General features: G+C 40.5%; 2 protein-coding genes across 8 annotated transcripts; both read left to right on the top strand.

Moving 5' to 3' along the window:
• Positions 1-36,885: 36,885 nt before the first annotated feature.
• Positions 36,886-120,275, top strand: OSBPL8 (oxysterol binding protein like 8). Of its 7 annotated transcripts, none has more exons than XM_040061357.2 (24): positions 36,886-37,000; positions 65,129-65,232; positions 70,602-70,638; positions 74,397-74,528; positions 91,232-91,302; positions 94,647-94,727; positions 95,608-95,709; positions 96,396-96,599; positions 100,339-100,423; positions 101,511-101,682; positions 105,320-105,554; positions 106,914-107,098; positions 107,797-107,878; positions 108,552-108,650; positions 109,081-109,177; positions 109,525-109,623; positions 110,337-110,434; positions 111,122-111,211; positions 111,761-111,897; positions 112,219-112,404; positions 114,765-114,852; positions 115,202-115,304; positions 115,867-115,972; positions 116,202-120,275. In XM_040061357.2, the coding sequence occupies exons 2-24, from the start codon at positions 65,191-65,193 to the stop codon at positions 116,335-116,337; spliced, it is 2,667 nt and encodes an 888-aa protein (XP_039917291.1). In that variant the 5' UTR covers positions 36,886-37,000; positions 65,129-65,190; the 3' UTR covers positions 116,338-120,275. The 7 variants fall into 7 exon arrangements, with proteins under 7 accessions (XP_039917291.1, XP_039917288.1, XP_039917290.1 ...); XM_040061354.2 differs by having other exon boundaries at positions 74,394-74,528; XM_040061356.2 differs by lacking the exon at positions 36,886-37,000 and adding an exon at positions 37,130-37,166 and having other exon boundaries at positions 74,394-74,528.
• Positions 120,276-120,445: 170 nt separating this feature from the next.
• Positions 120,446-122,493, top strand: BBS10 (Bardet-Biedl syndrome 10). The gene is made up of 2 exons (XM_040062733.1): positions 120,446-120,630; positions 120,701-122,493. Exons 1-2 carry the CDS (start codon positions 120,446-120,448, stop codon positions 122,463-122,465), a joined length of 1,950 nt encoding a protein of 649 aa, XP_039918667.1. The 3' UTR covers positions 122,466-122,493.
• Positions 122,494-144,179: the final 21,686 nt, after the last annotated feature.

The raw sequence follows: 144,179 nt of genomic DNA, 5'->3' as shown, positions 1-144,179 counted from the left end.
ACCTGAGAGCAGAGTCACCTCAGACCTTCCTGGTCTGTTCTATTTCCCCCACATTCTTTTCCTTTATGTGAATATATCCATATTGCACTTACAAGGGAGGCAACAGCTTAGCACCTCTGCTCTCATGCTTCTTCCTTTTTTCTTTGTCACTCTTCTGAAACACATTCCAGCTCCTTACCCTGCTTGAACTGCCTGGAATGAGGAGTCTTATTCAACATCTGGGCTGTTTTCTGCCTTATGTTTCACTTCTTAATGAGTGGGAAGGGTCAAATTACTAATATAAATTCACTCCAGTAGCTGGTCTGACTATCTATACTTTCAGCAAGTGCTATTTTACTTGGACCAATTACATTCTTCTAATTTGCTTTTCCTTGCCAGTGTTGGTCTCTCAGTGCCTGACACCTTCTTATGGTTTCCACTAATAATATCCCTTTCCAGCAGTTCTGACTCAAAGGTACCCTCCCCTTTAGGAGAATCCAAACGTCTTCATTACATTACTAGAATCATTCTCTGGCTTCCCTCACTGTGAAATGTAGTCAGCCTCTCCCCCAGGGGACACACTTCTCTTGGTCTTCTTTGGGAAGTGCGGCTTCCTATGGCACACTGCAGACACATATTTGCTGACTGCAGGGCTCAAAAAATTAACTCGGAAGTACGATGAGAACATTAGAGGTGATAATTCCTCCCCCCCACCGCTCCCAATTGAGAATCACAAATGTAAGGAAAAGAAATAAATGAAAAGTACGGGTCCTTTTGTTAGACTACAATTTGAAGTGTCTTCTAATTTGACCCTTGCTCTCTAAATCCTTGATTTGTCTATGGAAGCAAAAAAATCAGAAAGGGTTAAAAGTCACTGAGAGAGACACTTTTGTAGGTCATAATTATTTTTTTCATTGATTTTCTGTACTTACATTACACTTTCTGTGCATGTCAGTTTTACTCGTGTGTCTGTAAGTTGAAATGAACATATATTGCTCCTTATCGTGGCCAGTAGGGTAGCAGCAATCCATCAGTGTCACATTCAATTATTGGTCTGGTTATTACCCACACAAAGTTGTGCTCTATGAAGGTATCTTTTTGAAAGATGTGGCCTTTATTTACTGACTACTTCTTACAGACAATTGCTAGTTTAGAAATAATTGTTCTTTTCAGGGATGCATGCCTCTTGCTTACTTTTCTAAGGTATTACCTTCTTTGTACTCCTTGGAAACCTATGGAAGTTCATCAGGAAATTTGTATATTTGCAGATTTGAAAAGAGAGCAAGAGGACCTCTCTGTTTAGAGAGCAGTATAACAACATCATCCAGTGGATTATGTTGATTTAATCTTGTAGCAGGATTTTTGGAGTCAGACACAGAGAGGATTGACAGTGATGGGAAAGTTCTGTTGTTTTAGCACTGTCAAGGACGTTGAGCCTGAGAACCAAGACACTGAGCCTGAGAGCCAGTTTTTTCCCTCAACAAAACTGAAAACACAAGTAACTGCAAAAGAATGCTTATGCAGATAACACTAGCCAGTAGTGAGTAGTAAAATGCGGTGTGAACAGCTTGTGCACTAGAATGATATATGTATATAAGAACCCTGTGTACCCTCAATAAACAGAGCATTCACCACTACTTCTGTGAAGAAGGTGTTTGACTCTGGCTGTTCCCTGTGGTTTTGTTTTTGTTTTGTTTTTCTTTTTTTCAAAACCACCTTCATAAACTGGTTTCTGTGGTGTTAGGTTCACAGTAGATGCTATAATTGATGCAAAACATTTATTGACAAGTGGAAATATACAGTCATAATAAAAATAAAATAAATAAGCATTTTTTAAAATAACAGCAAAAACAAGAACAGCAACAACAACAAAAAAAGAAAAGCTTTTTCACATAGTTCTCCAATCTGAAACGAGATTTTGATTGCAGGGTTGTCCTAGGTTACAATGTAAGATGTGCCCAAAGCACACATCACCATCTACATGAGCTGTTGAAACTAGGCTGGGCAGTGTTTCCCTTGCCCCCTCCCTCCAGACTATCTTCTGTTAATGGCCCATCAATGCCCTGCTGCATGACTCATAAGTAACTCCCTCCAGGAGCTATCTTTGTTTAATGGGCAATCAAGGTAAAATGATAAAATGATATCAGCCCATTGTGAGATGCTCCACCCAGGGGGAGGAGCCAAGCATTCTCACCTGGATATAATCTGGGATTTGGGACAGCACAGGCAGCCTTACCCACTGGATTCCCAGAGGACAAGAGCTACCAGACCTTTCTATGGGATCACTCCTTCAACAAGACCACTTCATCTGGGCTGCTACCATTACCACAGAGTATCAGGTTGTATTCTGACTCTGCCAGTGATCTTTTGTACTTTTACGTTTTTTTTCTCCTATTAAATTGTTTTTCTGACTTAGAGTCTCTCTCTGGTTTTGCTTTCAAGCCAGCACAAGGGTGATGGGCTAGACAGGGATGACTAGGGTTATTAAACAGTTTACTTGAGTAATTTGGTATTGGTTTCCAGTCAAGGAGAAAATATTAGTAGAAGCTGATGCTGCGAAAGCATAACAAACCTGGATATGTAATATTTTTAAGTCTAGAAAGGTCATTCAGAGGTCTGCTGAGAATGCTACATTGCTCTTTATTGAACTGAATAACACACACAAATTCTAGTCCCTCTGCACCAGACATCCAGAGATTAATATAGTATTGCAATATTATACTAGTCATTGTAAAGCCTTTCCTCCAAAGGTAAAAGGGCCTCGGAGTCATTAGTGAATGAGACATATGTGTGTGGTATTCCACTGAAACAAGCTTTGCAAAGGTGAAACACAGGAGCAGCAGTGAAAAGGACTCACAGTTTCCACTTGCTTTGAGAGGCATGGTGGATCTTTGTATCCATTTGTGGTTTCTTACAGAGGCTTTTATCAACATCAAGCAAAACAGAATTGCTGCAGAAGGAGGTGCTGTACACAACAGGAATGGGTAACCTCACTCTATTTTGGGCTGTCCATCCCTGGTTTTCCCAATCCCAGGCAATGTGCTCCTTAAGTCCTAAAGGACACATATGTGGCCTAAGATTTGAGCCTGGCACAAGGAACAAAGTCTCACTCCTGATGCCCAGAAGCAGTGCAGAAAAACAATCCTACACAGAAGTTAACTATATAAACAATATCTTTTTTGCAAGTCTGTAGCAAAACTAGAAACAATCTCATTTTTCTTCCACTTTTCTTCTACACAGGCACAATTCATTTAGATGTTTGCTACAAAGGAAACATATATTTAAGAAAGCTGAGGCTTTCTTCAATACTGCTCTCTCTCCAGTGGAGTCTGTGGATGGGCAGCAGGGATGGAATTTCTCTTGATCTAATCCACAGAGCAAGACAGTGCCTAATTAGACAGCTATTTGCTAAGGAGTCCATTTTCACTTTTCCTTTTGTTCTTTTTCTTTTATTCTCCTTTTCCTTTTCTGCAGTTAATCCTGTTCAGTCTTTCTGCAGGAGCTCTACAGAGGAAAAATAATGAAGTTACCAGTATGCTGTTAATTAAACTCCCTCCCTTTATTAATCGTGCCAGGAACATTCAGTAGTGAAGATAGAATTTTTATGATTTTGTTGATGACTGAACATTGCCAGTTACTCTAAATTATCGACAGTATAAAACAAATAACAGGCATAACAATGCTTCAACAATTAGTGTAGGAAGCTGAAGTGCAAACTCCTCTAAAAAGAACAGTTGAATGAGATGCTTACGTGGTGAAGTCCTGTAGATGTGTGGAAGTTGCTGTTTCTGGTTTTAAAGCTCTTCTGTAAAGCTTCACGGCAGCTCTTGTCATCTTCATGTTTATTTTCCATGTATCCATCATATTTTTATCATATAAAATATGATGGATAAACATATTTGAAATTACTTTCCTTTTCTCTTCTCTCTGCCCCCTCAGTATCCAAAATTTTCAACCAATATTTTTGGAGATCTATTTTATTGCTAGTCCCTCTTCTCTTTCTTGTCTCCCTTACTTCCTAATTTCCACTTCTAGTTAATTATTGTGAATCTTGTTTTCATCTTATTTAGAAATAGATTGTTGGTCTTTCATGCTTTCATAATGTGGTTTATTTTCCTTAGGAGAAAGTAATTTTTCCTGCACCCCAGACTCTTTTCTCAAAGGACATGAAACTGTCAAATCCCTTATCCAATTTTATACAGGTTCTAGCATTTGTCTTCTTCCAAAAACTCCCTTCTCCAGTCTTCTTTCTAGGCACCTTGCCCCTTTTCACCACTCTACTCCACCTCCCCATCACTCCCTGCTGTACTCCAGTTCTTGTCGTGTTGCTGCCAGGATTGATGCAGTAGAAGGAGCCCTGAGAATCCCAAATAGGCCAGCTCTTTGTCCTCGGCTGTTTTATCAAAGACCACAAAGCTTTCATCAGCCAGAAGCAGCATCTAAGTCTCAGCTTGGGCAAGAATTGTGCTTACTGCAGATCAGATTTCTTGGGAAAATGGGTAGCAAACTGCTACAAGTCTTTTTGGAGCTCACAATAACTGAGGTAACAGAGTGCTTTATAACTTTTTCAAAAATGGTCTGTTGTCAGGAGATAAGAAAATAGCAAATATCTGACATGAGGCCATTCCCCTGCCAAATATCAACTTCTATCTCTAAAGCAGGAAGGCAGCAGATAACTTGTTTTTAAAAAGGAGAAGCACTGACTCTGGAGTGCCAGGGAGTTAAGCAAAGCTGCCAGGATGGGGAGACTTCTGTGTGACCAGCAAGATGGCAGCAGAAGAGCCTCCATGCCTTGCTGGTGCTGGTAGCTGCTCTTCTTAAGCTCAGCTGAATGAAAGGGCTCCTTCCAGTGAAGTACCTCCTGTGAGAGACTGGAATGTTAGTGATTAATGGCTCAAAGCAATCAGCCATTTGAAGAGGCTGCAGGGTGCTTTGCTGCAGCCAGGTTTGCACCTCCTGAGGTGACAAGGAGAAGCAAGGTCTATCAACAAGAACCTGAGTTACCCTCACCTTCAGGGGCTGGTCATAACCCCTCCTAACCTGGATGTTCACATGACCCAAAAGAGGCTCTGAAGATAACCATGAAGGGCCAGATTAATACCCAACGTGACAGTGAATCAAATTATGTTGGCAACATTCACTGCTGCATCACTACAGCACAAGATTCACAATACCTCCTGACCAAACCACTTTCAATTCTGCTCTCTTAAGAATTTTGTTCTTCTCTACTCTATTTTTGTTTTTCACCTTTTTGGCTTCTGGAACTGCAGATGGGTGTGTCCCTATCCATTTATCTGTCATTTTTCCTATCATTAGACTTAACCTCTGACTCGCTCATAAAGAATCTTTCTGCTTCAGAGATATGGTTCCTAATGCCATCCCATCATTTCAACACAATCATGTAACATTCCAATTCCTGCAGTCATTTACAGATAAAAGTAGCATTAGGAAATGGTGTTTTGGCTGTCTATTGATGCACCATAGTACCTAGGGAAAATAAGAATGAGTACCCCAATACTGCTTTCTGTGAATCACCAATAATTTCTCTATGAAACATGGATATGTAAATGTAGCCATGGAAGGGAGGCTGGTGTGAGAAGGAAGTATGGAGACATTCCCCAGTCTTCCTCCCATGTGGCTGATATAGAACTGACAAGATGAAGCACCAAAGAAAGGAGAGCCTATATGGAAACCATGAACTACTAAAGTGCATGCACATCTGAAAGATTAATAAGTTCTAGGACTATGATTCAGGCCTGAGGTAAGATCACTAAATCAATAGTTTGGGGGTTTTGTTTGTTTGTTTTGTTTTTGTTTTGTTTGTTTGTTGGGGGGTTTTTTGCATAATATTCCCAAGTCACTCCCTCTATGTATTGGCTTATGTAACCTAAAAATGTGTATTCTATCTCATCTGTTGAAAGCTGATTTTTAGGAGATGTTTTCTCTTGATTTTTAGGAGATTTCCTTCTCTTGTAACCCCAGGGGGGAGAGGTCAGATGCCTTCTGACAATGACCCAGCCATTAAAACCAGGTGGGGCAGTGTTTCTTATCTCTTTCACCACCCCTCCATCCTCCAGGGGGACATCTTCTGATAATGGGCCATTAGGGCCCACCAATGACATGACACATTCCATCATCCCATTGTGAGATGCTCCACACAGTGGGGGAGAGCCAACTGTTCCTAGCTAGATAAAAACTGGGACTGAAGGACACAAGGTATCCGGTTTTTCCACTGGATTCCCGGAGGAAGACCGGGCCCATCTCCTCACCACTGGACTTTCTACAGGACCATCTCTACTCCCCAGAACCACATCTGTTACTCCAGGTGGACTTATTTGAGCTGCTTCCAACACCCTGACCAACAAGGCGCCAGGTCGTATCCCTCACTCTGTCACGGTTTCTTCCAGGATCTTTGTTTGCTTCCTTGCTTGTTTTTTTGTACTACTCCATTTGTATTTTCCTTTTTTAATATATATTCCTAGTAAAGAACTGTTACTCCTATTTCCCATATCTTTGCTGGAGAGCCCTGAATTGCAAAATTATAATAACTGGAAGGAAGGGGATTTACATTCTCCATTCCAAGGGAGGCTCTAGTTTTCCCTGGCAGACAACTGTCTTTCAAAACCAAGACACTCTAGTAGCTCTTGAGAGCTTCTTCCTATCTCCCGTATTATCCCATCTCCCAAAGCACAAGAAACTATCTGCCTCCATTCTCCACTCCCTCTGCACCATGCAGAGAGATCATCTGTGCTTGTGGCTTTAGGTCCGAGCAACTGAGGAAATAACTGGTCATCTTGCAGATAGTTATGACCAGAAGACGCATCAAATTTGCCTTCACCCTTCCTCCTTCTCCTTATTCCCAGATCTCAGGGCAGTAAATTGCTTTTGTTTTGTTGCCTCAGCTAGTTTGACCAGCAAGTACAGCAAAATGGAATCAAATCTCTGCCTGCTGCCTGGCTACCCATGGTGAGTGGAATCATATTAATAGCTCTGAACATTGAGGTGTCAGGTCCCAGTAGCACTCTTAAGGTTGTAGGTGAGCTTCTCAGTTCCCAGGACTGGTACATGACTTTGACCACAGTCTAATTCTGGATCTAACCCTATTCTGCAGGACTCTGAAGCTGTTAATTCCTGATGCTTGCCTGCCAGCTCCCAGCAGCACCAGCACACAACAGAAGGCTCCAAATGTTGCTCTCACTGTCAGTGAGAGCAGCAAAATCTTCTGGGGCATATTAGTACTGCTGATAGGTGGGAAGGCAACAGATGGAGAATAGGTTTAAAAGCTCTGGGGACATCCATTATGCTCCAGGGACTGCAGATGGCTGGGAATGAACACAGTAAAAGCTGCAGCAAAATTATTCAGGGTCTCTTATCATCCTAGAGCTGAAGGAGTGATTTGGCCACTTTGTAAACAATGCCCGTGACAGATGTTTGAATATCTATCGATTCAGAGGTTGCTAATAGAAGTATTATGGCAAACCTTGAATTCTGCTAATCCACAAATTCTAAACCTGCACAAAAGGTACACAGTAAGGTTAACTCAGAAGCCAAACAGCTTAAATAAAACCTACACATCTGGATACATGAATTAGTACTTCCCTACTCTTATTTAATGTGGCTCATTAGAAGAACAAGAAATATATGACAGCTGATTAATTGACATTCTGTCTGCTCCACTGACCTTGATTTTGAATAGAATGTATGAATTAATACAGCACCATACTGCATTCAATCCTCTCCATCTACTTTCTCAAAGAAAGGGGGAAAAGTTATTGAATCCTCATCTATTTAAAATTCTACTTGTATTAAGAGAGCACAGCTAGAAGAATTAACTTTCATTGTAGGGTTTCACAGCTGGGCTACAATCTGAAGAAGATGAAAGATGGTATCAGAGCAGGGAACAGCACTCTGCTCATCAATTCTAATGGACTTGAAGAATAAGATGTCACATGAGAAATGTCTCAGAATTGGACTCTGAAATAAATGATTTGACCACATACTTCTGTAGCTGAAAAACATTCTATTTATTTATCATTAAAAAAAACAAAAAAAAAAATCAAGCAACACAATTAAAAAAAAATGATTTGGCACAAGCTGAATGAATATCAGATAACTAGTTGCTGCTCCCAATGGAAGTAAACCCTTCCTACTCGGGCTATTAAAAGAAGTTTCTAAACTCTCAAACAACAATTTCAACAACTAAACAAGAATGAATTGTTATAATTAAAAACCCTAAAATGCAGTGTTTGCTAGAAGATGAGATCTCAGGAGCTATTTCAAAGTTGAACTAAAAGGATGTATTTAGATCAAGAGTTCATGCTTACAGTCCATCTTCCTAGTCATCATACTAACTCTTCTCTATTGTATCTGAGCACCTAATAAAGACAAATTCATCCAAAGAATATAACCTTATCTCTGGAGGGCATTGCACCAAATTTTCAGGTAGAAAGTTGAAAAACTCACTGATAAGTGACTTGCCAAAGGATGTACAGAGAATTAGGTATTGATGCCTGGGGTTTAAACCCTGCTGCCGTATCCAGCAGCTGCATAACCACTTAGTGGTGAATAAGGACTTAAAAAGCATCTGTAGCAAAATATCCTTTTCTCACATTATTTAAACAATTTACTAGAGTAAGTAGCATAGCAAAGTATCATAGGAGTAGCCATATGATATATCAAACATCTATCTAGCCCAGTATCCTACCTTCATCAGCGTCTGAAAACAGATGTTGAGAGCTGTCACAAAAGCTGGAATATCCTTCTACTACCCTTCTACTCAGCACATTTGCTTGTCTGAACTTCCTCAACTGTGTGTCAAAGCTATGTGGAAAAACTCTCTGGTCTTTCATATGTATTGTGTAGAAGGTATGACAATTCAGCTGTAGATTTATATGGACTATTGCTAGCTGTGCTGCCAGGTGACTTCCAAATCTTTTCCATCAGAAGAGATTATTTTGTTATCTATTGAACTTCTCACTCCACCAGATTTTTCAGGGATTTGCAAGTCAAAAAAGGCTGGTTGTTGCTTCTTTAGAGATCAGGTTTTGGGTCATTCAACTTGCTATTGCCTGTTTGTACCTGAGAAAGTTCTGCCATCTGCTGGAGAGAAGAAAATCTTCTCTGGTTCCTGCAGCTGTAACTACTCCATTTCCCACATTTCATGTTCTCTCGTCTCATTGTTGTTTCAGTATTAAAATAAATAAATAGATAAATAAAGTTTAAGAAGGTTTAATTATCCTGTGTGCACAAAAATTTGTCCAAGTCATTTTTGTACATACACATGTTAATATCTTGGGCATTAACTTTTTTTTTTAATTCCCACTTCTGTTTCACAGTGAAGCAAACATAGTCTAATGTCATTTGTACTAATTAGAAGCTGCATGCAGAGGAAAAAAAATTCTTACTTCAGCATAGTTTATTACTTCTTGAGGTATAAGGTGTCTTGACTTAGTACATTTCTGAAAAGCAGGGTTTTCATGCTGACTAGAACAGAATAAAAGTAAATTAACTCTGTAGTAGCACTCCAATCCAGTATAGCTCATTACTTATTGCTTGGCAATTTCCCACTAGTTTAGTCCTAGGAAGTAAAACCAACAACTCTACCTGTGCCTTTGTCTGGAATGGCTTTAGTCAACTCCTTAAATCCTGGTCAGTATTGTAGGTAAACCAAGCCACTTAAGCAAAGCACTTGTCACAGCAGATGTTCTTCACATTTTAGGGGCCATCTGAGACTGAAAACAAGGAGAAGCCCCTGAACTCCATTACCTGCTGGGAGGTTTGACACCATTTTTTCTTAAAGTACACAGTAAATGCAGCATTGACCCATGCACTACCTGCCCTTGCAGTGAAAGGAATGCTGTGGAGGACTAACAGGGGGTGGCTGTGTTGGGGGACAAGAATCCGTTTCTTTGGGACCCTTTTCACAGCCACCCTTCTTCAGGACCCCAAACCAGTAAATAACATGTGCCCATAATATATTTAAAGCATGGTAACAGTTTCTCTTAGTCCATCTTGCCAGCCTGGTATCTGTTTCAACACAGTTCAAGTTGCTTGAAGGATGAGCACATCACAGTGACATTCCTGTCTATGTGAGCACATTCAATGGCAGACTGATTCAAGAAGACAGAAGGTTGGCATATTTATCACCCTTGCCACACACATGATGTTTGTGCCCTGTGTTAAACACAGGATACCAGCTCCTAAATACAAGAACACATACATGCCTGCAAGCTTGATTTTGCATCCTGGCTCCATCTGCCAATGCTTTGATGGATACATTGGCTGGAGTCAGAGGAACAGTTATGATGGCCTTCTCTTATGCTGCTTCTCCAGTAGCACCACCCTGACTCCTGCAGCAAGCCAAGAGCGAAGACACCAGGAATTCTTGGATGGGTCGGCTGGGGTGGCACGGGGCTTGGTTGTATCACAGACATTTACTGCAACTCTACCTACCTTTTACCCATGTAAATACTAGTAGTATTTCTCTTGCAGGTAACCCGAGCTTTTGTGCTATGATAGAGCGTAACAAAAACCTGCAGGAAGCTAGGCAGACAGAGAAGTCTTTTCCTCTATTCTTCCTCAGTTGCATTATTTAAGCCCCAAATGTAAGCCCAATGTCCAACACATACCTATCTAGACTGCCAATTTTTAAACAGTATCTATAATGATGTACAATCTAGGAGTCAAACTCTTCCATAACTCTGCAAGCCACAGGTTTAAAATATACTGGTTTATTCTTTCTACCATGTGTAAAGCAAGAAAACCAAAAGCAATGTGACCCCTATTTCGAATACGGTTATTATTCTTTACTCATCTGCAGTTAACATCAGAAGAAGCAGAATGATTTATAGCCTAATATATAGCTGTCTACATTATGAAACAGTAAAACAAAAAGCATGAAAACCCAGGAAGGTAGCTAAAGTATCTTTGACCTCATATATTATTTGTCTCCTCAAGTACATTAATGAAAACAGTAGGTTTTACTCTGCATTCTGTGCATCTTATACCTAGAATAATAAAACAGAATCATGTAAAAGGACATTTGTCTAACAATCCAAAATCTTTTATTTGAAAAGGTGAAAAGTCATCCAGTTCACTGTTTGTTCCTTCCTGGACAGCTGCAAAAAAAAAAAAAAAAAAGTGTTCTGCAGAGTATCCAAAGATGGAATAATCTAACTCTGGCAGATCATTGAGTTCTAGGGAATTTTCTGCAAAATGGAAGTCAAGCACATGCTGGCAGGGAGTGAGGGCTCTAGGAGATTTTATTACGAAGTTACAGCCTGGAGTGGTAGCTGTAAGATATGTCGTGTCCCCGCTGATTTCTATTCTGTGCACTCGCAGCAATCCAGCAGTTACCATAAAACTTCTGCCTGACAAAAATGCATTGGGCATTAGGCAGGATATTTTCCTTTTTATAAGTGATACTGCTGCAGATTAGAATTTCTTTTCATTGTACAACTAGGTAAGAATATAATGATGAAGTCTCTTGATGCTTTACATTTTTACAGGAATAGGTTCTCCTGATCTAAAGCTATAAACAGAATTTTAAAAAAAAAAAACAAAAAAACCCTAGAAAAATAGCTTGCATCAAAATATGTCCCTTGTTGTGCCTAAGGTATTCTAAACAAGAACATCATAGATTTTCTCAGGGATTATCAGAAAGAAATATTCTAAATAATTTAAAATGCATATATGCAAGAAAATGCAGGAAATATGTAAAAATAAAAAAACTGGAAGAAGCAGAACAGCTAATTATTATGATATTTAAGTGAGGACAGAAAATTCACACTAGAATCTTGCTTGCAGACACACCTATATTACTTCAGGTAAATTATGACTTAAATTGCTTTATTTGATGTAACACCCCTATACAGACACCCACACAGATTTTATCAGATATTTGTTTGGATCATCAACTTGATAAAAATCAACATAAAACAACTTAGGTCAATATACATATTGACCTGCACTGGTATCATTAAACAATCTCTAAAATGTCACTGAATTCTGTATTTGGACAAGACTTGAAATATCTTACTGGGTAGTGCCCAAACCAGCAAAAATCTCTTTTGAGGAATCCATTGCTAATGTTTCCATCATTCTGGAAACCAAGTTCAGAGAAAAATGCATTCACTCTCATAGGCCTGTGAGTGAAATGACGAAGCACATTCTTGTTTTATAGCTCTTGGATCACTCTTGCTCCTTATTCACCTGTGAACCTCAACACCGCTCAGGTTTATGCATGCAGGACCATGCATCCCCAAAAACTGGGTTTGGAAGAACACTAGTGTTTGAGAAATTCAGTCAAAGCCAGGAAATGAACAAGAGAAGGGTGCCTTTGCTGGCTTGTTTCAGTGCCTGCTCACATGCAGTCCTCACCCCGTAGTTACTCATCTGAATCAGCACAGGGAACGTACCTGCACTGGGGATAAGCAGTAAGTAAATAAAAAGTGTCTTCAGAGATCAAAACAGAGATAATCATAAAGGTAATAGATGCTATAAGAACATTCAGATACTGAGATTGTTCATTCCATTTTCAAGTCATGTTAAGAAGGTCACCATCATGAAAAAAATTGTAAATATTTTTAATTAGAAAAAAAACCTGCACCCCCCAAAAGAAATGAGAATTCTCACCTGAGCCTGTCCTTACCATACAGGCAGTTTAGAGTCCCTGTCTCCCACAGCCACTCAGTTCAGTTACGTGCCAGCTACAGATGTCTTCCTCTCACCTACGAGTTCTTTTCCTTACAAACCCTAAGAGTTTCTGTTCACCGTATTTTTTCCTATAGCCTTTTCTCTCACAGACTGCATCCTTCCACATTGCTTGCTCTCTGTAGCTGAGACAATTTTGAATACAGCCTTCATCTGGTGTCTTGCTCCCCCATTCACCCTCTCAGGTAAAAACTTCCTTGAACAAAACTCAATGTATAGCACAACTAATCTGCTTTTAATGTGATTTATTACAGACATGATTGTAGAAATCCAAGCCAAAGCCCAAAATACTTAACAAGCATCATGAAAACAGCTTCCTATTGCCAGCCACAAAGTAAGAAGCTGTGAATTTTTAATTTTTTTTTTCCTGTCTGTTTGTTATTTGTAGTAATCAGGCAAGCACAGAGGCGACTGTAAGTGACTCCAGGCCAAACAGAATGATGGTGAGATTTGCCAGGATATGAACCTGTCATCACGTTCTCTCACTGTAAAACACAGAAAAATAGGGAATGAGGATTTCCTGCCTGATACCCCAGGCTTTTGAGTAGCCCATTCTCTACCTCAATAAAAGTACAAAATGAAGAAGGCATTTCTTCCCGCAACAGTGTGCTAGCAAAATGATGAGGCATTGGTCTTCCTTCGAGTTGAAATTCTTGTGCCTTTTGGCTAAATTCTTGTTGTTTGAGACGAATTTCCCTGCCATCTCCTAATGAGTTAAAATACTTAAGGCACTGAAAGAAATAGCAGGCAGGTGGTGCTAGTGATTAATGCATTGTCGGGCACAGAGGCTAAGTGAGAGTGCTTGTAGGAGCCATCTGCAGCTTCATACACTGATCCTACAGTCCATTTGGGCTTGACACCAGTAAGAGGAGCCTCCAGTACACAGGCGGCTGTGAGCTATAGTGGAAGCCTACTAATGTCAGTTGTAATAAAGATTTTGAGCTCCCTAGGAGGAGTAGCTTACCTCAGCTTTGCTGAGACAAGAAGCTCCTGCTGAAGGTACCCCAGGGCATCGCTCACAGACAAAACAGCCTTTTCAGGGTAAAGTTTTCTTTGGATGAGAAAGAGCTATAAATCCTGACATGCTTATTCTTTAGAACTTGGGTCAAATTCTTTGACTTTCTACTTCAATATTTCAATCTATGAAGAAAAAAAGAGGCTACTTTATTTAGCTCTTGGAGATATTGTGAAGATATTTCTATATTATTATATTGCGGTTAACATGCAAATGCACTCTATAGTGAAATACAATGTATATTGCTTTTGAAAGGCTGCCAGCCCATGTTTTGGGACATACAAAGCATGTGTTTCAAAACTGTTTTTACTATGTATAGTAGAGATGAGTGTTAATTGTAGTAAGTCAGACAAGGCTCACACTGTACCAAAACATTTGATTTAGTTTTTTAGACTTGGAGTTCAGGGTCAGATCTACCTACTTAACCAGACACTGACCATGAAGGAGAAATACCATGGCTTTCAGATAATGATAAAATCCTGGCTGCATGGAATTTAATCAGAAGTTTGACAGGACTCCTATTTTAGCACTTCAAGATGAAAAGTTTGACGTCTTTTTGTTATCCCTCAGCCCCTGGCTTGTGGATCTGGGTAAGCAATACCATGTTTGGTACTCAAACCAGAGAGAAGGATATTGGAGTGTATCCCTACAGCTCTTGAAAACTACAGGCTGGAAAACACTTCAACAAATGTGGAACTTTATCAGGGTCAATTTGTCCCATAATTCAAAACACAAAGGGAGAGCCGTGTCACTGTAGGACATGAAAGAAAGACGAAAAGCTCTAAGTATTTCAGAAGGCAAAGAGTATAGAAGATTTTATTGCCTAATTCTTACTACCCTTTATAAGGTGTTCTGATACAGTCTTAACATGACTGGTGACTAGGAACAACACCTCTCTAATCCCATTGATGAAACTAGAGAAACAGCAAAACACCACCTGGAGAAAGATTGTTTTGAGAAAGGATAGTTGTTTTGCAAGATTGTTTTGAGAAGAAGCTTTCTTGAGAACTTTTCCCTTGGGAAACAGTTAGCACTGTTAGCAGGCTAAAGTTTCTTAGACCAGAAGTATCAGGCCCACATCTCACCCTTTTCTGTATAAAAAAAAGTAAAAGGAGAGGAAAAGCCACACTTGTTCCCGTCTCCTCAGGGCCCTTGCAAAAAGCAGAACGAGTGCAGCCCAAGAGGTTCCTTCAGCAAACCGTCAAACAGAACCTCGTTAGGGTACTGACTCTGTGATCAGAGAGATTTTTAGCACAAGCCACCAAGGTAGAACCCAAGAAGAGCAAAATGTTCAGTATCTGCTTGTAGAGGGACCATCCAAGTGGTCACCTGCACCTTCTGCATCTGAATCATCACTCAAAGATTCATCCACTTCATGACTTTCAGTCTGGTCATGGTTTGAAGGTTTCCTGTTGGCCTAATTCTGCCTTTGCGGCTGCAGGTCAAGACAAACACACCTTGCAGGTACCCAGCGTACCCCAGTATCTGTGGATACACACACATACCAACGACACGAAGCGATAGGGTCATAGGGATCTTCCCATTGTTTGGTGGTTAAATCTGTGCTGGCTTGAAGGCAAAACCAGCAAGAGACTCCAAGTTAGAAAAACAATTTAATAGGAGAGGAAAAAAAAGGTAAAATAAAATAAAATAAAATAAAATAAAATAAAATAAAGTGCATGCAATAGTACAAAAGGTCACTGACAGAGTCAGAATACAACCTGACACTGTGGTGGTAGCAGTCCAGATGAAGTGGTCTTGTTGAAGCAGTGTTCCCGCAGAAAGGTCTGGTAGCTCTTGTCCTCTGGGAATCCAGTGGGTAAGGCTGCCTGTGCTGTCCCAAATCTCAGATTATATCCAGGTGGGAATGCTTGGCTCCTCCCCCTGGGCGGAGCATCTCACAATGGGCTGATCTCATTTTATCAGTTTTGTAATGGGTCCTTGATTGCCCATGAAACAGAGATAGCTCCTGGAGGGAGGTACCTATGAGTCATGCAGCAGGGCATTGATGGGCCATTAACAGAAGATAGTCTGGAGGGAGGGGGCAAGGGAAACACTGCCCAACATAGTTTCAACAGCTTATGTAGATGGTGACAGAATACATGCTTTGGGCACATCTTACATTGTAACCTAGGACATAATCCACCCCTTATTCTATGACCATCTACATCATACCTAAATTAATACATTTTTACAGCTAGATAGATAAATATACACATGCTTATACATACACATATACAGAATGAAACCTTACACCCAGTTCTCACTTAAAATTAGGTCTCCCTGTGGTACACAACGGGTTTCCCCATCTTTCTGCATTACCCACCAAGTGGAACCAGGTCCTTGAGCAAAAATAATCCCATGGATGGGTCTGCCTTTGTCTGAGGTGGGATTAATCCAAACAGTTTTTCCTAAAATGCCTTTCATGTGTACCACAGGGACTTTATCTCCATCCACTGTGTGCAAGGGTTCAGACTGGGCAGGACCAGCTCAATTGATTGACCATCGAGTGTTGACCATCCAGGTGGCCTTCGCTAAGTTCACTTCCCAATTTTTGGAAGTTCCCCCACCAAGCGCCTTCAGGGTAGTCTTAAGTAACCCATTGCACCATTCAGCTTTCCCAGCAGCTGGTGCATAGTAAGGGATGTGATATATCCATTCAATGCCATGTTCTCTAGCCCAGGTGTTTATAAGGCCGTTCTTGAAATGGGTCCCATTGTCTGACTCGATTCTCTCAGGGGTGCCATGCCTCCACAGGACCTGCTTTTCAAGGCCCAAGATAGTATTCCAAACAGTAACATGAGGCACAGGGTAGATCTCCAACCATCCAGTGGTGGCTTCCACCATGGTCAGCACATAGAGCTTGCCTTGGCGGGTTTGGGGAAGGGTGATGTAGTCAATCTGCCAGGCCTCCCCATACCTGTACTTCAACCATCGTCCACCATACCACAGAGGCTTTACCCACTTCGCCTGTTTGATTGCAGCGCAGGTCTCACAGTTGTGGATGACCTGTGAGATGTTGTCCATTGTAAGGTCCACCCCTTGGTCACGGACCCATCAGTGTTGCATCAATCCCCTGATGACCAGATGCATCATGGGCCCAACGGGCTAGGAATACATCTCCCTTGTGCTGCCAGCCTAGATCCACCTGTGATACTTCCACTTCGGCAGCTTTGTCCACCTGCTCATTGTTGTGATGCTCTTCATTAGCCTGACTCTTAAACACATGTGCATCCACGTGTCGAACCTTCACGGTCAGCTTCTCTACTCGGGCGGCAATGTCCTGCCAAATCTCAGCAACCCAGATGGGTTTCCCTCTGCGCTGTCAGTTGGCCTTTTTCCAGCGGTTCAGCCATCCCCACAGAGCATTAGCTACCATCCGTGAGTCAATGTAATGATAGAGTCTTGGCCACTTCTCTCATTCAGCAATATCCAAAGCCAGCTGGATGGCTTTAAGTTCTGCAACCTGACTTGATCCACCTTGTCCTTCAGTAGCTTGTGCAACTCGTCGTGTGGGGCTCCATACTGCAGCTTTCCATTTCCGGTTAGCGCCTACAATTCGGCAGGAACCGTCAGTGAAAAGGGCATATTGTCTTTCAGTCTCCGGTAGCTCATTATACGGTGGGGCTTCCTCGGCACGTGTCACTTGTTCTTCTTCTTCTTCAGAAGATAATCCAAAAGTCTCACCTTCAGGCCAGTTAGTTATAATTTCCAGAATCCCAGGGCGATTCGGGTTTCCAATACAGGCACGCTGTGTGATGAGGGCAATCCATTTGCTCCATGTGGTGTCAGTGGCGTGATGCGTGGAAGGAACCTTTCCCTTGAACATCCACCCCAGCACCGGTAGTCGGGGAGCCAAAAGCAGCTGCGTTTCAGTGCCAATTACTTCCGAGGCAGCTTGAACTCCTTCATAGGCAGCTAAGATTTCCTTCTCTGTTGGAGTGTAGTTGGCTTCGGACCCTCTGTAGCTTTGGCTCCAGAATCACAGTGGTCAGCCCTGAGTCTCCCCAGGCACCTTTCTGCCAAAGGCTCCAGGACAGGCCATTGTTCCCGGCTGCTGAGTAGAGCACATTCTTCATGTCTGGTCCTGCCCTCCCTGGGCCAAGGGCTACCACATGAGCAATCTCCTGCTTGATCTGGGCAAAGGCTTGTTGCTGTTCAGGGCCCCAGTGGAAATCATTCTTCTTGCGGGTGACCAGGTAAAGAGGGCTCACAATCTGGCTGTACTCAGGAATGTGCATTCTCCAAAAGCCTATGGCACCTAGGAAAGCTTGTGTCTCCTTCTTGTTGGTAGGTGAAGACATTGCAGTGATCTTGTTGATTACTTCTGTGGGGATCTGGCAACGTCCATCTTGCCACTTGACTCCCAGAAACTGGATTTCTTGAGCCGGTCCCTTAACCTTACTTCGCTTAATGGCAAAACCAGCTTTCAGCAGAATCTGGATGATCTTCTCTCCTTTCTCAAAGACCTGCTGTATTCCCCCATACAATGGTGTCGTCAATGTACTGTAAATGTTCAGTAGCCTCACCTTTTTCCAGTGTAGTCTGGATCAGTCCATGGCAGATGGTGGGACTGTGTTTCCACCCCTGGGGCAGTCGGTTCCAGGTGTACTGTATGCCCTTCCAGGTGAAGGCAAACTGGGCCCTGCACTCTGCTGCCAAAGGAATGGAGAAGAAGGCATTGGCAATATCAATGGTCGCATACCACTTTGCTGCCTTGGACTCCAGCTCGTACTGAAGCTCCAACGTGTCTGGCACAGCAGCACTTAGTGGTGGGGTGACTTCATTCAGAGCACAGTAATCCACAGTCAGTCTCCATTCTCCACTGGACTTACACACTGGCCATAGAGGGCTGTTGAAAGGTGAATGAGCCTTGCTGACCATCCCTTGGCTCTCCAGTTTACGAATCATCTCATGGATAGGAATCACAGAGTCTCTGTCGGTGCGGTATTGCCGTTGGTGTACTGTTGTTGTGGCGATTGGTACCTGTTGTTCTTCAACTCTCAGTAGTCCCACAGCACAGGAGTTGTCTGAGAGACCAGGCAAGGTACTCAGTTGTCTGATGTCTTCTGTCTCCACAGCAGCTATCCCAAAAGCCCAGCAATATCCTTTTGGATCTTTGAAGTATCCATTTCTGAGATAGTCTATGCCGAGGATGCATGGGGCCTCTGGGCCAGTCACGATGGGGTGTTTTTGCCACCCTTCCCGGTTAAACTCACTTCGGCCTCCAATACAGTCAGCTGCTGGGACCCTCCTGTCACTCCAGAAATAGAAATGGATTCTGTTCCTACATACCTTGATGGCATCAGGGTACATTGGGCACCAGTGTCAACCAAAGCCGTATATTTTTGTGGGTCAGATGTGCCAGGCCATCGGATCTACACAGTCCAATAGATCCGATTGTCCCTTTCCTCTACCTGGCTAGAGGCAGGGCCCCCCTATTCCTGGTCATGGTACACGTTGCTTTCTTCCTGTAAATATGTTCCTGAGGTCCCTTCAAGTGGATCAGTCATATCATCCTTCCTGTACCATCTGGAGTTCTGTGCCTGAGAGACTGGAGCAGCATTGACTCTAGATGAGCTCCTTGTGGTGTCTCTCTCTTCAGTTCATGTACCCAGGCTGCTAAGGAGGAGGTAGGTTTTCCATCCCACTTCCTCATGTCTTCTCCATGCTCCCGAAGAAAAGACCAGAGGTTACCCCGTGGAGTGTATCCTCTCTCCCTGGCTGGTGGATGCCTGTTCCTAATGGCAGAGACTCTTGTTCGTTCTGGCGAGATGTAGTAAATTTCTTCCTTAAGTTCCTTTTTCAGTTTCTGATGGCCCTCTTCAATCAAACTCCAGACTTGCTCAGCCAGCCTTGTTTCCATGGATGAGACATGGGTACGAAATGGGGCAGTGACAGTATCCTCGTAAATTCTTAGTTTATTGACCAAGACGCCCACCTTGTCGTCGCCTTCCTTCCATTGCAGCATTGCCAGGTAACGGGAGTACATCTCTGGTCCAAGCCGTGAGAATCTCAACCACATCTGCAATGTGCACTGGACATCATCGGGGCTTTTAGGAAATCTTTTGTCTTCTGAGAAATGATCTCCAGCACAGCCAATTCCTTCAGGCATCAGATACCTTGTTCCATTGTGCTCCATTTTCCTTGGTGTGCCTGGAGATCTTCTTTACAAAGGTATCTGTCCCTCACACTTGTTAGTGGTCGCCGCCAGAGGCTGAGAGTTTGTTGGGTTCTCCCAATCCCCTGGTCAATGACCACATCCCGAGACAGCGATCCCAGTTGCCTGGCCTCACTTCCATCCAGAATAGTGTCATTGGCTGTGGCATCCCAGATGTGGAGCAGCCAGGTCAGGATGGACTCGTTTGTCTGGCGGGTGAATTCCCTCCGCAGGTCACGCAGTTCACCCAGGGATAGAGAGCGGGTGATGATCTCTGGCTCTGTCTCTTCTGCTGGGTGTGAAGGTCCTGCCACATCCTCATCAGTCACTATGCGGACTGATTTGCTCTTTGATTTCTTCTTCTGAACAGGGGAAACTGCCACTGGTTTAGGTTGTTCTGCTTCGGTGACAGTTTGTGTGGAGATGCTGATGGCAGCTTTGGTTTCTTTCTCCTCTGTGACAGCTTGTGTAGACACTGGCACTGTTGCTTTGTTTTTGGTTCCTTTCTCCTCTGTGACAGTCTGCGTAGATGCGGTTCCTGTTTTCTCTGTGACAGTTTGTGTAGACACGGATGCCGTTGTTTTGCATTTGTTTCTTTTTTCCTCTTCCTCAAGGACACGCTCTACCACCCCATGTAGTGTTTGATTTCTAAGCATGGTGCAGGCTGTGCAGAGAAGACAAAGCAGAACTAACAACAATATTATGCTGTCCTTGGCACTTAGAGAGAACTCAATACTTTCAAAAACTGCTGTGCCAGGCCTAAAAGACTGGAAAAAATCATTCTTTACCCCTCCCCACAGGGGCTGGGTGCGATTGTTGAGAGCTGAGATGTAGCATTCTGGACCAGGACAAGAACACAAAATAGAGTATATATTCCAAATTATGCTCGTTGCCTCAGAGGTTATCATACAGTAAACATAATAGACCAATAAAGCAATTTTGGTACCATACCCTGGTCTATACATGAGCATTAAGACTGGCAAATACTGCCCCATGTGCGGGAAAATGTAGAGAGCTAGGTATAAGATACATGAAAGCATGCTGAGCATCATAGCGGACAGTTGTTTTTTTTCTCACTACAAAATTATAATTCTGACTTTTCTCAGTACCTCCTTGCCCCATGTTGGGCACCAAAAAATATGTGCTGGCTTGAAGGCAAAACCAGTGAGAGACTCAAAGTCAGAAAAAAACAATTTAATAGGAGAGGAAAAAAAAGGTAAAATAAAATAAAATAAAATAAAGTGCATGCAATAGTACAAAAGGTCACTGACAGAGTCAGAATACAACTTGACACTGTGGTGGTAGCAGTCTAGATGAAGTGGCCTTGTTGAAGCAGTGTTCCCGCAGAAAGGTGTGGTAGCTCTTGTCCTCTGGGAATCCAGTGGGTAAGGCTGCCTGTGCTGTCCCAAATCTCAGATTATATCCAGGTGAGAATGCTTGGCTCCTTCCCCTGGGCAGAGCATCTCACAATGGGCTGATCTCATTTTATCAGTCTTGCAATGGGTCATTGATTGCCCATGAAACAGAGATAGCTCCTGGAGGGAGTTATCTATGAGTCATGCAGCAGGGCATTGATGGCCCATTAACAGAAGATAGTCTGGAGGCGGGGGACAAGAGAAACACCGCCCAACCTAGTTTCAACAGCTTATGTAGATGGTGACAGAATACATACTTTGGGCACATCTTACATTGTAACCTAGGACAAAATCTCGTACCTGAACCTTCGCTCAAGGCTGATGCGTCTTGTCCAAATCCTGTAACAAAAGATGGTTTAAAATGACAGGATTATTTGAATTCTGCGGCACTGTAAGGTGATTGATTGTACACAAAGATTTTCCCAATCGACTGTGCGGGGTTTCACCCTGCATTCCCCGTTTTTGTTTTTCAAGAACCCACTTTAAGGTACCATGAGTGCATTCAACGATAGCTTAACCAGTCGGAGAATGAGGGATACCAAACTTGTGTGAAACACCCCACAACTGCATGAACTCCTGCACCTTCTGTGAGGGGTAAGCAGGACCATTGTCAGTCTTCACAGTAGAAGGTATGCCTAAAACGGCAAAAGCCTGCCTCCAATGGGCAATGACATCGCAAGATTTTTCTCCAGTATGAGCAGAGGCCCACATAGCAGAAGAGAAAGTGTCAACAGACATGTGCACCTATTTAAGTTGGCCAAATTTGGCAATTTGGGTGACATCTGTCTGCCAAATCTGCAAGGCCTCAGGCCTGTGGGGTTTACCCCTGCCAGTAAAGGCACAGCAAGTATGTGACAGTCGTCACAAGAATTGACAATGTCACGAGCCTCAGTTAGGGTCAACTGAAACTGTTTTTGCAAAGTATGTGCATTCTGATGAAAGAATTCATGCAATGCCTTGGCTTGCACAAGTTTATCAGGCTGAGGTGCTATCCACACTGGATTAGCCAACTTGTCAGCCCTGGAATTACCTTCTGCTATGAAACCTGGCAGATTGGTCCCAATCTGCACCCCCGAAGCTGCCAGTACATCCTGCCCCCAGAGGTTGGCAATAGCCTCAGTGACATAAGGCCGAACGATAGCCGACTGTCCCTCTGAGTTTGCCATTAGCACAGGCTGCTGGCTCACAAAGCATTGCACTGTTCCACCCAACCCTGTGATGGGCAACTCCACAGGATCTTGAGGCCACTACGGAGGCCACTCAGAAAAGGAGAGGATGGTCAAATCCACGCCCGTGTCAATCAGGCCTCGAAGGTGAATTTCATTAGGGGTGGCATTAGGAGGCACAGAGTACACTGCATTTTGGGACATCTGTCAGACAGGACTGCAGTCCAGCGAGCTTTATGCAGCCCGGTAGATCTGAAGCAGCCGTCTCCTCGATGCTGATCCTCTGTCCTAGAAACAGACTTAAAAGGCACAGGTTGAGCAATGTGAGTTTTCGTGGGGATAGTGACGGGGGGTGGGTGTTGCACAAATTTGTCCCGTAAAATCTGCATCAATAAGTCCTAGATACACAATGATACCCTGAAGGGTGGCACCAGACTTACCTATGAGGAAGGCACTTTTGTGCTCACCCAGGGGTCCAAAGGCATCCAGGGGAACTTTGTGTACCTTGCAAGAGTCTAAGATGACTGTTGCTGCCGTGCGGACACCAACTCCGGCTGAGCCATGGGTGCTGGCTGCAAGCTGGCTAAGCAGGCCTGCCTCGGCATCGGGACCTGGGGAAGTTTTTGTGTCCACGTGCATTTCCCCTGGGTGCTTGGCTTCCCGTTTCCCGAACTTGGCAAAGGCTGATCATTGGCATGGAGTTTTGCTGTACAAGCCTCTGCATAGTGGTTTGGCTTTCCACACCGACCATACAAAAACAAGGGAGTTTTTCCTTTCTGTCTTTGTTTTCCCTGCTTTTTTCTGGCTTGTGCATTCACCTGTTTCTGCTGTCTGCTCTTCGGCCTTTTCCAGGATGACTGTAAAGTCATGGCCAAGGCAGCCATCTTATAGTCTGTGGTGCCTACATTAGTACAAGCTTGGATTATGTCTGGTAAGGAAGGATCCCCAGGGAGGGCCTCAATAAGCTTCCTGCAATCTGCATTGGAGTTGCTTTTTGCAAGCTGTTTGAGCAAGAGAGCTCTCAAATTTTCATCTTCTACCTCCTTCTCCAAAGATGCAGAGAGCTTTTCAACAAACTGCCAAAAAGGCTCTTTTGATCCTTGGACTATAATCACAAACCTCTGTTTTGGAGCAGCTAGTTCTATGGTTTTTACCAGTGCTGACATGCCTGTTTTCTGGCATTGGTCCAGCACATGAGGATTCCAGGTAGCCTGAAAATCAGGGTTAGCAAAATTGCCTGTGCCTGTCAACTGATCTCTTCCAAACCCATACTTGGGGTCCTGCAGAAACAATTGACTATTCTGTGCTGCTACCCTTATAGCCACTCCAGTTAGCTTTGAAAACTTCAAGCTGGACAGGTTGAAACAACACCTGAGCCAGGTGTCTGATACCATATATTGCTAACAGGTCAGCATTGATGACTCTAATCATCTGCATTACCTCAGAAGAACCCAGACCATATTTAGCCACCTTATCTCAAAGGTCCGTCACAGGTTTCCACAATATGACGTGGTGAGTGTCAGGTTGTTCTGAACAAGGAAAAGCCTGGATACCTCCTTGCAAGGTGACAGTATTCCTTCGGCCCAGCTCCACAGATGTCACAGGAGCAGGGACAGACATCTGACTGGCGTCCACATCCATAGCACCAGATACCATGTTCCCTCTGGTACCTGCAAAGCCAGGAGGACTACCTCCAGACCCCACAAGATGGTCTACCATGTCCCAGTCCCCCATTTGCAAAGCTTTGGCTTTCACTTCATCCCAAAAATGCTTGGGGTTCCTGGGGCGAACTGTAACTTGGCATGGAGGAAGCGCCCAATGACTGCTCGAAGAGAGACCACCGATTCAGGGTGCTCTGCTCCGACTAAATGCCTGTCCCAGGAGAGCTGTGTCACCACCCGACCCAAAGGTGAATATTGAAGGGACTGCAGATGTGGCAGTCCTGGGACCACCGGGGGATTGGGGATGCGGGGCCGCGGCAGCAGCCTTATGAGCTGGCGGGGTTTGCAGATGGTCATAGGGTTTGGATTTAATCAGTAGCATTATAGAATTTTTCAGGTTAAAATTGTTTAAAAGCAACATTTTCTTTCTAGAATTTTATGCATGTATATGAATAGTGGTATTAGCACTTCTGCCGAGCCATTTTTGCAGTACCAGAGAAAACCATGGATTTACCAGAAAGAAAAGGTGTTTAAGACCTGTGTTACAGCTGGGGATATAAAGAAAATGTTGGGGATATGCAGCCCCAGAGAGGCCTGAAGGGAAAGAGTGAGAGGGGAAGGGGTTGTAGAGAGGAGAGTGGCAAAGAGCAGTCATCACACAAACACTACCTCTCCCCGGGGTAACTATGCACGACCTGCAGTGAAACAGGAGACTAGGACAGAAGCAGGAGAGATATTCGGCTAATGCAGAGCATGAGGAATGAAAGGTGTCTCTTAAAGTGTTTAAATACCTTCTCTCTTTTTTCCACCCAATACCTGAATCAGTGATCAGTATCTGGTGCTAACTGGGAGTAAATAAAGTAAAAATCCCCTGAGTTGAGAATGCTTTACCTGAAAAAGGACAAAGAGAAAAAAACCCCCACAAAACGCAAAAAAAAAAAAAAAAAAAAGCCCAAACCCAAAACAACACAACACAAAACCCCCAAACCCAGTTATCTCCCCTCTTTGCAATTCCAGGAAATTCAAAATTGCCTCCCCACACCTTTTTATTAATCCTAGCAATGGGCTGGTTTCTCAGAGGCTCACAGGGTGGGTACCTACCAGCAGTTACCCTCCCATCTCCCACTTGTGCAGCTGTGCCCTTCACTGTCCTGCTGCACCACATGTTCACTCTTTTAATCTCATTTGCTATCAGGTCTGAAATCCACATGTTTTTCTCCTGTTTCCATTTGTATGCCTCCCTCTGCTGTTTGTTTTTTAATTCTAGACTTCACAGTTGTATCGTTTGTATGAAATGCAGCAGTTCAGAACACATTCTCCCCACAAGCTTTTCTGAGGTTTGCTGGGAAAGAAGCAGGTGGTTTTAGTCATATTCACAGTTATACTATAATGATCACTCCATTGACTTTACAGAACCCCACCAATGGAGGCAGGATTGAATTCAGAATCACTACAATTTATTAAAAGTAATCATCTAGGTTTAGACTCAGCCATTTTTTAGTTATGAGAAGAATTATTTAATGGAGCTATTTGTTAAGTTAAAATTTTAATGAAAACAAATAAAACCTTGAAACTATGTTTTTTGGTTTTCAGGATGCAGTAGCTTGAATCCACACCCATTCCCTCTGGTGAAGCTCATTAGGAAGAGGTAGATTCATTTCTGTAGTATAAAATACCACAGTGCAGAATCAGGTCAGAAATGCACACTGGAGAATAATGTATTAAAGTGTCCAATTGCAGTGTTTTTTTCACTCGTATGTGTTCATGGATATTGAAGAAAACTTACACTGGGTGAATGCTTTCCTTCAGCAAATAAATGCTGTAGACTGGATACGCTTCATTAACTTTCACATTTATTTCAATAAAGTACATAGAATTAAGGATACTATTCTATTACCTTTAGCCATTTTCTAAAACCCACAGGAGCCACTGTTAGCTTTTCCATTTTTCAAAACAGAAAATTAAAATGCAATATATATTATATTCCCAGTTTACAGATGTTGCATGTAGACTGTATCCTTGCACTTACTAGAGGTACTACCAAATTTAAAATATATCACATTGACTTTGTCCCATTCAGAAAATTTCTTGGGCAGAGAAAAGGAGGGTAATTCCACATGATTTGTTCTGATTTATTAGTGCCAGCTGTTACTCATAACCTTATCTTCTAGGGGTTACATATAGATAACCTATCCTGGGCTATTTCTAGGAAGGGAAAAGGGGCATAAGTGTATTTTCCTTGGTTGTTTTCCTCTCCTCTTCCATCCTTTCAAAGCTGGCCACTGTGATTTCCATTTCACAGGCCTCTAGAATTTCCCTCATTATTGATAATGTATATTCTCTTCTGCAAATAAATAAAGGGCTCAGGACTCAGGCTGTTGCTCATGGACAAGTTTCATGACTACTGTACACACACAAATAAAACCTAAGAGGAAAAGACAGCTCAGATATTTCATAAGACAGAAATGCAGAGCAATCTAGACAACTTCCAACTAGATTTGCAGACAGCAAGGCTACAAGCAGAGAGGAATGACAAGAAGTTTCCTGTAGCTGGGGCAATGGTGAGCATATACATAATATTTCATTTGTGATGTTTACGTCTATAAACATAGCTCTCAGCATATCAAGATCAGCCTGTCAAGGACCAGATGTGAGACACTGGCCTTTTATATTAAGAAGATAAGAAAGATATGATGAAGAATGCAAAATAGAATTGCATGACATGGAAAGGACCTAAAATCACATGGGATGCATTACTTTTACATGGTTTTCTCAGCATCAGGCCTTCTTTTGATATAAACAAAGTGTCAGATGACAGAAGAGCTGTGTGGTACATGAGCTGAAAGAGAGAAAATTGCTTGAGCTGCCTTTCCCTGATTAGAAAATGTTTTATAAGCTTCTGACAGGCTGGAAACCATGTAATCACAACACACATTTGCAGAGGTGGATGGAGTCTTGATTCTATTGCCCTACTGCTAAATAAAAATCCAAACAAGACTCTGAGAGATGTCTGTGCTTTACTGAATTAATGAATGCTTGTCTGTGAGAGGAAATCAAATGTGACACTACACTTTCTTTGACAAAATCCCCCAAGCACTGACTATATAACTACCCTGAACAGTAAATATATGTTTTGTTTTCAGTAATGATGGGCTGGAGACCAAGCATTTACAGGCTAACTGAACATAGCTATCTTCCAGGAAAATGAAGGAACTGAGACATGACCAACACTGCTTAAGGTTATGTTGAGGCCTGGAAATAAAATATGTTTTGTGGATTATGCATTGGGGACATACAATAGAAAGAAATAAAAACTACATGCATTAAGGGTATGAATCAAGCTGGCAGTCAAGAGTCAGGAGTGAGGCTTACAGCAAGACTGCATCTACTAAAGACTAATTGCAGTTTTTGCTTCAACTGAGGCATCAATCTCAACAGCTAGTCACAGGGGGACCATATTGGTACCTGTCATGGTCCAGCTGAATGGGCTTGCTTAGCCAGCAAACTAAAATAGATCTGAGAAAAGGGAAGGCCTGGACTCTTTCTGAATTAAACAAACTTTCTTTTTCCAAATGTAGGCTATAGAATGGTATTGCATCCAATACAGAAGAGAGTTATTAAAAAAAAAAAAAAAATGGTGCAAGAATCATCCCAGGGAACAAAAAGACTCACAAAAGGAAAATGAGAAGAGAGCCTTGATAAAAAGCCTGTAATGGAGGGACCAGCAGATACTGCCCACTGACTTGACAAGGGAAGAGAAAGAAACTGCACAGCACAGAGGTCCCTCCCTCCCCCAACAAGTAGGCTCTGTCTGTTGCCATATTCTATTAGCTTTCTGTGAATGGTTGCATTCCTAGTGGAGTCTTCTCACGCTTGTAACATAAACCAGTGTTTGTTTTTCACATTCCTCTCTCATGAGGGACAACAGATTGACTTCTAGCCTGTTCAGTAGGATGGTAACCTTGTTCTCCAATCCCTGGCCATTGTCCAGAATATATACAAGCGAAGTAATCAAAATGAAGTTAGCCTTCTTCTGTCTTGGAGATAGAGCATGAGTATCATTGCTCTTTGTGTCCTCTAGCGACACTCTGTTCTTTTGAAAGACAGGTTTATGACTTTAAGTATATTTATTCCATTCTTTAACTGAGGAAAGCACAACATATCAGCAAGAAATTCCAGGAAAAAAGGTTCAACTTTGAGCATCCTGATCTTAATGTGTGTATGTCCTCCTTACTTCCTAAAAAAATCAGAATGTGGTAAAAGAATTGTGCCAATGGTTTATCCCCAGTGTCATGGGTTAGTACAGTTTGGTTTTTTAGTTATAAAAGAATGTAGAATAATTCTCCAGGTCAGGACCTGGGAATTGCTTTGGAGGAGACAGAGACGTATCAGAGAGTTAGTTGAAATATTGGCATCTATTCTGACTACTGAAATTGTTAGCTGTGACTTTGGGAAGTACCATATAAAACCCTGTGAATTTCCTGTAGGTGGGTCCTTTTTCTTCTTTCCTTTGGCCAGAGAGAGGTAACATTGAGTTGGGACTGCTGCTCCCCCATTTTTGGGAGGAGCTGGCCTGAGGCCTGGCCGGATTCCATCAGCTCCCGGGTGAAGGTGGGGGGAAGGAGAGGTTGCTGTTTTACAACAGCTACTTTCTTCAGACTTCTCTGGAGCAAAGAGAGATCTCTGCTGGGCCCTGATAAGAGCTATGGGCACCATTTGGGCTGAAGCCACCTCGATTTACACCGAGGGGTGGGCTGAAAAGACATTTATGATCCTGCCTGTATTTTTTTTGTGATTCCACACTGCCTAAGTGCTCTGATCTCTGATGTTTCTGTGAGTTCTTCCTCCCTCATCAGCTTGGCCTTGAACATCTAACACCACGAGCTACAGAGAGAGAGACAAAAACCCCGAGCAGATTTAACTGTTTCTTAGCAACATGAAGCTTCCAGAGCTTTGCCCTTCTCTGAGAGAGTAAAGAAAGGACAGAGTGAACATAGAGAACAACAGCATGAAGTCAGTAGAGCAAGAGTGAAAAGACTATTGGGACAGAGGGTTGAAGAGTTGGTTGTTCTATTCTTACTTGAGCCATGGAAATGAACTCTATATTTAGATCATTCCTTTAAATCATGGGAAAGATATGCGTTTGGGGAGATAATTGTTTTAATTTGTGTGTAGATTTAAGCAAAAGTGTTTGTGATGAACTAAGTAATATCCTGTAAGATGCTTGAATAGAGATAGAGATGAGAAGACCCCTGCGCCAGTGAAGAAGTGAGAAGATATCTCTGTACCTTGAGGTGAAGAATCCTTTGCTTTGGAGTTATTCACCTTTAAAAAGTGACACCCCAGTATGCAAAAGTTTAAGACCCATGACCCATAAGCAGCTTGGGAAACTGCTCCTGGGAGGGTCACAAAGGCAGGTTTCTCCGGGTGGTTGTTTTTGTGACTGTTTAAAACCCTCAAGAGAACTGTTCTAAGTTGTCAGTGGGAATCCGTGACTCTAAAAGATACTCTTCCCCTAATGAATTGATGGAAGACTATTGTCAGATAGTAAAACTGCCTGAAAATTACAAGTTTTGTCTCATTATGTTGTTTTGTAAGAAAGTGAACAGTTTGTAAGGGGAGGGAAGGGTGTTTTTGAAGTTTCATTCCATTTTAGGGTTTTTTTCCAACTTTTTTTTCTTTTCTATTCTTTTAGTGTATGTTAGTAAACTATTTGTTCATTTTAAAGTTAAGCCTGCTTTGTTTTTCTCCTGGTCTCTCTCCCACAGAAAGAGCAAGTACCAAGACCAAAATTTAGTGAACGTAAACCCACTACATTAATTAGTGTTTCTGCCTAGTTTGAAATTAAAACTATGACACCCAGTCAACATCTTGGCCCCATGCAACTGCTCACTCACACATCCCACACCCCCTCTGTGGGATGGGGAAAGAATCCAAAAGGTGAAAATAAGAAAACTTGTGGATAGATGTAGTATTTCCCCACAAGACTAGATGACCGCCAATGGCAAAAGTAAAAGAGTCTGCTCTCTGGCTTCGGGTGGGATATTACAGCTTTTATTCTTGAGTCCTGCCCTGTTTGGCTGGAGCCTGTCCTGATGACTCGCCGATGCCAGAGAGAGCTCACCGCACCCCTGTCAGGCCTTTTCCCCCAGGGGGCAGGAACCAGAGGCACCACCCAATCAGGGAGAAGTGGAAAGGGGAACAGAGCTGGGTTACATTTCAGTGTGGGAGATGGGCACTGCTGGGCAAGGACAGATCGTAGGACAGATACACAGAAAAAACATTACAAATCCGATGAAATATAAACCAAATTAATGCATTACAACAGGTAGAGATAAAGAGATTTTAATAGGGAAAACAAAAGCCACGCATATAAGCAGAGCAAAATAAGGAATTCATTCATTACTTCCCAGCAGCAGGCAGAAAGAACTGACATTCCGTACAATGTGAATGTTTTACGTCCTTCATGTTTACCATTTAGTGCAAGAGTTGATGCATTGCTGTTTTCTATTTCTTCACAATACCAAAGCTAATACAAAGAGTTCTGAGAAAACTGACTGCAGAAGTGTGTAAGCTAAGTGACAGGTGAAACAGGTGCATTAGGTCTCCTTGCTGGAAGAACTCCCTCTCAACAGGATTATTGGATTAAAATCCTACTGATACAGCTAAATATAATCCTATCAAGCTCAGTTCACTGTACAGGAGAAACGTAAAGTTCTCTGCATGAAAGTTGGAGGCTAAAAACAGACACATGGGGGGAAGGAGCTTCTCCGAGACAGAAGAGGAGCTGATACAGCAGATATTTAAAGAGGACTTGTCAGACAAGAGCATACTGAAAACTGTATAAATGACAAACCAGATCAGGGCTAAGAATACTTGAACTGGTGATGCAAAAGAATAAAAATATGCGGGTACTTGAAAAATGCCTGCATTGAATTAAAAATCCTGTAACATCTTGTCCTAAATAACTAAATATAATGCAGAAAATCAGGACTGACATATCTCATAGAGACAAGCTTAGATCTAAAGGAGGGAGGAACATTCTGCAGTGTCAAGGTCTGTGACAGAATGACTAGTTCTGCATCTAATAAAATAAAAGTGTGATCTAACTGTGGAAAACTAAGTTTGACTTCTTTTATGTTAGCGCTGTGGATGGGTGGGGTGGATTACTGCAGCAAAAGTAATTTCCTAAGGATAGCATTCGTAACTGTGAAGAAATTGAAGACTTTGAGAATTACTGTACTGTACTGTAAATAAGACTTCAGATACCTGCCATACAGCTTTTAGAATCAAAGTGGAAATATTTTAATCTCATTTTTAATCAGCATAAATGTTCTGACTTTAAATGAGATACCAAAATTGTTAGCAATGTCAGTGATTTTAAAGCTTCAAAACATTTGTTCTAAACCAACTGTGCATTACCAAACTCAATGATAAAAAGGCTACTACAAAACATTTTTTCCTACCATGTACAATGTACTTACCACACAATAATAATCCTTTCTAATTTTAATTAAAATTCTAATTTCAGAATGCAGATAATTGCTCTAAAACACAAAGCTATGCAGTGAGGCCACAAGGGCTCAGAGGCCACAGAGCTCATGGCCCTATCAGCAGCTCTCCCACAGAGGAGGGACCCAAAACAGAGCTTCCTTCCATCAGAATATACTAAAACCACTCTAAGTGAGCATTTACCTACAAAGTTTTTCACTTCTCTGCCAAACCCCTGCTGCTTGTTAATTAAAACCAAATTTTGATAATTAGAACAATGGTCCCAATTTTAACTCTTACTAAAAGTGATTTTTTTTTTTTTTTTTTTTTTTTAAGCTGAGAACAAAAGCCTCTGTTCTCTTTGACAGATATTGGAAGCTGAAACTTCCAGGAAGTGCAAGGAAGACAGCTTCCCTGAAAACATAAAATTGCTGTGTTTTTTCTCTAAATATTTTTAGTACAGTATTTCTGGGTTTTTGGTTTTGGGGGTTTTTTTCCATTTTTGTTAATTTTCCCCATGTTGTCAGAGTTCCCTACAACTGTAGATGTAGTGGGAAACTACTATCCACTTCAGAGAAACCAAAAAATAAAGTGAGTGTGTGCAGGAGTCTCCTTTGCCAGGACTGCAGAACTCTCACATTACTTCAGACTGAGAGGAATGAGATTTGTCTTTACAAGCAAGCCCTGAGTTTGCTGGTAGATAAAATTAACACTGAGAGATAAGAGAAACAATGGGAAGGATTCTACTGATTGATGAATGGAAAAGAAGATAGTTGCCTTTACAAACAAACCATAAGTTTGTTTTTAAATGAAATTGAATATTGAAAGATGAAAGCAACAATGGGGAAAACCCATAAATCCCATAAAAATTAAAAATTAGCGGGGGGGTTATACCTTAAAAGGGGAATCTTAGGCATTTTGGGAAGTCTGTACCTCTCAAGTACCTCAGCCAATGGGGACAGAGAGAGGGAAATGCGGCTGGGAAATTAGGATAAAAAGGAGGCTGCGTCCTCCGAAAAACTGAGAGACCCCAGGGGAAATGCCCCATGGCCTCTCCCTTTATTCAAATAAAGTAAAAGGACTCCTCTGTCTCCTTTTTGGTGTTTGTAGATTAATTTTCCTAACAAGACTGAAGTTGCTTTTAGCCTTTCTCTGTTTTCCTTTACCAGTAAAGCCCCATGTGGCGTATGTTAACACTAGATAATAAGAAAACACCCAGCAGGATTACAATGAATATCCTCTAGTGACTCTGCAAGCGTGTTATCTGAGATTAATGCAAATTTTATCTTCTTTTTGAACAGAGCTTGTTTGTGTTCCTATAGCATCTCACCAGCTCTAATCATATACTTATCAGAATCAAAGATGTGCACAACCACAGAACAAAACACTCAGCCTTTTTGTTGTTCACCTTCAACTCAGAAGTATTTTATCTTGTTTTCTGAGAACAGATTCACTTGGGAACTAACCCTGAGATGGTGGCACTGCCAGAAACTCCCACAATTCAGGTGGAAGTTGTTCTTCCTGTGGCTTAGCTTCATGTCTAGCGCACAGCTCTTCTGTCACAATTTCACCCCTTCTTTCACAAGAGTTGAGTCAGAAAGGAGCAGCTGTGGGTAGCTGAGGTGAAAAGCTTGCTTCACTATATTATTGCAAATTTTATCCTCTAAGGAAAAAAGGGACCAGATGAACTCTTTGTGGTCCTGAGTGCACTAATAAGCCCTAATGGCTCTAAGCAGCCCCATCTGCAACTTCCTTATACCCATAGGCCCAACAGGTCCATTTAATCCCAGGCCTGGGCCCTTACACCTTACTTGAGCTGTGTTAGAAGAGTATGAAGTCTGTGAGACAGTAAGTCTTGATTCAAGCTTCAACCTCTGGCCTGACTTCCTGGCTTGACATCAGCCTGCTCTCACTGCCTTGGTGGTGGCTGGACCTCATCTTAAACACAACTAAGCGATTTTGCTCCTGGCTTCACCTTGTATCTCTCTCTTCATTGTGATGTTGTCTTATGATCTGGGCTTCTGGCTGACTGTGCCTGTCTCTAGGTTTGTCTGGCTCAACTGAATGTGAGAGTGAGTCCTGGATGGTGAGGTACCTGCCCTGACAGCTATGTTACCAATTGTGGCTTCCCACTCACCTTTTCCTTAGGAAATAGTCCTGTTTTTTGCCATTCCCTGACAGCCTCAAACTTCAGGTCCTCCTTTAAGTTACTTGAATCCCTGCTATTTTAAATGGGTTGGAAATATGCCATGATTAAATGCCTATGTCAAAGATGGAAAGCAGCTTTTCCCCTTTCATGGAGTAGTTTTCACATCCTTTTTCTGATCCTCAAATTAACAGGATTGGTGATTCTGGTGTTTCTACAGGAAAAAATAGATAATTCTTTTATTCTACTAGTTGTGGGCTTCCTGCTTGTTTACTCCTGGTCACAGATGTATACAGTGCAGGCAAATGTTTTCTCTTGTCCAGAGCAACCCACTCTGGGATCTCCAACTAAGAAGGATCTGGACCTGCTGAAAAAAGTTCAGAGGACGGCCATGAAGAGGGTCAGAGGCACACCTCTTATGAGGCTGTGAGAGCTGGGGCTGTTTAGCACAGCAAATAGAAGGCTCCAGAGACCTTATGGCATTTTACAGTACCTAAAGGGGACCAACAAGAAAGCAGGGAAAAGACTTTTCACAAGACTGTGTAGTGTTAGGATAAAGGGGAATGTATTTAAACTGAATGAGGGCAGAATCAGACTAGATATAATGAAGAAATTGCTTACAATGAATGGTGGTAAAAGACTGGAACAGGTTGTCCAGAGAGGTGGCTGATGTCTCATCCATGTAAGCATTCAAGACCATGTTGGATGGTCCCTGTGAGCAACCTGGTCTAGGTGGAAGTATCCCTGTACTTGGCAGGGAGTTTGGACTAGATGACCTTTAAAGGTCAACCTAAACCATCTCTGATTCTCTCTATTTGTGGTGATAGTTAAGTGTTTTTTCCACCTGACAATCATAAGGTATGAGGTGCAAACTCCCATTGCTCATCAGTTCTCTGCGTCCTCAGGTCTGAAACTGTGATACTTTAAGGGCATTTCACCCCCATTTTCCCTATAAGAGATCCTTTAATGAAAAATACGAGACATAATTCAGCATTGTGTAACCTATGAAAGCATCAGCACGCATATGATTCAGTGTAAGCCCTGTAAGGAGGGGCCTGAGTTCTCCATAAACTCTTGCTACTCTGGTGTGCTGTCAGCCTCCCCCTTCTATCTCAGTCAAGAATACAAGAATTCTATAAAGCTAGGAAAGAACTCTGAGGAATAAGTAACAAGAGTTTATCAGTGCCCCCCAGGAGAAGCAAAAACTGTAGTGTGGATTCACTGGCATACTCACTCAGCTGCACACAAAAGCCTGATATCACATACTGTGTATATCTGGAACTGTGACCCCTCCACAGAGGTTTAGTTTAACTTGAAGAATTCCATGTTTTTATAGAACTCTCAAAGTGTTAAAGTATGAAATATGGTGTCCTTAAAAACAGCTTTTAAAGCATTGCTGTCTCACAAGGCAAGATATAAATGAGTCATGAATTGCACACGCATGCAGGACTGCAGGAAAGCTAGACTTGCTCTGTTCTGTAGACTGCAACTACCCTTGTGAATTAAAGCTCCACAGTAAGAAAGCCTCTCATCAGTAGCTCTCAAGTAAGAAAGTAGCTCTCATCAGAGTGAATTATCTCATTCCAGAGCCTTCCTTTGGGAAGAAGTATTGTTTAATTATAAAAAGATTTGTACAAAGAAGCTTCAGTTTTGTTTTCATCATTAGATATATTCTCTGCAATATTCAACATTTTATACCTCATTGCGGAGAAGAAAAAGCAATCTTCCACAGCCAGAAATACATACACATCTTCCTACACAAACATTATAAAGTACTGAGGAAAGAATAGTCAGCCTGTTAATTAACTCTGATTCCAAGGACCAGACTGAAAAGATTGTGAGTGGAACATTAGCCCAAGATAATGGACTCCTAGTCACACTGCCACATAATTGAGATATAGCAGATGATTTTATGAAAATTGGATGGAGCAAAAAGACTTATTTTTGGAGCTGGGAACATTAATCCTGTGTCAGCTCTTCTGCGTCATTCGTTGGGGGTCAGTGTTGAAGGTGCAAGATATCTTCTGAATGTACTGACAGTACTTTCCCTTGAAGTAAGTGAAGATGCTCTGCATTTTGCAACTGTTTTCAGTGCTGTCAACTGGCAGCTGATAACAACGTGAGGTACACACTGATGTTACTTGAAATACAGTAATATATGCAAGTTGCTCATGGTGGTTCTTATTACCGAGGACGTGTTTAAAAGTGCTAAGAGGAGGCTCGGGGTAACATTATTGCTCACTTCAACACCCTGAAAGGAGGGTGTAGCCAGGTGAGGGGTCAGTCTCTACTCCCAGGCAGCCAGCAACAAGACCAAAAGCCTTTAAGCTGCAGTAGGAAAGGTTTAAGTCGGACATTAGGAAGGATTTCTTCATAGAAAGGATGATTAGACATGGGAGTGGGCTGGCCAGGGAGGTGGTGGAGCCACCCGTCTGTCCCTGGAGGCTCTTAAGAACAGACTGGATGTGGCACTCAGCGCCGTGGTCTAATTGACGTGGTGGTGTTGGGTCCTGGGTTGGATTCGATGACCTCAGAGGTCTTTCCCAACCTAATTGATTTTGTGATTCTGCGAAGTCATATTTTGAGGCGATAATAACAAAAACCAACCAACCAACCCCCCACCCCTCCCAAGCCCCCCCCCCAAAAACCCCCACCCCCCCAACAACAAAAAAAAAAAAAACACAACCACAACCAAAAAAAAAAAAAAAAAAAAAAAAAGAAAACCCGCAAAAAACCCCAAAAAACCCCAGTGCGGGATTCCTGATGCGATGTTCATCTGAGACCACGTCTCGCAGTTTTTCGGGTATGCTTCAGACCTCATTTTCTTTCCGCTGTTACTGTTTTTCCGCTGCCTAAGTTATCCCGTAACGCCACGCTGGATGATGTTACAGCGCCGGCGTGCCACATATGCCCGGATTTTCCCCGCGTCGTGCGCAGCTCGCGGTTCCCGGTGCAGGAAGCGAGGGCCTTTCTCTCGGCAGCCCCAGGGCCCGGCCTCGGCCCCGCAGCGGCTCCCGCGCCCGTCCGCCCACGCGCAGCTCCGCGGGGCGGGGCCGCCGCCCGCGCCTGCGCGCGCGCGTCCCGCCGCGGCGGATGAGCGGATCAGGCGGCGACCGCGCGGAGCCGCGGCGGCAGCAGCGGGAGCGGGGCGGCGGGAGCGTCCCGTGCCGCGCGGGGCAGCGCAGCCCGCGCCTGCAGGGGACGGGTCCCGGCCGCCGCCCATCCGCGCCTCCCGCCGGACCTGCTGCGGGCGGAGGTGAGGGCAGCGCCGCGGCGAGCCGCGGACGGGAGGCGGGGTGCGCGTCGCGGTTCCGCCCGGGCCCCCGCCGGTGCCGCGCTGCCGTGCGTGCCGCGTCCCCCCGGCTGCCGGGCGGGAGGGGGTTGCCGGGAGCTCCTCGGGGTCTCTGGTAGCGCCGGGCCCGGTGGGTGTTGCCGGGCGCCGGGAGAGCTGGGTCCCGCGGGCGAGGCTGAACGAGCAGCGGCAGCTCGGCGCGGTGTCGGGCCGCCAGCAGGGCTCCGCGGCCGGGGGCTCCGGAGCCGCGGGCCGGCTGTTGCCAGCGCCGTGCGCGCACCCCAGGCCCGCCCGCCCGCCAGCCGCCGTTGGAACCGGTCGCGTTAAATGCAGTTAAAATGTAGCGCCCGTGACTGCCGGTAACCTCCTTCCCCTCGCACCGGGAAAATAATCTTGCGCTGTAGCCGTGCCCTGGGGAGCGAAACCTAGTTACTGTCCCCAGCCCCGTGGCGCTGCCAGCCGCGCTTCTGCATCTCTATTAGCCGGCCTTGCAAATGGCTCGCTTCTAAAGAGCCTGGGCTGCGAGGGGGTTTTGCTTAACGAGCTCGGTGATCGTTCAGATGAGGTTCACGCGGTTGCTTGAAATAGTAGTGTTCTCAAGTTGTGTTTTACTGCAGTGCGCTGTAGAATTCTTCTCCTGAAAGGAGGAAAACCGTCAATTCAGTGTGTCGCTGAAGATGTTTCTAACGTGTTTTGTGCTGCTACTATCCAAAACAGTGTTCGTGGGACTGAGATCAGGATTTAAAAACGCCTTTTAGAAGCAGTTGATTTTCACCTGGCAACTTTCATAACTTCAATCATTTCAGCTTATTCATAGGAAATATAAATCTGTTTGATCTGTTGAGTGTTGAAGTAATCGGGGCCCTGCTGATGCTCGTTAATTATCAACCTCAGGTTTAAAGTTTTGAAAAGACAGGAGTTAGTATGGAGTTGTTAGTCTGCAGTGAACATGATGGGCAGCAACAAAATTGTGTTAAGAGCAGGGTTTCCCTCTTGCCTTTGTCAGCTCTGTTGTTTGGCAAGTGAGAGTTTAGAGTTGATACAGTTCTGGTTTTAAATGATGTGGAAAGTAGGAGAAGAACATAGTTGCATTGTTGGCTAACAAGTAACTGTAGAAGGGACTGGTGGAATTCTCTGTGTGCTGTTTTCTTTTAGAATTCCCTGCAAATTTCTGAGGTAATTTGTCGTTTTAGCCAAGAACTAGTTTTTAGTCAGAACTCTTGAGCTTTGAAGTAATTTGTTTTGTGATTATACAATTTTCCAAAACCTGGCCATAGAGCTCTCATTTACAGATGCTGATTTGACATGTTTACTTCAGAATTGAAACTATTTGGGGGGAAAAGAGATATGTGATTGTGGTCAGTTGTGGATTTTTTTTTTTTTTTTTTTTGGTTGTTGTTTTGTTTTGTTGTAGAATTGTGAAGATCGTAGACTCTTTGAGCTTTGAAAAGACCCTAAAAAACATGTTGTAAGTAAACCAGATTTTTCGAGGCTGATGTAGCTTAGACCTAGCAATACATAATCCTTTTTCTACTTTAATCATGGGTCAGGGAAAGAACTCCTTTTAAGCACGCTGCTTTGTCAAATTAATTAAAAGGTGACTTTTTAGTCAAAAGCTATCCAGCTCGTATCTCTGCTGCATGTGTAAACCCCCAGAGTACCTCAAACTCTGTTCTATAAATGCTTGTTGATGTTTGTTAACTTTTACAACACAAGGAGGAATCTTCTGATGTTGCAGGAAGCAATGTTTTACTCAAACACCTTTTACAGGGAACTGAACTGGGATGGAAAATCTTACTTCTGTGCTCCTGTTCTTTTAAAAGTGTTTGCTATATTATCTCAGGTTTTGCTCCAAAGAGAAATGAAATGCATAAATGAAAGGAAAATAATTTTTGGGGAAGGGAAGTTTATTGAAGATAGCTTATTTTTAGATTGCCTTTTCTTAAATTCTGTTGGAGTGATTGAGAAGAGTCTGAGGCGATGCAGCACTTACTCATTTTCTTTTGTCTGGTCTGCTGTTACACTTTCAAATAAATGGTTGTGCAACCACCTAGTAAAGAAACAATACTTGGTATTCTGTGAAGTTGTGTTCCAGCCTCCTCACCGTCCAGTAAATCTTTGCATAGAACACTCTAGCCAAGTTTTAATGAACTGTGTCGAGTCAGTTATTAGGCTTTCATCTCTTTACTGATTACTGTTTTACCACCTGCTTCTCCACTGCATTTCACACAAATTCTGTTTCCTGAAGCTTGCAGGAGAGTTTTCTAAGGGTCTTTTCTCCCTTCCCCCTTCCTGTGCTGTGTAATTCCTCTTGCTTTAGGCTGTCTGTTAAACAACTTATCTCTTAGTCTCTTGGTCTTCTGTTTCAGAACTGAAAATAAAATTGTTGGAGAATTTACATAACGTTGAATACTTAAAACTTCCCAATGGGCCAAGCAATGTGGTTTGTTTTAGTTCTGTTTGTTCCTTTTTAACGAACGTGCATCAAGCTCTACATTACTGATATTTGTGATTAAACACAAAAGAACAATTTTTATTGTTCAACAAAATGGAGAATTGTGAAGAAAAACAGAAAAAGACCTTCAGTGAAGAAATAGTGATAGCTGTAGAAAACAGCATAGTTTTACCCCCTGCAACTGTGGGTTTTTCTCCAGTCTATGCAATGTAATTAAAGCAGTGCAAACACAGGAGTTGCTGATCCTATTCTCTGAACTGTAATGTGAACATCTTGGTCAGGTACATTGTGTTTCATAATAGACTATGCTGTTAATGAAGTTCTTGCTGCAATGGCAGATTTTGGCAGATGTACAGTTGGGAAGCAGAGGAGCAGTAGCAGAAAGCTTTTTGAGGGAGATATTTGTATAGTCACTGTTTTCACAGGAAGAGTGAAGCAGCCTAGTTCTTTGCCCTAGGCTGTTTGGTGAGTTGGTGTGGAAGTTACAAATACTGCTTCTAAGTGTGAAATGATTCTTTAGATGATTTACCAAGTGAGCTGCCTTTGCTGTTAGCCTCCTTCCCCCCCACCCCCCCCTTTTTTTTTTTTTTTTTTTTTTTTTTTTTTTTTTGTTAGACAGCAGTTATAATTAGCTTCTATTAGAACAAGTGGTTGATGGTACTATAGTTCAGAAATAAATCTCATTTAAGACAGAAGGAATGATGGGCACAGTCTTGGTCATTTGCTTTGTTTAAAAAGCTCCCCAGCCCCACAGAAAACCCTACAGCATCAAAATTTTTTTTTCCCCAAAGCCTTTGATTCATTTTAGAGGACTCTTTCTAAATTTTGCTTGAGCGATTTCTTTTGTTGTTCTCTTGTCTTTTGGATAAAGTTGATATCCTCTGTGTTTAGCTTCAGCTGGTAAATAGTTCCCTTCCTTCCCTCTACTGTCTATGCCCCTCCCACTAATACAAAGTGGAGAGTCATGCTCTGAGTTTAAAGCTGGAGCAATGTGAAGGGCTTTGCAAGGCTCTAGCTTGTTTTGAGAATGTGTGAGCAAACATTGAGACAAGTGTGACTTGCACAAGTTTTCTAGGTGTTAGGAGGTCTAGTAAACCAGAAATAAGAAAAAAAAATAGTTATTGACTTTGAAAAATACTTCATGGTACTGATAACTAGTAGAGGACATATGTTGCTGCTTCCTTGTGGGCTAATTTGGACCCTCGACTTAAAGAATCTGCATTGTTTTAGGGATGTTCTTATGAATTAGCTTCTGATCAAGGAGGTACCTTCTCTGCCTGAGAAATTCCATCAGTTTAGATGCAGTAGAAGCAGCTCTGTGTAGCTTTGTTTTAAACCATATGCTTTTCCAGCTTTTGGGAGGAGCAAATTGCATGCTTTTCTGGTAATTTGTCTCATTTTGGTAATTTCAGACCATCATGGAGCTTGATGTTGTGAGGACTGACATTGGCTATTAAAAGGAAGGCCTATATAGAGTGTTGAATTCTATAAATGCAGCAAGTGAAGTTTGGGGAACAAGGCTCATAACAGGCCACTCATTAGTAGCAGATATGTTAAAAGTGTTTTATTCAGAGTAACTGGTTCTGGATTGTACACAGTTGAAATCTGGAGCAGTATTTTGCTATATTTGTTATAAAACAGTGTTTAATCCCATCTGTACTCTACAAGAAGGAAATCTGTTGCAGATGTAATGTCTACAGTAGCATAAGAAGCTACTTGAGAACAGCTAAAACTGTTTGACAGATGGTAGAAGGCATTTGGGAAGTAAGATTTTCACTTTGAGGAAATAGCTTGGACTTCTAGTGCTATGAGAGGAATAAATAAACCTCATTTTATTCACACTCTTAATTATGGAAGTGAGGTTTTATCTCAGCTTGTTCCCTCATCATAGGGTACAGAACTTATCATTCATCCACTAAAAATGCTACATCTGTCTCTCAAGAAGTTTTTAAGGTTACGATGACTTTGACACAATATGGGAATGTGTATCTGATTTTTTTTTTTTTATTTAACTGTTCATTCATTCATCCCCTTGAAAGTGTTCTCATTGCATCATGCTTGAGCTAGTTCATATGCTATCTGTATGTTCAGACGTTTTCCAGTGCCTTAATCCTGTCACCCAGTGTTTGTGTTGCAGTACTGCAGAAGCTGTTAATATGACTATTCAGTTGAGATAAGGAAAAGCAGCATGTTTCCTTCCAGAATTATCTGCTTCTTGCCTGCAAATGGAAGCCATGGTATTTTGAAGGTTATTTCAAAAGACCGGTGACTTTCTTTTGAATAGGCTTGGACTTGGAAGTGCAGGTATAATATTGGTCATTTAAATATGTGGAAAAAAAAATTGTGTGTTCTTGCTCAGCTTAGGGAAGAATGTGTGTTTTAGGGAGACTTATTTTTCATTGAGTTTTAGCAATTGAAGGAATTACACGTGAGGAAATAAGTGGGTTTTTTTAGAATTCACATGTTTAAAGTCAATAGCTAGCAGGTGGTCTAGCAGACCAAATTGGGTTCTTGACTGTGGCTTGGGTATTATTTATCTATTGCTAAGCATTCCCAAGGCTTAATAAATTAAAGGATACTTTTCACCTCTCATTCCATCTCAGATTAATGAGTGACACCCATGAAAGGTTTACCTGACTCTTCAAGTAGCAGAAGCATCATTCCAAACCTGGCTTTGTCTCATGTACAGTTGGTGTTTTTCTAACTACTGAAGAGGACCACATCTCAGGGACTGGCATATTTTTCCTCAAAAATGTTCTTTAGATGCTGTGTTTCTTACAGATGATTAAGAGTTAAGGCAAACAATTTATTACTTATAACTGGATGGTGATACTTAAAAAGAGTGTCATATTGTTGATGCAAGATTTGTGAAAGTTACAAATTTAGTTGGTGGCAAGTTCACAAGTTATAAAAGATTCCTGGCCTTATTCTAAAGGTGAAATGTGATGTATTTGTGATTCATGAAACACTTGACCAGGTACACAGCATTTGCTTGAAATTTCATGTGGATTTTTTTTCTAATTACTTCTAAGGTAGTAAAAGCATCCTTTATGGGCAAAGTGAATACTTTTTTTAGGTAAAATATGGGTGACATTTGCTTGAATATTGCATTGACCTAATTTTTTTAGTTAATATATTCATATTTTATAGTCTTGCAATCTTTGCAGGTTTTAAAAATTAGTGTGTTAATGCTGTAAATCTATGAATAGATACTCCTTAAATGGCACTGAATTGAGAAACTTGAAACATTAGTTTTCCCTGCTCTGGTTGCAAGTAGTAGAAAAGATTACTTGATGTGAGGATACATGGTGACGGATATAAGCCCTTTTCAGTACTAAGTAGTGTGTTTTTTCTTTATTCCTGCATATTTAGTTCAGATGTAAATAGCTGCTTATGGGTCACTGTTTTTTGTTTTTTTTTTCCTTTGAAGCAGACCATATCGTGGTTTGTTTCTGCAGGGCATGAAAATACTGCAGAGTGTATGACTGGAGCTGGGGAGAAACACTGTTCACAGCCACATGAAGCTTTCAGAATAAATCCCAAGTTTGCTACTCCCTGTGCAAGCCGTTCCCTCCAGCCTCATCTCAGAGGTCTGAGAGACCTGCGATGTGCACGTGTGGTGGAGAGGAGCAGGGCAGGAGGTTTGTTTGTGCGGTGGGATGCTGGCGATGCCAGGAGAAGACGAGGCGGTTTATTTGCAGTGGAGGTTTTGGTGCAACTTGTGAACCTTTGTGCTGCGTTAGTCAAATATTGTTCTTTAGCACAGAAGAGATAGCTAGGATATTGTTTAGGCATTAAAGCAGTGGGTCTGCATAAACTGCAGTTCATTGTTTGTCAGCTGTGGGACTCACATACAGCAGCACCATACTGTACCAGGAGAGCAGGTTTCCTATTGTTCCTCACTGGAGAGCTAGTCTAAGAGAAGGACTAAAACATACATGTTAGGTATTTAGAGTATCAGACTGAAACACAGTTTGTCTGATACTCTAGATGCATAACAAATACGAAAACAAATATTTAACATGGCTGTAGAAAGTCGCCAGTCTGTTTTCTTGAATGACTTTACCTTTGTCTAATAAGAGCTCTGTTCTAAGTCTTTTGATGTAATCAGAGCTCTTGTGATGTTTCTATCAGTACTTTTTCCAGTGGAAAGCAATCACAAGAACAAGTTTATTTGTGTCTGAGCGGAACTGAACCAGTTTAGATCTCCATTTAGAGCAGTGCAATTGATTACATAATGCAAGGAAAAAGTTTTTGTCTAAACAGATGTATTATGGCAATGCATATAATGCAGTGTATGTTACTTGGGCCTGACTTTTAAAAGTGAACCACTTAGCTTTTTCTTCTCCCTCATCACTACTCTCACACGTGCAGCATGGGAATGAGGCAGCTCATCTTGATGGAGGCATTTATTTGTTCATAGGCAGTTTACCATTGGTGCATCTCCTGCTTTGTAGACAGGCAGAGATAATCTTTGTGCGTCCTGTGTAGGAACATGTCAGTCGTGCTGGCTCCTTGCCACTTAACACCATGGCTGCTGAACATGAAACTGCATTTGTGTGCTGTACTGAACACTGGCTCCGTAGAGTTACAACTGGGAGCTAGATTAGAGGTAAATTGTAGGAGTGGTGCTTCGTGGAGATGTTGCAAACCCCCGAGACTGTTTCTGGCCTTGGTCATTTTCAGTACCTGTGTAGTCAACCAAGTACTCTTTTTCCCCAGATAAGTGGATGTATAATTTTTTTTTTTTTTTTTTTTTTTGGTAGAAGTTGAATACTCTAATATGACTAATGCTAGTGTTGTCATTTTTCCACATCTTGGAAGCTGCTGTAATGTACTTTTTGAAGGACTGTTGGACACTCAAAATTACTGGACTTTTTTTATAAAGGAGACAGATTAACTTTAAAAAGAGGATATATATTTTAAGTACTTGAAACATGATGATTCTATTAATACATATTCCATGCATAAATATGGAATAAAATAGCCAAAGACATCAGGTTGGTACCTAAGGGAACTGTCAACTGAGTTGTAGTATACCAGTTCTAGAAATAGAGGAGTGGTTCTGAGTTGAAACTTTAACAGGACAAAAATGACTTGGAAGTGGTGCCTCTATAGCTACTAAGGAACCTTCTAAGGAGCTATTGCTTGTGTTTGAGTAATTAGGAATGTGTTTAATCCGAGTCTAGAGGAAAAAAAGTTTGTCTAGATACAGTTAAACACACACACACAAAAATGCTTAAGAATTATTTGTTGAAGATGTCAAATAACAGTGTGATTGGGAGGGTACACTACAAAGAAAAAATTCTGTAGACTTGGGCCACAAATTGGCATCCACTCAGTGTCAGTTTATTCTTTCTAATATCTTGTTCTCCTTCTGAACAATATTGGCACATGGAGAGACTGTACATCAGCTAACCTTGGTTAATAGTCTGCACTGTAAACCTGGGCCAAATGAAGGAAAAATTTGGCTTTGACTCATCTCAGTGGATTTGTTACATGTACTGTACACCACACATTTATTCTCAGTGTAGTATGCCAGACAATATAATTTTAGAAAACATGTTAAATATTGCTAGTATGACTATACAGTTGAGTAACTGACTGTGCTGCAGCAGAAGATAATGCAGATAATGCTCTCTTCTCTTAATGCTCATTATTCATAATGCCCTCTTTCCACTTTGGGAGACCAAAGGAGAGGTCTTTGCAATACAAGTCTTTTAGGTCTTGTATTGGGGAGCCAAGGGACAAGGTCTACAGGGAGAAATTTCCATATTAATATTAGGTTTTAGAATTGCATGTTTTCCAGCACTCTAGATGGCTGATCGTGAGTGATTCTCTGAGTAAGAAATCTGCTGCTCTTCTCTTTCCATTTCTTACGAGGGAACCTTAAAATGCTGTATTGGCTTCTGTTTTTTGTCCTGTTAGTATACTTTTCCAGTTCAGGCAATGTCACAGAAGTTATGGTAATATGCAGGAGAGGGAAAGGAAGAGGATTGAGGAATACTGCTAAATTCTTACCTGAAGTAGCAGATAGGATTAATTTAGTGTGACTGAACATCTGGCCATGCTTTTGTAGCTGATGTCTAATGTACTTAAAGGGGATGTCATATGCACATTACTGATGGAGGAGTATCTTTTGTGAGTGAAGACCACTTGCATCCCTTATCCTAACTGAATAGCATCTGCTCTGCCAATGTTGAGCTGGCCTTTTTGCTTCTCTTCTGTCAATTTTTTTCTGTGTAAGTAGGTGAGGGGCTCCTTCTGTTAGCTTTATTGAGGAAAAGACATCTGGGGTTACTGCTTTTTCTTGTGAGATGTGTCCTGTCTACTTTGTCTGCAGTTCCAGCTACATTACCTGTTCCAATTTCACTGGATACTTACCATCTGTCTTCTGCCTTGCTGTCCTACAAAAATCATCCTTTAAACTGCTGAAGGGAATTTTCTGTCTGATTTCTTGTAGTTCTAGGCACCATCTGACTAACTGTGGCTTTAGCTGTTTTTCAGGAGATCATTGTTTTAGAAGAGGGCATGACAATACCCTTATATTTTCTCCAGACAGATCAGACCCTGTGGAGGACTACTAGCTGGAGGATGGTTTATTATTTTTTTTTTCCCTGAAGTGATATGCCTGCCCCTGTTACTTAGGCACCCAGGTGTGTGCTGTCTGGATGGGATACAGGGCCTATGTAGCATCTGCTTTGCTGCGAGGACTTGCTGAACCTGTAGAATATAATTTGTGTGTGCATGTATATATTTGCATAGGAAAGAGTGTCCTAGCAATACATTAGAAGGAGATAACTTCCTGTAAACTGTGAGATGGCAATTCTCGGTGCGGGGCTCCCAGCTGGGTCTTCAGCCTGACACAACAGTTGGGGTAGCTGTGATCTGCAGTCCTTCATTTTATTTGAAGACTCCTTTAGAAAAACAGAAGGTTTTGGTATGGGTAAGTAAAGCATCTTTGCTTCTCTGTATGATGGAAATTGCAGACTTTGAAGGTATATCTGCTTCAATTAGTGTCTTAAAAAAACCAAAACAAAACAACAAAAAAAACCCCAACTAAATTGAATCTGCACAATACATGAAAAGTTACAATTCTAACACTAGGGGTCTTGCTGGGCTGTCTGTTATGATCGCTTGGAGGCTGGAAGATTTATGTTACATATTTCCTCTGCTGAAAATTACAATTCTGTAATTTCCTATCAGTAATTAAAATGTACTCTTTGATTGTACAGAGAAGCAATAAGCTAGCATTTGGATCTTGTTTTGTACACAGAATTAAGGACCCCACACTAAGCTATCTATAAAGATTTACTGCTTGCTGTTTTTAAAAACAGTATCTTGATTCTAGCTTGTAAACAGGATTGTAGTTAACTGTTGCAAACCTGTGCTGCCTTGAGAATGGTCAGGATAAACCTTAATGCAAAGATCTACATTAAAATACCTGGGATAGAAAGTCATCAGTGGAAGGCATGGACTTCAGGCCTGTGATACTGGCAAGCAGAAAGCATTTCCTCTATAGAAATGACAATTCCATCCATTTAAATAGCACACAAAATTACTGAGCATAAGCAAAATTTTTAAGACACTCTTCTGAAATCATCAACAAGAAATAAATATTCTTCCTTCATGAAAAAAAGTTCTTCTTTGATTAAAAAAAAAAAAAAAGTCTGCTAAGGCAAAGGAGCACCAAGCAGAAAGCTTATACGTTCTAATCAAGGTAGAATGCAGAACAGAGAGCAGTGAGCTGCCCTGTAAAATGAAGGAGAAACTGGCAAAAAATAAACCTGAGAGAGTGTATAGATGGATCCGTACCATGTCACTACTTTAATTAAATATTAACTATACCCAGTTACTGTCAGTGCTTCAAAGAACACTGCTCAGTATTCCTCTCCATGCACTAACAAGAATATGTTTCTTTGAAGTGTAATAATCAGGTTTTTTGTGTAATCAGCTCTGTTTGGCTGTCAGCTTGGAGCAGGGAAACATACTTTCTTAAGTAAACGGATAACTGGTATAAGGAAATGAGGCATGTGGTCTGAGAGGGCTTGGTCTTTGGTGGTTTTGCTTTGCTTTCTTTTTAAATTTGTGGAAGACCTCTGCTCTGGTCACTGTCAGATCACATGTTACAAGTTGTGCTATTTGGTGTTCAGACACATCCTTGTTGAATTAACACAAGCCTTTGACTTTTCCCCCAGTTTTCGGCTTATAAACAATATCCATCTTCAGTAGTCTTAAAAAGTTTCCCTGTATATCTTATTGTTGATTTCTACCTTCTTCCTAAACAGAGCTTGATTTATGTCAAAAAGAAGATTGAAGATCTGGTAGATGGTGGTTATTTTTCAAGTGTAACAAATCGATGGCTGCATATTGTACCATTTCTTGAGTAAAATATTTAAATTTTGTTACTAATTGACCAGAAAATAACTTCAGTACACATATTCTTACCTTTTATCAATTATCAAATTGTATTTCATCCTTCTTTATGAAATGAAGAAATCTTTTTTTTCTTAAGTCACTTTCCTCTGTGATTGATGATTGTTTTTATAAATATAACCTTATGAATAGGACTTGTGTTATCTCTTAATGTAAATATACTGAAATAATCTGCATTGTATTAATTGCCATATCAATACATAAGCAGCATAGATGGAATTGAGGCATGAACAGAATAAGGCAGAAGTCAACACTGAGCTGGTCTGTTTCAGGTGCTGTTTTTTGTGAATGCTTTGAAGTATCACCTCCAATCCTTCATTCAAAAAGAGAAGAAATTAAATCCTACATAAATTAAATATTTGGCAGTAGGAATCTCAGAAAAATATATTGCAGATGTTGCTTTGCTCGTCTTCCTGCATTTTCATTCTTTGTTCCCTTACATGGATTTATTTCTGAACTCTGTTCCTTAATTATTCTGGATAATAATTTGTGGACTACTTCTTCCTCTTATTACATGTACAAGAATTCATTATACATCTGAAATACTTACCAGCATGACATTTCTCATGCTGAGAACAGTAAAATCCTATCTTCCTGTCTTCATCAGAACTTGCAACAGTATATTATATATCAGGGTGATGAAGATCCAGTAGAAAAATTAGATGGCTTACTCTGCTTTCGGAAGAAGAAACCAGTAATTTTTCTGTAACAGCGTGGACACTTGATATTGCTGGGCAGCAACAGGAGGCTCAGGCTTCTCAGACTGCTGGCACTTTTGGGTTTTGGGTTTCATTTTAAACTTCAGGAAGCTAAGCCTTGTTGCATTTTAAGAAAACAGTGTTAAGGGTAACTTCATTGTGTATTGTTCTTAAGAACTAAGGACAATGAGTTTTAATTTATTTGTCCTTTTAATTCTGAAAGCAGAATATTGTCTGGCAGTCGACCTTTTGTGAATTTAATATGTAAAAGAAGCATTTGTGCTGGCAGCCCAGGGAGAGGAAAGGGAAATTATACAGAGAGACCTAATGTTGATTTTAATGTATAGCATTCAAAATTCATGGCTGAAACATGTCTGTGGTATAGCACATAAATTTGAACTGTGATTCAGTTTGGCATTTTGTAGATATTTCTGTGGGTTTAAAAAAATGCATTAGTTTCCAGTGTTAGTGAACAATTTCATTTAAACAGTTTGGGTGTTTTGTGGTTGTGGGTTTTGTTTTTTGTTTTTTTTTTGTTTTTTTTTTAAATTAGTGGTTGTTGTTTTTGTCAGGGAGCAGATGGTGTTTTAATGACTTGTAACTTGCTATAGCTGACCACCTGCAATCTACACAGTGTGTTCTGCAGCAGGGCAGCTGAGACGGGAAATTGTAGAGGAACGAAAAGTAATTGCTAAACAAGTTTCATGCAAAGTCTTAGGAAAGGACCTGAGTGAAGGAAGGTGTGCATATGTGTTGGAGCCTTTGAAAAAAGATTATTTTGTTTGGGCACATATGTTACCAGGGCTTTATCTTTCAGTCTGAAAGCTCTCACTGAATCCTCACTCCCTTCTGCACTGTGAAGGGTCCCAAGAGCTGAGTGGTGAGGGAGAAGAAAAGAAATGATGAAGCTTTTTTATTACCGCTCACAGGTATAATAGGTACAATTTTCCAACTCCACTTAGCATCTGTCCTCTTCTTGTGACACAATGCTGCTGTTGCCATCAGTACTGAACAAAAGCTCACTTGAGCTCTGGCAGCCTTAATTGCCATCCTGATGCAGGGTCATGTTTGCTTGAAATTTGTTCTGTGATTTAAAAATACATATTTATTTCCATATTTGTTTTGCTGTAGTCCTCTTTTAGGTGATGGGCCTGTGTCATTAACTGTTTTGGTTATAATTGTCTGACACTTCTCAACATATTTTCTCCATCCCAGCTTTATTCTCTGTCCATAAAAGTTTTATCTTTAGCCTCACACACCTCTTTCCTTTCATTTAAGCATATAGTAGCATATTTCATTTTTCTTCTTTGCTGCTGTCCTGCATGAGAGACTCTGCTGCTTACCTTGAAAAGATCATGCTATTGTAACAGTGTGGGAGAAGCTGCAGTTCAGGTGCCTATGCCAATGTCTCCTCCCTCCTCAAACAAATTACTACAAGCATAAGCTATAAAGCAAAATTAGTAATGCTCCACTCCTCCCAGTACTGAGTCCAGAGAGGTTGTTATCAGCAGAAGTTTATTTGCTCTGACCAGCGCTTGTAGGAGCCCTACTGCTGGTACTCTGGTGGAATGCAGTGGTGTCAGTCTGCCTTTCATTACAGCCTTGGACTTTGTTTCCTGAGTTAATGAGGATGACATATTATTGTCTTGGCTTCTGCTCCTCCTTCATCACTGTTTCTGGTGTCTCATGCTCTAGTTCCCAGCAAATGTTTTGCTGAGTAGCAAAGACAGTAATTTTGATTTTCAGCAGGCTGTCCTTCCTCATAAGGAATAGAAATGCTAGACTCCTATGAATTCTGATTTGTGAGCATTACAAAGACAAGCTTGTATCCTTGGTGTCCTGGCACCTAGTGTTATGTACTTTGCTTGAGGTGCATAATGAGGCTGACAGCTAGGAGATGGATTTTATCTGGGGGAGCATTGAAATTGCTGTTGAGGTGGTTCCTAAAACTACTGACTTGCTAGTGATGGAGTAGTATTTCTACGCATTATGAAATAATGCGATCTCACCATGATGGTGGCTTGGGATTTGCACGGTTTGCTCCTCAAGTCTGCTTCTGGCATGTGCAGCAGAGCACGTAAGAGTTGTAGCAATGGGATATAGCATGCTTTGCTTTTGTCAACTCCTGCTAAAATTTTAGGAAGAGAGGGAATTGGAAGTCAAAGCAATCTATATACTTGGATTCGTGTTACTTATGTTTTCCAGGAGTGAGTGGTAGTTCCTTCCTGTGAAACTCATGCTGTGCATGCTATGATGTGAACAGTCAGCTTCCAGACAGAAGTTACTGCTTTTGGGGGGTACTGCATGGAAAATGTATTGCTGACAGACTACAGCTGTATTTTAGCAATGAAACTGAGATGTTTTCTATGTAGGCAATTATTTTCTGAAAGTGCCTCCATTTCAAGTAAAGTGAAAGCTCAGGTGAACCAGATGTCCACCTGCATTAGAACAGCATTTTCTAGTCAGAAATATGAGTTACTATGGAAAACTTGGTTTTTCTTTTGGTAATCTGAAACAAAGTGTCTGAGTGTGCTCAAATCCCATACATGGGAACAGTTTATTCTGGATCTCTGTTTTAAGGACGATCTCATCTCTGGTAACTTAACATTTGTGTTTGATTGGCATTACGGTACATTTCTTTAGTCATCTGAGAAGGTTGCTTTTCCAATTAAAGCATTTTGTATACTTTCTTACTGTATATGGTATGTTGTGGAAATGCCTGAACTGAAGATTCTTGAAGCCCCCTTACAGTGTATTCCCTGTATTGCAGTCCTTAGCCCCAGGTTAGGGCAGGGATGTGAGCTCTGTGAAATGCTGCCATCTACAGCACTGCCAAGGAGAACTGAACAGCAACGAGAGAGCTCCTTGGAAATTGTAAGGCATGAAAAGCGACATGAAGATGATTCTGACTTTCAGCCACTTCATAAAGGACCTGTTTTCAAAATGAAAAGCTAATTTAAGCTTGTTAAAATACAGGAACAGATACCTGTTAAGCAGATATATTGTGTATATTTAAAAATAATTTTAAAAAATGGGGAAGAAAAAGTAATCAATGCCACTCTGAACTCCAATAGTGGATGAAGCTGTACTAAAATATAACACCGGAATATATCACTGGAAACAAAATTTTGATGTTAAAATTGAGCAGTAACTATAAAATGGTACTCATCAGCTCAAATTCACTAGAGAATCAGGGATCACTTTAATTTTATTTCTGTTGAACAAGTAAAGTTATGAAAAAACCGTGATCATCACAGGGTCACATGCATCTAAATTTCATAGCAAGTAGGTATGACTTTTTTTTTTCTAAAACGAAATATCTATGATGTAGGAAAAAATAAGTTAGAAAGAAAAATAAGAATTCTAGCTCCTTCTGCCTGTCTAATCGTTCTGCTAATTTCAAAATGGCAGACATAAAAAAAGCAGGTTGGGTGACATAAATTATAAGTAGATTTCCTTGTCATAAGTCAGTCTAAAAGGCAGAATGAATGAGAGAGAAGTTAAGCTCTTTGAATGGGAACTGAACTGTACAATTAATATCTGTTGTTAAAGGTAGCATGAAAAGGCAAAATCAAACTTCATAGCCCACCTAGATAATCTCCATCTTTTTTTTCGGTGGCTATTTTTTTCTGTTAAATCTTCAATTTTGCCTTCATAAACCTTACATGTTTCAGAATCTTCATGGAGAATTGAAGAATTTTTCAGTTCTTGTTAAAATGTGATTTATTTATGAATTACAATTTTTAATAAAAGAGCTTACAGATCCTTGAAGTGTCTAAGGAGACAATTGTGCTATGCTTTTTTTTTTTTTTTTTGATTGAATGTTATTCTCGAGTCCAAAGTAGACAGACTGCTTAGCATTTTAATTGGTTTTCATGATGAATTCAGATATAATGTTCAAGGCCAAAGACAGGGTTAGAAGGTTAATTATACTTATCAACATTTGGGAAACAGTCAATTCTCATTGTATGTGAAGTGTTGGCATAGTGCTTTTCTCTTAGGGGGAAATTACTTATTACTTCATGCTGTAACTGGAATGTTTGTGTGCTTATCTTGGTTAGGTGGTTTTGATGGGTGTCTCAGTTACTTTACAGTTTGGTGCTTATAAATGGCTTTGAAGTATCTAGCTGGCTATTCACTTTTAGTCTGGATTTTATGAAGTTAATAGCACTCCTGGATTTACAAGCCCTAATTTCATATTCCATGTCTGCTGCAGACAATTTGGATATAAAAAAGCTGAAGTTGTGATTTTCACAGACTTTCTAAAGGCTGTCATGGGAGTGTAAAATGTGCCACTGTATGAAGGGCTACTGGCGTATGGTATTTTTTCTCAGGTTTGATCATCGGAAAGAGGACAGCTCCTCCTCTGAATTCTGTTGAGGGCTACAAAATGAAGAAACAAAATCCTCTTATGGGAAAGATTATGTATGCCAAGCTGGTTTTGACATTAAAGGCTCTGTGTACTTGTTGCTGTTATTAAAATCAGTATTACATGGGCTTTTGCTTTACAGTTTTGGAAAAAAAACCCCAAACAAATACATTTTTACTCTCCTACGTGTTCATTATAAGATTTCTTGGACAAATCATGGTTTTTAAAAGTTAAAGACTGTAGTTGTAACTACACTGTACTTGCTGAAGTTGGCTGGCTTGTATCTGTGACAGGTGTTTTCTGCCATCTCAGTGCAGTGCGTGAAAGTGAGCCTCAGAGGTGGGACGTGCCAGGAACGCATGCTTACTCTGTGGGTGTGTTGGGACTTACATTTTTGTTCAGTTACTGCTTCTGAGCTATTGCTGCCTGGCTCCATGTACTTTGTGAAGCATGGAAATTAGCGTTTCATTCTTTTCCTAAACATTAGACTTGGAAATACATGTGTGAGCTGCCTTCAAGGGAATAAAATGTGTAACATTATACATAGAGGTGTAGTTAACTGCTTTGGCAGAGATACAGGGTATTGAATTGCTTTACGCTAATATTATCTCGCTAGTTAAGCTTGTGTTATCTTGGTATTGTGTGTGATTTTAAATATGGAAGTAAATTATAAAATGCTGTTAACTGATAATTCTTGTTAGTTGGGGGACAATATTGGGATATCGTAATGCTGTGAAAAGGAAGGATGTAGGTTTTTTCCTTTTGAAAAAGAAGTAAATTCCCTCTTGGAATTATTCTTCCCCTTATTTATCGTCAGAATAGCAACTGAATTTGTTTGAGCTTACAAGTATTGCATCCTTCCTTCCCAGCATTTGTGTCTCTCTTCTGCATTCCTGAACTATGTGCTGGCTCTTGCCCCTTAACTACCTTCTTTATCTAGCTGATTATTGAGGGCCTGGAGAGAGGGTGGTGGAAGGGAGGATTCAAAAGTTCTTTTCACACAGTCCTATGGGATTGCACAGCTGAGAGGCTTGTATTCACTTTAAATCAGGTGCTCAAGCTATCTGATGGCCCCGTTAAACCATTTTATGGGAAAGAGAATTCCCACTACGTGAGGAGACTGGGTAGAAGAGCAGGAGGAGGTTCCTTGTCCATAAAATATTTGTTTAGCCTTGAACAGAATAATGCTTTGCCTAGAATGTGATTTTTTTTTTTTTTTTCCCTCTTTGTTTTCTTCTCCAAAGCATTTCAAAGAACTTCCAAGGAAGTAGTAAAACTTCTTCCTGTCTGTGCTTACCACCACTCCCTGGTTGTCAAGGAACAGAACCTTTTATCCCAACCATGACAAGTTCTCAACTGATTGAAGCAGAAATAATAGTATCTTCTATACTGATCCCTGAAGCAGAACATTAAAAGTACCCTCATAATATGTGGCTCTTGCTATGGAAAGTCTTGGTGTCTCCTTGCAGTAGTGGAAGCAGAAAGCATTCTGCTCTTCAGAAGTTGTGTAGCGTTGGGAACAAATCTGTTTAATTTCTGTTCTTGAGGGCAGGCTTTGATCTGAGAAAGACTTCACTTTTATTTTCATTTCTATCGAAAGTAATTTTTACATTAGTTGCTTGTTTGTTGCAAATAGTGTGAGCAGTTGCCTGACTTACATTAGGCAGTGATATTGACCTGATTTCTGAGGGCTGTGATTTGCAGGTAAGTTGTCACTTGATGATGCTTTTAATTTGTCCGTAGTTGATTTTTGTGGCAGGCCAGGTACTTCACATTACCCAAAGAAATGTCATAGAAGAGCTTCTAATTTGTGAAATAGAAATGGGTATGTAAACAAGAGGTTTATTGTTAGGTCACTTGCCAAGTCTTTAGTGCAATAATATTGTAGAGTTCCTGTGGATCAGGCTATATTGTTTAAGTATTATTGGTTCATCCTATTAAACTAAAAACTATGAAGGATTGTTGCGTTAGTTCCAAATCAAGTTTGATCAGCAGTTACTCAGTAGCTTCAGAAACAAGCTTGGATGTTTGGTGCTGAAAGAACTAGTTCTTGTTAAGCCTGTATGAAGTCTATTTGTAATATTTTTCTCCTGTATTAAAAAAACCCCCATAGAGCAACAATGAAAAACCTCCCCAAAAAACCCCAACTTTCCTCCCTAGGAAGGAGGAAACTCAGGGCTCCTGAGTTTTTTCCCCCAAAAAACCTCACAAGCCATAAACAAACAAACACAAAAAAACCAACCCTGCCAAAAAAATCTACGAAAGATCCTGAATTGTGATCATGTAGAACAGCACTGACATCTAAAAAGCAAATTGGATTCATCAACTCGTTTTACTTTAGTGTTAGAGTGAAAAACCCCAAACTTGGCATAACCAATGGAAATCTAAATTAGACTTTCTAAAGCTTTTTAATAAATCATGATGTGTAAACTAGATACTATTGCTGCCTGTTTGAACCTGCTGATGCTTTAAGTTAGGATTTCTAGTTTTTTCCTATTGCAGTAGGCTACTCTGACCTTTTGTTCTTAAATTCTTGTGCAGATATCCTGTATCTTAAATTTGTGTAAACTACCTTCTAGCACTTGCCAAAAGAAATTAAAATGAAGGCCATTTATTATGTCATCAACTCTGTTTTAATGTCAAGAAGAGACATTGCTGCTAAAATAAGAAAATGGAATTGTACATGAGAATAAACATAAGGTTCCTGTTTGAAATATCTGCATTTAACCCTGCAGAAGGCCCATTTTTTAGAAACTTCTCACACAACATAACTGTATTACAACACAGCTCAGCTGAAACTTGTCTGTATTAAGACTACTTTCATATTTTTAATCTTGGAACTTGGATCTATTTTTCTATTTAATTTGTTTTCGTTTAGAGCAGAAATTAGGACTGTAGTCACTCTAGAGAAATGAGTTCCTGTGAAATGTATTCATGAGGCTCATTATAGAGGTAATCTCAGTTTATACTTTGCTGAAACAGCCATTGTGGTTACAGAAAAGTGGTTCTGTGCTGGTAGGTCTTTGGGAGATCTGACACTTAGGGTGTACTTTCAATAACTATGAAAATTTAAGAGGCCCTAAGGTCTCTTTCACCCTTGAAAATAAGTTGGGCATTCTTTTCAGTTCTCAGAGGTGGCAAAATACATACCAGAATTGCCATTAGAAAATTGGTCTTTCCATTGGCTCAGTTTTGGAAGTATAGTATTCATTTAATGGAAGATTTTATGTTTGTTTAGGAAGTCGACTGCAATAGCATCTGATGTGGCAGTGAACTGTGTGTTGGTGCCTATTTATCCAAGCAAAATTACTGCAGCTTCTGAGATACAGAAACTTTATCGTCGTTTAAGCTAACTTTTTTACTGTATTTGCAGTAGGTAAAAAGCACTCACCTAGTCACATATAGTTTATCTATCAGTTAATTCATTGATCTGTAATGGTATGATTACTTGCAATTGTTTATAAATACTCTCAAAATAGCTTTCTGAAACTATTCCTTATGAAGTAGATAGTATTCTTGACCTGCAGATGGGACTTAAAATATTTCTGTATCTATGATCTCATTATAACTAAAATGTTTAAATACATCATTTAATGTATTAAAGTAGACTTTTAAGATACTCTTATTGAAGTTTTTTTCAGCACAATGAATTAATTCTTATATTCTTAAAATGTTTTTCATAGTCTTGTGTTTTGTTTCGGAAAGTTCCTTACAGAAGAAATCCAGACCTGTTTGTTCTCTGAGAAGGGCGATTGATTCCATTTTGGCTTCAGAATCAGAAGGATTTGTTCTGCCACCTACCCATCTTGTCTGTGGAAACATCCCTGCTGACTTCTTAACTTACTTTTTAATTTCAGAAAAACCTCTAACAACATTGCTCTTCCTTTTGCCTTGACTTGATTCCCTTCATTTCCTGCGGCAGTTTGCAGGTGGTGTGGGGGGAGTCTGTGGCTGTACCCAGTCCGTGCTTACCAGGCTGCTGTGGTTGCAGTGGAGGTGAGTGAAGAGGGTCCCTCAGCTGGTCGGGACCCCTGCGGCGCCAGGCCTGCAGAAGTCCCATGACCTAGCTCAGTTTAAATGACAGACATTTTGTGAGTGTCTCTTTAAAATAATTTGCAATAGTGGGGGCTCCCCTTGACAGAAGAAGGTTAGGGAGCGCCTGCGCAGGCAAGGCCTCAGGCAGTTCAGAAAAACCTCAGTCACCGTGGGGAAAGGGGTGGTAAGGACCAGGTGAGGAGGACTGGTGATCTCCCAATCCCTTCCAGCTGTCTCTAGCAGAGTGTGTCACGCTGCCTCTTCATACAGCTCCCTAAATGGGAGATGGGAAAGACAGAGAGTACCACGTAGGAGACTATTATTATTACTTTTTACAGATTATTATTATACTTTACAGGTGTGGAAGAAAATTGCTGGGTGAAGTTTTGAAAGGAATATGTTTTGCAATATCTCTAATCACTTAGTTTTAGTCCATCTTTTTTTCTTCAAAATCAAGACTGTCATTGGCCAATTTAACCTTGTATTAAGTTTGTGCTTAATACAAATGACACCCATTTTGTTATTTTGCTGGTTAGTACTGCAGTAAAGTAACAAAGAAGTTTGTAAAAATAAAATGCTAGACTTGGTGTTGTAAGGTTTGAATAAATCTTCTTTTTCTACTTCACAATGAAACACAAAAAATTCTGAATATTTTATGAAACTTCATAGGTTCTCTCTTAAATTAACAAAATCAATGGTTTACTGCCTCTCTTATTTTTACGCTAGACTGAGCCCTAGGTAAAAATGGCTCGTGAAGGCAAAGTGTACGATGCTGCAGGTAACTAGACACCTTTAAGTGAAGAAAGATATTTTTACCATTAAGACCAAGAACTCATTTGAGTCATGGGAACAGTCTTACAGAATACTTATCATGAGGACTGGGATAAGTTTGGGAACTTTGAAGCATATTTCAATGGCCAAAGGCCTCCAGAACCCTAGGAACTTGAGCTTTTAGAGAGAATGTTGGCATTTAGTACCTGTAGGTGACTCTTACCATATTTTCTGTACTCCTTCATTTTTTTCAGGACAAGTTTGTTTGTGGAACAAACAAATTTACACTACTACACTTTAAGGTAGTAATTATTAAGGTTGCAGTGAGTATTCAGAAGTTTGTTATGTTTTCCTTGGCCTTCATTGCCATCTAACTCTCTCAAAAGATATCTGGACTGTGCCAGGTGTTTTCCAGATGAGAGATGTTTTCAAGTCCTGTTCTCAAACATTTCAGCTTTCCTGGATTTTTTTTTTTTTTTTTTTTTTCCCACCCCCCGTGACTTGGTATTTGGTATTTTTTCCCTTCTGAAAACAGCAATACAGAAACAGAGGAAACAGCTTGCTCTGCATATGGACTGTTTATTCAGGAAATGAGAAGGCAGGTGATGAAACTCAGTGTGGAAGGAAGTGTTTCATAAGGGTAGATTTGGTAGCTGATTAGCATTAAGTGAGCACAGTGTGCTTGGGGAACTTGAGGCCGTTGTTGATTCTGGTGTGTTTATACTTGTAGCAAACTTTTGAGCATTGAAACATTGCAATTCAGAGTTAATGCAACTATGCAGCTTCTCATTTATTATTTCCATATATAATTACTGATTTTGTCAAGCTCTCCTGTTTGGACTGACGTCACAGTAAAAGGCATTGAACTTAGAGATTTGTTCAGCTCTCAGATTTCTATTCTAGAATTGCAGAATACAACCAGTTCCTAGTTCTTCCAAGTTATTGCTAGTGTAAGATGCTTAGTTTGAGAGTTGAGAAAAAGTTGTGATTTTTTTGTTTACCAGATCTTTTGCTGAATTTTTTTTGACCCTGTTGTCCCTTCTCCATTTTTACCAGTAACTCTGCTTCAGTTCTTGCTTTCTTGGAACTAATCTCAACAAACACGGGGTACTTGGCATGCAGTAGCACTGTGTCATGTGTAAGAAGCTGGCCTGATCTGTAGCTTGATAATGAAGTGTGCTTGGTGTGCAGTTGTTACCTGAGAAAGATGATCTGTGGCCTTGCAGTACAACCAGGAGCCTGCTCTTCCTCTGGTGCACTGTATTCAAAGAGCCTTGAAAGTAAGACAGGTTACCTCTATTACCTTCTGTGTATTGCTGCTCCCTTGCTGCATGGAGCAAAGTGAAAGAGCCTTCAGCAGTCGTACAACAGCCTGAAAGATGCTTTGATTTTTTTCAGAGATTTGGTTTGATCACCCTAGTTAGATTTAGGGTATAGACTTCCTTTAATCTCTTAAAACTGATCCTATACCTCTTAGGAGTTATAGGTAGCTGTAACTGTTAGTTAGTTCTCAATATCTAGGAAACTTGTTCTTTTTGGTTTGTTTTAGCACTTACATACCTTCATCAAGTGTATAACATTAAACTTCCTTGTGGACCTTACAGAACTGCTACCTGGAGTTCACCTGGTTATCCTGACAGAGCTGAACATGGGTCAGTAACATGCTCTTGCTATAAAGAAGATGCCCAGTGTTCCTGAATGCTTTAGACAAAGCATTGCCAGCAGGTTGGGAATAGTGATCCTTCCTTTCTACTCAGCACTGTTGGGTTCATATCTGGGGTTTGGGTCCAATTCAAGGCTCCTGAGTACAAGAGGGATGTGAATGTACTGGAGAGAGTCCAGTGAAGGGCTGTGAAGATGATCAAAGGCCTTCATCATCTCTTGTGTGTTTAGCCTGGAGAAGAGAAAGCTCAGGGGGAACTCATCAATATGTATAAATAGCTGAAGGGAGGGTATGAAGATGACAGATAAAAGTTCTTTCCAGTGGTGCTCAGTGATGATACAAGAGGCAATGGGCATGAACAGGAACACGGGAAGTTCCATCCCAGTGTCAGGAAAACTTTTTGAGTTGAAGGGCAACTAAGCGCTGGCTTAGGTTGGCCAGGGGGGTTGTGTAGTCTTCATCCTTGGAGATATTCAAAAGCTGTCCAGACATCCTTCTGCAAAAGGAGGCTTGGGCAAGATGACCTTTAGAGGTCTTTCCCTACCTCGACCATTCTCTGACTCCCTGTGAAACAGCATTTCTTTAGTTCTGCTGTGGCTCTGCTTTCCAGCAAGGACCTAGGTGAATTTTATCCTTCTTGACATCAATGTAAGCAACTAGTTTTCTTTCCTCCTAATGTGCCTTGCCTTTGCTTGCTGCCACATTGATCTTTAAAGTCAATGTATTATTATGCTTGTGTCTTCTTTAAAAAAATATTACAGCATGTTCTTATCTGATACTCATCTCGGGCAATTTAAATGCTTGTACTTCTTTTAGTCGGGCATGCAGCAAAGTTTAGGTCAGTTTGGGGGTCAGACCCCAGGAGAACAGTTCCCCTCTGGAAAGGCTGGGTCAGAAGGCAGCAGCCATTTCACCACGCAGCCCGGTCGAAGGTCACAGTCAGGCTGGGCCTTGCCTGTGAGGTTTGGTGCCGGAGTGCAAGAGGGTACCTTGACACTATAGCAGATCACACAACAGTATTGCAGTGCAAGGGCTCTATCTAATGACCACAGGTGATAGTCCTTAGGAAGAAAGCTAAAACCTGACTATATAATACAGTATGCAGGTGTTCAAGTAACCTGGTCCATTGACGGAAAAGAAAATGTATTAGATTCAGGGGTCATCTCTACCACTTGCACTTTGTGGCTGAAATGCAGGAATTTGTGTGGAGACAGTGGGGACTCTTGATGAAACTTCCCAGATTTAGCGAAGTGTTTGAACTGAAGCTAATCTTGTGTGAGAGAAGGGGAGGAAGAGTCCTTTTGTGAATTGAATTATGATTTAATGTTATAAATATACCACCAGTAGGTATTACTGCTGGGGTGTCAGGGCAAAACTCTCTTGTGCCTGGAACAAATATCATGTTTGGCGATGATCTCTTGTTATGCTGGCAGAAAAAGCATTGCATTGCCTAATAACCCCTTTATTTAGTTAAACATACCCTGCAATAAAAACTTATGTAATCTGGTTAACACAGAGAGTACGTAAGTCAATGCAGAACACTGCCATATCCACTTCACTGATCTCTATTGGACTGAACGAAAGCTTGCTGCCATGGTTTCTGCCGTGGTCAAGGCGCCTAAGTTGTGCTGTTTTGGTCTGTGGTCTGTGTAACTGTATCTAAGAGAATATTGGGTGACAGCATCATACTGAGACACCTGTTTTATGGCTTGTGAAATTATTTTTTTAATGGACGGGAGTTGTCTTCTTACCTCTTCCCATAGGACTTTTCAGCATGCATATGTGTAGTTAGTTAGAAAAGATCCTGTCTGTGCAGAGTAATAGCTTTCGTTGATGCATATTTTTCTTTCCTCCTGTGGGAGACCTAAGGAAGATTTTCCTATTCTCAAGGTGCAGTGAACTGAAAACCAAATTGTTACAAAAACTGCCAATGGCTGAAGCAATCAGTAAACACTGTGGAACCACAGAATGGTTTGGGTTGGAAAAGACCTTAAAAACTACCTAGCTGCAATCTCCCTGCCATGAGCAGGGATACCTTTCACTAGACCAGGTTGCTCAAATCCCCATCCAACCTGGTCTTGAGCACTTCTAGGAATGGGGCATCCACATCTGCTCTGGGCAGCCTCTTCCAGCGCCTCACCACCCTCAGAGTAAAGAAGTTCTTTCTAATATCAAATCTAAACATTGTGAAAGCGGAGTAGATCTGCGAATGGCGGTGGACTGACCTGCTGACCACGCTTCTTTTGATGCAGCCCAGGATACAGTTGGCTTTTTGGGCTGCAAGCACATGTTGCCAGGTCATGTCTAGATGAAAATCTGCCAGTATCCCCAGTTCCTTTTCCTCAGGACTTTTCTCAACCCATTCTCCACCCAACCTTGGGTATTTGTGTTTGCAAGTATCTGTCCTGGGCATAGTCCCAGCCCAGGTGCAGGACCTTGCACCTGGCCTTGTTGCGTTGATGTCCTGAGGTTCACACAGACCCAGCTATGAAGTGTGCCACGGCCCCTCTGGATGGCACCCCTTCCCTGCAGCTTGTCAGCTGCACCACACAGTTTGGTGTCATCAGCAAAAACAAGACGGAATACAGGGGTTAGCAGGACAGGCTATGGATTGTGTGCTAAGAGGAAAACATTTCCCTTCTCCTTTAAATATGTTTTTGACTTGTTCGACCTTCTTCACAGTTGGAGAGAAAGAGCTTATTTTGTGGCAGGATTTATCCGATTGCTTGCTTTAAAGCAAGTAATACCTTTGCGAGTGCCTGATTGTAGCCACTGTCTATAAAGGAAAAACAGCTGACTAGCTGGATGCCATTATAGAGTTATTTTCAAATAATTTCATTTTGCGTGTGCCCTCCTGAACATTGAGCTTTTAAGAATTAAGATTGTGAAGGAGAATTTGTTCATTAAAACTTCAAGCTGACCAAACTGCAAACACTTGTAAGAGAGAGTAGCAAAAGCATGTCACTAACATTCCCCAGAAGCTAAACCGCACACCACCCCCACCCCCCAATCAATAAAATGATACATTTGGGGTTCTATATTCAAATCTAATGGTTGGATTAGCTAAAGTGAAAAGAGCATGCTTGCTTGTGGAAACACCCTTCATAATAGCCTGGCTGCATATACATATAAGAAAATTCTCCTTCCCTACATTGGTTGGAAAACTGTTCCAAAGCCTTGGGGCTCAGATGGTGAGAAGCATTCTGTAATTTTCAAAATAAATCTGTTCTCCAATTTCATACTTACTTGACTCTTTGGCAATATCCTTTTGCTGAAAGAGCCCTTTTCCTTCCTTTGTATTTGTTTTGGCATGTAACAGAAGCAATATTGTTCACTTTCAACCTTCATTTTGCCAAGAAAAATAAGGCAAGCTGGCTGTCTACTCATAAGTTAAACAGCTTGGGGGAAGGTAGACCTTAACCATTTCTGCACCTCCCTTACTGTTTAAACATGAGCAGGTAGAATTTTTTCCTTCCTTTTCCCAGAAAACCTCTCTGCAGCCTTTGGGATTGTGCTGGATTACGAATCTTTGCGACTGCAAGTGCTTATGAATGCTAAGAATTAGACCTTAGGGTACTGGTCTAATGGTACTGCTCTTGAGACTAAGATGAGGGAGGCTAGGGTCATGTGAACAGATGGAAGAGCAGAATGCACCAGGAGCATTGACAATAAAAATTAAGAGTTAAAAAATGTTAAATATAAAAATGGGTTAAAAGTGTTTTAGGCTGAATGTTCCTGTCAGCAAAGATCTGTTCATTTGGATAACTGCTGTATGGTTACAAGTTTGTGTAACTAAAAAAAGCTGAAAACCTGCTTCAAATAGCAGTGCTTGCATCTGTTTATAATGCCACTCATTTTTCATCCTATTTAAGAGAGTTTGGTGTTTCTGAAAATTGAATATGCATGCAGTCTGGTGTTGCTGAATTTCCTGTTCATAAGAGAACCTAAAATGTGTGTGTGGGGGAGAGACGACGAGGAACAGACATGAAAAATCATCACTCAGTTCTGCATCTCATGTTTGGGTGTGGAAGGTTAGGGTCGCAGTGCCTGCTGCTCTGGGGAGCAGAGCTTTAGGGTGAATTCCTCTTTCTATGATAATGGCATCTTTCCTTAATGCAAATTAATAACTTGTAATCGTCCCCTTTCAGATGTCTGCTATTTCTAATTTACATGAGAACTTCTAGCCATACTTCCCGGTTATGTGCCGCTTCAGTTAACCACTCAGATGCTTGAGCAAGGTCCTCCTCAGTTCATTGGACAAAGTCATAGAAAACTTTTAACTTGGCAATTTTGTTAGCACACAGGTGGTGGGTTTTTTTTTTTTTTTGTTTTTGTTTTTGTTTTTTTTTTTTGTTAAACTATTTTGTAATGGTTCCTTCTGTGGTTTACTGGCATATGTTATGGTAATTAGCTGGAGTTATTAATGCTGTATGTTTGTTTCTGAGGGAAAATTCTCACTTGCTTTACATAATACAAAACCAAGAAAACAATTACAATAAAACATAGAAAGCAGTTGAATAAATGGTTATTCTTTTTAGTGCGATTTGTTTTCATGAGTGTTTGTTTCCTGAGACAGACCTTGAACCAGAAGATCCCATGTGTTCTGGTTTTCTGTTTGCCTTTTTTCCATCTTCCTGCATTCAGGATGTTCCTCAGGTTCCCTGGAGGGACTGTGATGTGTCTTCCCACCTCACCCTTCTCTCTTCACTTAATCTGGTTTTGCTATACCTTGTCATTAGCTTGATGCATAGAATAAGCACAAAAAAAAAAAAAAAAAAAAAAAAAACCCCACACCATCTCTGTGCTACTCCTGCCCTTGCACAAGCGTTGATTTAGCAATTGAGTTTATAATTCAGCTGCTTCCTGCCCCCTGACCCCACCCAAGGGAAGAGGAAAGAAAAAAAATGGTCCTTCTCTGATCAGCCCCTTGCCGTGGCTGGCGGGAAGGGCAGAGCGAGCGTGGCTTTGTGGAGGGTGGGACCACGGGCTTTTCTCCCTGCGCGGTGGTGACCGTAGCGTCTCGAACAGGTGAGCGCACAGCCTCCTCATCCACTGCGGTCTTGTTTGATGGAGGTCTTGGAGAGAGACACAGACTGATGGGTGTAGCTGGACATCTCAATAGGCATCCCAGCTTGATCTGCACCTCTCCTGAGACTTGCTTAACAAATCAATGGTGCCACAGAGGGTGCTGACTTGCACATATTATTTAATTTCTGTGCTTTGATGCCACAAAGCAATATATGGCTGTTTCTGGAGTTATGCTGAGAAGCCTCGACTCTGGCTTCTCCAGAATAGATTTGTTTTGTACCCAAACAGTTGCGCGTGCCTGTGGGGTGGGAGCGGTGTGCTGCTGGGAGCTCTGGAACAACGGGAAATACAGGGCAAAGCCTGTGGGCTTCTCTTTTTTGCATATCTCTTCCTTATTTGTAGAAGTGCTTGCCTCTGTGAGTAGCTTTTGTTTTGGCCATTTTTTTCTGAAACTATTCTCTCCATTCCTAAGTCGATTTCTCTGGGTAAATGTCCATGTTTTGCTAGGTACTGTAAAATGCAGAGGTTACCATATAAGACTGTTTAGTCTCTTAAAATGCAGGGAAGAGAAAGTGTACCTCTCTACCGGATTTCAGGCCTTGGAATTAAATTACTACATTTTTCTTTTCCTCTCTAGGATCTCGAGTAGCAGGATGGAAGAACTCTAACTGATAGAGACACAGAACAGGCCCTTTCAACATGGAGAACGTTCCAGTTGATGGGGAGCTGGATAGAAATTCAGTGAGTAACTTAAGTGTGCCTTTGTGTAGTGAGGTGAATGTGAAGATACTTTTGCAGGGAGAGGGTTAAATGACTTGAATCTGTTCACTTCTGTTTTGAATTGATACTTTCCTGGTGAATGCATTTGGAGTATCATGTAGTATCATGTATCATTTACTAGATTCTCGTGGCAGGAGAAATGTCAAAAAACTTTAGGATTTTGGATTTGATTTTTGGGTTTTGTCTCAGAGTCCCAAAGGAAAAAGGTATTCCTCTCAGTCTAATTGGCACGTTGCTAGTTAGTGGCTATGAACAACAGAAGAAATAATGTAGTTCTTGGTGGAATAAAGAGTAATAAAGACAGAAGGAGTGAAAAGTATATGTTATCAGAGTAATCTGAGATGTAGGAGTTGATAATCCGTACTGATAATAAAACTTCTGAGGCAGTGAAGCTCTTTCTTAAGCACAGTTAAAACAGGAAAGGTTAGTGGGTACTATAGTGCATCATCATCAGTGTTGAAATTATTTAAGAGTTTAGTTTTTCCACAAGCTGTGTCATTTAGAAACGCTTTAATAGCCGAAACAGGAAATGTTTTATAGTTTCCGAAGCACTGCCTCCCAAATGCAAAATAGGCTATGTTTTTCTGTAACTGAGGTCAAGGTCGAATTTAACACCTCATTACTGACTCTTTGTGATAGTCAACTACTACACGGAGCTATTAATTTGACCAAGTGTTTTGTTTTTGTTTTTGTCTTAAGTGGTGAGTTTGGAGACAAATGGCTTTGCCTTGCGTTAAGAAAATTCTTGGGTTTTTTTCTGTAATGAACAAATTCATTGGTTTGCTGCATGGCCTATGCATTTATATTCCAGATGCAGCATGCTATGAGTGTCAACTGTAAGTAGGGTATTTTCATTTAAAAAAAAAAAAAAAAGCTGTCATTTCAGTTGCTGTGCTTGTTTCCTCAAAATATATAAAAAAGTACCAGTTTACAAAACACTTCAATGTAACATAAAATATGCTACTTTTCTTTTTGTGACATGCCTTCAGAATAGCATGGTCTTAAGAAGGTACCTCAAAATGAGTCTGTTTTACCAAGACTCCTTTAGAAGAGTGCTCAGTGTAAGGATAGATTGCCTTTCATCCTATGTGCTTCTGAAGTGTCATCTCAGAATACTTTTTTTTTTTTTCTGATGGTATATTGTAATAGGCTACTTTAAGAATTTCTTATCAAAATATCAGCCAGTGGGGTAATTGTCTGTCTAAACTGCAGTTACTATGTCAAGTTCTGCGTGCTGCACTACAGGTGTTAAAAGCAATTTTGAAAGCTTATTTGGTAGTCCAATATACAGCCTAGTGTATATCATAGCAAAAAAAGTGAAAATGAAATATTAGAAATACCGTATGTATTTTAAGAGAGATTGACCCAGTAGTTTTGAAGACCTTTAGTCAATGCAAATCCTGACATTTCCCAGAAATTTAAAGTTTTTGAAATCATGTTTAAAATTTTTCGGACTTTTAGGTGCAATCTCTTTGTTTGCATTTTTTTTTTTAAAAGTTCCATTGTCATGATAAAATTCATGAACTACATGTGTTCCACTGTGCATGAGGAATACTGATCAACTCTTTTCTCCACTTTTAAGTCCTTTGGGATGTTTCTAGGAGGTATCTGAAAAAAAACATTCTTAGAGGTGTCAGCTTTCTAATTTGTTTTTTTTGGCTTGCTTATAAAAGGACAAAAGAGTAGATCACAGACCTTAGTGCTGTGCTCATTCCTTTCCAGAACTGGTGTACAGAGAAAAGTCTTATATTAAATGATCTTCCTGTCTTAACAATTAGGTTGATATGTAGTAAACATAAATTTGAAGACAAAGGCTGTGACAACTCAGCAAACTATTTTTGTGGTCTGACACCATTAAAATAGTGTAAAATAACAGATGCTTTGAGTTCTTGTTTGAGAATGGGTTTTGTCTACTTTTCTATAAAATAATAAAAATTAATAATAATAGTAATTTAATCAAATCTCACTGCCTCAGAACTTAGAACATTACATGGAAATATATGATATATCCATTCTTTTTTCAAATATATTTTTAGTAATTTTTAGCCACTTCTAATTTTAGCTAAGGCATATACTTAATAAATAATTTACCTGCAATGTAACTTGTACAGTCAGTGTGAATCCTTGCTACTTAATACAACAACAGACATAAAAGCACCTTTTTTCCTTGAAGCATTGAATAGAGGTCCTTTTTGTTGATCAGATTTGTAGGTTGGGTCAATGGTCCTGAATTTAAATCTAACTGGATTCATTTTAATATGTTTACTCGTATCAGAGACTGCCTTCAGGGAAAGTCTGTCTTCCACAAGGTGAAAACTCACACTTGGCTTTAGAATGTTCATTTAAACTATTAAAAATTAAGCTGTATGTTTTGATTGTAAAACAGTGTTTTTAAAAAACTTTTGCAATATAAGATTCAGACATGCTAGTGTGACATATATTTTCGCTTTTACCCTAATATTCAACAGGAAAAGGATTTTATTTTTTTAGAAGAACTTGGCAGGTATAACTTAAAATTTAGTAGCAGTTGTTATAAGCTTTATTTCTGAGAAATGAACATCTAAAAATAGTGCTTTTTCAAGGCATGTGAGCTGTCTTTGTATAAAAACAAATACATCTGCTGTCTCGTGATGCTTTATATTGCTGGATTTATATTGCTGGTGTTACTTCTAAGTCTTAGTCAAAAACTTTACTGGGAGGAGTACTGGCTTCATATATTTTGGTAGCAACATTTTAAAGTAATTGTGCTTCTGTAGAAATGAAGTCGATCACATAGCATTGAGAACCTGTCAAAGGACTTGTTCTGTAATCTGTAATCAATGTCATTAATTATAGAATGTGAAAACAAGGGTGGGCTGTGCCTCTGGGAATATGTGTATGTTTATCTTAATTTTGTATATTTAGAGTAAGAGTTGTGGGTGATGATGGACAGGAATGTCCTGAGAGCATTCTTTTTAGAGGAAACACTGAAGTAGTGAAACTGTCATGCTTTGTTCCCTTAGTTGTTTGGAACCCCAGTCTGCAGTGATATCAATTACATGTGATAGAGGTGTAATAGGCCATTGGAAAAATGAAAAGGTCTTTTTTGGCCAAAACATCTCATTTCAGTACCTTAACATCTCGCACCAGTGTTTAGAAATATATATTCTGCAGGTTTTAGGTAAATAGACAGACCCAAATACCTCTGATAAAGAGAGCGGGTTGACCAGCAACAGAGAGTTTGGTGTGTAAACAGAATGTCAATTGGAAAAGATCAAGGACAGGGTTAGACAGGCTTGTGTTTCAGCCTCTGGCATAGGAGCTCTTTGTACCAGTTCATAGGATTAACCATGCAATGCTAAAATATTTACATGAAAAGCCCCTGCATTGTCATCTCGGGTGACAGGTTGCCCTGCTCTCTGGTGTCATGTTGTATCTTGGCCAGGGCTGCTTGCAGGGCAGGCAGGGAGACAGGACATGCAGCGGTGCCTTTTCATTCTTATTTCTCTCACACATAAGTAACACACTGCAAGTGAGGATCTGGCTGAGTCTCAGGTATTTCTGATCCTGTGTGTCTGTTTCCTGTTTATTTTTCCACTTCTCTTGTCTTGCTTTCCAGCTGCCAGTGACAAATAAAGCAGCCCAGTGCTGAATAGCAGCGCTCCCAGTCCTTCAGTCAGTTGCTGGATCTCTGTATAGTTTCTGCAGGCTTCTTGTTCTCTTGAATCTAAAATCAGCATAGGGTAGGACAGTTCCCATCTGAACATAAAGTGTTTCTTAGTCTGCAGTATGGTATCTGTATATTAAGAATAAACACTTTGCCTTGAAAGCCATTGAATTCTTGAATACATTTCACGTACTACTACCCAAACCTGTCTGGTAAGTTCATGGGCTTCACTCTTTGACCTGAATTTAGTCTCTGGCCGGAATAAAAGGTTATTTGCCAAGTGTGCTTATATTGATATTTTATTTCAGTTTTTCGTGTTCAGTCAAGTCCTGTTCCAGAAAGTGCAGAATTATGAAAGAAGGGTTCCCTCACCTTGCCAATGATGTGTACTGCAATTGCTGTGTATTATTGCAGTACTTTGCATTTGCACATTGAACAGTCAATTTACAGTTTAACACCCTTAGGCAGATGTGAGGGATGAAAAAAAAAAAAAATCAATATTTTGAGGTCAGGAGTGCAAGACAAGATTCCTGCTTGCAGAGATTTTGATTATGATTTTTCTCTTTTACTTTTCCTGCTTTTAAGTCCTGATAAGAGAGGCAAGATTGGATCCTCTTTAAAGCAGAGCATGGATTTCACTACTTTATGGAACACAAGTTTTTTATTTGGGATATAGAAGATATGTCATGCTTGGATTTATTTTATTTTTAAGGAGAAAATGTTCATGCTGATCAGTATTCTTGTTTTCTATTTTTTTATAATTCACAGATTTTAAATCTGTGAATTCAAATAGTAAATTTTTAAAGACTTAAGTGGAATTTGCCTTTTGTCTGTACATGACTGAGCACAGTGGGATCTTAGCCTTGATTATGGTCTTGATTAGCAAGGATTTTAAAAAGATTCCAGATCAAATACCAGAAGGGTGTGCAGGCTATTACGGTGTAGTATTCTCCTTTAGTGCCTATATTTGGTGCATTCAATGGGAGAGAAATTTTATGCAACTTGGTTCTGTGGAAATAGACATAAAATATCCTCTTAAATTTAAAACTGCACTGTTTGTCTTGCATCCTAAGCAATTTCAAATGTTACCTGTATTTGTAGATAAACTGAATCTGTGGCTTCAAAGTTCGTGTTTGTACGCAAAAGCAGTCAGGCTTGGATTTAGCATTAGTAGGTGCTTGCATATTACTTACAGCTTTAAAGTTGTTGTGTTTTTTTTGTTTTTTTTTTTTCTTTCCAAAGCGCACTTCTGAAAGTGGAGTGGTTTTGGAAACATTTTGTGTTATTTCAGCTTTCTTCAGAGCTTCAGTCATTTGAAACCACTCCAGCTTAAAATTCCTTTAAAAATGCTGTGTATCAAGTCATATGAGCACTAAATTGCTGCTGGAGAGTTTCCACTCAGAAGAAGTGATTGAGGCAGTTGCTGTTTACTAATGATGGCTTCTAATAATGGCTTTTCTATAAGCATATTTGTCAGATTTGTTGCTTCAACTTTTCTGAGCTGCGGAGTCTCTTGAGGTCTTGCCTTTGGCATTGAGGTGCATGTTGTATTTTAATTATGAACTAACACTGTTTTCATTGTCCTTCTTTCCCGCTGCTGCTGCTGCTTTTTGTGCACTTGCTTCTTCCTGGCCTGGATTTTTATGTTTGCTGTTCTTCATTCCTCAATTGTATGTGTACACAGCATCATGGTGAGAACAGAGACTCTCCTGGACTATCAAGTAAGTAACTCCTCTCTCCTACATTATGTTTGCACATATGTCCATAGTAGCTGGCATATATCTTTGCATATAGTTGCTGGGATAAATACTAGATTTTCTTCTGTATCATAATTGAGAAGTTGAAATGTGGTAAAAATTTGCTGTTGGAAAAATGTTTTGCCTGGCATACCACTCTTCCAAATGTTGCCCTGCAATAGCCTTTATTTTTTATTGGGAAAAGTTTATTCTTCACCTCTCTCAGTCCTGGCCAGGGAAAAAAAAAAAAACCAAACCCTTTTATATTATTTATCTGGAAGAGAAAAAGCTATTTTTATCAGTTTGAAATGAAACTTTTAAATGCTATTGTAGTGTATAGGTAGTAAAAATATGGAAATAATGGTTCAGAAACAGTTTTTTATTTTTGAGCTTGTCAATTTCTAGTGCTATGTGTGGTTCCCTTAATTTCAATAATTTCATGTATTCAGAATTGAACAGGTTTATTTATATAGTAGTTCTTCAGGACTGGATCTGGTGAAGTCCTAGGGAAAACTCCAGATGTATGTATGACTGAAGACTTACTTTGAAGGGCATTAGTATGATTGGCAGAGTAATTTTGCCTGGGATTAAGAGTTTATGCATGTGAGATAAAGAAAGATGCAGGCACAAATTTTTTCTTTTTTCTGTGAGAAATCTGTGCAGCTATGGTCTTGGCTGATATGGCTTATTATAGACATTAAAAAACAATGTTGAATTGAATTGTAATAAACCTCTTCCTGTATGTGACTTCCTTGTGCTATTTTCAGTGGTGCAGGCACTTTCACAGGCTCATCATAGAAACAGAAGTGGGAATCTGACACTTCAGATTTTTTTTTCATAGCTTTACCTGAAATAAATTGGCTGTAAAGACTCCAATTTATGTTTCTTCTAAGGTATGAATTCTACTGACAAACTTATATATTAGTAATTTGATGACCAGTATGATGAACATGAGCAAAGTATGTATTCTCAACTCTCAACAGTTCTGTTCGCATTGAAATGTGACCTCTAAAGAGTCACAAGGAGGCTTTGATATTTACTATTTGTTGTTTCTTCTCTAAAATAAAGCCTTGTCTTCTCCCTCACCTCAGAGCAAATGTCTGAGCATTAGGATGAGGCATTTTGCAGGAAGGGGGACAACTTCCTCCTAGTGGCTGCTATGGTGTGGATAAATAATTATGTTCTTAACTGATTTATTTCCACCTCGTTTAGTACTTTTATGATGCTTTGTATAAAACAGAGATTAAAAAACTCTCCTGCCTATCATTCTTCAGCTTTATAGATGGAATTTCTCAAAAACCCAGATATGTTTGTGGTTTAAGAAATTCAGCTTGAATCCCCAGGCATGCAAAGTGCTTGCTACATGGTATTCTGTATTAGGTGATACATAAACTCTGGTAGGAAAAGAGCTTTTCCCACAGTCCTAGGAGTTGTTGCAGGACCTAATTGACTCCTGATGAAGGAATATGAATTTTACAGTGAGCTTGAAGTTTGTAGTCCTGTTAGTGTGACTGAGTCAAAACAGCTGAATGTAGCTCGTGCTTTAGTAACACTTACATGCAGAGCTTGCTTATTCTCTGGGTTACTGGCAAGTACTGCCTGAGAAATTATTGCATTGTGACAGCTTAAAGAAACCTTTGGAATTCCCAAAGCTTAAAAAAGAGCTAGCAGTGCTGCATGCTGCGCATTCACAAACAAGCCTTGTGCACAGGTTACTCAGGAGAGGGTTGTTAGTGCAGTTCCTTCAGCGGAGCCCACAGCGTCACCTGCTGCAGTGGCATGGGGGCTGGTGGGGGGGCCTGCAAAGCACATTACACTGAGAAATCCCATCCCTGTAGAACCTGAGTGGTCAGTGGCTCATCAAAAGCAGTTTTCAGCTAATTGGCTGAAAGTTGGTCCTCCTTCAGTACGCTGTACGCCTTAAATCTTTAAAACAGGTATAGCTCACTCTCTTTACAGTGACCTATTTTGTGGAAACCTGTGAAGCAGCTGTTTTCTTCCCCCCCTTTTATTTTCATGTACAAGACCTTTTGTTGCACAGTCCTTTCCTGAGACTTCAGCGACTGCCCTGCTCCCCACTTTCCCTTACTTGCAATTGCAGGACAAAAAACAGCTATTTTGGTACAAGAAGAGCACAATCAGACACGACTTTGAAATACCAGCCTTCTGGCACTGATAGACTTGGGTTCTATAAAATTAGCTCGTAAATGAACTTGTTGCCTCCCCTTGTCCATTTCCTCACATATTTTTCCTCAGCAGCAGTTCCGATAGAGTATAGTTTGCCTGGAGCAGAGCTTTAGATGGCTCATCTCTTGTAGAAAGGTAATACAGGTGGGTGTATTGCAATCCTTGTATTCTTCATAGAATCATTTAGGATTGGAAAACACATTTAAGAATCATCAAGTCCAACTGTTAACCCACCATTGCCGAGTCACCACTAAACCATGTCCCCAAGTGCCACATCTGTATATCTTTTTAAATACCTCCAGGATGGGTGATACTTCCCTGGACAGCCTCTTCCAACGCTTGAGAAGCCTTGTGGTGAAGAAATTTTTCTCATATACAATCTGAACCTCTCATGCCACAAATTGAGGCTGTTTCCTCTTGTCCTGTCACCTGTTATGTGGGAGAAGCTACATTTCAGGTAGTTGTAGAGAGCAGTAAAGTCTACCCTGAATCCGCTTTTCTTCAGGCTAAATAGCCCCCTGCTCCTTCAGCCATCCTCATCAGACTTGTGCTCCAGACCCTTCACTATCTTTCTTGCCCTCCTCTGGACACTCAAGCACCTTTTTATTTTTTCATACTGCTTTGTGTTCATTCCAGGTTTTGCTGCAAAATGTTTCCACTACTGTAATAAGAGTAGTGATAAATCTAAGAAGGCCTTTGTACTTTGCAGAGTTCATCCAGAGAATAGAACTTCTTTGGTTTGACTCAAATCTTCTGCTGAACTTTTAAGGAAAGCTTGGGAACTCTTAAAATCATCAGTGTTGTAAGTTCCTGTCTTTTCTTTAGTAAATATTGCTTGTTTCCCTCTTTGAACACGTTGTCAGTATATCTGCTTTCCCACGACAGGTGTTTCAGAGGTAGTCATTCTTTGACTATTAAAAAAGGTACACTTTTGTTGTGTGCCGCTTAACAAAATGTACAGAAACTTTAAAACAGGATGGCTGGCCAGGTGATCCTAGAAATAGGTAAGAATACACCAGACAAGTCTTTCAGACTGATGAGGTTCAAGGAGAGTAACTCTTCTGCTTTAAGCCTTTGCCTTGACAGAATTTGTACATGATATGTATTGCTAAGGTTTGTTTCTTGTGTTGTATATACAGGCATTCATCTTAGCTTTCTGGGGTGTTTGTACAGCTTGATCTGGCAAGTTGTTTCATGGGTTGGCTGAGTTATGGCTAGTTAAACCAAAAGCTATCACAGAATTGACAAAGAAAATAAGTATTTCAGAAGATAAGCAACATCTTAGTGCTGTATCTGTATTGAGTATCAGCCTTTCCAACCTCATGCTAATTTTTGTTTCCATCTTTTGCCTCATGTCTTAGACCAGTCTTACTGGCTTCTTTCTGCCATCCTCTCCAAAGCAAATATCTGTTTTGAAAACCTCGGTTTTTAGAATGACATGTTTCACAACAGAGCAGTTGAATACCAGTTTCATAAATAGCAGTGAAAATTTTAATAGAAATCTATGCACAAGCATATAACATCATTGAATGAGCATCCATTTTATATTTCAGCAGCGTTGACAAACAGTGATGAACAGCCTATAACTCCAGGAAAAATGAACCAGCACCAGGGGAAAGAAGCCTATTTTACTCCAACCAAAGAGTTACTCCAACCATGTCTCAGTCCAGGAACTGCCCATAGTCACGGTAAGAGAAAGTTATTTTTTACAGAGGTTTTAAAGAACTTAAATTCTAACATTAATTATCTGTCCCAAATACTGGTTTAAAATCACTGCCTTTTACAATACAGAGGTAAGGAAAAAAACATATTGAAATTTTGTACGTAATTATTTGTATCTTTCTGTGTTAATCTGAAACAGGAAAAAGTGCATGATGTGATGCACTAGTGTATTAAGGCATGCTGTGATTTGTTTAATGGGAGAACAGTCCACATGATTGTAAATGATTATTTTGTGTAGTCTTGAAAATGGTAATGTTCTTTTCATAGTATTCTAGTTGTGTCTTTATGCAGCAGCATTATGATGTAAATGGAACATTTGTGGAAAGATATTTCAACAATTACTTCTACTGAAAGACCCTTCTCTTTAGAAAAAGCAAAAAAAAAAAAAAAGTCTCAACACTATTTTTTGCCAGCTTGCAAGTGGTCCCTGTGCCTTGCTTAAACCTGTTAAAACAAACTCTCTGGATCCATGAGAACTGACTTGATGGAAAGCGAAACTCATTAGCAGACCTGACAGGCTGATAAGCTGTTCAAGAAACTAAAAAAACAAGCAATAGTTGCTCTCCTTGTGCTTATTTGCATTTGAAACGACTTGCATTTATTGCTTAGGAAATCACTGGACATCTTGCCTGGGGTGTGTGAAGTTCTTAGTGAAAACTTCAGGCTTTTAAAGTTAATATTCTCTTCCCTTTTATTATTGGCATCCATGCTCATCATCCATGCTTCCTGTAGTTTTTTTCATGAATAGTGTTCCTGTTCCTGGTTTTATATTTTAGCTGGTTTTGGTATGAGTCTCCCTAACTGCCACAGATTGCTTTGTCAAAGTAATGATGCTAATGTTTCAGAGTAATAAATGCAGTGTCTTAGGTAACCTTGTTTTCTGTTTTCCCATTCAGTTCTATTAGACAAGAAATAAACTTTGAAACAAAGACAGTTGTTACTGTGCTCAGTCTGGTAGTATTTTTCTGTATTCTAAAGTTATTATGGTAGTATTTTTGGTACTACACACAGCTAGCTCAGATATGTTTTCTAATTCCTGATGTTAACTCACTGGAACATCACTTGATGTCCTCTGGCTTGTGTCAAGCTTAGTCTGGAAATATTTTCTGTATCATGTAAATATAATTTGTTTGTAATTTTTATAATGTTGAAAGAATTTTTGGTTATTTTGTCTCTACTGTGCTGTATCCTTTACTAGACAAATGCTGGAGTGTATTATGTATTTGAATATTCTAATAAATTCTTCCTTTTAATTTTGATGTTCCCACTAAGTTATAAAGTCAAACTGTTGTGTTAATTCGGGGCTTTCATAGGAAAATCATTAAAATGGGCTTGAAAAGCACTAAGACTTGATTGTCCTACGTCAAGCTTCTTGTAGATATTAAGTTTTCTCTCCAGATTTTTTTTTTCTTCTGAATATTTCAGGCATTATATAAATGAATGTAAACCAGTTAAATGTATTTGTGGTTTTTTTGCATCAGTCATCACTGACTTTGTTTTCCAGGAGAACTACTAAATATAAGGCCGTACTTTCATGAAACCAGAAATTTGGCTTTCATTCAATCTTAGTAGAGAAATGGTACAATGTGGCCTGGGCTTCAGCAACCCACAATTACTGTCTTGCAGCCTATCTACAGCTTGGGAGGTGATTTTTATGGAGTGGGTTGACTGACATTTAAAAACTGGAAAAATAATTGATGGTAGTTATTCCTATGGCAAAATTACAGTGCTGGTGAAAATGTGAGCTTATTACTTCGGAGAAAAAGAGATGCACTGGAAGTCTGAAAAATATGAAGTAGAACAGAGCTTAATGTGATGGAGTACTTAAGGCTGACTGTTGGAACTGAAATCCTGTTAACCAAGCTCTTTACGATGTGCCTATGGTATGGTATAATGAGATAGGAAATATTTAGATGCAGAATTGGAGGGCATTTTCAAGGAGCTAAATGGAAACACTTTCAGTCACTGACACCTGAGGTCAGCCTTAGGAGATGAGTAATGTAAATAAACAATTCAGTATCATGCTAGACACAGAATAACAAAGAATCAAAACAGAAAAATGTATGATACCATCTACAAAGAACTGATTAAATATATATAAGGGAGAAGTGTGACACAGGTACTTAGCTTTTGCTGCTAAGCAGTTGGATGTTGTGCAATGCTATTTGGCCACTTACCTAAGTTGTTTCCTGCTGCCTGAATAAAAAGCACCTGTGTTGCAAGGCCACTTTGGCATGGAACTTGTAGCTCAAAACCGGGTGAGCGGGAGTGGAACAGAGCCTGTGATGGGGCAGTGTCTTTGGTGAGCAGTACTAACTTTCGTGTTAACGTGGAAACCACCACAGTGGCTGTCTAGGGACAGACATGCTCAGTGGCCATTTTTTGGAAAATCTACTGGAACAGGCTTAATTTCTGTCATCTGCTTGTGTTTTAAATTTTAAGTAAGATCCTAATGACAAGTATTACATGAGTCTTACTGCAAGGTAGGGGAGATAGGCGTACAACATCAGTTTGAGCCACTGACTTCCTATTTAGAACAGAGAGAACCATGTAATATGTCAATGTAAAGTTGTAAGTGGTATGTATTTTATCATTTTAGGTGCTGCTGTGTATAAATACTGTGTTTTCATTTCTGACCATAGCTCTGGATTTCAGAAAGCTTCTATTTTCCTGTACTTGTTTTCCTTAGTCTAAGATGTGTTTTCCTCTTCCCTCAGTCCTGTCATTCTTGTGAGATGGAGCTTAGTATGTTGTCTGAAACAGAGATGGGAGTCGTCTTCTTGGAGTCCAATATACAGATTTATTTTATAAATGTGGAGTACAATTTGATCTGGCAGCATTGTCTAGTGATTGTTCAGCAAAAGTCTTTTTGAAATGTCACTGTTCTATATGATCTTTGCACTGTTTTACAGAAATATTTTTAAGATCCTTGAGGTTATGCTGTCCTTTATTCTGAGGCTGAAGTAGCTTACCTGTGAGGCTACAGACTGGCATGTCGTGTATAGGTGTGGAGGTCACACTCACTTCCATAGAAAGTTTTAGCAAGGTTTTTGATGGAAATGTATTAAAAGAAAAGAAAGGGAAGAAAAAAAAAAAAAAAAAAAAAAAGCTGGAGATTTTTCCTGTGTTATTTTAACTTGTTTATGTAGAAAGTTTAGAATTTTAGTGGCCAAACATTAACTCGGCCATATATAGCATTGATCCTGAGATGGGCTTTTATTTTTAATTTTTGTGTATTTAATTTATTCCTACCTTGCCCATCAAGTAGTTAACTGGAGTGTCAGAATAGCCTAGTCCTGATCATAATACTACAACTAACGTGTCTTGGACATACTAAATGCTTATACTATGATTTTTTGCTCAATATTTTGACTAATCAGACTTGGAATAGGACCTAAATAATTCAGTGGCCTTTTGATGGAAACTTTAATGAGCTTGGGGAGTCAACTTTATCTGTGAAGCTTTGCTTATGTTTGTGGCATGGTGTGTCTTTAGGCTCTAGCGGGCAGCATGGCCTTGCCAACTCACCTAGACCATAACTTTTTAAGTGTAGTGTGTATAGATGTTAGTACTGCTAAATCATCTTTCAGTTTTAGCAGCTGACACAGATAGTATGATGCTAATTTAGCTCATTTTCTATATTTTCATTCAGTGGTTAAAAATGTCATTAACTATTAATGAACAAACAACTAAACTTCCATCGAGCTTACTTTTGCTAGCTGATGTCTTCTGTTTATGTCAAATTATCCCTGGTAAATTGAATTCTTGTAAATCTTATTAACTCAGTCATACCGATTTATTTCTTTGATAAAATGAATTAAGGCAGAAATAGTGGTCACGTAAAATTTATTAAAATCAGCAGTCTCCTTATAAATGATTAATAATGTTTCTAACTTACAAATATTTCTTAAAACATATTTCAAATTTTTTATGAGGACAGCATAGATACTTAAATAGCAATATTTGTGGTAAATAGAGGAAACTAGTTAAGATAGTATTATTAAAAATTCTGTAATACAATGCTTGAAAATGTCAGACTTCTCTGTATTTTTCCTATTTTTATTCAAAACATTGGTGAGATGCAGATGAGGTGAAAATGTGACTCTGACCTTCTGGGATGTGTGTGACCTGAAGAAGAGTGACAGGAGATGAGAAACAGGATCTGTCTTTCTTTTACAGCAGAGCAGTACTTGTTAATTCAATTTGCAATGTGATTAAAAATATATTGTGTTACGTGACTGAGAAGCAGAAGTGGCTTAGGTGCAGAGGGAGGGTTGACAGTGGAAACAAAATTATATATCTTCCAGTGATGATGATGACCGTGAATTGGAAGGAAGTGAAGGTGGTTTTGGAGAAGAGTGAGGGCAGTTTTGTCTGTGCTGAGCTTGTACTTTAAACAACTCCAGAGAAAACATTTAAAGGATATGCTAGTGCTGGGATTTTAATCCACAGGATGCTGTGTTTTTGGAGAAAATAGGAATTTAACTATTTTTGTGTGTGAGAGAAGATGGAAAGTGAAGAATAGGCATTTTCAAGCAGTAGTTCCTAAAGAACAGTTATTAGCTGTTATTAGTTGAAGGGATGAGATGCCTTTGGAGCCCTAATGACCCAGAAAATATCAAACTCAGATGTTACTGACTGTGTACCTAAGGCAACTAACAAGTTAAAGCTGATTTGTTGTTGACCTGTGCAACTTGGAGCTTTTAAAAAAACCCCACTTGTTTCAGTTGTTTGGCTCAGCTGACAGCAGGAGCACAATTTGTTTCACTGGACAGTAACAAAGGTCTCGGAGCTCCTGACTCGTCATCCCTGTTTTGGGTTCCTGGTGGTCAGTGTGCAAGAAGTCTTGGAGATACAGCAATGCATCTCCTCTTAACCAGCTGTCAGTGGAAGGCAAATTCCTGTGGACCAACAGAAGCAAAGTTGCAGCCCTGTGGCAGTGAACTCGAAGCCTTTTCAAAGTATTAGCAGCTCTGCTTGATACAGGGACTTGGCTGTGGTGCTCTGGGCACATTTCTGCTAAGAGGTCATGTTCTTCCATGTGGATGCATGAGACTGAAGTCACAGCAGGGGGGAACTGCCTTGGAGCTGGGGAGGGAAATCCCACTGCCCATAATTACAGCAGATGGAGCACAGGCCAGACTGTAACTCCTCTGGGAGTTGATCGCTGCTTAAATTCCAGTTTGTGTGGTTTTGTTTGTTTTTTTTCCAACTGATGCTTTCAGAGGCTTAGTAATTCTTTTTGGTAATAGTATTTGGCTTGCAGATGGCAAAATCTTGCCAATCTGCAAACCTAGCTGTTTCCTGGAGAGTTGGGTTATATTTTATCTTTAATAGTGATTTCTCTTTTTCTTTTCACCTTTCCTATGAGTTTACTCTCTACATGCAGGCAGAATTAGTCATGGAAGTAACTACATGAAGTCTCCTGTTTCCCTTCACTCTATCTGTTCTTTGAATAGAGAAGCTGAAGAATGGCTAAATAATTTACTGTCTTGACATAGTAAGAACAATTTATTACTAAACCTGTCATACTTTGTTACTTCACTTCATCTTCCCATAAGTCTGTCTCATTGTCTCACTCCTGAAGAAGAAACTGTTAAAGGTTTATTTGAGGCTTGCCAAAAAGCTTTTTTCTTAATCCTTCAATATTAACAGTAAGTGTTGCTTCTGAAGTGAGGCACCTTCTCTGCAAAGTAAATACATCTAATGTCTTAGAAAAATGTTAATGCTTTTGCTTTCTCCTACCCTGTAAGAATTCTTTCTAAAACCTTACAAGCCCTCATGCTTGGAGACTCTCTGTCTTTCTTGTTTTATTAGGAGGTATTTTAATTTGTCTTGCCTTGCTTTTGATGATGAGGAAGTATTTTGTAATCAACAGTGTGTGGGAGCCATGGGCACTAGTTGTTCTTTAGGTGGTATTAGATCAATGCCTGTTGTCCTGCTGCAGGGTCCTGAGCCTAGGGACATAGGGGGTCGCTTTTCAGGTTTTTGACAGAGTATGGAAATGAAGCCCCAGTTCCACAAAACTGTAACTTTTCTGGAGTAGCTTTAGTGATGCTTGTCTTAAATGGGATGTGAGTGAGGCTCTGGTCACAGTAGGAGGAAGGAGCTTGAGCCCTAAATAATCTGACCTTAGCCTGTGTTATAAAATTGAATTTCTTGTAGATATTTTAAGTTCTGCTGTGTGTGGTTAGTCTCCTGAATACACTGTCCTGACTTCCTGCTTTCTTACTGTCATGCATACTATGGCACATTCCTCTCTGCAAGTCATTATGTTTATTAGAACTTGCCATTTCTGAAATGCTACTCCACCCAGTATTTGTGGCTTGGGTAAATTGCATATATTGCTTTCTGTGTGGGTTATAGCTTTATGAAAGTGTGGTACTGGGTTCAAAAGGCACAGGAGGGCTGATTGCTGTGAAACATCTCATGCAAGTTCTCTTTCTTCATGACAGTCTCTGCAGGACTGGCCTACTTGAACCTGAGCCGTGACTTTGAGAATTTCATAAGGGTTGAGATGATGATGTTGAAACCTGAGCAGTGAGCAAAGCTATTTACTCTGTGTGGGAGGAGCTGAGCAGGCTGTTAGCAAGTGAAGAGGTGTGGACAGGTACAGTTGCCAGCCGTGCATGAGGAGCCTTGGTGGGCATTCATCACCACTCTCAGGCTTGCTCCTGGAATTACTCAGCTAAACTGCACTGGACTTGGAAATACCAGAGAACAGAAGAATATTTGGTGAAAGAAATTTGCCTCTCTCAACCTCTCCCCAACTTGTAGCTTCATGGTTTAGGTATACTTTTTTTCTAAATCAAATATCAGTGCTGAAGGCAAGTATATCTTTAATACCCTTTTTATTAAATAGGAAAAACTGACTTTACTTCAAATCCACATGTGAAAATCAGGTGTTGGATAAAACCTTCATAGGTATGATAGGCTAGCTGTTTTCTTTTTCTGTTTTCTGCATGTTGCAAAGAGTGTGTTTATACTGCATGTAGAGAATTATTTTTGACCTTTTCATGGACTAGGACATGGAATTCTACTAGAAAAGGTAGTGATGTTGAAATGTCAGGACAAATTACTGTCAAAATTGCAGGGCAAGTCTGAAAGGCTTCTGCCTTCCTCTACTACACCAAGCTTTCCTTCGTCTTTCTTTTTTTCTCTAGCTTTCACAGAGTTTGGTTTTAAGAAGATTTTGGCTTTTCTTTGGATATCTATAAGGGGAAAAGGATTTTTTTTTTTCTTTTACTTTGCATCACTAGATGTAGTCTTAGTTGCATTACTGCATCAGTATCAGTTCAATTTTACTGAATTCGTGCCTTTACAATTTAGAGAGGTCTTTTATGTTAAGACTGTCTTTTTCAGCTGTAAATATTTTTTCATTGGAGAAATGTTTTAAAACTAAAGCCGGACTTTGTCAAAAGTGTTCACAAGTCATCAGAACTCCATGTATCTTCTATTTTACTTTGTTTTGTACACTGAGATTTTACATTTTGCTCCAGGCAATATCCTGGAAGAATGTCTTAAGCACGGGATTAGGACTGGTTTTTCAGCTGTCATTTACTATTTACTATTGAAGAAGCCCTGATTCAATATCTGATGTGGGAAATGCATTCTGTCCTTTAGAAAAATATATACATTAAATAAGTTTTCCTCCTCTAAAGAGATTGACTGAGAATGGATTCTTCCCCTTGTGCTCCCCCCAACTCTCCTGCCCTGAGATACATGAAATAAATATTTCAGTTAGGTAGGGATTTTGTCTTCCTGCTGATATACATGTTTTATAAAACAGGGAAACCAGGAAACTTTTTTCTGTTTCAGTGGCATACTTAGTCTAGTGCCTCCTATAGTGACTTAAACTTTTGTCATGAAAAAGCTGATATATTCACGTACAGATACACTGTGTCATGCACCTGATGCCTTTAAGCCAGAGTACAGATACTTCCCTGTTTATGCAGGCTTTTTTGCCATGTCTGACTTATGCTGTTGGACTTGGCTGTAGTTCTACTCATGAGTGTCTGAAACGATATAAATTTATAAGCTGATTATGAGAGGGCATTTTCTAAGTATATCAATTCTTAAAGCACTCAAAACTTATATTGAAAGGATAGAAGGCTGCCTGGGATGTTAGTCTATGATCACGAAGTGTGGTTTCATCAGTAGATGGACCTATTCTGTCTGAATTTATTTTCAGGAAGGAGAGAAGAAGAAGAAGAAGGATTTATAGGATTTTTTTTTCTTTGGTGGGGTTGGGGGGAAGGGGTGAGGAGATGAAGGAAGAAGTTTAAATTAGATTTCTTCTTTTCCTCCTCTGTTTTAGTAGTGAGACAGAGTCATATTTTGGTAAAAGGCTGAGATCCTGCCTTTCCTGTGTTGCTGTTGAGTTAAAGCAGAAGGTGCTTATCATGCCTGGATAACAGCTTCCTTGGCTGGAAAGAGCCTCAGAGAGGGGAAATGTAACATTATCCATATTGAAATTTTTAATTTTATCTACCCAAAGAGTTCAGTTTCAGTTCTAAATGGAAAAAAGGGCATAGGAAGGAGAAAGAGGTATTTTAATCTGTTCTTGTTTACAGTTTGGCTACATGAGCAGTGTCAAGGGACCTGAGAGGGCATGGAGAGAAGTAAGGGAAAGGTCTTCAGGATCATGTTGTTTCCTGAAACCCCTGGAAATACAGCCACTTCTTAGTAATGTGAACATAAGGTGGCAGAGAAGACCCAGTTGTGAAACAAGCTGGTGGGCTGGCAGGTAGGATCCAGCAGCTGGAAGCAGATGCAGACAAAGTGGTGTGCAGGTGTCTGATGTAGGAGCCTCCCCTCTCTTTAGTCTGTGTGATCCAGCCATTCCAGTAGCAGAGTGACATGGAAACACCAGATACCAGTGTAAGCAGAGTGTTCTGGGCGGGGTCACAGCCCTGACTCTGAAAGAGGAGATAACAGCCTCATTAACTGGGCAAGGTAGGTCTGTAATGAGAGGATACAGTTCCTTCTGTGTGTAAGGGGAGATTTACTGCAGCTTTCTCTTGATTTTTAATTAGGAAAAAAAAAAAAAAAAAAGAAAATGCATATTCTGAATAGATTTGGGCCAAGGTATTTGCTCTGTTTTGTAGTTAAGACAGATTTGGAGAGGTGATATGGAGCTGTGTTTATTAAAAACAAAACAAACAAAAAAAACCCAAACAGAAGAAAAGGTAGTCTTCTCCTCCTTGCATTTCCTCCTCATTGCCCTGCCATTCCACTCCTTTTTTTTTTTTAGCTGCTTGTTTTGTTCCTTCTGGGACATCTGGACAAGGACTGTTTCTGCTGAAGGAAGTGTGAGGCACAGGATTGGATAAATGGAGACAGGCCTGAATACATGATGCTTGTCCAGTTTTTCCTACTCCCTGTGCTTAAGTGAATCGTGTTTTCCATATAGCATGTAATGGTTTCTGTTGATGGCTATCCGTGCCTCATCTTTGTTTTTTTTTCTGTTACATCTTTTTATCTTGTCATGAGTTGGGAAGTTAACTACACTTCTTTGTATAAGGAGATGGAGTAAATAGTATTATTTGGGGATTAATAACATTCATGCTACTACTAATTTAATTTATGGTACGTGATTCACTTTGTAAGAAAAGGAGGCCTCTAGTATGGAGTAAGTGAGAACTCAAGTTCTTATTTTCAAGGCAATTCTTGCTTTCCTATTGTCTTGCTTTTTAGTAGAGAAGGTTTCAAAACCTGTTTTGTCAGAAATAAGGTTTGATGGGGAAAATGGGACCAGCAGAGAAACACCAAATGGGAGTTCCACATTTGGAAGAGGGTGGCTGTGCACACCAGTCATTGCAGCAAAGAGGCTGCTGATGTAATGAGCAGTGGATGAAGGTGGTTAGGGAGAAATTATTTCACTTTACTCTGGTAGCTGCCAGCAGGAGGAGTTTGGACCAGCAGATTTCTAGTCTTGAAGCACAGTTTACTGGAATCTTTTTTATGTTTAAAATTTAAGCTGGCCCATTTAAGTGTTTTATTCATTGAATAAAAGATTTGGGGCATTAATAATAAAAAACCTTTTTTGTGGAGTTTATTTAGGGCAGCTCTTCCATGCGTCAGGCTAGTTTGTATAAAAAATATGGGAGAGTTTTATGAAGAAAAAGCAGTTGCCTCACCTTTTAAAGAAAGATAAGAAATGAAGATGTAGAGGCCATGGCAGTCAGTTGACAAAAACTAGTTAGGTGAGTGCCTGAACAGGAAAATTCAACTTGGCTGCGTAATGCAAACAATTGACTCCCTTTTCAGATACCCACAACATACTACGATATCAAACAGAGAAGCCACAAAGCTCATGAGTTGTCCTTTGTACAATATAAATTTGGGACTTGAAAGACTCAGGAATTTGATTTAAAGAATCCTTGAAACATAGGTACCATTTTTGTGTGCTTAGAAATGAGTAGGGCCAAAACTGAGAGGTAAAAAATGAGATGTGGTGTGTTTCCCAGAAAAAGGAGCTGAAGCAAAGCCATTCCACTTTAAGCATCCTAGAGGCTTTGATGAGAGGAGTATAGTGTTGCTTGGCTTGCTGCTGATTTGGCAGCCTCTGTCTCTTCGCTGCATTTTTCATGTGCGCCCTTCGTTTGTTTCTTTTTTTTTCCTCTTTTGTATCTTACTCATCAGAATGTGAGGTAAAAGGCTGCTACTGCAACACTTTTGCTCCAAGCAGCTTATGCTAACCAGCTTTCACAGAGAACATAATCCTTACACAAACACCTTAACTCATGAAGGAAGAAGGTCCAGTGCGACGCAGGTTTTCTTCATGTGCTGGGATTTCATCTGTGTTTTCTCCAAGAGCTGATGGCCGAAAGCTCACCCGGAATGCTTCATTTGGCGGATATAACGAGCTCTCTCCTGCTTTATCAGGTTTGTTTCGGTCTTCCATTTCTTAAAATCTACAGAAGCGAATATAATTTCCACCTCAAATTTTCATGCTTGAATGAGAGTAAATGTACTGAGATGTCAGTAGAAACTGGAAAGAGTATTTATTGCTTGTATGCATTTAGATAACAGCTCTTTGTAGTGGCGAGATTTGCAGACAGAGAAATGAGTAAGTTAGCTTTTTACACTGCCACAAATCTCACTTTAAAATGCATTCGTGTATTTGAGGCTGACTGGAATGTTTGTTTTGGTTGTTTGGGCTTTTAGGACTGAGTTTCTGTGATGTGGTCTTCCTCTCTTGTACTTTCCGCTGCTACCTGCCCCCACCCCCTACACACACATAATGAATCTGCTTTAAAATTGTAAGGTACAGCAGAAGGTTTTCATTTAGCTGTAACAACTGGAAAATCTTCAGGCTGGTCATCAATGATTTGCCATAAAATGACAAGATAGTAAATGAGGGCTAAAAACATAGCCTTGCTAAACTCTGTAGTGCAAGATTTTGAAGACTTACAACCTCAGAAAGGGCTTCAATCTCCTTTTGCTCAGATTTATAGTTTCCTGAAAATCGCTACTGTAATGTTGAAATGAATTTGTAGATTGAAATGATTTGTAGATCATTGCACATCATTGTTCATAATGTACACTTCTGCCATAGGTACCTGAGTTTCAGCAGTTTATTTCAGAAAGCCTCAGTGCTTGAAAATGTGTTATAAGGTCACCCATTCCTGAAGGGGGACATAGTACAAGCAGTGCATTCTTGCCAGGATTGCTCTAGATGTGGAATTTGTCTTGTGCATACGCAGAGATGCACTTTTTTGTAGTCCCACAGGGCCAGGATGTTGTGGGGGAAGGAATAAAACAGTTTTCACTTTCTATTGGGTACCTCCTGCAGCATGGCTCACTGAATTTGTAAGCCCTGGTTCTAAAGCCCTGCAGCTGAGTTGGGTGTAGAGTATGGGGAAGGTTGCATGTTTTATTAAACTTGTTTTATCCTGGAATGTTTCCTTTCATTCTGTTTCAGGAAATGATTAGCCTTCTACCGAGAATCTAACACTGAGGTTTTTCAAGCTGCTTACAAAATAAAAGATCTCAAAGCATGAAAGTTGGCAACTAGACAGGTGCTTCCTACCTTTAAAAGAAATATGTGTAATCTGGTAATTAGTGGGGGGGAACAAAAGGATCTCATTTTGAATTTACTTCCTTTCCGTATAGAATTCTGCAATTACAGCTGATCACTGTTCAAAGCAGACAATGAATGACTACTGAAAATGCAGAACAAATGGAAAAATTTAAGTGCATAGACTTAAAAAATGCTTTCTCTTTTGGAATCTTCCATATGTCTCTGAAGAATTTCAACATTGCTAACATGCATAATGAACATTCTTTATATACTCTTTCAGTTTGGTTTAAGCAAAGAGTCTCTTTTAAATATACTCATGTATAGCTACAGTGATGACAGTCCTTGGTTGGGGTTTTTTTTGTGGGTTTTTGGTGTTTTTTGTTTTGTTTGATTTGGTTTTTTTCAGCTTTTTTTTTTTTAATTTTTCATGGTGCTAACAAAAGAAAATACTACTGTTAGAAAATGCATAAAAGGACTTTGCTTACTTTTCTGATTACTTTGCTTTCAAAGTCCATGGAGGAATCTGAATTAGTTAATATGGGACTGTACTCTTAAATCTGGTTGTCAATAAGCTTTTGAAAGTCAGTCAGTTAAAAAGACTATGGTCCCCTGTGTTCAATTATTTAAAAAGATTTTTCTTTTTTTTTTTTTTTTTTTTTAAATTTTCTGGTGTATTTGTTATATAGCACCAGTGTTGATAATTCCCACTAAGTACAGCTCATAGTTCTTCCAAAAGCATTTTCCAGCTCAATTATTTGTTCCTCAAAACTGCACATGCGCACCAGTAATCAAATCAGGCTGTTCCTTTCTTTCCACTTGGAAGTCAGTAATTTTATTTCTTGGATTGCTGTTTGTGATCTTCTCATGCATTGGTTTCTTTACTGTTTTTTCTGTATGTTTGAAATAGAGCCTCCAATGGATAATAATTATTTTTTTTTTAGGATAAATAGATCTGACATTAAAAAGTAATGTGCTTATTTTCTGGTGTATTTTTCTCATGTATTGTAATTGCAGATGGCATTTTTTGAGAGGCACAAAACCAGTATTCAAGGTGTAAGGGTTATGTGGTTGGTTTTGGTTTTTCCCTTCCTTCAGAATTGACTGAAGGGACAGATTGTGGATGCAACTTCAAAAAGTATGCTATGCTTGAAAATTGAAATCTATAACCTAGACAGATTTTTTTGAAACTGTACCCTGCCACGGTCTTTATCCTAAATAGTCTTTAATTTTGTAGTGTATATAGCCTCACTTTTTGTCAACAACAGTGTTTTGAAGATTTTTTTTTTGGTAATGACCACATAATATGCCTCAATCTCTAAAGCAGCGCTGTTTGATTTTGGTTCATTGATGTCTTGTATGCCAGGGTTCTGGTTCCTCTGTCAGGCTCTTAAATCTCTCTGAAAGCTCCTAACAAAGCAAGTTTTGGAAGAACATGCTGAATGCTCACAGTAGAAATGCAGTAATGGACAGTTTCCCTTGGCTTCTGAGGTCATACCATGAACTGTGGCTGACTGCACTGGCACTGGGATCAGCTTTCAGCACCCGTGGCACCTGAGCTATTAAGATAAGAAAGATCACACTGGGAGGAAGTCTGTTAAGATGTAGTGTTACTCTTAATGCAACCACTGATGCTCAGAACTGCTTTATAGTACAGTAGTGGTGCTCCTAACTCTAAAGATTGCTTTCAGGATTGTAGATAGAAAATGATACATAAATTCAAAGGATTCAATAGAGAGGAATTTAGAGAAAGGGACTGTCTTCAACACCTGAATTTCTACACTGTGAAATGTGGGCTCAGGTTATTTTGTTAAATAGCTGCTGATTGAGTTACAAGGTGGGAAAGAACAAGTCAGCTAAAATATTAAGCACAAAACCACTACTGATAAATATTGAAAAACTTGAAATACTTTCTTTTTATTACACCCTGCTTCTAGCCTCTTGTGCTCTGGCAGCCTCTGCTCCAGACAGCTGTCTGTGTTGTGAGCTTATCCCTCTACACAGAGGGAGGTTAGCAGTAGGATGGTGGGGGATGCAAAGCTGGATGACTGGGTTTCCTCACAGACCAAGATGGTGCAGTACAAGGTGTTCCAGGAGGTGCAGCATCCTGACTTAGCTTTGGTAAAGAACCCCTGAGAGCCCTTTTCTGTGCTGTGGGTAAGGAGGGGAAGAGCCCATGTGATGGGTAGGTTCATGAATCAGCTGGCACGCACGCCTCTCCAGCTCGAAACACGGAAAGCAAGGAGGTGAAATTCATGGAAATGCAACTGAACTTTGGTCTTCATGTCCAGTTCTCTGGGACAGAATAGCTCTTTGTGGTTTCGTTTCTTCTTGGTGATACTGATGCAAAGCTTGTTTGTGAAAATAAAAAATGTATGTCTGTTGGATAAGGGTGTGTAAAGTCCTTTAAAACTGTTGTGCTTTAGAAAGCAAGCTTGGAATTATAATTTCTCTTCTGTAAGAACAATCCTGACTTAGCGCTTCCTTGCTGATTCCCCCTCACTAAGGCTTCTGTATGTGCCATTAAATAAACAAAAATGGGAAAGTCATTAGAAAATGCGTTGCATTTTCAGTGGGATTTGATTCCTTTTGGGGAATTTCTCTCGGGCACTGGATGATGAGAAAGCCTCTGTTATGGTTCTGGTGTGTGTGTGTGACTGCCTAAGTCTGGCATTGAATCCAGTAACTTCTCAGTGAACTAAGGCAAGTGTAGCCTCTGAGGCTTTAAGCAATCTTTGGGTTTTTTCATGCCTGATAACTAGTACCATAGAAAATGTGCTTTTGCATTTGGTATTATATAGAAAATGTGGCTTCTGGTGTCTGGATTTTTTGTGGATTCCTTAGTACTACAAATCTTTCGCCTGTCAAGGTATTTCTTCCCTGTTGTCAAATGGTCTTCTATGTTATAGGTTTTCATTAGCTGAAAAATCTATTGCAGGTGTGTTGGAAGAATTTAAAACCAAAGGAATGAATGAACTATGCCCAGGTGGGGCTTCTATGAAGATGTGTAAAAGTTGTTTATAAAGCATGTAGGAATTCCTTTCTCTGGACATAAAATGAGATATTGTACTGCAGTATATAGTTTTTAAAAATTTGGTCTTAAAAAGGATAATAAATATAAAGGGAGAAAAATCTCCAAAAGACTGATTACCAGACCAAAATCAAGAGGAATCTTAAGATTTCTCTTGTAACCTGGAGTTCAATCTAATGGCCCTTTAACTCCATGAATCTTCCCAGGATGTGTAATTATGATAAATTAATCAATTCCATCTTAGAGTTTCTAGGTCATGGAAGACTGAAGATAATAATAACACCAGCAAAAAAAAAAAAAATCCTACTATGGACAAACTACCCAACACTGCTACAGAAAGTTAATAATTCTTTCAAAGCCCCTTACATACACACATTCCCCTGAAGAATGTAAACTCAAGGAGTTTCTCTAGTAAGTCTTCTCATTTCAGGGATCAGAATACAGATTTCTGTTTCAAAGTTGGGACCATGCCCAGAGGGATGCTCCAAAGCGGTGCGGTGTCCAAGAATGCGCTGTCCTGCTGGTGCTGTGTCCATGGGTGCAGGGTGTCCCTGCTGGTGCAGTGCCCTCTCATGGGCACAGCTCCTGGACACCCCTGTGCCAGGCTTTTCAGCTGCCTGGGCTGTTCTGAAATCCATGCATGACTCCATGGTCTCATCTGCCTCGTCTCCAGAGAGTGTGTAAATGACGGCATATTAACTTACTCAGATAAATGCATTGTGCAATTTGTTTTATTCCTGTTTGTAAAAGCTTTACGCTGCCACCGCCCTCCTCAAATAAAATGGATCAAGGAGTGAGATGTTGTGTCTTGTACGCGCAGTCAGAGATTTTTCTGCGTGATGTTGGTGCCAGGTTCCAGAAAAGATTCTCTGGCACATGGCAGCTGTGTGGCAGTTCTTATATCAGTTGTGACCCTGTTTTCCACTGTCGCACAGACACCAACTTACTTTGCTTTTTGGATACTGGAGAGTGTGGGGCTTGTCACAGAAGAGAAACATGGGATTTTGACAACTGTTTTAATATAAAGCCTTGTAGTTATGCTTCTTCAGTGTCAAGTTGAAAGTATAAATTCAAGGCCAGTGTAAGGAACTTCTACCATTTTCTTGCAAAAAAGTCTTGACTGGTGATTTTAGTCAGATTTGCTTTCGTGTAGGTGGTATTTAACAATCATCTAGATCAGAACGCTACAGAAATGAACAAACAAAAAAGGCTTTATTTAGTACTCTTCTCTGTGCCTGCATGGATGCAGGTAGGGGAGAATAAGAAAATGAAAGGACAAAAGTTGGCATGTTATGTTTACAGTTCATTGGGTTATTGGATCAGGTGCAGCATTTTCCAAATACAATGGAATGTTCTTGCCTCTTGGCAAATGTGGCAAATGGTTACATTAGTTTATATAGTAGTAGCTGGTGTGTTTTTAACTGATGACACAGTTAAAATATATAAAAAATTAAAATATATAAGAAGTTAAAAGATATAAAATATATTTTATTTGGAACTCTGATTTGCTTGTACTTTTTTGCTAAACACATTGACAAATTTATTTCAAAAGCTAGTTCACATAAATTTTGTTAATGAATTTAAATAATTTGCAACAATGCTGTTTTTTCTTTAAGGTTTTGACAAAGGAAAGGAAGATGTGTCACAAAATAAAGATGATGCGTCATATTCTATGTCAAAAAGCAAGGTAAGGAAAACAATCTCCTAACCTGTCTTAAAAATGTTGGTGTGTAAAGGAATTACGCTTTTTAAATTAAAGGCAAATGTGTTTAACTTTTGTTGTAGATAATCTTGAAGATTACTCTTCAGATTCAGCAATAGATAAAGATTAAAGCGAATCTCTTAATATAGTTCCCAGGATGACATCACATCCAAATCAGTGAAAATTAAATATGAAGTCTTCTTCCTGTCATCTTGGGGTGGGATATTGCTTTGCCATAGATTTTAAATCGCCTTGCCATAGAGTTTAAAGGCTCTAACTTACCCAGCTGTGTAGTTTTCTATTTTCTGCTAGGATGCCCACTGTCTTTTTAAAGAGGAAAATGTGGTGACAGACACTTAAACGCGTTGTTGGGGTGCAGCATGTGTGGGTTGCTCTGGAAGGTGATGACCTAATCTCAAGCACAACTTAGCTCTCAGGAGAAAGGGGGAAATTCCTGCTTTTGGCTGCTTTTGCACGCAGCTGTTTCCACAGCACTCTGTCCTGGGCACAGGCAGCCGCAACCCTTGGAGACAGGGTTTGCACTCCAGGTCTTGACAAAATTGTTTCTGTGGTATTTGATATATCAGAGCTATAAAGAGAAACATTACAAAGATACTGAAGGAAAGCAAAGAGACTCTAAGATTATAGTAGCATTTTCAGGCTTAAATTGTGTAATTGAAATTGCAATGGGGTAAGCAGTTTAGTTTTGGCAGCTGATGCTGCAGTTTTGTGGTGTGTAGTGCTGCAGTTTTGTGGTGTGTAGCTAAGCATTTCAAACTGTTGGTGTCTTATACATGACTTGGAATCACAGAACTTTGTATCTTTTTGCTTTACTGCATCTTAGAGCCTCACCTCTCAGGGATATCAAGAACGTATACTTTACCATCTAGCTTTCTTGTGATCAAAATATTTATATTGATCCAGAAACCTGAAAATCAGTTGGACTTGGAAATCAAGTTAATATGATCTCTTTTGACTTGGATTTATTCCAGACTCTAAAGAATCATTTATCTTTGACTATCCAATTCCCTTTTCTTTTCCCTTATATTTATTTTTCTTAGTTCTTGTCTAAACAGGTTGTTAAGTCTTTGGGTTCTTTTCTATTACTTTTTTTGTGTCTTTGTGTCAAAGATGAGACCAATATTCCTACTTCTGCTAATACATGTTTTTCTTTACTTTTTCTTTTTAATTGCTGCATGTGGAGCTTGATTTTACTAGTGGAAGTGAAATATCAGCCCTTCTTCCTAAGGAAGAATGGACAAGCAATGATGGGACTTGCCCAGAATCTGGTACTGAATGTACCTTGCTGGGAGTTACAGCAGGTTCTTTTTCTTCTAATTTTTTTATCCCATCTGCTTTGAGTAGATACAACAGTGAGAAGGTTACTGGCTTAAAAATATACAGATTGCTGACCTGTCTCATAACATTGAACAGCTATAAATGTAGGCGTTCACTCAGTGTCATATAAATGACCTTTAAAACTGAGACAATGAGAAAATGAGGTTTTTTAGCCTGGGAATCCTTCTGGTTTGAGGCTTTTCTATGCATGACCTTTAGATTGCCTTAGCTTTCTGTTAGTGAGCAACTAGAATATTTATGAATGTTTTGCTTAAGTTGTTCCATTATAGCTTGCATAATGAGTTAATTACCTCTTCTCTTGTGACAGTGATAATCATTTTTCCCCTCTTCTGTTACTACATTTAAAGTACTGTGTTTCCTTTAAATTCCATTGAGAGGAATTTAATTTCAAGTTGTACTCTTATCTTACAACTAAATTTTGAGTGTCAAGAACATACCTTTATTACAACGTTTCCTTCATTTTTCCAAGACAGATACAGAAGTTAAAGAACATTTACTTATCATTAAAATAATTTTGAGCTAAAATTACTTTTTGCCAATTATTGCACATATCTTTTTTACAGTAGCTGAGTAGACTCCTGTAAAGTCTTAGTTCTGAATTAAGGATGTAAAGTAGAATCCTGGTTAAATTGTTCTGTACAGCTTGTGATTCTTTAGGCTTTGTTTCTTTTGTTTGAGCAGCCTGTGAGTTAAGAGAAAGCTCAAGTGCGCTGCTTTTATTATTGTTGTAAGTTTTTCTCAGAGCTTGGGTATTTTTTGACTGTCATTTTAATAGTATTCCAAAATACAAATTGAATGAACAGACTTTGCACTGTAGTTTGAGATTTGATATGTAGAACATCTTGAGGGTCAGTTTTGATAAAATTTCCTTGCATTTGCATTTAATACGTGGTTTAGAATGTCACATTGTTTTGATTTGCTTTTTTTGACAATAAATTTGGGGTCCACCTGGCTTATGTTTCAGTCCACAAAAATACAACTCTTTAATTTATCTGAAGTTTGTATACACTGAATACTTACTCAATGTTCTCTGACCTCCAATAGGAAAGGTATGAAAACTCTGTCACTGACTCCTCTTAGACTCCTCTTTTTCCTTTTTTTTTTTTTTTTCTCCCCTAAAGAATGCTGTTCCCAAAGTGAATATTTGGTGGCTTGAGTTCCCTTTCAACTACTAGGCAACAAACTCCTAGGAGTAAACTTTGAACCTTACTAGACATGGGGTAGAGGCGGGGGGAGAAATCATGTGGTGCTGAGGCAGCTCAATGTCCTGCTTGAATAGGACTTGGGTTTCAGGAACAAACCTGGGTCTTGTTCCCCCCTGACATCACTGTGAGCTTCTTGAAGATGACTTGCAAAGTAATCAGAGCGTGGAATCAGGGTGCACGGAGCAGAACAAGTGCCCTTAGTGGGCAGTTACACTCTGATTTATAGAGCACGGAATCCTAGACTGGAGAGGCTGTATTTTCCTTCATGAGTCATGGGGTAAGTGTCTCTATAGCAGTCCATTTGGAGAAGCTGTCAAGTTGTGGATGAAGACAGCTGATTCTATATTCTGATTCATATATCCTGGGAATGACTCCTGTGTTAAAACACCTGGATTCTCCTAAAACATTCTCTCTCTGCTAAAATAATGCCTAACTATTCAAGCACCCTCTGTCTAGGAACAGTCTACATGAGCTAAATACTTACTGTGTATAGGTCAGCTGCTTCCAAAGGAACCTCAGACTTCTTTCCCATAAAATCCGTACAAAAAGAGACTCTATGAACAGGTGGTGAACAGCTCATGTTACAAGCTGTGGTTTGTTGGTTTATTTGTTTTTTTTTAACTGGGGAAGCAGTAGAGAACTGAGAGGGAATTGGAACCTTACAAACATAATTGCACTTCAGTCACTTGCTAAAGTGCCAGCATCAGTAATATATTCTTGTATCTATCATTGTCATTTATTTATTGTGTGTGTTGTGAATTTCAGTCTGAATCCAAGCTTTTCAATGGCTCTGAGAAGGACATCTCTCAATCTTCAAGCAAACTTACAAAAAAAGAATCTCTTAAGGTGAATCAATTTCCTAGTAAATCCTCATGGGCTATAAATGCATTCATGTAGTTTTATCGTATTCTCTAATGAGAAGACAAAAAAGCCAAATATTGATGAGACTTAGGGAATATTTAAATATTGTGAGAAGTTGTGCTGTTGAGTCTCTTCAATTTTTACTGTATTTTTACTTGAATAATGGCTTCTATAATGCAGTCTTAAGGACGGCACAATATTGTAGAATAACTCAGAAGATTATAGATTTTTTCATATTGACAGGGACCTCAGGACATCCACATGCAATGAAATGACAAATGGAATTATCAAAATTGCAGTTTGAATGCTTTTTTTTACTACCTTCTTCTCTCTGTACTGTAGCAAGACCAAATTCCACTGTTTGGTAGATAACATTTCAAGAGAAACGTAAAAATATTTGGTTTTAAATGAGGGAGATACATTGCTGCAAATTTCTCCTGATGGGGGGCATAACTGGTGGGTAAAGTCCACAGATCAGCTAATGTACCTGTATACTGGAACTTGGTTTGGTTGGTTTTTTCCTCCCCTTTGACTCTAACAGGAGTTTCAAAGTCCTCAGTTTTAAAAGAAAATTGCAGAAGAATCTGAAATTGGCTATGTCGTAGCTGCTCTTGAAGTAATTCTTTGTACCTTGAAGTCAAATACTCTGTTTTAAATCTGTTTTTCTATATCTGTATTGCAAATTGAATTTAGCAGGTTTTTCCTCAGTTTGTATTGGTCAATACCTTTTTGTGCTCATAACTGGCTTATGGCCATGACATTGTAAATAATAAATAAATAATAATAAAATATAAATAATAATAATAAATAAATAATTTAAAAATAAATAATAAATAAATAATAATAAAAAAATTATTATTTACAGGTTCAAAAGAAAAACTACAGAGAAGAAAAGAAGAGAGCCACGAAAGAATTACTTAGCACAATCACGGACCCCTCAGTTATTGTTATGGCTGACTGGTTGAAGGTCAGAATCCAAGTGTGAAACCTGGGTTGAAGATGGAGCAGTTAGTTGCTTGCTGCTTTCTGGCCAGAACAGAAGCTCAATCTTTTACTTGCTGTTAATGTTTTTCTACAGGCATAGCAGTCACTAATTGCATCCCAAGGTCTCTGTGCTCAAATCCTAGGGGAGTAATAGAGGAACTTGGTTCCCACTTACTGCAGTCACCCTAGTCACATTATTCTTGTGTGCATAGCCAGCAGCTTGGGATGAATTGGCTATGCAATTCTCATTTGGTCCTTCTCATTTTATGCCTTGAAGTGGCTCTGTTACATACATAACAACTGCAAAAATGATTCAGTCAGATATTTGAATGCGGGTTTCTTTGTGCATTTCTGGTAATTTTCTTTTCCTCTCAAGAACTAGCTGGTACTGCTGTCTTGAAGACAGCAATTCATATTATCAACTGTAGTGCAGTTAAATTGTCATACTGCCCATATCTGGATGTGTGCATACCCATTTGTAGAACTGAGCATTCATCAAGAAGAACAAACATACCTTTATATTCTTTAACAAACCCGGGTAAACTTTTGAAAGACCTGATAAACTTTGCTTTGAAATAAAAGCTAATAAATTTCAATTTTAATTTTGTTAAGGGGGATGGTTTTGGTATTGACTTCACTGAGATACAACTGTAGTTATTTATCTTCTAGATTCGTGGTACCTTGAAGAGCTGGACCAAACTGTGGTGTGTACTGAAACCAGGAGTGTTACTTCTTTACAAGACTCCCAAAAATGACCAGTGGGTAGGAACAGTGCTGCTGAACGTTTGTGAACTCATCGAGAGGCCTTCTAAAAAAGATGGCTTTTGTTTCAAACTTTTCCATCCTTTGGAGCAGACCATATGGGCTACAAAGGTTAGTGGCAGCATGCATGGTTTGCAAGGGATGACTAGCATTAATCAGCTATGAGTAAAGACAACCTTAATGAAAAGCTGAACGCTGTTTTTTGTTTCAACTTCAGTGGTTTGTGTTGATTCTGAATATAAGCCCTAATCCCATTTGTAAGAAGTATTTGATTTATGCTGCTGTGTGCTGCATAAAGAACTTCAGAAGTGTGGTGTGCAAAGGGTTGCCATTAAAAAGGTTAATTCCATCACTGGCAATCACATAAATTACAGGAATAAATGTTTAACGTTATATTTTACATCAGTCAAATCTGAGAAATTAAGGTGAGATTTGCTGAAATCAAAGAGTTTCGTTATAAGCTTTTCTTGGTGTCTAACTCTATATTCATGCAATAAAATGTCATCTTTAGTGACACTAGTTCAATTTGCTTGTGTCAAAAAGCAGATTACTTGCTTGTTCAATAATAGCTCATATTGAAACTTGTTAGCCAAGTCTGTTCCTTTTTGTTATGATGTTAGGAAGATAAGTGTTTTCATTTGGTTCTGGCGTCTGTTTGCTTTGTCATACATGGCATAATACAGTGAGCAGCTCTTAGCATTGTTGAAAAGCACAGGAGTGTTCTGCAAAGATTTATTTCAATATCTTATAAGGATCTCTAATTCTTGCTCTTACTCATTGTTTATAATCTCATAAACTGTTGTAGTTCTTGTTTTGTGTACATGTGGAGAAGGGATGTGGAAGCACAGTAAAAGTGAACATATTTTCTTTCTGAAATAATGTCTTGCTTTAGATGAAATTACTGTACAATATTAAGACCCTTGTTGTAATTAATTAATTATACCATCTAAAATATACATCTTACAATCTCACAATTAGCTCTTCTAAATATTAAATTGAGATAGATGTACTGTCTGTACTGTCTGTACATCTGTAGAATATGGTGTATTAAATTTGTCATCTTTTTCTTAGGGAAGTCAGTCAGTATAATTCCTGATGCTTCTGGTTATTCTGGATTGTGATTGTTGTGATCAGTGTTATCTAATTTTACCAAGCTTAGATCAAACCACTTTTAGTTTATTTTGAATAATTTTATTTTACTGTTGCTTAGGCAAACTTTTCAGTAATTAGTGGTGACCTCACATTTGCAGAACGCAAACTCTATATCCTTTCCAAAGCTATAGCACTTAGTGTTAATGTGCTTTATTTATGATATATATATACATACATTGCAAAGTGGAGGCCTGTCTGCAGAAGATCACAAATCAGTCTTATGTTTCTTTATTGCTTGGCAATGAGAAATGGATTTGTTTGTTTTTTTAACTAGATGTTTAGAATTTAGACGACATGCCCTACCAGATTTTTACTTTTTTAAGGTAGGTCAAATTTTGAACCTGAGCAAGTTGATATCATCCATTCTAAATGTGCTGAGAGCTGGAGTGGTGTTTGTTCATTTTGGTATGGCTATTTGCAGTTGAGAATTACTGGATTCTATTAGATGAAGGGCATTTAAGTTGAAACCCTTTTTTGCCTTGTTTACCTAGTCAATCATAACATCCTAGTTACAGATTTATTCTCATGAAGCAAACTTGCATAAGTGTAATAGCAATTGACTGATCTAGAATAGATTTACCAGAAAGAGCCTCAAGTCCAAGGCAAAGTGAGCCTTCTTTGCAGTTAGTGCAGAAAGATAGCATTGCAAAAAACATATAGAGGTATAAGTACTGCAGGGGATTTTCTCACTTGAACACACTACCCATGGAGTGTCCTTCTGGCAGACTGCAAATTCTCTTCTGCAGTAATTTATGGCCAGTCACTTCACATGCTCCCTTAAGCCTGTTGCTGTGGTCTTTGATGTTCCTCCTGCACTCTGAGGTTGCTGATGCACTGTACCTTGTCTGTCTTCCTTGTGTGCCTGGTCCTGATGCCATTTCAGTTTTTTGAAATTAATAATTAGACAAGTTAATGTAAATATTCTTTCTGAGTAAATTTAGTCAGGGGTGACTGCATATCAGTTTTCACTGTTGTCTTTGAAACAATGTTCATGGCATTTGAGTTTTATTGGCGTGAATATTCTGTAAGAAGTAAACTTCAACATTTTTTAATCTAATAGAATTTTTAACTTGACTATTGCCTTGGAGTAGTATCATCATTCCATCAGAAACAGAGGCAATCCAAATAAAGTCACCCAGCAAACAGAAATTAATGTGCCTCTTGTACAGATTACTAACTCCTGGAAATTGGTTTTGAAACCATAATGGATGATACCAAAGCAACCAGTGCTGTTCGAACAGTAACCAATTAGAGGAAATCAAGATCCATGAGCAGTTAATATGAAATAAGTCAACTTACTTAAATCTTTGCTAAAAATTACTCATTTGGTTTTAATCAATATATTGTTAAAACACTTAGGGAGTGTAAATTTCCTGCGTTTAAAAAAACCCCAAAACAGATGCCATAACCACACTTCACCTCTAAATTGTAGTTGTTTGGTACAGAGTAAGGAGCATACCCCGAAGTGCCCACAGTATAAACCCAAAGGGCAGATCTCATGAACAGAAGTCTGCTCTCTTAGTCTGCCCCAGTGCCCTGTGACCCAAGAGTTTCAAGGCCTTCTGGTGGCTGAGGCCTTTGCATGGTGCTGGCAGCACCCCAGCACCTCTCCCACCCCTGCCTGGTGTGGTGCCATGGTGCTCTCCCCTTCTTAGGTGACACTGGGTGTCTTCCCTGCCTTCCACCCTTGGAGTGAGGAGTGGTCATAGATTGGAGTTGACCTTGGTAGCTGCTAACTCCTAATCCCAGTGTTGCTGCTTCACCAAGGACTTCTTGTAGGCACACCTTTCCACTCTCTTCAGAGGAAGACTGAAGTTTGGAATCTTGTTTCTAGCTCCCAATTACTCTATACTGACTCCTCAGGAGTTTCTGAACATCATTTGCATCAGCACCAGCTTATCTGTATTGGTATTTAAGTGCCACCAAGACTACTCCTTTATCTGCTTCTTGCCCTGAGAAATGTTCTGGCTGTTTAATTTGCTTGCTTCTACAATTACCTGCCTTTATCTGCTTTTGCTCAAAACTTCTGCTGGCTTTCCAATTCCCTCTTCTAAGCCTTATATTGGCTTTCCATTAGGCTTCTCTGGGGGAAATCAGTAAAAATCAAAATATGTTAATTCATCAGTTAGGCAGGCTTAACCCAGCTTTCAGCAGTAGCTTCAAGTATGTTTAATACAGCCCTCTTTGCCTATCAATTGTCTGTTACCATAGATAATTTTTTTTTTAGGAAGGGACTTTAAAATGGTTATTTAAAATTTTATTCCAAAATGAAAGTTGACAGAAATAGAAGAGTCTTTGTGTGAAGAACTTCATAGTGAAAATAAAATTTTGGCGAAGTCTGATTTGTACATCAAGCCCCTGTGTGCACAACCCTCCCCCCTCTCCCCCCCAATAAATAAAATCAAATAAACACACCCAAAATAAAAACAAAAAACCCCAACCTAACTAAAATTTTTTTGAATCCCAAAGACCATTCTTTTGAAAAGTGGGCTTGAATTGGGTCCTATACTTAGAATGAAGTCTTTGAAGAAGAAATCCAGTGAAAGAGGGCTGTGCATCTTTCCATTCATGTCTTCATTAGATGTTGCTGAGTGACAGTTAATAGCCCTGTAGTGTGTCAGCTTCTTATTATGTTGAATGATAAACTGTAAAATGGAATTGAAAATCTGATGCTGTTTCTTGTTTTGCGTATTTCAAGGGTCCTAAAGGTGAAGCAGTTGGTGCTATAACTCTGCCGTTGCCCAGCAGTTACTTGATCATCCGAGCCGCTTCAGAATCAGATGGTAAATAGCTACTTCATGGATTTTCAGCAGTGATGACAGTTAGTTATAATAAAGATGGTTTCAATTGTCTTATCATGTCTGTTACAGCACTTTGATTGCAATTTAATTGTTAAGGTTCCCCTTTAATTTAGAGCATTCAGTTATGTTGCTACTAGTACCTTTTCATGGTTATTAAAGGAGAAAATTGACCTGGAGGAAAAGGTATTGAACTCCTTGCAGTTGCCTCTTGTTGGCTGGGTAGAGGAGGGGTAAAGTGTTATCTGTGATTTAGCTATATTAATGTATGTCTAAATATGAAGTGCCTTTGCAAAGTGCTAATATGAATGTATTCTTATTAAAGCATTTCTGTGTTAAGTGCCCCAGTTGCACAGAGTTATAGTACCCTTCTCTGGGAAGGTGGTGATCAGTGCAACTACCTTCTAAAGTTACCATGTGAAAAAAAATTAAGACTGTTATGTAGCTCTTTTAGCAGGTGTTTTTCATCTATTGATTATTTAAGCATAGCCCTGCAGACTTCAAAAACAGAACTCTCTCTGCCTTGGGTATTGAGAATCAGATTAGATACATGGAAGAGAAGGGGAAAGAATACACAAATTTTTTCAGTTACTTTTTGCGAAAGAAAATTGGAAATCTGCTTTTTATCTTTTGAAATGTTATTTATACACTACCATTATAGCTCTTTTTCCACACTATTATCATGTTGCAAGGGCCAATTTTGCCAAATGATGCAATTACTTAGTCTTCCAGAGCTAGAGCAGGGCTGCAGGCAACTTAGTGGGGCATTACCCAGTCATGGCCTGGGTGGAACGAGACTTGGATTAATGAAGGAATGCTGCAAAATCATGATTTACCTTGCTTGTCCTGCCCTGAAGCATCCCTCGTACCGAAGCTGGGTGGTTGTGAGTTGTTTTTATGTCCCCACTAGCCCGTAAAATCCAGTGCATGTAACATGGAACAACTCTGAAGTGTGTCTGCAAAGGCAATGTAAGCAGGCCCAAAGGACTAATTTTCCCAGTTAGGAAACAGAAGTGGTGGTATAGTTCTGTTAAATCCTTAATTTTTAGTCTAATACTAAATTTGTCTTTAGGCAGGTGTTGGATGGATGCTTTGGAGCTGGCACTGAAATGTTCAAGCCTGCTTAAACGTACAATGATTAGGGAAGGTAAAGAACATGATTTGAACTCCTCAGCTGACAGCACTCATGTCTCTTTCTATGGTCTACTTCGTGCTAACAACTTGCACAGTGGAGAAAACGTACCGTAAGTGAATTCATTACTAACCTGATTGCTTTTTGGCAGAACCTTGTAGTGATCATTTCACCACAGAGAGGCTAAGGCTGCAGTTTGTTTTGCTCCTGAGTTCTCTTTATATGTCTTATTTGCAGTGTGTTTTATGCCCTGCACATAAAATGAAAAAATCTTTTTTTAAGCAAAGTAGATCCGGGGAAAAGTTTGGCCTAAGGAACTTGGAGTATCACATCAGTAAGTTTAAGTATTCAGTTAAACTGTTCAAAATAGAAAAAATTAATATTTTAAGGTGGTGTCACTTGTTATCTTCAGTGGAAAATCAGAAGCTTAGTACACGTGACAAAAGGCAGTAGATGTAAATTTAAGTTGCTGTTCTTTAGTTAAAGAAATAAATAATCCTTTATTTAAATGGATTCAGCATGAATCATCGGATAGATAATAATTCAGTCACCTTATAGTTAAATGCATAGAAGTTAAAATTGTCTTATATCACCTGATATTTAATGTCCAAGAGCCCTTGAGTTACTCCCTGATTATTTCAGTAAATACTTTCAGCCAGGTTTTTGTGAGCATAAGCTTTTGTGGAAATATATTATTAAGTGTAGCTAATGAATAACTGTAGTGGGTTGACTGTGGCTGGATGCCAGGCACCCACCAAAGCCTCTCACTACTCTGTGCAGCTGGATAGGAAGAGAAAATTTAACAAAGGGCTTATGAGTCAAGGCCCAGAAGAAGTTATTCAGTAATACCATCATGGGCAAAACAGGGTTAAGTTAGAGATAGTAGTTGAATTTATTACTAACAAAATCAGAGCTGAATAATGAGAATTAAAATAAGAACTTAAAAAACACTTCTGCCCTACCCCTCTCTCCTTCCCCAGAGGCACAGAGAGACAGGGAATGGGGTTTCTAGCTTTTCCTCAGGGAGAGGAGTCCACCATGGGGTCCCCCCCACAAGAGATAGTTCTCTGAACTTTCCAGTGTGAGTCCATCCCATGGCAACAGTTCTCCATGAACTGCTGCCACGTGGGTCCCTCTTCCACAGGGAGCAGTTCTTCAGGGACAGCCTGATGCAGCGTGGGTCTCCCACAGGGTCACAGGTCCTACCAGGACACTGCTCCAGGATTGGCTCCTCTCCCAACAGGTCTGCAAGTCCCTGCCAGGAGTCTGCTCCAGCACAGGCCTCCCAGGGGTTCACAGCCTCCTCCCAGGCATCCACCTCGTAATTTTCCACCAGTTCAATATACTTTGTGAAGATTTAGCTGTCCATTTGTCTTTTCTGGGTGGGCAGGAATTTTGTAGTGCTGTTACAAGTATGCTCTCCCAGAGAGAGACCTGGACTGGGAGAAATGCAATTCTTTTTATGCAATGCATAGGTGGTCTGAGAAAAGCACAAAAAAGGCAAATGCTTGCCTCCTGCAACAATTCAACGCCCTATCCAGAGCTTGGCTCAGCTGCAGTTTTGTACCTTCTTTTCTCTCATAGAAACAATATGACTGCTGTGTACAATTCAGCTGGAGATCTGTACTCTGGAATAGTAGTTTAATATCAACTGCTGGCTGAGATTACAATCACAGCAATTAGCTACAGCTGTTTAGTCTAATTAGGACTAATGCTTTAATTAAGTATATCTTTTATATAGCATCTTCTAAGGGTGTTCAGTGCACTTACCTGTCTAAAGACCAAAACTGGCAGGTCTAGCTTTAATTAGGTGGTAGAAGAGGGAGAAGAAAGGTGAAAACAATTCTAGCTTCAGCTGAGAGAGAGTTTAAGTAGGTTAGTAACAAGAGAAGGTCCAAGGAAAACCTTGGACTCATCCTTGTTGAAGATGGTCACCTGAAAAATAGGGATGAAGAAAAAGCAGGCATATTCACTGCTTTCATTTTTTTTTTTTGCCTCAGTCATTAATACTACTATTAGGCTGGGCTGCCTCATCTCCTTGACTTGGAGGCCCATGAGTGCAGGATCAGTGACTTTCCATTTGTGGGCACTGAAATTGGAAGAGACCAATTGTATCAGCTGGATGTTTGTAAGTCCATGCGGTCTGATGTGATTTATCACAGAGTAGTGGAGGAGCTAGTGGATGTTAGGATACCTCTCAATTGTTCTACCAAGGGTCTAGGGAGTCTGAGGAGGTCCTCACTGACTGGAAACTAGCCAGCAGTATTCAGATTTACAAGAAAGGCCTGAGGGAAGACCCAGGAACCTATAGACCTGTGAGTCTAACCTCAGTACATGGAAAAATTATGGAAAAGATCATACTGTGTTCTGTTGAAAGACATTTAAAGAACAATGAATCACCAGGCACAGTCAGCACAGGGAAAGTCATGTTTAGCTAATGTGATATCCTTCATAAGATAAGATCAGTTGCCTACTGGATGAAGGTAAAGCAGTGGATGTAGTTTTTCTGGATTTTAGTAAGGCTTTTGATATTGTCCCTCACAGGATCATTTTGGAAAAATTACTCAGCTGTGAGATGAGCAGGGTCACAATGTGCTGGTTGAAGAACTGTGAATGGCAGGAGTCGAAGGGGTCTGGTGAATGGGGCTATATCTGGCTGGTGACACCAGCAATGTCCCTCAGGGCTCAATCACGGGCCTGTTCTGTTCAGTGTATTTATCAGTGATCTGCATGTAGGAGTTGAACGCACTCTTAGCAAGTTTGCTGACAATGCCAAACAGGGAGGTGCTGCTGACTCCCTCAAGGGATGGGAGGCCTTGCAGAGGGATCTGCATAGATTGGAGAGTTGGGTAATCGTCAGTGGCATGGAATCAAAGAAGTGCCAGTGCCTGATTCTGCATGTAGGGCAGGGTAATGCTGAGCACAAGAATAACTTGGCAGAGGAGTGTCTGGGGAGCAGCCCTGTGCACCCGGGGTGACTGTTGGGCACGAGGTGGGCGCCAGGCTGGACAAGGGGCAGTGGAAAGGGGCAGGGGATCTCTGACAGCGGGATCAGCATGGATCAGCAGTGAGCCTTGGCAGCCAAGAGGGCAACCACCATCCCAGGGGGCATCAAACAGACGGTAACCAGCTGGTCAAGAGAGGTGCAAATGCCGCTATATTCAACATTTCTGTGGGCTCACCTTGAGGGATGTGTGCAGTTCTGGGCCTCAGAATTTTGAAAGGTTATGAAGATTCTTGATTATGTTCTGAGGAGGAGCAACAGATCTTGTTTAAGAGCTGGAAGGCATGGCCTGTAAGGAGGGACTGAGAACTTTCAGTTTGGCTAGTTTTGAGAAAAGGAGGCCGAGATGCAAAGTTAGAGCTCTCCTACAGATTTTTTGAGGAGGCGAACTGGAAAGGGAGGTGCTGAACTCTTCTTCCTGGTATGCAAGCATGGGAATGGTTTAAAGTATGATGAGAAGAGGTTTAGACTGGACATTAGGGAGCATTTTTTTACCGAGCATATGGTCAGACACTGGAGCAGGCTTCCTAGAGAGGTGGTTGATGTCCCAGGCTTATCAGTGTCATTTGACAGTTCAGTGAGAAGAGTATACATCCTATATGTTTCAAGCAAGGTTAGTTTGACACTGCTGCCACCTCAGGCTTGATACTGGCAATTTTGGTGTGTATCTTATAAAGATCCTGGTTTGGAAACAATGAAATGACTGTGTAAAGTTGAAGATTCATTTAGCCTTTGTTTTTAATAGGTTAAATGACAGTGAAATGGAAAGGCATCACTTCAAAGATCAAGATACATATTCTGACAAGTCTGATAAGGAAAATGATCATGACCATGAGGAATCTGATAACGATGGATTGGGAAAAAGTGAAGAAAGCGATAGTGACACGTCAGAGAGACAGGATGATTCTTATGTCGATCCAGAACCAATCGATGTCAAGGAAACTACTTACTTAGAACAGAGTCATGAAGAACTTGGGGAGGTAAAAGTGCTGTTGACGTACTTTGCAAGCAGCAAATAGTAAGCTGGTATTTTAAGCGTCAAACTACACTTGAAAGCTGACTTTTAGGATTGGCTTTCATATTTTCAGCAATAATGTATAGAAAAGGTTCTGTTCACCTGTATTCTGCTCTGCTTTGCCGCTCTTGTGCTAATGTATGAGATTTTAACAGTGATAATGAAATTACCTGGTGTATTACTCAGACAGAAGGTACAGAAAGGGCCACCTGCAGCAGAAGTTTGTCATGACTACTTGTTCTTTTGTTGTTACTTCTGTTTGGGTTTTATTAACTTAGCCCTGCTTTTTTTCTTCAAGTAAAAATCTTCTAGATGAAGGTTTGAATGCAGCCTGACACTTTGTTTTCTCCTGCAAGAGAGGAGTTAGGCAGTTGTAGTCTGCAGAATTTAGTGGAAGGCTTGCTGTGCTTCTGGTGTCGCCTTGCATTCTAATGATTCCCCAGAGCTGCTATTCCATTTCTGCAGGTTATTTTATGTATTTGCCTATAGAGGCAAATATGACAGGGATTTATAAGCCAAAAAGCTTGGTAACAGAAATCAAAATAAGCCTTTTCACAAATCTCCTCTTTCTCCTTAAGAGAAATGACTATGAATTTTTTTTTTTTTTTTTTAGTCATAGTTTAGTGCTTTTTAGTATCATGTTAAAACAAAGCAGTATTTTAGGAAAAGCTGAGGAGTTTTAAGTGACAAATTTTTGAGTATGCATTTTAGAACTGTTCTGGAAAAAGGGATGCCTTTCCTTGCTTTTCCTACAACCACTGCTCTTGATTTCAGAAACTATATGAGATAATATCTCCCCTCTTCTTGGACAGAAAGGAGCATGGAGTGTAACTGCTGGTTTTGCTCAGTTACCCCTAAGTCATGTATTTTTTTAAGGAAAACCACTGATGCTGCTGACTGATCCAAGGCAGTGAAAAGCATAGATATGTCAGCTTTTATGGTTGGGGAAAGCTTGTAGAATGAACAGCCCTTTGGTGTATAAGTCCTGCATTTGAGAAGAGAGTAATACAGGTGATGCCTAGGAAAGGAGCAAGGAAGGATTTCTGAACAACATTCTACCTCAATTTTTTCCAGCCTAGAGATGATGAAGAACAAATGCAGTTTTTGATGCTGAACAGTATATCTGTCATACTTCATTAAAGATGTATCATTAAGTGCATTTATAGAAGCTTGATTTAACTTCCATAGTTGCTTCAGCATCTCAGAGTGGTTTATTTTAAGTATTCGTTTCCCATTCTCACTGCAACCTTAGAAGGTGTTGACCTGTCTTCTGGAGGATTGCTTGCTTTCTTCTTTCTGTAAGCAGTTTTTTGGTTTATTGTAGGCAGGTGAGGCTGCTCAGACAGAAGAAGTGTCAGAAGAAAACAAAAGTTTGATCTGGACGCTATTGAAGCAAGTCCGGCCAGGAATGGACTTGTCCAAGGTTGTACTGCCTACATTTATTTTGGAACCTCGCTCTTTCCTGGACAAACTGTCTGATTACTACTACCATGCAGACTTTCTGTCTGAGTAAGTCAATCCTGTCTCTGGTTTTCCTTCTTACCATTTTTTTAAAATTAAAATAGGGTGACAATGTTAGATAATTGTCACTTTCTGAAAGCTAACTGCTTTTATAGCTCATATGTACATCTTGAAGTCTGGCCCCTCTTATAATTTAATAGTAGTTGTGTTGCAGGCATTTCTGGTTTAGCTTCTGAAGACTGGTTGAAAGACTTCTGAAAATGACTTTTTTTTTCTCCAAGAAGCATATTTAAAATGAGAAACCAATACTAGTTGTTTTTTTTTTTTAATAGCATAAATTTCTGTCCAGATTTATAGTTGCCTGCTCAAATGTAGCTAATAAATTAAAGACTGTAAATTGAAATACTATTCAGCTCAGAGCTCTGCATGTAAGTAGGCTGGTAGTAAAAAGATACCAAAGTAGTAACCTATAAATGGAAGAACTTGAGTGGGGGTGGGACAGAATTTAATGTTACAAAGAACAGACTCAAATATGGAAATATAATTTCTGGCATTTTTGTTTGACTTCAATTTTCAGACAATTATTTGAAAACTTTAAATTTGGTGAGATTGGGCTGAAACTTTTACAGTAGTGCAAATCACAGGCCTGTTTTAGTCAGCTCATAGATTCAAGATACATCACAACAATTGATAGCATGTTATAAATTATGCAATACTGATACTTGCTCTGTGTGTTCTGTTTATAGAGCAGCTCTTGAAGAGAATGCTTACAACCGCATGAAAAAAGTAGTGAAGTGGTATTTGTCAGGATTCTACAAAAAGCCAAAGGTATATTACTTTGTCTTTAGTCATTGTGTCTAGTTTGAGGGCTTAGGGATATGCTGGAGTAAGTTTTTCTTTTTGAATTTATATTTTAATGCATTTTTTAAAAAAGCAAAGTTAGGTTTTCATTTCTTAGAGAAACACATAATGGAAACTTTTGGTCCCTACCCATGATTAAAATAGACTATATTCAATTGCGTTTGTCCCTTGGAGTAGAAGTTGAACTAAATATTTTTTGATAATGTTGAGCCAGTTCTATATTTACCATTCTTCAATAAGTCTGAAATAGGAGGACTCATGTTTCCACCACTTCATTTAGTTTTGCACTAAATACTCTTCATAGTCAGGGTGTTGGGAAATAGTATTGACAGAAAGTACTTACTACCTAACTTCAGACAAAAGCTCTGTAATAGTTCTGCAAAAAACCCCAAACTCTTGTATTCTGTGTCCTTACATATAGAATAGTTTAGTGGATATACTGAATGTATGATAATTTCCTTAGAATTAAGAGCAGACTAATTGAGCATAATATTAAAATGATGAAATCAAGTACCACGCACTTAGGCATATATATTATGATAATTTCTTTTCCTGTGTGTCTTCAGTGATAGGCTGACAAAATGTTTTGTGACTTGTGTACATGCACAGTATGGTTACTCTCTATTCAATTTCTGTTTAGGGACTAAAAAAGCCGTATAATCCTATACTTGGAGAGTTTTTTCGCTGCATGTGGATTCATCCAAGGACAAACAGCAAGACTTTTTATATTGCAGAACAGGTAGATGCAATAACTGGAAAAAATATTTTTAAGAAAAATAAATGTAATGTATATTTGTGTTAGTGAAATGCTATGGTAGTTTCAGAAAATGTATTGAAATGTACGAATAGTATCCTAAAACCTCTCCTGCTGAGCATAGTTTTCTTACAGATGTCTCTTTTAAGAATGCTTTCGTAAAGAGAGAGGGAGGAAGGTGTATCCAATATTTCTGTTCCTCTTCCCCTGGAACAAGTCAGGTGCTGGCTTTCTTAATTCTTGAAATTCAGTAGGTGATTGCTTGATCTTTATCTCTAAAGACTTTAGTCGAACTTCACGTACATTAATTGCATTCTAATACATGAAACCTGAATTTTGTCATGATTAGCTCAAAGTTTGAACTATATTTACTATATTACTTGTTTTTCTCAAATATCTGGTTTTTTTCCAACAGGTGTCTCATCATCCTCCAATATCTGCCTTCTATGTTAGCAACCGCAAGGATGGTTTTTGCCTTAGTGGTAGCATTCTGGCCAAATCAAAATTCTATGGTAAATAATGGGGTTTTTTTGGATGTATGTGTATTGAGGGATGCAAAATTGGTGCACATGAGCTGTTTTGTGGATGAAAGAAGGCTGTTAGAAGGGTCAGTGTTTTGTTTTTTTATTATTGTCCTTTCCTCACAAAGTTTTTTGCTGCTGGTCTGAAGGATTTTAATTTCTATTTTAAGAGTGTTTTAATTTTTAATTGGAGACACTGTGTATTATAGTGGCTTCACTAGACAGGACAGGTTGCAGTGTTAAATATACTGATGTTCTTAATTGTATTGTTTAGTTATTGGGGAATGTTGACTTGTCTTGCAGGGTGAGAAATGTGACAGTCTGTCTTTGAATTTCAGGGAATTCATTATCTGCCATACTAGATGGAGAAGGACGACTGACATTTCTAAATAGGGGAGAAGACTATGTTATGACAATGCCGTATGCCCATTGTAAAGGTAATGGGTTTTTTCATTCTCTACATGGCAAAATTATGAGAAAAGAAGTTTGTTATTCTAAATAATGTGCTGTATTAGATTAAAGCCTGTCGTCCGGAGGAGAGTGTTCTGAACATTGGCAACATTGGTGGCTCTAGGGTTCCGCATATTTTTATCAGGAGAAAAATACCTCTGTTGTTTTAATTGTTGACACAGGAAAAGATTTTTTTCACAACTAGTAAGAAATAGTAAGAGCGCATATATATATATATGTTATCTGTCACTACATGACATTCATTTACTGTTAGAGTTGCCTTTTTTTAGAGCAGCTTTGAGCTTTTTCACTATTTTCCTCTAGTAAACATGAAAGGCAATGTAGTATCTACACCACAATGTGATTTGATTGTAAACCATGAACATTTGTCCTTAGTTTCACTATGGGAAGTGGGTCAGTGCTTTGTAAAGTTTTCTGGAAGGTCAGTAATAGCACAAAATAGATAGCAGAATTGCTCATTTTTAAGCTGTAACTTACTCAGTATTGTCTACTTATATACTCCAGAATTCTCTTTCAGAATACACAAAATCACAGAGGAAAGGTCATCTGAAAATACAGTTTTTCCTCTGGCACAAGCATGTTTATTCTAGGAATTGTACCCAAGTAACTTAGGTATTTTGTTTTGTCCAGTTAAAAGCATTCGTTTTAGCTGGTGGGTTTTGTTTTTTCTCTCTTGGAGGAATTCTTTATGGAACAATGACTTTAGAGCTTGGTGGAATAGTCAACATCACCTGTGAGAAAACTGGCTACAGCGCAGCAATTGAGTTCAAACTCAAGGTTAGTGAAGGCTGTGAGTGGGCACAAGAAAGAGAATGAACATAATGTCCACCGGCATAAGCTAAACAAAGGTTCCTGAACTACTTCTAGACAGCTTCTGAAAAATGCATTTGCCATCCTTGAGGTGGGAACTGAAAAAGTTGAAAAAAGTTTTCAAGAAATGTGCACATGGAAAGGGGAAACTGTATTCAATTGAAATTATAAGGGAAACATTAAAGTTGGGAGGATGTGTTAACTGACAAATTGCCTTGTCAGTCCACAGAGTTAAATGTGCAGCCTGTCAAAAAGCCAAAGAAAATCCCTGGCAATCGTTGTTGTTGTTTCTACAAAACATAATCTCTAGTAACAAGTGGTCTTTGGCAAAGCTGTGAAATTAGTATAGCAAATGACTGTGTCCTTTGGGATATTGTGTCACTGTTTTCTGCATTATTTTCTGTTTTCCTTCCACATATGTTAGACAATACTTTTATTCAGAAAATCTTTTACGAAGAAGGGAAGAAGAAACGACTTACTCTGGTTTTAGACTTCTTTAAGATTAATAGGTAGAAGATAAAATATTAAAGATATCAGGGTGTTTACTGCATATTTCATAAATTCACATTTTTCTTTAAGACTAAACATATAAATAAAAATAAAAATTAATATGCTACTAAAATAAACGTGAAACCATTTCTTTTTGTTTTGCAGCCTTTTTTGGGTAACAATGACAGTGTTAACCAAATATCAGGGAAAATCAAGCTTGGCAAAGAAGTTCTGGCTTTTTTAGAGGGTCACTGGGTAAGTAGTGGGTGATGCTCTTTTATAAATTCTGGGCTGATGGTTGAGACAGGTAAAATAGCACTTAAATAAAAAAAAAGACTCATGTTTAAAAAACGTTAAGTACTGTTTTTGCAGAAAATATTCAAGAAAGTATAGAATCAACATTGTTCTACTTGCCGCTCTTAAAAGGTGGAAAAGTTTAAGTAGTTTATGAAGAAAATTAAGTATTGCTTCACAATGAATCTTAAGAAATATGCATTAGTACTATGAAGAATTTTTATGGCACCAACATGAAATATTTAAGGTTGTTTCAGTTCTATTGAGGTGACATGGCATCACTCATTTCCATTGGTGATTGTTCCATTGCATCTCTGTTCCAAGCTAGAACCTAGCACAGAGGGCAGAAATTGAATTTTAAAGTTAGCATGTCTCATTTTTCTTAACTGCATGCATGCTAATGAAAAAAAAATTCTTATTACAAAAAAAAGGGCTCATTCCTTGCCTTTTTTGTTATCTTGGCACTGTTTGAGATAATTACAATTAAGGTACCAATCATATCTGTTACAGGACAGTGAAGTTATTATAAGTGATAAGAAGACAGGTGTTTCAGAGACATTCTGGAACCCAACATCTGATATGAAGCAGCGTAGATTACATAGATACACTGTGAAGTTTGAAGAGCAAGATGACTTTGAGTCAGAAAAGTAAGTTCACTTTAGAACCATGTATTTATTTTGTGAAAATAAAACTCATTATTTTCTCCAAATTAGAAGCAAATCATCATTACTTTCCCTTGCTTCATGGTACTAGGCATTGATGATAAATAAAGTAACACTGTTAAATATAAGATCATTATTTATATTAGAGAAATCTTGATAGAAATGTAGATAAAATATCTATTAAAATGGTAGTATTCTCTTTGGAGGGTGGTCCATTTACTTAGCCTATATTTGAGGAAATTGTTTGCAATTATTTCTGTCAAGCAGATCGTGACTCTGGTGACTCTGTATATTGTTCATTTGTAGGCTTTGGCAACAAGTGACAAAAGCAATAAATAATAAAGACCAAACAGAAGCTACTCAGGAGAAATATATTCTGGAAGAAGCTCAGAGAAAGAGTGCCAAAGAGAGGAAACTTAAGGATGAAGAGTGGACATGCAAGCTGTTTGATCAGGATTCAGTCACAGGAGAATGGCACTACAAATATGCTGAGTGAGTCCTGGAGTGCTTGGTAATGTTGCTGAGCCTCTTCTTGTGGCTTCAGCAGCAAAAGAGCTAATGCATACAGCTTATTTATGTACAACCACATAGCCGTGCTATGTTCTAGATTTTTTGGGGCATGGCAGTTTGGGGTGTATTGTCCTCCCTTTTTTCCCCCTAGACTGACCAGACCATCTACACAGATTTTCCCAAACTGGAAAATATGGTACATATGGGCATACCAGCTGGAAATCAGAAAATCTAGTGTCTGAAAATCAGAGAAGCCTGTGCATAATTGCATTGAGACATTTAATTTGTTATATATTAGAATAACTCAGCGAATAGCAGCTTTACAGCAGTAGTTAATGCTGAGACCAGGTGGTTATGCCTGGCTGTCAAGTACGTCGTGCACGTGAGTGTCTGTGAATCTTTGTGTGATGCTCTGGGTCAGGAGCTGAAGATGTAGCTGTCTCCCTGACTGCTGAAAGGATGCCTTCTGTGTCATCAGTGATGTTGCAAAAGTCAACTCAAAGATGAGCCCTTTACTAGTGATGGTTTTCACAGAGCACCCATGTTCTACTGATTTTTTTTTTTTTTTTTTTTTTTTTTTTTTTTTTTTTTTTTTTTTTTTTTTTTTTTGGTACCTAGCATGCTTCTGTATTGTAGGGATTGCAAAAGTAAAATACCCAAAGATGAAACACACAAAGTTAAGTAACTTTGAATCCATGCACGCTGAAAGCATATTCCCATGGCCAAACCTGGGAGGCCTTTTCCTTTTTGTTACAAGAATGGTGATATTGAGATCATGGCCTAAGTGTATGTACAGGGAAGAGTACAAGAATCCTGAGTACATGTCTCCAGCAAATTTGCAACTTGGAGGTTTCCCAGAACCAAACAAGGAATCTGTGTATTTACCAACTCTCAGAAAAATCATTTTCCATTAATTTTATTCGTTTCTTACTAAGTCTGTGCAGACTTTCACCACTGAAAACACCATGCAAACAGGGAAGTTCCCCAGCTAGAGGAAATGCTCAGTGAAGCACCCTCTCTTGGTTTGAATCCTCTAGTGCTGTTGATGCCTCTTCCTGTTGGAAGAGCTGTGAACAGTCCAGCTGAATGGACTGCCCATACTCTTGAACACTTTGCAAAACAATTAGGAAGAGAACTGTACTTGAAATCTGTTGGACTGTCCCCTGCAGCTTTAAGACCTATTCCGTTTATCTGTGTTATTCCCGATGTCCTTGAGGCCTTGTGGTTCAAGGATGTGCCACAGAAATTTTACTATGTGCCAGAAAGCAGTCTGCACTGACAGCATTCCCTGGAAGAAGCCTCTCTCTCCTTTCAAGCATCTAAGGCTGGCTCACCACCTGGTCCACGTAGAGAGCAGTCTTCTACACTAGTGTGAATGATGTATTCAGTGAGCTGGAGCATTTGTTAAGGTATCTGGATTATGGGTTTAGGCATCTGCATTACAAATAGAGAAGAGAGCAATGTCTAGTTCTTAACTCAGTTACCTCAGATGACATTTGATTCAAGTCACATTAAGCTAAGATGTAAGTGCAGGTCTGTGTTGACATCATTTGAAACAGCTATAGCCCTTTAAAAGGTATGCAGAAGGACACGAAAGGAAATCCATGCTTAATCTACTCTCACTAAAGATGTGTGTCAGAACATCCTTCCTGCGGCTCACTTGCAGTTTCTGTCCTGAAAAGTCTGTAATCAGTGGTGACATCTGTATTTTCCTTTGACTGCTTGTTGTTCTCCAGTGAGCTCTGTCTTACGCTGTTGTGGGGTTTTTTTAGATGCTGTATCAGACTAATTGGAAAAGCACTCTTAAAAAATCAGAGCAAGAAAACTGTGCATAGCTCATTACTGTCTCATGAAACCAGTCTTGATTACCATTAGCCACTTTAGGATGAAAGCAGTTTTGAGGTAACTGTTTCTTAAACTCTCCTTCATAGGCATCTTTTAAAAGGAAAAAAAGAAATCTCAACAAAAAGCAGTCTAAATATTTTTAGATTACCCTAATTTCCCTGTAGTTCTAAAATAATAACTGCATCTGAAACAGGAAATCTTTCCATGTTTACAAATACATATGGTTGGCAAAAAAAATTTCATAATTATATTGTTGGTTAATGTAATAGCTTGTACTCCTATCAACAGGCTGGGGGTTTGATCTGGACATGAAGTTCATTTTTTAGCTCTGTTGGCCCTTCAGGTTAAGACTGGACCATAGGTAGAAGATAAGATCATGTTGCCATATCTGATTTCTATATAGGAGGAGTTTTAGCCTCTTCATACTGAGTAGTTTCTGAGCAAGAAAATATTTCTTATTTAAATTGCTGTAGTTTAATAATATTTACTTTGTCTAGTACCAGACCGTGGGACCCTTTGAATGATATGATCCAGTTTGAAAAAGATGGCACAATCCAGACAAAAGTTCGACATCGGACACCAATGGTATGTTCCAGTTCTGACAGCACATGCAAGATCCAGGAACTTGTATATATTACACTTTATGTGTAGAAAGATCATCAGAGCATTTGGATTGATGGGAAAATCCTGCAAAAATATCTTTCACTTACGTTGCCTCCTAAGCATTGCTTGGATAGGAATATAAAATATGCAAACTTGAGCTCAGCAGTTTAATGTGTATTTTCTCTTAAATGGGAAGATGCACAAAATTCAGACTGCTAATGCATCAAAAATTTTAACTTGGACTTCTCTTAGATACTGTGCTTTTAACAGTCATTGTTGGAATGTGCTGCTTTGCTGCTCTGGAAATAACACATAAATTTATCAATTTTAGGTTACCGTTCCAAAAATCAAACTAAAGCCATCCAGTCAGAAGAAAGGAGAGTGTGGTTTCTCATCCCCAGAGCCTGATAACCAGGATTCCTCTGGGAGTGAAGGTACAAAAAGATACATTTACATACAGAAATAATAAATTTATTTGACAACTCAAGAGTTCGATGTCAAGCATGATCTTCTTATCTCAATGTTTTTATTATGCTTTAGTTCTATCCAATGTGAAGCATGCTCTGGAAAACAAAAGGAGCAGAATGGCTCATGGTTTTAATTGCAAAGTTTCCTGTCTTTTTAAATGCAGTGTAGGTAGGCTTAAGCACTATACATATTTAATATTTAGAGAAAAAGAATGGTGTTCATAAACTGTTTTCTTTCTTAAAAGGTTAATTGTTTTAATTTGTAGATTAGTATGTGGCTAGAGGGTAGATTTCTGTTGTTGATAATGTTTGCAGAAGCTAAACAATATGATGACTGTTTAAAAGATATTTCAAGTACTTAACCTGCTGTCCTGTGGTATAGGTGACTCTGAAATAAAGTTTTCAACAGAAGCTAGTTAGAAAATTTTCTCCTCATTTTTACTACAGGTTTAGTTTGTCATTTGTACTTTGTTCCTTTTATGGTAGCAGTCACTTCAGTCAATTACACCTGGCTTTTCTATCCTTCTAGCACAACTTATGAAGCATAATACAAGAATAAGGAAAAAAGGGGCAGACCTTGGTGAACTGCAGAGTGCCATTGAGTCTATAAAAGAAACACAGGAAGACATTAAGAGGTAGTACTAATTTAGATGCTTTAAATGGTTTAGAGAATAAGAATCTCATAGGTTTGGGGTTTTTCTTCCCTCTTAGAGGCTGGTATGTATCTTTACTTTTCTCAAATATTGATTACTCATTGATGTTTCATAGTTTTCCTTTAAAACTGCCTTCTGTAGGGAGCCCTAACATAGTAGAAAATGTCAAATTGTCTAGTCTGTAATTCACAGGGTGTTTTCTATCTTACAGGGAGATCGTGGCGCTACGAAATAGAGTCATTTCTAATTCATCACCCTGGGACTACCATTCCTTGCAGTCTAAGCACTATGTCTTCATTGTACTCATGGTTCTGCTACAGCTTATCATTAATTTCTTGTTCAAATAAGAAGTGTGAACAAGGGCCTTCTTGAACTGGAATGATCAAACTGTTACTGGGGACCATATTTTAAGCTGGACTTTAAATGATGCAATATTATGTAAAAGAACTGTGTAGCAACAACATACAGAACTTTGTCTCAGCGTTCATGGTTCAGAATCATACTTCTGTCTACCCAGTTGCAGTAAGAATTGTGTAAGTGCCAGTACACTCTTGCTCCTGGTGTGTGCCTCTGTCTTGCAGTCATATGACATCAGCCTTGTGTTTATATTGCATTGTATTGAGGAATCTTCAGCACAGAATAGATCAAGTTAAACACTGAGGTCAGACCCCATAGGTAGGATGTGATTCCTATTATGGTAGAATGATAAACAGGCATACTTCATTACATATAAACTCACCATTTTTGTAACAAAGAAACTTTTGAAGTAGCCAACAGCTTTTGTAAATGGCATTGGGTGTTTACTTCTAAACTTTTGTTTAAGGTCAAACAAATACATTATTATACAAAAAATTGTGAAGTGTTAGGAAGTGACAAGTAAAAAGCTAAAGTCTTTGGGAAATCTGCAACATAATGTCCTTGATTTGTTTCGGAAGTATGAGGTTTTTATCCTGAATTACTATAGACTTGTAAGCCAGTTGTTTTATAGTTTTAAAACTTCAGATTCATCATAAAAACATTCCCACATCTACTGTACAGAGCACGTTTTAACAGCACAACAGCCAGGCAGGTACTGTTTTGGTCTACTCTCTCTCATGAATTGTAAATGTCAAGGATTTCTGGTATGTTTGTGAGTCTTGAAAAACCTACAGCTTTGGATTTACATTTGTGTATGGCCATGTCATGGTAAGCAGACAGACTGCTGATGCCAGGACTCATGGTTATTTTTGAAACAAAATGTGAAGAGGTGTGCTTAGTGTATAGTTTGAGCTGTATCTCCAAAAGGCAATGTAGAATAGGATTTGGACACTGTCATGAGTAGACTTGCAAATGAAAATGTGCGTTTGCACAGGGCAAGCTCAGAAATTGTGTGATGGCTAACACCACATATCTCAAAACAAGAGTAAAATCCAAGTGTTTGTGAAATCCGTCATTACTGCAAGTATATACTACCTACCAGAATACATGGGTGCACCTTCTTAGTATGCTGTAGCCATACAAATTCATGCAAAACCAGGATTTTTAACTTTTTTTTATTTGAAGAAGTATATGCATGTATAGAATTTGTAAATTTCCAGCAAAAATGTAGTGCTGGTGTGTATCTGGTGAGTTCCCTGTGCCAGCCAAGTATACCAAGGCAAAAAGGGGCTGTAGAAATGTAAAGGTATTTTCAATACCCCAGGTGAGACAACAGGAGGATGAGTGGCACAATGTGAAGGACAGCCAAGTTCGTTTTCAGAGGATTCTCTCAGAAATCAAATCCATCCTGGGCAGTGGAATAGTTCGAAAGTCATGTTTGTCTTTTTGCCATGGCCAGGTTATGCCTCTGCCTTGGGCAGCGTACCTGACTCTCTAGGTGATCTGCCTTTCTGTTCTGCATCAGTCTCACTAGTGTTGAGTGAAAATACTGTTTACTTGTTTATCTGTCCAGCTTATATATTTCTGTGGCTGACACTTTCACATACATCCCCTATTCTTTTACCTTTCCTCTTCCTTGGGCGTCAGCTATGTAAAAGTTTATTGTGTAAGCAGTGAACTTCAGCATATTTCATATAGCTTCACATTAGCATGGTTTGGTCTTGAATAATTTTTTCTGGAATGTGTTACGTTAACCAGATCTTGTAGCCATGAGCAAGACCAAACCTGGTTGGACTTCTGTTAAATCTACAGCTGATGTGAACATAGAAATTCCCTTCATAAACAAACAGAATAATTACAAATGCCTCAGTCTCTAAACAGAAGCTGAAGTTGTTATCCATGTATGAAACAGCATTAAGAAAGCAGAGTATCATGGCACTCACTTTAACATTCTTAGTCTGGAATTTGGCTGTTCATTATTGCATTCAGATGTCAAAGCTTCATCTGTCTTAAGGTCCATTACAAGCCTTTGAACATACTCTGAACGTGAGAATAATCCAATGAGTGAGATATGTGCAATAACTTCAATCCCCTAAAATAATACTCTGCTAAATTTGTGGTGCTGAAACTCTTGACTATAGTTATAAGCTTTTATGTCCCTTGTAAATAGAAATGTCCTTCTGCCTTTTCATGCTGATTTTTTCAATCACTTCTATTCAAGAGCAGTGAATAACACAGTGCATGCATTTTTACATGGACCACGTGGTAATACTGGAATTGACCCGGCCAGCTGGCTGGCTGGCAGCTTGGTGTTGGACAGTGTCAGACTAAAAAGATACTCCATAGCTGAAGTTCATGCTCAGCTCAAGATGAGTAAAAGACTTGAACAGAGCAAAACAAAATCCTTATGCTTACTTTTCAACTTAATTTTTAGAGTTGAATTCTGTTGAAAAAAGTGGTTTTAATGATGATCTGGAAACATAAAGGATATGTGATGAAAATTCCTGAATCATAAAATTGCAGACTTCTGCAAGACTTTATGATTAGATAAATTCTGAAAAGTACAGTGAAAACCTAGTAGTTCTTATTTTGCTGGGTTTTGTATGTTCCCTTACTTGAATAGAACAAAGCAACTTCTTCCCTAATTTTTACTGTACAGTTGGTCACAGACATGTATGGATCCTTTTCTTAGTGTGTCACCACTGTCCTCTTTAGCCATGATGTATAGCAGATCTTGACTGCTACCTTCTTAAGACTGAGCTCTGCACATATATAAAAATTGATTGTACAGTTTGCAGATGTTTGAGGGCTGTGGCCTTCTAGTTTTTAAAGTTTATAACAGCACTTGTTTTCATTTGATTCCTAAATCCTGTTTTGTTTGGTTTTTTCCTTGAACAGGGAATATCTGCAGAATTTACTGCCATGTGGTTTTGTTGGGTTGGCTTGTTGGTTTCCAGATGCACTCTATGCCTTTAATTTGCCTTTTAGCTACAGGTTGCCTAACTGGGTAGAGATAACCTAAGCTAAGAAAAAGTAAATATGCCATGTGAAATGCAACGAATGTCATTTTCAGTAGATGATGTTTCTTGGATTTCATGTGTTGATTCCTTTAAAATAGTTGATATTACTTGATGAGGGTGCATAGCCTGGTTTTCATGTCCTTCCTCCCACTTGTGAAATCTCACAAATTATTAGCAAGGTTGTCCTGTAAAATGTAATGGTTGCGGTTTCTTCTTTTTTGTTTGTCGTTTGCTGCCCTTCTGTGCCTTTGGCAATTTTTCTTTTCTTCCTAGATTTGTGTTTATGAAACAGACTTGTAATTCAGTGTTTCTTAAAAGCTGTCATGTTCAGCTATTACCACTGTTTGTGTAAATAATGTGTAACAAAAATTCTGTACATCTTTAATTATTTTTATTTCAAGAGTACCCACAAATCACAGGAAAGTTTAGCAGATATTCAAGTATTGTAAACAGTGCCTTCTTGATGGGTTTCTATGCTGTTTGGAGACATGTAAAGATTTGTCAGATTTGTGCCATATGTAATATTACACCTTTTATGAGGGCTGTTGTGTTTGAGAACTGATGTTCCTGCTTAATCAGACGGGGGTGGGGGATCAGCTCTTAAAACATTACACTATTCCTTCTTTCTGGCTGGTGAGCCGAAAGTGGAGGATATGGGATGTTTGTTACTTTGTGCTAATACAGAAATAGCTCGAACGGTGTAACTTCAGGGCGAGATTATTTGGGCTTTTTCTCCTTTATGCCCTATTCCAGCCTTTCGCTCTGCTAAGCGGGAAAATCAGTCCTCAGGACACAGCGCCCGCTTCCCCCTCCCGCGTGTCCCACCCTGTCCGACACCCTGGATCACCGCTTTGTGTGAGGGATCTGAACTGTTACGGGCCGCCTCCAATAAAGAAGTATCGCACCTCCGCGTCTCTGGGCTCTGTGCGCCGCTCCCCGGCCCCGCTCCCTCTCCCGCTCCTCAGTCCCCTCGGGGCGGCTGCGGCTCCCCGCGTCGCCCCTGGCCCGGCCCTCAGCCGCTGCCCGGGCGCGGCCGTGACGCGCGGCGGGCGGAAGGGGCGGCCCGGGCGCGGCGGCGATGGCGGCCGTGCCGGAGCGGCCGCGGCTGTGGCAGGAGGCGGCGGCGCTGGCGGGCGCGGTGCGCGGCGCGCTGGGGCCGCGGGGCGGGCGGGCGCTGCTGCTGCGGCCCACGGGGGAGGCGGTGCCGACGCGGGACGGGCGGCGGCTGCTGGAGGCGCTGAGCGTGGAGCCGCCCGCGGCCAGGTACCGCGGCGGGGTGGGGCCGGGCGAGGCCGGCGGGCGCGGCTCCCTAACGCTGCCCGTGTCCCCGCAGGGTGATGGCGGCCCGCGCCTGCGGCTTCCGCGCCGCGACGGGGGACGGCGCAAAGAGCTTCGTGGTGCTGCTGGCGGCCGTGCTGGGTGGGCTGCGGGCGGCGGGCGGCGGCGCCGGGCTGCGGCGGGCGCTGCGGGACTTTGAGGCCCAAGTGCTGGAGCGAGCGGCGGCGAGGGGGCTCCGGCGGCACCTGCGGCCGGCGCCGCCCGGGTTGCTGGAGCCGCTGCTGGAGCCGTACCTTGCCGGCCGGCTGGGCCCCGGCGAGCGGCGGTGCCTGGCGCGGCTCTGCGCCGAGCTGTGCCGCCGCTGCGCCCCGGCCGCCGCCGCTCGCCCGCAGGCTCTGCGGCTCCTCGGCCGGCGGTTCGCGGAGCTGCACGCCACCGTGCCCGGCCTGCCCCTGGCGAGCTCCAGGGTCCTGCCCGGCATCGTCCTCCGCAGGGACTTCGCTGCCTACTGCCCGACGGACGGGGAGCTGCGGGCCTTGCTCGTCACCGAGCCCCTGCGGCCCGCCCTGACGGCCCCCGGTGTCGAGTTTGTTGTAGACTCGGAAGGTCAGTATCAGGCTTCCCTGCGCTGGATCACTAAGAGGACAGAAGACTTGATGAAACACTTGCAGAGTAACAACGTTAAGCTGTTACTGTCGAGTGCGAAACAAGAAGACGTAGTTATCTACTTTGCCAAATTATACGGTGTGTCTGTGGTGGAGTGCTTATCGTCAGAAGAAATGGCGCTTATCAGTGAAATCACCGGTGTCTCCCCTTACGCGCCTTTTGGTGATAACATGGACAGAGAAATAACCGAAACTGCAGTGGTGACGTTTTGCCAGCCCTTGCTGCTCGTCTCCAAGAGATGCGTCCACATTGGCTTCAGCAGTGTGTGTGCCTTCCAGCCCCATTGCCTGATCCTTTGTGGGCCGGTCGATGGCGTTAATGAGCAGCATGCTGCTGCTTTACAAGAGGCGTTCACGATGCTGCAGCAGCTGTTTAAAACAGTTGATCAGAGGGAGGAATGGAAAGCGGAAGGTGAAAGGCAGAGCGAAGCCTCAGATGTTTGCATTTGGCATTATTCTTCAGCTACTCAGAAACAGCTGATAATAGAAAGTACTGGTAATAGTAACCAGGTTTCTGAATGTCAGCTGAAAGCGCTTAGTGATGAAAGAGAGAGAAAAATTTTAGGCCCTGATAAAAGTGATCTGCTTGTCCGCAATCAAAAGAGCCACAGCACTCCTGTGTCAGTGGCGCATAACACTGATCCAGTCAGTGCCTGTGAGTGCCTGCATGTTGGCAAAGGTCTAGAGAAAACATGTTGCCATATAGTTCCATTTAAACAGAAGGAGAGTTGTGTGGGTATTGCACAAGGTTACTCCAACTGCCTCATAGAAGCAGGATCAGTTTTACCAGTAGGAGGTTACTTTGAAATCCTATTACATTATTACATTCAGGACTGTGCAAAACAGTGTCAGCAGTCAGAGGTAACCACTGTATCTAACATGGTTGCTGATGCTTTGCTAAGTATTCCCAAGGCCTTGTACCAGACCGTAGAACGAGATGGGTTTACCTCATTCTATCTTGAAGCCATTAATTTACTTAGAAAAAATCAGCCACTGCCTGTAAATGATGAAGGCTTAGAGTCAGTGTATTGCAAATACCAATTAGTCATTTCAGTTCTTCATTGTGTTACAGAGCTTCTCTCCATAGACTTAGTAATTGATATTAGGAGGCCACTCCAGAAAATTGAGGATCATGACTCAGAAGATGACTCTTGAAATCGTTAATAAAGAATGATTTTGATTATGTGTTGTTTCCTTGTGTCTTCTTGTCAAATGGACACCCTCCAAAGTCAGTGCTAGAGACTAAAAGCTGCTTCTTCTCTTAAAAGAAAAAGGCTTACCAGCTGAGACTGGAAAATGGGTTCTAAACAATACAAACTTGACATTTTCAGTGTGAATGTAGCTGATTTCCACTGCAGAAGATGTGCAGTGCAGTCTCCCTCTGTCCACATGTGAAGGATCCTGTTACATTCAAGCCGAGGGTTAACTTTGCCTCTTTTGTTCGATTGAGTGTTTTCACAAGCTAGAGATGTGATTTGTCATGTTAAAAGTTGTCACTATGACACGAGCCACTGAACTTACAAGTTACAAACCAAGGGGTGGATTTTACAGCCTTCATCATTAGCTGGATTAAATGTTTGGGTTTTTAAAAATATTTTCTATACATTGTGATTTTAACTATAAAGGGAAAAATATAACTGTTAGCCTGTTCAGCACTGGGGCAGGCAGCAGTAAACCACTGTGCTGTATCCCAATGAAAAACTTTCTGACAGGAGATGCAGCATTTTTATCTTCCATTTAGTTCATTTCAGTTGAACTAGAGGAGTTAAGAATAATTTCGTACCATGTCTTCATGGTAGTTTCTCTGGAAGATTAGTTTATGTGACATTGGTTTAGTACAACTATTAATTTTACTATCATGGGTTGAGTTGTGGTCCTGGTGTAAAAGGCTGTGTACTTATGGGAAAAGTTTACCCAGGTACTAATGCAGTTATGTGTGAAAAACCTGAGACAGTTCAGTCTTGATCACTAGGGATTTTATTCTGGGGTTGTTTTTTGGTTGGCTCTGTTTTTCCTTATTTACTTTTTCCCCAGAATTTTCACCATAATAATATTTGCTTTAAGCCCAATAGCATCTGCATATGTACCTCCCTTTCTGCTGGGTCCTAAAACTAAAAACTACAGGTTTGATGAAGGTGGTGTTCGAGTAACTTGACCAGCTGTAGCTGATAATGATATCAAATTGGTTCTCTGTGAGATTCCCAGTGTTGCATAACACTGAGAGTAATGGCTTTTGTTGTTTTTGTTGTTTTTTAATCTACTATGAAATAAAATTTAGTAGGGCTGTTTAAAACCATAGGCATAAATCATATTTACCTGCTTTGCCTGAGATGATTACAATTAGAAAAGAGATTTTTCCCCTCCATTAATTTATGCTTTTCCTTTTTCAGTCTCTTCAGAAGACTCAAACTACCAAAGTTCCTTCAGGTGTTTTGTTAGCAATGCTTCATTTGACTACAACTTTCCATTGACATTTAACATATATTCCTGGTACTATAAAACACGGTAATTTTTTTTTCATTACTAATACACTCTTACAGACATCTGCAGATGAATAATAGTGAAACTCAGGGCTCACTGGAGTGATTTCTTTAATAAGGAACTAAGGACAGTAATTATTTTTGTTAGAATCTTTTGGCAGGTATGGGGGTGGGGGGGAGAATTAAAGAGGGAGGAAAGAGAATCCCATTCTTGTTGCTGCCATGTGCTCTTGGAAGCTGCTTAATGTGACAGGTCCAGCATGAGCCATGAGAAATCTCTGTTGTGGAAGCCATGTGCCCTGTTCTGCCTGGATGGTGTTGGGAGCTCCCACCAGCCCTGGCACTTCAGCAGGCACTGGGGTCATTACTGTTGTAATGTGCTGATGAGGCAGTTCTGCTCTTGCACAAGTTTCCACAATACTCTCTTCAAACCACTGACCAACATGCTGGCCAAAGATGAGTGATTTGCTCTGTGGTAGTCTAACAACTGTGGCATAGAGCATGTGAAGCCTGGCAGCAGTGGGGGTTCTCTGCAGAGGCAGCTTTTGTATTCCAAATCAAGGTGCTGTCTAAATAAAGAGAGTACTGTGTCATTTCACATTACCTTAAACCATGTGCACATCTGGTTACTTTTAGATATACTGCAGTTTCTTTGAAAGATTAAAAATATTTTGTTACATGAACAGCCTTCTGATCGTTTGATTTAAATTGTGTCATTCTTACTGAGAAGAAGAAAGCTCATATTTTTTTTTATATATAGAACTCTTACTTTTGCATGCCAGAGATGCAAAGGAGAATTAAAAAATGACAGTTATATAAAACCTTTTTCTGACCTGTTTTTGGTGAAACCTCTCATGTCTGAAGATCATTGAGGCAGGAACTATATTTCTTTGATTTCTCTGTCCTTTTGTATTTTATGAATGATCAGTTTTCTATTTTGAACTACTGTTTCCCTGTTCTGTCTGCAGAACTTGGAACCTGGCAGGCTTTTCCTGTGGAGTGGAATGTCCCTTCTTTCTTTGTCCTGGTCTGCAGAAGTGGATGCTTGTTCAGGATTTGGCTGTTTGGTTCCAGTCCTGGAGTCTAAGCTCATTACAAGATGTAAGGAAAAAAAAAAAAAAGGCATTAACTTAGTCTTTGGAGAGAAGAACAGATTTACTGCTGGATTCACCTCAGTCTTATCCTTAGGAATCTTCTCCAGTAATTAGCCTGGATGCATAAACATGATCTATCTTAGAAAGTATTTTGGGTTCACTGATATCCCATCTGCCCTTTAAGAGAAAGGCTGCTTGTAGCTCTGAGAAGCAGCTCAGTCTGTCTTCTGGGCTCTGGCTCAGGTGCTGTCACTGCCATTTCTGCTCTGCTGATGTTTCTGACCTGCTTCAGCAGTGGCCCCGCATTGCAGAGGCTGCTTGGGCTGTTAATGTTCCTTGGTACCTAAGCCTTAAGTATGCAGTAGTTCATGACATCTCGCAGATCTCCCAATTTTTAAAGCTGTCTCTAGCTGTAGCTTGCCCTTTGGCAGGGGGACAAGTGATCTCTTGACACAGTGATGGAGACCAAAGAGGTTACCTGGGACAGCTTGGGACAACATGTTTACTCACTCAAAACCAGAGGGACTGGTGTGTTGGAGCATTCACTGGGGTTATAACAGTGTACGGCCTTTTCCTCAGGCACTGTTTCACAGAGATTATTTCTATTTTGCACCATTATTCTACTATTTTTATATTTCTAAATATGGGTTGGTCTCCATGTAAAGTGGAAGTCAGGTGCACATGGACATGTGTTTCAACTAGATCCAGTCTTGAAATACGACATAAAGTTCAGGGGTACTGATGCTAATAGCCTAAGATTAAAAGAATGGCTTTAAAAAAATCTCAATGTTTAAGTCTCTGTTCTGCAGCCCTTAACAAACTTAGATTCTGCCCCACATGAAATTCATCAGAATATTTTGAAGGCATTCACCCCACCCACAAGGACTTGAAAGTATATTTTAAGCAAGGTAATCCTATTTGTCAGGTATCAGATTCATATATACAGGCAGGTAGTTTCTCTTTTTTCTTAAATTTTAAAACCCCCAGTTTTAATATATGTATCTAGTAATGTGCAATGAGACTAGGTTGAAACTGCCTCCTACATGCGGCTCTTGAGAATAGGAATAATCTATTTATGTGACAGGAGCACATTGTTTTTTGATTTATTTGTGTGGGGGTCGAATCTGAACAGTTTTGCAGGTGCTGGGAGCGCAGTGAGGCAGCCTCCGTTCCCCAGCTCTCCTGGAGCCGCTGTCCCCATTGCTGACCCGGCCAGTTCCTCGCTGCTCAGCACCTTCCCTGGCCTTGCCTGCTGCTCTCCATGACAGCAGCTCCCCGGTTACCAAACAGGTGTTGCTTAACTTCTTTAGTGGAAGTTATGCAACCTGAGTGTGGCCTTACATTTTCATCCATGCTTAGCCGACCTTCAGCGCTTTTCGCAGCTATACAGAGAGCGTCATTAAAGAGGAACGAGGCACAACAAAGAATATTGTCCTGTTGTGCCACAGATCTCACACTGCTGAATCACATTTGTAAGAGGGGATAGGAGAATGCAACATTTTGTTTAGGAACAGAACTGTATAGTGGCATCTTTTATATTTTTTGTATATTTTATATGCAGAAAATTTATATTGTTTCTGTTGCTATATCTAGAAGTGATCTTCCAGACCCCAAAGGTAGGGGATTAATCACACCATGTGAGAAGATTAAGGAAGATTAAATTCCTCATTTTGCATGTATCTCCTGGACTTCACTAGAATTGCAGAATTCATTTGTTCTAGATTTCTTTTCTGTTACATGACAGATCTCCTATTAGTGGCAGGAACTTCTGTTTTCATTGCTGAATTATTTCTATGCTTGTTTAGGTTAATCTATCCTTTGCATATTTTTTTTAAGTCAGGTTCTTTCAAATCTCATGTTAAGAGAGAGAAACTTTCAATGATCAGTTGCAAAATTCTGTTTAGTTTAGTTTTGATCTTGAAATATAAGCAGCTATGTAGTTTGTCACCAAGAAACCCAAATATTAAATAGTTGCTGTATTTAGTATATTATTTATCCCATTATTTGCTATTAAAACTAAACAAAACAAGAGAGTAAATGTCTGAATTTAACACCAGACACTTTGGAAATGCATTGGCTGTAATTAGCACGATCATAATTTTGCAGTATTATTTTGTGTAAGGTGTCATTTGTAGTCCATAAATGAGACTAGAAATAGATGTTTAGATCTAGGACTTACTTCTCCCTTAATAGAATATTAAGACAATAATTACTTCCAGGAATAAGCATTTTAATTTTTGCATTCCAAAACTAAAAACAATAGCAAAAATGTAATAGATGTAATACATAATAGCTCCCTTTATTATATGATTCAATAAAGGACCTGACTTTGTAAGCGATGCTTATTCCTGTAATAAATCAAACAGTGTGCTCTTTTTAAAAACAGTCCTGGCAAAAAGAAAACAAAACAGTTTTCCATAGGGACACCATTTTTGCTGGTTCAGCAAACAGCTTGTTTCTCACAAAGTCACCAGCAGATAAAAGAACTGTTACACTGAGGCTTTGGTCCAGTGCAGGATTAAGGGCACATGAGTAATGCTCTGTCGTGCATGGCCGTGTCCTAAGCCATGGACAGCAGAAAGCACTATAAAAGATAAAATTTCCATTAAAGGTATTTTAAAAAGGTATTCTTTTACTGAACAGATTTTCTAATCTGTTCGTATTTTGAGATTCCTGGTAAAACAATCCAGCATGGTGATCTTGCTTTTGATAAGAATTATGACCTACTTTCAGTGGGTGTCTTCATTTTGCAGGCTAAGCGTCTGATTAAATATTACCTTAAAATGGGAATGCAGAGAGGAAATACATAGCGGGGGCCTTCTCTGTGTGCGTGGGGGAACAAATAGCTCCAGATTAGAGGAACATCCACTGAGATACTAACTTTAGATTTGATACACATCTGGTATCATGTATAAGGATTATATTTATATGCCACTGCTTTTGGAGCACTGAAAGTGATTGTAGAAACGGCTGGATTATATTCAAAGAGCAAATAAACTGCTTGGGAGCTTTTGTCTAAAATCAGAAATACTCTGAGACTTCTAATTACTGATGCAGTTCTGAAAAAGTATGAAATAATCACAAAGTCCTGAAACAATTTAAATCTGTTATCGGTGATGACTGTACTGGAGATGTTATTGGCATGAGTGTTTTTTAATGTGCCAGTGTTAGGAGTATAATCCTCAGGAGCCCCACAGCAGGGCTGCTGCTGCCAGTCCTGTTGGTACTGGAGGTCGCTCTGCCCTTGCACTCCTGAAGTCACATAAAGACAGGTCCTTTGGTGTCAAGATTAGATGTGGTACAGTTCACCTTACCAGAGTGTTTAGGATTGAATTTCAGCAGCTCAGTAAATCTTGCAAGCTGTGGTGTAGGTTAAGAGGAGGGGGTTTTTTTGGCATTTCCAGACAACCAGTGCTTATAATGCAGCCAGTATCGGAAATTACATTCCCTGTAATCTGAGACATTTTTGTCACCTTGCAGAATTTTTCAGTGAGACACGTTTTAAGCCTTGGCAGTAATTAGCAAGTAGTATCAGGATGATTTTGTTCTAGGACTCCCCTCTGTTAAAAAGTTTGCCACCTGGGCTATAATGCTAAGTGCTGCAGAAGTTACAAGAGGAGCCAGTGTGTAACCATGCAGAAAACAAGAAGTTTTTCCCTCCTGTGTCATTGCTTTCTCTTTCTGCTTGACCATAGAGCTCATGAGGCATATGGTAATAACTCTGTGGGTGTGTGGGTGGAGAGAAGGAGGGACAAGAATAAGAGATGACAGGAGATAAGAAGACCCAGTTCAAAAGGAGGAGGGAGAAAGATGAAGGTTGATTGGTGAATAGAACATAGAAAAGGACTGCCATGTGGAAGGAAGGATATAGAGTCTCAGATACATGAATGGGGAGAAGCAGCTGCAGCTTCCACACCTTTCTCCCTGGAGAAGCAGTAGCAAAGGGAAGACATTAAGTTCTCCTCTCCCCTTGGAAGACTGGTAGATTGTAGTTGCCAAATGGAAAAAGAAAAAAATCCATAAAACTGATTTTCTCCTGTCCTGGTGTGCAGGGGAGTAGCGACGTTGGAAAGCATTAGAGGCTGTGGAGACAGTCTGTCTACATATCTCAAGGTGTCCTGGGCTGTAAACTTGCAACAGCCTGAGATAAAGATTCACATTTCTGTTCCCGAAGCTCAGTGTCTAGGAGTGAATAAGAAATTACTGGGTGTGGATTACATTTATTTAGATAGCACATCTTGTCCTCACTGTCCTGAGCCTCTGGAATGTGCTTTAATCCTTAGGTCTCTTCCAGATTCAGGCTGCTATCAGCAATGCTGAGTTTGGCTCCCCAGCCTCAGCGATGAGGGGCTTGGGGCTTGAGCGGTGCCTTGTGCCTGGGGAACGCGCGCAGGTTCATGTTTCAGGGGAATGACACACGGCTGTAGGGGGAAGTTGCTGGTTTTACTGCTTTGAAAATAATTTTATGAATTCTTATTTAAGTCATAAATCATCAGCTGATAAATTTGCCATCTGCTAGGCCTTAGATAGTGAATCTAAATTTGCTTGTGTTAGAGCATAGGAAGCCTGTCTAGGACCTCCAAGCTTATTTTTCATAGTGAAATACAGCAGGAGTTCAATGCTTTTAGCCTCCACATTGAATTGTAGGGAAAAATAATTTTCTTGTGTAGTTCTGACTTCTCATAAGACTGAACCATTTTAAGAGAAACAATTCTTGTAAAAGTCATAGGTTTCCAGCATCTCCAATACCAATCCAGTATTAGTAGCATCTTATTTTAGAGCTAGCATGAAAAAAGAAATAGCTTATGAAAAATGTCTGTCCCTGCTGAAAATAGCAGGTTTCAGCCCCTGCATATTCAGACCCCAAACCTCTAATCCATATGCATTCAAGTGATTATAAACAGAAGATGTTGAATTGACAGTGTACCAGAACAGTAAAATTAATTGCCTAGCACTTTAGAGCAGATGACTGATACCAGAATTTTTTAATAATAGTTCAAATTGCTTTTTCTGCTGAAAAAAAAATACATAGTTGAATTAAAATGCATGAACAAGATCATCAATCATTTTCTTGCTATAGTATTTAACATATTTGAGTTTTAACCATTTTTTCTGTGGTGTCTCTAGGGCTTTGTAAATATGATTAATATATGATTCTAAAAGCCTTTTATTGATTCAGTAACTGAATGACTTTGTCTGTAGCATTTTAACTGGAAAGATCAAATTATAATAAAAATGTAGGAAACATCTCTGAGTATCTTGGAAATATGACTCCATGAACCATTGGGGGAAATGAATGGATTTTTTCTTCTGGAGTCTTATAACAATTTGTGCCTGAGGTTAGGGTTGGATCCTGAGCCAGCAGCATCTGCAAATGGCATCTAGGATCTGATAAACTGTGCAGCTTTTTAACAATTGTACCTTTACATTTTGACATTGTTCAGGGTTATAACGAAGTTGGAATTTATATTGAAACGCAGAGAAATAAATTTCTCATCATTATTCCCTCTGGATTCCTGTTGTCAGAATGAGTGGGTGTTCACGTCAGAAGGTAGAATAAATGCTAGTGCCTTGAAATGCTGCCTCTACAGCTCCTAATGGTGTTGCACCTGTCATCGTGAGCTTTCTAAATGATCCAGTTTTGAACTTGGAATAAATTTGCTCCACTCATAAAAACACCCACATCTGTAGGAAGAAATGTGTGCGTGTACCTTTCTTTAGTTTCCATAATGTGACATGTGTTTTCCCTTTGTAATTTTCCTCCCTGGCACTGTTTTGATGTGCCATGTGACACTGGCCATTCCTTATCCTTATTCTTTCCTCAAGGTTGAGAGTTGTCATGTTTTGCTAAAATCTTAGATGCCAGAATTTATCTTGACTTACTATTTATCTGTTCACATATTTTTAATCACCCTATTCAAAAATGATCTTTAAGAGTCATTGAATGATTCAATAGAGAACAGCAGATATGAATATTCAATTTAAAGAAAGCAAATGCTGAGGTCTTTTCAAACTTTTCACAATAACAGGCATTTATTGTAAAAATAACTAACCCACAGTTGGTCTTCTGCAGGAATAGCTATTAAATACCATGGAGTGACAATAATCAGCTAGAGGAGGAGGCAGAGTTTAAGAACCCTGGGTTTTATCATTGCTGGCACTGATTTACTGCGTAGCCTGGAGTAAATCGGTTAATGCCTGTGGGATTAATTTTTCACCATAAGATATTAGTGGGCTTCATATTCATAAAGGTTTCAGACTGCGCTTGAAATCGGGAATTCAAGGATAGGTGCAAGTACAATCATTGTCTGTTTGGAACAAACAAACAAACAAACAAAACCTAAAAACAACGTAGTGTTTAGCTATCCTCTCGGTTTCTCAATTACCTTTTTATAGAGTGAGGAAAACTGTTTCTACCAGGATTTGGATATTGCATATTGTATTCCTTTACCCATGACCCCTGTAGGAAAACTGAGTTGCTAATGAGGAAGCAGGCACCATTTCCTATGTTCCTTTCCCTTCTAATAAAAAAACACCTCCCTCACATACTAAGGATTTCTGCATGCAGTACAGAGAAATGTTTAAAATACAATGGTTTGAATGAGCCCTTCCATTTCCTTTTTTTTTTTTTTTTTTTTTCCCATATTTCTCTGAGCCATTGTTTGTGATTTGAACTCCAAGCAGCTTGGAACTAGTGAAAATGTGATTCTGTGATTCCATGATTCTGTGAAAATCAGGATATGATCTGTGTAGCCCAGGCAGGACAGGTAGCAGTGGCTTCCAAAAGGTGCAAAGGAAGCCCTGGTATCCCTGGCTGAGCCAGTCTTCAAGGGCAAGCTGCCTCCCTTCTGGAGCTGGCATGGCCTGTGTGTGGTACAATGATGTCCAGGTCAATGGTATGACCTTCTCCATAGTCAGCCAACCAGGAGGATTGCCATACTGCTTGGCACCAGTTCTGTCTCCTAAAACTAGTGGAGGAAAGGTATATGGAAAATCACTGCCTGGGAAACTCTCTCTTTTCCCCTTGCAGGAGATCTTTCCTTTATTTGTTCCTTAATCCAAGTCCAGGTCTAACTTTTTAGGGAACAACAAATTGTTATGTAGTGTGTCACTTGGTTTGCTAGGGTTTAGTGCAGCAAACTATCCATGTAGCACAGGGTGACTACATTAGGATGCTACATGTGGAGATGGAAACTATTTAGTGGGTTATACTTGTCACATAATTCTAATATTTGCTTCTGTTAATCACCAGCACAATAAAAATGTCTTGCCATTCTATTTGACTACTAAACATTAACAGTCTTCATTAAATAGTCTACACTTTGGAAGATTTATTACTGCCATTAAAATAATGATGCCTACATATTTATCATTTACCTATGTAATTTTGCTTATTTCTTCATAGATACTCAGAGAGAGAGATCACATTTTTAAAAATAATACTAGAAACTTATAACTAATAAGTTATAATTTATAACTTTACACTGATAACAGATCCAGCACAAACCTCTAGGTCAAAATCAGGTACTTATCTGGGATCCTAGTCCACATTTCAGTCCTTCAACCCTTGTCTACAAATGAGAAAGAAAGAATTTTGCTCAGATTTGTTCCAATGAACCAAAAGCAACATTTTTTGCTTTTGAGAGATTGATTTGGGTTGCTTGGGAGTCCACTGTATGAGACTTAATTCATATAACACTATTTCTATAGCAATCCTTGTACTCTGAATGTGTAGAGTATTAGATATTTATTCACAGGATTACATGTGTTAGTTGGAGCCAGGTTGTTAAGATGCTCTGATGTTGAACTTGAACTTCCACAGGTACCTTGACACAGAACATCCTAGCAGCAAAGACAAGGACAGAGATGCATGATTGTGTTTAAAAGCTGATTAATTATCCTCAAGGTTATATGGAAAAGTCAGAGAGAACTGAATCATATGCCATTAGCAACTGAAACCCCAGTCTTACATTAAAAAAAGAAGGTTGATGCCTATTGTTGTTCATAAAACAAGCAACAGTTTTTGATTAAAATCTGACTGCTGCTGCAAAGGAGAATGACTGGAGAAGCCCAATCCCAATGCATGGGTGACATTAAATGTCAGAGTACTGATGGAACTGGGAAAGGGGGGAAGGTTTTTTGACTTTGCTGTACCACGGAGAGGCAGACCGGTTTAATGCGCTGGGCCACGGAAAGCTGCCTGGAGAGCTGCCTTGCCTTCCTGCTGCTGAAAGAAGTCACTTGCGGTATTTTGCCCTAACGTATAAAAATCAAAATCCTGAGTACAAATGGAAACAAAAACAGAGAGTACACTCCTGGAGCTTGAACTCCCCTTTGCATTTGGTGAAATGGAGGCCTCTTTTGTTTCCTAAATTCCAAATACTCTACAGAACTTGGGTTCTCACAGGATGGCAACTTGAAGGTTTTACATTTATAAGGCAAGGGACATTTGGTAAGGGCTGGTGCTGAACTCTGGAGAGCTGATGGAATGCTTGCATGGACTCCTTAAATTTGAATTCAAACTGCAAGTGCTGTGAAATGGGAATGAGAGTCAGGGATTGGATGGAGGTGGCCTATTTGCATTTGTCTCCGGTTTCATTGAGAGCATCCTGCGTGTTTATCAAGCCCAGGATATCTGCTGTCTGCAAGGCAATGACTCTCAGTTCCTGCTGAGATGCCAGAACTGCCGGAGACAGAACTGGCTGTCTTCCAGAGGCGAGCTAACGTTCCCTGTGATGCAGCAGCCTCCCATGCCGAGGTTGGCAATCTCTCTCTGCCTGCTGTCTGTGTGTCACTAGAAAACCTTCCAAAGAAGAGAATTTTAAAAAAGAAACAACACTTTGTATGAGTAATGAGAACAGATGTTGGCCTCAGATGCCACATCTGCTTCAGGTATCTGGGGTACTCTTCAGAGCCGTATGCAAAAGCCGTTTAGGTATTTTTATACTAAATGAACCTGGCTCCCCTCTATCTCTTTTTTGACCTAGATGAAAGGAAGCCTCTTTCTTTACTCTTTCCCTGCAGGCCTTCCTCCTATCCCAGATACTGCCTGTGAAAACAGGTAAAGGTTGTGTGTGCTCCCTCCATTGTTGGTCTGCTTGAAATATCACCAAATGATGATGGAAGAACCAGGAATCCCAAGAAACTTTGCAAGTATTTGCTTGGTAGGTGTCAGCCAACAGGTTAAAAGACTGGAGAGCCACTTGGGCTGAGCTGGTAGTCCTGCTGTCATCTTATAGTGCCATTCTTTCCATCCCCTTCTGTCTTTCCTGCTAATGTAGTTTTGTAAACTCTATGCAGCTGAAGCATCTGGTCTCCTCCAGGCTGCTTCTGGCTCTTGGTTCCTTCAGTTCTTTGAGGTTGAGAGAAAAACCAGCTCCAAAGTATGGAATAACATGGTATTTTTGGTGGTAGACAGGATTTGGCTCTTCACCTTTTTTAATGCCTGCCTGTCTGAAGAGTTTAGATGCGAGGGTATGTGCCTCCTGGGATTGTCTTAGGTGAGCTGGATCAGAGAGAGCTGTGAGCTCTCCCCATTTCTTATGACAGGTTTTTGATATAAGCGATAAGGAGACTGCAGGGCTCGGTGTTTCACAGCTGTCTAGGCAAGCTGCCTTTTAGTTCATATTTGCTCTGCGTGGGACAGATTGGCACAGCTGATATCGCTGGAGGGATGGGCTCGGGGGCAGAAGAGGGCATCATGTGGTCAGAAATCTGCCCAAACTTCCTACTAAATGTGAGCCAAAAAAGGCTCAGCTTCCTGGAGACTGCATGGCGGGTGACAGCACATGCATACACACTGCTAAAATTCATAACTGTGTATGATTAAATGGTGTTCTTCACTCACTTTATCCACTTTTCTCCTTGGTTCATGTACAGCATTCACTTAGTGTTTTTTGGTGAGTTGTAGTCTCAGTGCAGTTGGCAGTCACAAGAAACAGCAGAGGAGAAAGTTCCTCCCACAGGAAAGACACATTAAAAATAACATCAGCCCTGGAGGAGGCAGTAGTTAACACTGGAATTTTCAACTCTCTTAATTTGCTAATGTTGTAAAAGTTGGCAGCTATTTAAGTTGATGACAGCCCTCTAAATACATCATGAGTTTTGGCTTGTTTTTTTCTTCAAGATTTTACCATCAAAATGGTAAAATACCTTTGGAAAGAAGAGCATTGTGATATTAAGTTCATCTAGAAGTTACAGAGAAAAACACAGCCTGACTGTTAATTGTTTTACTCAATGCCTTTTGCTGATATTGAGAGCTTAGAAGAGCTCAATAGTGCTTTCAATTACTTGGGTGTAAATCCAGAAAATGACAGTGGAGTTGGTCCAGATTTACATAAGGACAAATGAGATTTTAAGAAATGTCTGTATAGTTTCCTTTCAGGCTTTAGATATAATTATCTTAATTAGCCTCTCAATTCAAGGGTCTAATTTCCACCATGGTTAATGAAGAACACTTATACTTGGTGACTGAATTATCTGAGTTGAATTATCATATTTAGGGAATATTCTAAAGACTCCTAATGAGAAAAAAAAGCCTCAGCGTTCTCCAGCTTTATTTTTCCAAATATAAAGACTAAATATAGCGTGTGTTCCCCAGAAAATGTGAGTGACAGGGATTAGTAATTCATGAACAACATGGCCCATTTACAGTCCTACCAGCACAGAATTCACCGTGGCATGGAGAATATCAAACAAAACAACTCGTTTGACTTCCATGCATTTAAAACAATGAGGAATAAAGGCTTAATTCAGACTAAAACTCCAAAAGCTCCCTGGATTTAGTTAACAGTAAGGAAAACATTGAATAATAGCTAAGAAATAAGCTGAAACCTGAATTTTAAAAGGCTGAAAAATAATTAATTAAATCCCAAAAGTACTAAAAGTTGTTGTTGAAAATGAAGCTGTGTTCTGTCACAAGGCTTTGCTCAAAAAATACTTTTCAAAAGTCCCACCAAAACCCCTTGGATTGCAATTAATTGTCAGTGTTTTAAATCCCTGCCAGCACATTCCAAGAGGTGGTACGCTGCAACTACAAGCAGCCCATTGAGACCATGGTGTTTCTTAGCAGTTGGTCACTTTTGCATGGTTGTCTTTTAAAACAGATCTCAGGACTGGGTTGCAGGGACCCCAGTTCCTCAGGACTTATTTGGAAAGGGAGCATTTTAGGCTCGATGCCCTGGGCAGGCGTGAAGAGCAGAGCAGAGCAGTGCTCCCAGGCACGCTGACTGTGTCCTGTGCTATCAGCAGAGAAAGGTGCACTTGTGCAGCAGCTGCTGCTGCAGAGGCACCAGGCCATTGAGGTGAGTGACGGCAGTGGCTCTGAGCAGGGATGGCAGAGCACACTCCAAACCCCTGTGAAGGGACACCAGGCAAATGCCACCATGGCATGTGGCACTCAAGTGCTGCAACTGCCTTCCCGTCTTGCTGTCTGTATAGAACTCCTGCAGTGCCAGCAAAGGAGCAGCAAGCCTCCGACGTCCAGAAATTATTGGGTAAGCTGTGGGATCAAATAACCTTTAAATGATTGGCATATCTCCAGTTTTTGAGACTCATACTGCAGGCATGTTTTTGCTGCATTGTCATAAAGTAACATGGTAGCTTGAGCAGGAATTGCTTTCCTACTCAACAGAGGTAATGTGAAATACCCAATCAACGCACTCCTACTCACCACCTTAATGTATTGCACATTGTATTCTCAGAACTGACCCTTTCCCTGATACCACTTTGGTTTGTTGGTTTGGTCTCCCCAGCTGACTTCTTTGAGCGCAACCTGCTATTTATGCCTGCCCAGTCATGCTTCTGGAAAAGAAGTTGGTTCAGCTGTACTTCCAGTGGCTGTGGATAGGAGGTGTTCATGTGTTTGCTGCCTTCTCTCCCCTTACAGAAATAGCCCGAGTCCTTTCAACTTTGAATTTCATTGTGTACCTCTGCTTTGCTTCAGGTATAAATCAGCCACAGCAGGCATTTGCTGCCTGCTACACTACAAAGCGTCAGGCATTATCAGTAAGCACTGCACAGGGTTTTGCCACAGTTCAGTAAACAATGTACATGGCTGCTGTGCTCCAAGTGAGTCAGAGACCTAGAAATGAGCAGTTGCTGAACAGCAGGATACAAACTAGGCCTTTCTTTACCCAGTCCAAGCACATAAAGCAAGTTATTGCTGTAAATATTTCTCTCTCTGGCCTTTTCTTCACTGCAAAAAGAGGTACTTTCCTGATGTCTCCTAGAGATCCAAACTACAAACATATGAAAATATATTTGCTTGTTTATTGTATGTTTTTAATCTGCCAGCTCCTGTGATGCTAATAAGAATGAAAAGGGCACCTTTTCCCACGTGTGGTTTTGTCCTTGGTGTACCCAGGACAGCAGCTTTAACATTGTCAAGTTAAAGCCATGTTTTCACATTTCTTTTTTTAACTTGTTAGGAAGAAGTATTTGCAATACTTGTGCACTCATCTGCTAATAATCCTGTATCCGTGAATCCACTGTGTGAAGTGGTGCAGGATGAAAACCTCACCTGGGCTCAGGTGCCATCAGGAGCTGAGCCTGAAGGAGGAGTTAGGCTGGCAACGTAGCCACCAACCCCTGCTGGCACTGCTGGCTCCTGCCAAAGGCTGACCCTGCTTTCCTCTGGGCTGGTGAGAAAGCAGCTGATGTGATGGTCATTTGGCTTGTTGCTGTGCCACAGCAACCCTTGGCATTAAAAAGGCACAAGGATATGGTTGCTGCTGAAGTCTCCATCCTTTCCTCTGGTAAAGCCATGGATTAAGTAGCAGGAGCCTCCTCAGGTGTGTGTGAATGATGTAATCAATGGAAAGTGGAATCCAACTTATTTTTGATGGCTGACACCAGATGCCTTGCTGTGCCTCACTCTCCCACCCAGTTCTCTGTCTTCTGACTACCCCTGCCCAACCTATCCCTGTTTTTCTTAGGTTTTTTTTGTGTGTGGTTTTTTTTTTTTTTTTTGCTTATGGTTTTAATTTAATCCTTTTCTCAACAAATAAATGAAACCTTCCCCTAAAATTTGCTCTGTGTGAATGAATCATTATCATGTTTTTTCTTGCCTTTAATAAATGTTATAGGATGAACAGTGTTGCCCATGTTAAATAAATAGAAAATAATTAAGAAAAACAAAGTGAAAAAAGTCAATCTCACTATCCAAATTCTCCTGGCTATAAGACAACAGCAGGAATCATGAGCTACCAGCCATGTGTGGCCTGCAACCAAAAATCTTCCTGAAAAGTGGGAGCAAGCTTCTCAAACCTCTCCTGTGGAGAAGCAGCACATTTACCAGATACAAAGACAGTAGCTGCTGGGACAGATGCTGCCAGGGAACCACTCACACTTGAGTAGTAAGGCAAATTCCAGGAAAACTCAACCTATAATTAAGTAATTCCTGCCTGAGCAATTGGTATCAAGCAAGTGAGGAATCAGCTGTGAAAGAGAGGAATTGACTGGCTTAAAAGAGAGGCAGATTGGTTTAAGTCTGGGGGGGTGGGTTTGGTTGGGTATTTTTGGCCTTTTTTTGGGGGGGGTGGGGTGCGGGGTGTTCATTTTTGTCTTGGTTACTTTTGGCTTTTTCCCTTTATTCTGCCTGGTGCACCTACAGCTCTTCATCTCTCCTTCCCTCACCCATCCCTGAGATGACAAACAGATATTATGCACTGTCAGCTCATCTGTTGCAATTTTTTTTTCCTTCCATGAAACTGCATCTGTAATTAAACTTTGGGGAACTAATCCCAGAGGAGTGCATGTGCGAAGTCCATGCAGGAGTGGTCCCAGGAGAGAGCAACTCCTCAACCTCAAATGAGGTAAATGCAGTTATAGCTTGCCTGCTGGCACATTTTGGTTGTAATAAACCCAGGGCAACTGTACATTACCCAGACAGTGCTTGCCTCCACATTTGCAAAGGGCTGCTGTGCCCAGAGTACCACAGGCTGGTTAGGACCAACTGCCCAGTGCTTGGAACAGGTGTCTCCTCCTGAGGTGTCTTTTTAATCTGCCAGCTCCTGTGATGCTAATAAGAATGAAAAGGGCACCTTTTCCCACGTGTGGTTTTGTCCTTGGTGTACCCAGGACAGCAGCTTTAACATTGGCAAATTAAAGCCATGTTTTCACATTTCTTTTTTTATGTTTTTTACTTGTTAGGAAGAAATATTTGCAATACCACTCTCACTGGTGTCTCCTTCTGAGGTGTTTCCACACTTTTCATGGCCCAAAACACCAGCTTTGGCCTCAGAGGAGGGATGCAGGTGCATATGGTGGCCTCCCCCAACCCACCTGCACCTCTTGCACCAGGTCTCCTCAGGAAGGATGCTGCAGGTACTGAGAAACCTGTTTCAGCTGGGTTTGAGTAAATCTTGTCACTTACACCTGGGAAGGACAACTGCAAGAGAGGTCCCCCACAGCAGTCTTTTGCAGGGAATTTTCCTGTTCTTTGTGCACGGGTACCGACCTGTCCTATCCTGTACTTGTGTCAGTTTTAACTCCTGTATCCATCTGCACAGAAAAAAAGCATCTGTTCCCTAAGAGTTTCTGAAGAACACGTGTGAATTCACTGAAATGTGAATTTGTGGGGTAGCTTCACTATACTATGCAGAATTCCTTTCCCCTGCTAATTCAGACCACGGTGGTGGCACAAGCATTAGTGCTCAGGCAAAAATCGCTGCACAGCTCACGGGCGCCTGATCCGAATGAGCTCCTGGTTGGTTCAGCTCCCCTAAAACTGACCTGAAGGCTGGAGGGTTTCAGGCAGGCTCCAGGAGACCTCTGCCTGCCAGTCCTGCCTGTGTGGTGCCCGTGCGTGGCTCTGGGGTGTCCGATCACAGAGCTGAACACCCAGCCTGGTCCTTGCTTCCGCCTTCCAGAAGGGGAAGGAGATTTCATCTGAAGGTGCTCAAGGCCAGGCTGGATGGGGATTTTGAGCAACCTGGTCTAATGGAAGGTGTTCCCGCTCATGGCAGTGCGTTGCATTAGATGATCCACAAGGTCCCTTCCAGCCCGAACCACGCGATGATTCTGTGAGCGCACGCTGCTCTTTCTGCCGCGTCACCTCAGCTTTGCTGGGGCATTGGCTGCCGGCGGGAGCCGCGGGCCCGGCACGGGGCAGGACGCGCCGTGCTCCGGCGGGCAGCCAGCGCCGCCCCTGCCAGCTCGGGCTTACTCATGGCCAGCGCGGTCATCCTGGGACACCTCAGCGCCAGAGGCAGCCCACACGGTGGTGAGCAGTCGCGATGTGAGTGGGCGCTGCTAAACGAGCCAGAGAACTCATATGCCTTGGCCATGGGGCACAAAAGACACGTCACCTGCTGTCCCTAGGATGCTGTACCCAGACTCAGACGTGTTTGCCCAAGGCAGTGGAGAGGACCTTGCAGAGGTGCGGTTGTCTCGTGGCTTGGTGGTGCAGCTCTCCCTGTTTCTGTGCCTCTGAGCACCATGTTTGCACAGGAAAGGCTCGGCACCCATCGGGGTCTGACGGGTCCTGTGCAAGCAGCGTGTGTGCACAGGGCCTCCTGCCTCTGGACACAAGGTTCTCTGCTCACTCTGGGCCACACACAGGAAGAGTGCCTGTGTGCGCCTGTGTTATGTATGCACACGTGTGCAGATACAGGTATGTATGTCCACGCTGATGTGTAGCAACAGCTGAACTGGCTGTGCGGGTCAATGCCCTCAGTCTCAATGAACAGCTCAGCTCTGCTGCACAGAGTCAGGTTTGGGGAGAAGGCTGGTACGTGGTGGTCAGAGGCAGGGATGCGAAGATGGATGGTCAGCACAGGAAAATGTTCAGCCAAGGGCCAGGCAGGCTTCTGGAGACCTGTGCTAGGCTAGTGACTCGTTTTGGACTGTAAACAAATAGTGGGAGTGCCATGGTGTTGTGAGGAGTGCTACACAGCCATTTGAATTCTGTTACTCCTTTCCCATTGCTGGTTAGTTGGAGGCTAGAAACTGGCAGTGGGAAAGAGATTTGGGAGGTCAGGTCTGCTGTGTGAGAAGTTTTTACCTTACATCTTCTGTAGGTGAGGACACGCAGGTGACCATAGGAGGTTTGGCTCACACAGACTACTTAATTCACGTTCTGCTTAGTTAGTAAGTGGTATCACTGCACCATGGCTGTTGTGAAGCTCCAGCAAAACCTCAGCGTTGCTGACTCCAGCTTGGTAAGTGGGAATTCCCCAGCAGCTTTGACTCTAACCCAGAGCGCTATCAACCTGGTCCTTGAGAAACTGCCTGAGGGATACAGGTGGAATGTCTAATTGAGGGTACTTGGCAGCTCATCCCTTGCTTGGGAGGCTGGTCTAGAAGAAATAACACCTAACACCAAATGTCTGTCTGCCTGTTGTGGAAATGTGTCTGTGCTGGCCTGAGAGCAGTCTCCTCTGAACTCCTCTGAACAAGGGCTTATAATCCTTGACAGCTGAGATCAGTGACCTAGGCTGGCTTCAGAGGCTGCATAAACAACAAAATCACAGCTGGGCAAAAGCAGCCCATGCGTCCTGAGCCCCAGCCGACTCTTGCTTTGTTTTGAAAAGATTCCCTCCCAATGGTCTTTGCCATTGCCAATTTTTCTTTGTTTCTTTCTCTCCCTTATCTCTAAAGAATTACTCTTGTGCTATTGCTGTTGCCCAAATGCTTAAAAATCATCTTGAACACCCTCATTATTTGCTGAAAAGAAGAACCCTCAGGACATCAGTTTGCCTTCAGCCCCAACCATATCAGCCAAAAGCAGCTGCCCAAGCTGTTAGTGTGACACGAGGCCTCCACTATCAAGATATGTGTGTCCTCCAGAGCTTGAAAACAGGAATGTCACACCAGTCTTGTTATGCCTTTTGGGCTTTCAGGAGGAACATGGATCTTCTGCTTCAGGTGGCTTATTCTTTAGCATCAGAGCCTGTGATGTGCTGTGGTGGTGTTGATGCAGTGTCAGACCCTACAGGGGTGTCTGCCCCAATCTCAGCTCTGCTGCTGCTCCCTGTCTGTGTGCCCTTGGCTCCTCTGGGTTCTGGTGTTCAGGGAGAGCAATCACCTCCGGCAGCATGCAGCCCCTCGACCCGGAGTGGCGTCTCCAGGGGCTCGTGGTGTTATAGCTGGCATGGCTCACAGCTGCTTGCCCAGGGCCAGAGGGCCTCAGGCAGACACCATGTAGCACCATCCACAGCAAAGGGCAGTGGCCACAGGTACTGTCTGTCACACTCTTGGAGAGGTGAGTCACCCACAGTGACTCTCATTTTGCCCTTCTGAAGCTCAGTACAGACTAAAATTAAAGGTATCTGGAAGTCAGGTTCCTTCAGGACCTCTGCTGGCTGGGACTGGAGGTTACTGAGGCCGCTGCATCTCCTGACTGACTGCCCAAGTGCTGATGGTTCCAGTGCTGCTCTCAGAACCCTTGGAGCAGAGTCATCCTGCAGTATGGATTGCCTGGCACATGCCAGCCCCGAGGATATGGCCTGCATTATGCAGAGAGGTAATTTGCCCAAGGAGAGGAAAGCCGGCCAAGCCATGTCCACCAGCACACTCCCTGCCAGACCCGCTGGTCCTGGGCAGATGAGCCGCTGGCATCTGATCCAGTGCTAGACAAGCAAAAGCCAACCAAAGAAGTCCACCTAATCCACTTCCAAAAATATCTCCTAGCTGTAAAATGGAAGGCCCCAGGAGTTGCTAGCTGCCTGTTTCACTTTAGCCCATGGAAAGGAAAAAACACAAACCACAAGGAGGCGAGGCCGGGGGCATGTGGGGTGTTTCTGGGCTCCCCCCCTCAGGCAAGCTTTAAGGCTGAGCCATCCTGAGGTGAAAGCAGAGCTGTGGTTTCACTTGGGTTTCACTGCAGGGTGGTTTGCCAAGCCACCCACTGTCCCTGCCAGCTCTTGTCCTTGTCCTTGGAGCATTTCTCCTCCAGGATTGCTTATACTGGCCTTTCCCTTTCATGTTGGGTAAAAGATAAATTCAACTCTTTCTGCCTAGCAGACCTCTGCAGTTTCCTCATCTTTATTTGGATTCAGAACTGAAGCAGACATCATGGATTAAAATAAGTAACCAAATTAATTTCCAGAGTTCAGACTCTTCGGGGGAAGAGGGGTATCGATCTGCAAAATTCTTATAAAATACTCAGTCCTAAGACTGAATGATGCTACATGTGTCCACAGGAAACTGCTTGTGTGTGGGTGTGAAAATTCAGCACACAAGAGGAGCTGCCTTGCTGCCCATGTACCCCCCTGTTCAGCCAGGAGCACAGAGAGGGAGGGGAGTTCAGGGATGAGTGGTCATTGCAGCCACTGCCACCAAAGAGCAATCTCCATGTAAGAGCAAGTCAGCTCTTTCCCTGGTTTTACCCTCTTTTGATATTTTTGCAAACTGAAAAGTCAGAAACCACGGCAATCTTATTTTGGTGAGCTATTTAATCCTTGCTCAAGGAAACAAGCATTTTCAGTCATGGCTTCTCCGAGATGTGTCAGCAGTGCCAGCAGGGACCTGAAACCATTCTGCCCTTTCTTTAGGGCAGAAGGAGAAATTACTCTTGCCTCAGTACTCAGAACCCAGCTGCAGGGCCCAGGCTCCCAGGGACCCCAAAGTGCAAAGCAGGATACTGTCCCATTCCTCATGTCCCCTGCATCCAGCTGCTCCTGCTGGCAGCCCCTGTCCCCAGCCCTGCAAGCAGCCACCTGCCTCCCAGGGACCCTGGGGTGAGGAGCACCTGGCCAAGGAAACCCTGGCCTGGGCTCACCAGGGTGCAGTTTGATCTGCAAAGCCCAAAGCCCTTGGATAAAAAAACCACAGCTCCCTGCAGACCTTGTCCTCTGCACTTAAACCAACCTGTGTACTGATGGCTCTTCCAGCCCAACAGTGCAATTCTCATGCCTGGGACATGACTGTTGTGGTTTGACACTGGCCAGATGCCAGGCACCCGTGAAAGCTTCTTGCTTGCTCCCCTCTGCAGCTGGACAGAGGAGAGAAAGTTTAATGAAGGGTTCTTAAGCTGAGATAAGGACAGGGAGAGGGATCACTCATTAAATACCATCAAGGGCAAAACAAGCTCAACTTAGAGATATTATCTGGCGTGGCTGGCTGGTGGGGACAAAGGCAGCTGGCTGGTTGTGTGCTTCCCACAGTGCATGACTAAATACATAGTGCTTCCTTGCTCTGGAGTTTGTCTCTACATGCTGGAAGGCACTTGGAGACAGCTGACCAGGTGGCTCAGTGCCCTCAGTGTGTCTGACTATGCAAAGGACTGCTTTGCACAACAGGGAGGTCTATCCTGCTTGGGAATTCTGGGTCTGCCCCCACCAAGGGATGTAGGA

Source organism: Hirundo rustica, chromosome 4, assembly GCF_015227805.2.
Source record: "Hirundo rustica isolate bHirRus1 chromosome 4, bHirRus1.pri.v3, whole genome shotgun sequence".
In the NCBI taxonomy this organism is placed as follows: domain Eukaryota; kingdom Metazoa; phylum Chordata; class Aves; order Passeriformes; family Hirundinidae; genus Hirundo; species Hirundo rustica.
This window is presented reverse-complemented; position numbering and strand designations above follow the sequence as displayed.

Excerpts from the sequence above, each read along its gene's own strand:
- OSBPL8 (XM_040061354.2), top strand. The coding sequence starts at position 65,191 with ATGGAGAACGTTCCAGTTGATGGGGAGCTGGATAGAAATTCA. Across the intron at positions 94,728-95,607 it reads CAAAAAAAGAATCTCTTAAG|GTTCAAAAGAAAAACTACAG; the intron begins GTGAATCAATTT and ends TATTATTTACAG. Across the intron at positions 105,555-106,913 it reads GTCATGAAGAACTTGGGGAG|GCAGGTGAGGCTGCTCAGAC; the intron begins GTAAAAGTGCTG and ends GGTTTATTGTAG.
- BBS10 (XM_040062733.1), top strand. The coding sequence starts at position 120,446 with ATGGCGGCCGTGCCGGAGCGGCCGCGGCTGTGGCAGGAGGCGGCGGCG. Across the intron at positions 120,631-120,700 it reads GTGGAGCCGCCCGCGGCCAG|GGTGATGGCGGCCCGCGCCT; the intron begins GTACCGCGGCGG and ends GTGTCCCCGCAG.